Here is a 127,066-nt window from a genome sequence, read left to right as displayed (position 1 = left end):
CCTATTGCTGATATTATAGTAGTGTTGTATGTAGTAGTATAGTGGCCTAGTCTACTGACAGTGGCCCAGTATTAGTTGTGGACCTATTAACAGCAGTGATAACAGTAGTTGAAGTGTTAAAAATGGGTGTAGTTTTAGTATCAGTAGTGGCGGTTGTCCCTGCAGTAGAATTATTAGCAGCAGTAATAAAAGAGTAGTGATTTTAGCTGAAGTAGTATTCATAGTAGGGTGGATAAGTACTGGTTGTAGTTGAAGTAGAGGTAGTAGTGGCACGAAAGAGGCAGTAGCAGTTGAGGTACTCAGTATAAAGAGTACTTAAAAAATACTCCTGCACTTCTACTTCAGCATGAAATGAATAAAGGACTTTTACTTCTAGCATAGTTACCAGTAGTACTAGTAGTAGTAGTAGTAGGTATTAGTGATGTAAATACTACCAGTACTGAGACTTTAACTTTGATAAGTGATCTAATAGTACTAGTTGTTGTAGTGGCAGTGGTGGAAGCGTCTATAATGGTGACGATATAAGTAGTACTAGTACTAGTGACAGTGATAGTACAGTAGTTTAGATCTTAGAGTAAGAGTAAGTAACTATTAGTCCAATTGTTTCTGTGGAGATCAGACCTGTGAACTTGTGTTACTTTCTGATAACATCTTCAAATATTCATTAATACTTTACTCTGTAATACTTAACTCTCGGGTCTGATACTTTACTCTGTTATACTCTGTAATACTTCACTCTCAGGTCTGATACTTTACTCTGTTATACTCTGTAATACTTCACTCTCAGGTCTGGTGCTTTACTCTGTTATACTCTGTAATACTTCACTCTCAGGTCTGGTGCTTTACTCTGTTATACTCTGTAATACTTCATTCTCAGATCTGGTACTTTACTCTGTTATACTCTGTAATACTTCACTCTCGGGTCTGATACTTTACTCTGTTATACTCTGTAATACTTCACTCTCGGGTCTGATACTTTACTCTGTTATACTCTGTAATACTTCACTCTCGGGTCTGGCACTTTACTCTGTTATACTCTGTAATACTTCACTCTCGGGTCTGGTACTTTACTCTGTTATACTCTGTAATACTTCACTCTCGGGTCTGGCACTTTACTCTGTTATACTCTGTAATACTTAGCTCTCAGGTCTGATACTTTACTCTGTTATACTCTGTAATACTTCACTCTCAGGTCTGGTACTTTACTCTGTTATACTCTGTAATACTTCACTCTCGGGTCTGGCACTTTACTCTGTTATACTCTGTAATACTTCACTCTCGGGTCTGGCACTTTACTCTGTTATACTCTGTAATACTTCACTCTCAGGTCTGGTGCTTTACTCTGTTATACTCTGTAATACTTCACTCTCGGGTCTGGCACTTTACTCTGTTATACTCTGTAATACTTCACTCTCGGGTCTGATACCTGCAACCTGTTCTTCAAAATAAGAGCCCTGTTTTATTTTCCCATCAGTTTCTTATCAGCTGACCACCTGCTCTTCTTCTGCCACATCATAAATCACTGTGTTTTAGTGACACCTTGTGGTCAAACCATGCTTCTGCAGTCTCACTTCACATCTGCACCACATCTGTTCTAACTACAATAATCGACAGTGTTCAATGTTTATTTGGTGAAGAAATGGTAGACGTGACTCTGTGTGTGTGTTTCATATTTCTAAGACGTCATTTAACTGTGACTCTGTGTTTTATGTGTCTTTATTTGGCCTCACATTATTTGGAAAGTCCAGAGCAGAAACTTTAGTTTCAGAAACTTTTTTCTACTGACCTGCAGGTGATATCCAGTTGTGACAAAACTACGCATCTGCAGGGTTAAAAAGGGCTGGACTCGAGGTTATATCAGTCTGCAGAGTCTGAGTGAAGAGCTCAAATATTTTAGTAGTCAAAATGAAGTTCTATCTTTTCTCTAAAAGTAATAAAAATAAAAACTACAGTCAGCTTGGATCAAGGCTGTAGTCATATACCAGGCAGGACTGTATGGTCTGACTAAAAAATTATTTTTTTTAGGACAAGTTATGATTATATTTAGACTAGATATCATAAAATGTGACTGTTGTAGGGAAAAGTGAATAAATTAAAAGGGATTTAATAAGCAGAAAAATCTCTAAAACAACATTTACATCATAGTTCAGGGGATAACGTACTGAAAATAATAAAAATGTTCGACTTTCTGAGATTTTTTTCTTTTGTTGTTTTTTTGTTTTGTTTTTTTATTTTTTTATTTTTATTTTTTTCTAAAATCTTGGTCCCTGGCTCAGATTCATATTCATTAAAATGTTATAAGGAAAAGTTTTAAGGGCAGAAAAAAGCAATAAAGCTCCACACTTCACTTATCTTTGAACACAGGGATATACAGGCAATCTGAATCACTTGCAAGGGCCCCCCTCACTGTACAGGCCCCTCCACCCCAGGGGCTCCAGTGCAATCGCACCGCCTGCACTGTCTGTATTTCCACCCCTGTTTATAAACACTAGTTGTTGCTACTATAATTTGTGTTACTGTAATTGAAGCATTCTCTGGCACAAGAATTTCCTGCGGGATAAATAAAGTTCTATTGAATTACATTAATTTGCATTGTATCTGTTTCTAATAGCTATATAGATTATTAATCTTTGTTTTTGTGATTAAACTTTTTTTTTTGTCCTCAGTTTGTTGTGTACTTTTATTTTGAAGTTTCTGTTTGCAGGTGCAGCTTCCTTTAGAGGCGGGACATCTGTGTGCCCACTTCTCATTGGATAATTGATAAATAGTCCGCCATCTTGTGGTGTATATAAACGCTGTGCCTCCACCTGATCTGTAAAACACTCTGACATATACAGTGAAGACTCACCAGTGCTGACAGGTTGTTTTTACGTGTGGTAACATTTTGTAAGTTGAGCACGGAGCCAGCTGAAGTAGAGACAACACACTTTATAAAACGTCTCTCTCTGTCCCCATGAAGAGGACAAACACTGGGAGCACCTGAGCAGGTATGTCACCATCTGCTCTCCTTTCCTATGATTAAACAGTCTGTAGTTGTTTTACATCAGGATTCATTAGATGTTAAGATGATTAATATGTTTCTGTACATTGTCTCAGAGTTTGTGTTAAATGAAGAAAACCTCGTGACTGATAACGGGTGAAGCTTCAAACGTCTCTGCCGCTTCAGAAAGTTTTATTCAGTTTTTAAAGTTTTGCGGCCAAACTTTGTGATGGACACTTTAGTGGGTAGAGAAGAGAAATCTGGAGATGTACACCAAAGAGACATCATTTTAAAGTGTGAGAGCATTTTCACCTGATACACAATAAAGATTAAGGGCAGATCTTTAGACAATGGGCCCCTGGGCACAGATGTGCAAAAGGCCCCACCACCTCAGACATTGGAGAAATTTATTGTATTAGTCCGAGTAAAACCGGACTTTGAAAATACATATTAACATGTTAGTCCAACTGAAATTGGACTAAATCAAGTTTCTGAAAGTGGAACTAACACGCACAGATAATGTGATTGGGAGTCAAATTCCTCCTGCATGTATACAGCCAATCAGACCCATACTAGCAAGAAACAGAAGAAGCCGGTAACAACATGGAGAAATCTACATCCAGAGCCGTGTATTTTTGGACGGACCAAATGTACAGAGCTGTAAAGTTGTCCACCATGATACCAGTTAGCTGCTAGCTAACCGTAGCTAACTTGTTTGTCCATTGTTTGGTCTGTGACGTCAGCCTGGTCTCACTCCAAAGTCGTAAAAATCCAATGCTTAGGCGGTGACTTATGGCATCAGACACTGATGTCCTCGTCCAGCTGGGACTGAAGCTCCACTTCACTGTGACTGGAAACGTACTGAGTGACTTCGTGGTGGTTTTGCCTCTTGTTTTGTTATTTTGTGTCTCTTTGCAGTTCCTTTGCGTCTCATTGTGATCATTTTGAGTCTCCTGCTGATTGGTACCTGTTAATCTGAGTGAGACATTTTGGGCTCCATATATGGTAATAATGCAGTTAAAAGGCAAATTTAATTAATAATCTCCAATCACATTAAATTTCCCTCTGAATTAATTAAGTATTTATCTTGCTATCCAGCTATCTATCTTTTACGTATATTATTATTCTATATAATATTTTCCAAGTAGGCTTTTTTGATGATGCATTAATTAATTATTTCTCCGTAACACTGAATCAGAAACCGTTTTATTGTCAGGCAGGTTTACACATACAAAGAATTTGTCTTGGAGTTTCCATGCATAATGGTCAACAGTGCAAAAGTCAAGAAACTTAATATAACATAGAAAGATTAACAATAAAACATATGTAAAATATAAAAAATAAGGAAAGAATACCCATGTTTTAAAGTAGAGGCGCTGTAGAGTCTGTGCAACAATATGCTAAATGTGTAAAGAAGAAGAAGTGTAAAGAATATGTGCGTTAATATAATGCATGATGTCAGAAGTGGATCATGATGATGATGATGATGATGATGACGCACAGTAACATTTATTTATTGCAGCACTTCTAAACATAAGTTTTACAGAGTTAATAATAGCACTCAGGTTTATCTGACTTTTGTTGCTCACAAATTTAAAGTATAGTATTTATAGTTTAAAACTATTAAAATCAGAGAGGTGTGGTGATTCAGATCCAGTCTGGAAGCGCTGCTGTAAATTCTCCAGCAGATGTCACTGTGCCGCTGCGTTTGAAAGCCTGAATCACACACAGAGAAAGCTTTGCAGCTGTAGAAGTGTGAAAAGCTATTTGCACACAGATATAATTTGCAGTTGTGTGAAAAAAATGTTTGTAGCAGCAGAAATCTTTTATGCATGTGTAATTAAAATTTGCAGGAACGTTTTCAACAGTTTCACAAAGAGACGGGCAAACAAATTTCCTGTGTGTGCATATTTTTGGCCGTAAAACAGGGTCAGAATTTGTGCTTCTAACTCGCAGCTTGTATCTTCAGTGTCGCATACACTGATGGGATTTTTGTGTGTCTGTCTCAAAGACTTTGTAAAACTTCACTGTGAATATTCCTGCACACTTTTTACTTACATGTGCAGAAGAGATTTCTACAGCAATAAACGGTTTTTACATTTCATGAACTTGAATTGCACAAACTCAAAATATTGATGTCCTTAATTGGATTCCATATGAAAGCTTCATAAGACGTCATCCGCCCATCACTCAGATTCATTTCAAGTGTCATCGCTCTGTGACATCTGTTGAGTTCAGTTCCTCCAGTGTTTGATTTGCTCTTTGGCTCCACAGATGATGTCATAGATCAGCAGCTCTCAGCTTGGGTCCTGTATAAATCTTTAGGATCACAAGACTATTAAACAAATATTTGCTCTTTCAGAAAGCTGGGAAACACGAGAGCAACAACTAATGATGATCATTAGAGACGGAGATATCCTGACTGTTGGATGGTGTTTGTTCTTTACACATGACATCTATTTCCTGTTCTGGGAGATTGTAAAGCTTCTTGAGGCAAATTGTGATAGTGATATTTGCCTATATGAATAAACTTGAATTAATCAAATGACAGTAACACAACAAAAACCCGTGTGAATTGTAGCCTCAGTTTCCTGTTGTTAGCTGACAGGAGTGGCACCTGGTGTGGTCTTCTGCTGCTGTAGCCCATCTGCTTCAAGGTTGGACAAGGTGTTGTTGCTTCAGAGATGCTCTTCTGCACACCTTGGTTGGAACCAGTGCTTATTTGACTTCCTGTTGCCTTTCTATCATCTTGAACCAGTCTGGCCATTCTCCTCTGACCTCTGGCATCAACGAGGCATTTTGGCTCACTGGATATTTTCTCTTTTTGGGACCATCCTCTGTAAACCCTAGAGATGGTTGTGCTGAAAATCCCAGTAAATACTCAGACCAGCCCGTCTGGCACCAACAACCATGCGACGTTCAAAGTCACTTCAATCACCTGTCTTCATCATTCTGATGCTGCGTTTGAACTTCAGCATTTTGCATTATAGAGAAATTGAACAGGTGTACCTGATAAAGATGCTGATGAGTGTATACTCTTGAAATAGGGGACTTAAAGGGTCATTTCACCCAAATTCGAACAAAAATACTTCTGTGGTGTTGGGCCGTGAATCTAATTTTGGTTTTATGTGCTTTGAGATTTCTGTCTTTAAGATCTTTTGATTTCCCTCAAAATTGTATTTTAACTTAAAGTTATACTGTGATAGCTGCTCAGTTATGTTCATGTTGACTCCTGGCTGTGGCTCTTTCAAAGCCACGGTGATGTTTTAGACACAGGAAGTTTTAACTGACCTCCATCTCTCATCAAATCCAAGCAAAGTCTTCATGAAATGTGGTTCGTGATACATGAGGGTGCTCAGGCTGGTGTTAACACCTTAGAAACACTAGATGGCGCAGGTGTCCAAGAGTTGAGCGGAGTGTGCAAACACAGTAAACACACTACAGTTTATTGTCTCCTCTGTATTTAAACTTTGACATGAGTTGATTTTAAAAATACAGATTTATCTTCTTTCTTTAGAACAGCTGAGGTCGACACTGTTAAACTAATGACTGCAACAAGTTACTGAGCCATAATAAAAGAAAGCAAAGTCATGTTACAGTGAAGTTAGAAGAAATGGAATCATGGCGTTTTTATAGACTTTAGACACATGAATATTAAATGAGAAATATATCAGCCTCACTTATTTATCTCAGCTGTCAAACATGTGCAAGGTGTTTCCACTCTGCAGCTCAGCACTGACTCGTGTGTCAGGTTCAGAAAACAAGATCAAAAGTACATAAAAGAGACATTTGTCAAATGTGCTGTCATTTGTTCAGTTCAGAAAACTTTATTTATCTCAAACAGGCGATTTGGTTTCACAGATAAAAACTGAGTGAACATAATAAAACAAACAAACAACAAACTCAGAATAGCAGCAGGGCTCGAAAATCAACAACGTGTCAGTGACAACAGATCAGCATATGGGTCTCATGAACACACTCTGGCACCCACAGGTCGCCACATATGGGCTTACACAGGAGCCAGGTGATAAACAACAACAACAACAACAACAACAACAAATGAAGAGACAAACCTAATGACTGCCACAGTTGTTTAGCAGCCTGATAATTTGACATGTAGCTCACAGATTTCTGCAGACTGTGTGATAGATTTGAACTCTGGGCCAGATGAACTCACCAGACGGGCCCCTGTGCTGCGGGCCCCTGTCGACTCCCCATGTCCCCCACTCTGTGCACTGTTTATGCATCATATAAACTGAAGGGCTTAAAACTAGATTTGGACTCAGGGCCCCTCTGCAAAATGCAGAAATGTGTAATAATGGCAGGTGTCCCCTCGGGCCCCTCTCATTTCAGTTTATATTGTGCTCTGGTGCGGACACTGTTAACTAACACATTTGCAGTTAATCAAATGACCACAGCCGGACTGCCACACTGTAAACCAGGAGCCGTCAGGGCCCCTGAAAGTCTGGAGATTCTTTTATCTACGATTTTGACTTTTAAAAATGTTTTATGTTCTTTGTTGTGTTGAAACGTTTCCGTATTTCAGGCCTTGAGGTGTTAACATATGAACAACGACACCAAAGAGGTGAAGTCGGGTAACTGGGACACTTTTTTTGAGATAATCATGAAAACCAGCTGAAACTCTGAATATGACCTCAAGTGTTACCTTTAGAGTTTGCTGTGTATCCCTGCCATATTTCTATAAAGAAATGATGTTGCCAAGTAAAATAGTTTAGAAACTTTGAACCTCCAAACACATCAAGTACCCGTACCTCACTCTGATGACTTGTTTGGGTAAAATGGGACATATTTGTCTTTTAAAGGGTTAAATCCATTGATCAGTTCAGTCATTAATTCATTAAATTGTTAATGTAAACAAAGAATTCTTTAAAAAAGACCCTGCAGCCAAACTTTCCCTGTTTGTTTGCTGCCTGTTTCCTTGGTGCCATTTTGTCCGCAGTGGACGTGCATGTGTGTAACAGTTTCAGCTCATTCTGGACTGCTGTGGCGACATGGACTCACTGCATCATCTTTAATATCTTTTTTAATATTGTTTGGGTGGCAAAAATACTAAAAAATATCTGCAGTGTTACAGGATGGTGCACAATAGTGTAAGATGTGATTTTATGGCACCTGGTAGCCTGAAACATGCTGGCTTTACTTTAGGAAAATAGATTTTAGCTTAAGTTTGCGTCCCTTTTTACCTGAATGCATAAAGTACTCAGTAAGCAGTGGCGTTGTTAGGCCTGGGTGTCCGACGCTTCAGCCATGAATGTTACATGAACAGCTCCTGATCTAAATAGGATGTATGTATATTTTAATAAGATAGAAATAGGCCCACATAATAAAAAACCCAGATCTAATAATGTAATTTCATTCATGCAAATAATACGATATCATTGATCAGGTATAAGAGACGGAGCGCACCTGTAATCACTTTAATGTTGCAGACGAGCTCATTTTAAATGCTTCATATACTGCTGGGTAGTTTAATCTATGATCATACATCATCATTTATTAGTCGATTATATTTTATATAATCAAAGTCTTTAAATAACTAAAGCAGACTCACACATGTGGTGGAGTAAAAACTACAGTGTTCCCCTGTGAGATGAAGAGGAGTAGAAGTACACTGCAAATTATTATTTAACACAATCACAATAAATGACATTATTATCACCTTAAAGGCTACAACTGTGATATTTAACTGCATTCAGAATTTTATTGTGAAATTCATGCAGGTAAATATAGTAATTATACAGAAGTACACTGTTAAATCACAGTAATATGTGGAGTTTAACTAAGATTACAGTGAAATACAGTAATTCTACAGGAGCATACTGTATGCTAGATTACAGTAATCAACTGTACATAGACTGCAGTTACAGTTAATTACAGTAATTTACAGGAACATACTGTTATTTCACAGTAATGTAACAGGCTTTAACTGTGAGGTTACAGTTAAATAATGTCATTTCACAGGAGCATAGTGCTAAATCACAGTAACATGCAGGCATAACTACTGTGAGGTCACAGTATGCAGCCGTCATTTCACAACAATTTACTCTAAAAATTATACAGTAACTTACTGTGAAAGTGATGCAACTGGTAGCCAGTAATTTAAATGCACAGTCAGATATTTTACAGTGTATAAAGTAGCATAAAATGGAAATACTCAAGTACAAGTACCTCAAAATTCTCTAAATTTTAATGGTAGCAGTTGCAAAGTATTTTGTCTCGACACTATACTAATTACCAGCTATTGATATTTTTAACATCACAATTCATCATTAATCTGGAAAATAAAATTAAAAAGGAACAGTTTTAAGAGTGTGTTGAAAGAAGCATCAAAATAGAGCTTGGTCTTTAAAAATAATTTCCCAGAGGAGGATCCCACCTGGACCCCCGGGCTGAGCCCCCGATGTCCTCAAATCCTAGAAACGCCCCTGGTACTAAATCAAAACTATTTCCCATAAAAAGTAAAGTGTATTGTGAAATTATTTTGTCAGACACTTAACAAAATGCAACAAATATTTTTGTAAGTATACTCTTATTATTTAGCTGCGGCGCTCTTATTACCAAGATGAGAAAATCAGTGTGGCAGCTGCAGCTGGTGGACCACTGATAGTTGGAATCTATTGTGTGTCCATACGAGTTAGGACCAATCAAAATGATTGTTTCAAGTAAAGACATTTGTAGAAGGGCGTGATAATATGAGCACCTCATCAGAATCAGCCAACGTGCTTTTTCTTACTTTGCACAATGACTGAATGATACAAACATTTACAAGTATTGTATTTCATGTCTCCATCTGCTGCTGGCCGTCATGACAAGAGTTAGTATGTATAACATGATGTTAATTCCACCACACAAGAGACGTGCTGATCACTAAAATTAGTTAGGAAAAAAGTGGATATATTGGTATCATCAGTCAAATGAGGTGTTACATATCAGCATATCAGATACCTGCAAACCAAATCAACAAGGTGCAGCCTAATTTGTGGTGATGATGCAGTAACACATTTGGGGTTTGCTGCAGGTATTTTAAGAGCTCTAGATGTGAAACCTTGTTTGTCCTGTTTTACCTGACGTCCCTCATCACCTGACTCCACCCTCATTTCTTTAGTCCCAACGATTCTCTATATTATCACAAATATTTGTCTCTTCATCAGCAACAGGGGACATGTTGTTTGTCCTCTGCCCGCAGCTGCTGGGAGAAGTTTACCTTCAGGGCTTTCTGACAGACAGCCTCCTCTTTTCTTGGTCCAGTTCAGGAATAAGCTCATGATTCGGGTTAAATGAATAGATTTCTGGCAGAAAACCCTGCAGGCAGACTTGTCCCATGTGCCTCCCTCCATCCAGTGCACCTCGCGGTGGCGCGCCTTGGCATGTCTTGTGGAAGCAGCGGGGACGCGCGGAGAGTCTCTGCTCCTTTAAGTGAGAAAAGAAACTATTCTCTCCCCCCGTCTCCCCCTCCCCTCCTCCCTCCCCTCCCCCCCTCCCTCCCTGCCTCCCCTCACACCCTGACGGCCTGCTCTGAGGGAGGAGGAAGCCGCTCCGCCGGAGCTGCGATGGGGATTTGAACGCACCTCCGCGAAGAAGACAGCGCAGCACGGCCCGGCTCAGAGCGCAGCGGGCGGGTCCGCCTCACTTTAACCCCCCGGTTTGGATGTACCCTGATCGGATTCGGCCTGCTGCTGACTGAGCGGTTCGTTGGGCGGTTGTTGCTCGGAGCTGGAGGCCGGGAGCAGGACAGCGTCTGCCCGGGCTGCTGCTGCTGGTGGCGGAGTGTCGCCGTCGGTCGGTTCCCGCGGAGAGCGGAGCGGAGCCTGCAGGGACCTGCTGCTGCTGCTGCTCCTCTCTGTGTGTGTTTGTGCCTTTCTTTTCTCCTCCGCGCCTGGACTCGCGTACACACGTTACACACGGGATTAACTGATTAACGCTCCGGTACCGGGGAGTTGGATGTGTGTTTTGCCCCGCAGGAGTCACCTGGAGTCCGGGCGGAGAGACGGGGCCGATGGCGCAACGGGTGCGTAAAAATCAACTTTTCTTGGAGCGCAGGGAGCAGATGAGTGTGAGGACGGGTTGGTCTCAGCTGCACAAGTTTCATGTTCAATACACTGAGTTCGGATCCGTGGAAAACAGTCAGCTAACTATATTTCATTAAATTGACACAAAACTGAGAGGAAACAGGATTTAAACTATTTAACTGATGAATAAATTAACCTTGATGTGGAAACAAAATTAATTTAATTAAATATTTACCATTTAATCTCAAAGTGTAACGAAACAACTTTGTGCGTGCGTAAAAATAATCTATTCAACTGTTCACAGGGAGGATTAAAACTGGAATTCATAGTTTTCTTTTTTTTTTAACCAGCTTCATATTAACAGATTAAAATAAAAACATTTACACACTTTTCTAAAACTTTTGTTTGAGTAAATAATAACGGCACTGACACAATAACGGAGCTTTCATTAAATTCACTTTACAAAAAGTGAGCAGAGAAACAGAAAAATAAAAGTCAGCGGCAGGAGACCGTTTACACAAATATAAAATTATATTTTTGATAATAAAGTTGCTGCAGTTTGTAGAAACGCTTCAGATTTATGAGTTTATTTTGAATTTTAGGCCTTAAAGTTTTTTTTCAGTTCATACTTTACACTTGATTTATGACCAGAGTTTTCAGTTAGAAAGAAAAATCAGGATTATTTTATTCCAACAGTAAAACTTGTGAACTTTTAAAACTTTTATTCACTTTTTTTTTCTAAATTTCTAAACTAAAATGAAGTTCAGGACTTTGACGTCAGCAGAAGCAGAGCTCACACAGAGCAGATGATTTGGGCTCCGGCTGCACGCGCTGTGTTTCGGCCGTTTTGAGCTTCAGCGGCGGAGAATCAAAACCAAACATTTTATTTTGTTTGTTTCACGGCTGATAAAAATCTGTTGAGCCGGAACTGATGGAGCTCCACACACACACACTCCAACAAAGTCACTTTTCTGAAGTTAAAAGATTTTCTAATATTAACGTTTCTTTTCTTCACTCTGGCGGCTGTTTGTCGAGGTCAAAGTTTAAACTGCGTTTTATTGATTACTGATCAGTGATCGGCCTAATCCCCACACAGAGACCTTTAATGAGAGCTCCTTTAAAACTTGATTATATCATAAAAAATATTTAAATGATAAATATCTGGCGTATTGTTGACCTGATTTTGGTCACAGTGGGAACCTGTAGCTGCTGCGGTTAAAAGAACAGACACTTTAAATAATGAAACAAACAGCAGCAGCAGATTTGTTTTAAACACAGAAAAAGAATAAAAGAAACAAGACGTGCTGGGTATTTAAATAAAAATAGAATTTAATTTTTGCCTAAATCACCTTTTGGCTTCAGTAATGCAGTTTTTAAATTTAAGAAGTTTATTTAAAAACATCATTATAGAAATATTATAGAAATATATTTATATTATTTTTGAAATAAAACTAAAATCATATTTTTGATTTTGAAATTAAAACGTATTTTTCCTCACAATGACTCTTTTTGTCTTGTTGCTTTGGAGATTTAACGTTTTACAGTATTTTTTTTAATGAGTGTGAGTTTATATTTCAAATATGATGAAATAAAATCACATAAAGACTCACAGACACATTCTTTAAAAGACAAAAAGGAATTAATTGTTTCAATTAAAAACAAACTCTTTTTGGCTCAAATAAGTTTTATTATTTTACCTAATGTCAGACTGCAGTTTGCATTGTTTCAACTTACGACAAAATCTCTGTTAGAAAACACTGGGATAAAGACGCAGACATAAATATACTTGCAATATAGTTACAATTTTTATTTTCTTTTTGACATAATAGATTTTTGCTGGGACACTGAAGTCAAAGTTTAATAAAGTATTTAAGAGAACAGACAATATGACTGTAATTCAAAATAAGTATCTGCAGAGTGCAAACTGATATTTACACACTTTATGTTTATTTCAGAGACGTCTTGTTTTAACTATATAATAGTTTTTGCATCTGAATGCGTCTTACTTTAAAGTGTTCATGTTATTTTGTCCACCCCCTGTGCAGAGAATTCCCCGGGTGGAAGCTTCAGGTTGTTTTTAGACAAAGTTAACAAGAAATTTAACGTTTTTATTTTCATCATTTTATTTGAAAATTGTTTCTCGTTTTGCTTTTGTATCATTTATGTCCAGGGACATATTTTAGAAGTTTAACAGTATTGATCATGTCAGACAAAATAAACAGGAGGGTGGACAGAATAATAGGAACACCTGCATGGTGCAATCAGAGACATCTTGTTTTAACTATATAATAGTTTTTGCATCTGAATGCGTTTTACTTTAAAGTGTTCATGTTATTTTGTCCACCCCCCTCTGTAGAGAATTCCCCAGTGGAGTGACTTTGTTTAGTTTCAGGAAGCTTCAGGTTGTTTTTAGACAAAGTTAACATGAAATTTAACATTTTTATTTTCATCATTTTATCTGAAAATTGTCTCTAGTTATGCTTTTGTATCATTTATGTCCACAGATGACGTTTAAAACTCTTTAACAGTATTGATCATGTCAGACAAAATAAACAGGAGGGTGGACAGAATAATAGGAACACCTGCACGGTGCAATCTTAACACACAGCCCTGCAACAAACAGAGTTAATGTCAGAGACGCCTTGTTTTAACTTAATGAATGTTTTAAAGTGTTCGTCTTATTTTGTCCACCCCCCTCTGCAGAGAGTACCCAGTGGAGTGACTTTGTTTAGGTTCAGGAAGCTTCAGGTTGTTTTTAGGAAAAGTTAACATGAAATTTACAGTTTTAATTTCCATGATTTTATCTGGAAATTAATTTGAGTTTTGCTTTTATATCATTTGATTCCAGGAGTTTAAAAGTTAATTGATCCTGTGGGGCAAAATAATAGGAACACCTACATAATGTAATCTTAACAAACAACCCTGCAACAAATGGAGTTAATGCCAGAGACGTTTTAATTCCACTGTGTTGATGTTATTTTGTAAATCTCTGTATTTATAGTAGAGTCATTCGTCTGCTTCAGAAGGTTTAAGGACGTTTTATTCTGAATAGTCAGTCTTTTATTTTGATCATGGAAAAAATAATCTCTGGGGAAAAATCTAAGATTGTCAGAATACGTTTGAAACAGACTGGGTGTTTAGAAGTGTAAAAATATGAATAATTTCTCAGAGCATCACAGTGTGTGTCACATTAGAGGTAATAAACAAAGGGGTGGACATAAAAACAGAAACACCTGTAGCCTCGTTATTATTTTTGTTGTTGACATTTAGTGTTTGTGAGAGGCCTTGACTTTACTCTAAGATCACTTTAAGGCTTTTGTTCTATTAGATTTAATTATATTTGCATGTATTGGAGATGTTCTGTCTTTTATATGTTCATTATTATATAGAAAAACACCCACTTTGTACTTTTACAAAGTAAGTTGGGAATCTTTTTGTTTAAAGAAATAAAACCAGTCTTGTTGGCGTTTGTTTTTCTGAAATTAGCAATTAATTTTACACCTGTTGATGTGAGTTTGTGACATCACTGATTTTAAATTCAACTCACGTTTAAATAAAGTCCAATAAATGTCTTCACCCTGCTGTAAACGCTGCACACAGTTTGACATCCTTTAACGTTCACATTTATCTGCGTTTCGACCTCCCCTGAGGTCAGCGGGCAGCTCCTACTAAAGAGGTCAAAGGTCACTCATCTCTTATCTCTGTGTTTCAGTATGAAGACCTGGCCCACTACGGGCTGGAGGGGGTGGGCGGGGTGTACGGAGACCCACACCAGCATCACCACCACCATGCCGCTGCTGCCCGCTCTCTGCAGGCCGTGCACCTGGCCGCCGCCGCCGCTGCTGGGCCATACCCTCCGCACCAGTACGCCCAGTCCACCCACACCAGCAGCAGCATGGGCGCCACAGCTGGGGACACCGTCAAGAGGGACAAAGACGCCATTTATGGGTATGATGAGTTTACTGACACTGTAAAACATGACAAAAAAAGACAGGACAGATGAGGACAAAACAGCTCCTCTTTCTTCTTCTGTGAAAACAGATTCTTGGTGTCGTTTCATGTTTGATTTATCTGTGTCACTGTTTGGGACGGCGTTACGAGCCGTGCCATTCCAGGCCGAGCTGAACCAGAACAGCATTGTTTGTGTGTGATGAAGTGAGGCCTGCTGTGCGTTCATAAGGAGGTCAGAACCAAACAGACGACTCAACAGTGGTGGAAGAAGAATATTCAGCTCCTTTTATTTAAGTTAAAGTACATTAAAAATACTCTTTGACAAGTGAAAGTTACTTCAGTAAAAATATGTAAGTATGAGCAGCAACATGTAATCAGAGTATCCAAAGTTAAAGTACTCGTTACGCAGAAAAATGGCTCCTGTCAGTGTTTTATTGTCTTCTTATTACATCGTGTATTATTACAAGTGCAGGTTGAGCTAATTTTACCTGCAGCAATGCACTTAATGTTATAAGCTCATTATAAGTTTTGTATAAAATAACGTAATCAATCTGACTACAGCTGTGAAAGACATAAAGAAGTAAAAAGTACAATATTTCCCTCTGAAATGCAGGCTGTAGAATAAAAGTCAAAAGTGGCATAAAAATAAACACATGAGGTAAAAGTGCTTCAAAACTGTACTTGAATACACCTCCTTAGTTAAATTCCACCACTGCTGCTCAAACACGTCTTTCTCTGTTTCTCTCTAATGTAACAACAGCAAAGTTCAACACTTTCTAAATGTTACAACCAACAAATTTAGAGCAAACACACACGAGACTTTCTTCTTTTCTAATAACGTTATGTCCAACCTGTGTAGTCAGCTCCTGTCAGAAAATGTAATAGATTACTCCTTTAAAAGCATGACTTCAGCTTTTTAACTTGCCACAATCTTTGAAAATGCAAAAACATAAACACTAGTTTTGGATATTTGTCGCCTGTCGGAGCAGCAGGATCCTCTCTGCTCTGTGTGCAGCTGCAGTTTCTCTACTTGTTGCATCTGACGTTCAGCTGCACTGTAAAACCTTTGTCAAATCAACTCACCTTTTAGTCAGTTCGTGGTTGATTAATCTGCTGATTATTTTCTCTGTCACTCTGTTCTACACTTTAATTGTTTTGTCTGTAAACTTTCAGAAAAAAAGTGGAAAATGCTCATGTCCAAGAGCCCAAGGAGACATTTTCAAATTGCTTGTTTTATCTGGCCAACGGTCCAAAACCTTCAAAGATCCCATCATGTATGATTGAGGAAAGCAGCAATTCCTCATATTTGTGAAGCTGCAACCAGCTAATGTTCGACATGTTAGCATAAAAAAATAAGTGAAACACTTGGGGCAATTACATGGACATTAATAACTTGTTTATGAGGCTTATCCCAGTTCTGATCATATTGCGGATATGGTATGAACATGAGCACCAATAAGTCGAGTTATTTATTCTCCCTGTAAACATTTTGATTTCTCCAGCTAGCATATTCGGGTTTCACATACACGGGATAATGTGATAATGCTCAAACAGATGAACATAATACTCCAAAAACCTGATCTTAACTGGGTTATTCACGTCCATGTAAACGCGCTGATAAACGTTCAGATTCAGCTCTACTCTCTGTTTACAGAGGCCCAGTAATCAGATTACACCCAATCATCAGAGTACACCATAACCCCAGTTATGGGTTTCCTGTCCAAGTTACAGGACTCGGTCCTGTTAATTTCTGCTGCCTCGATCAAACCAAATCTTCGCTGCCAAAAACTGTTTGGAGTTCCTCAGGGTTCAATTCTGGGGACTTTTGTGTTTTCACCAAGACGACATTATTCACAGTGCATCAGGGAATTTTCTTACATTTTAATGCTAATGTAAGTCAAGTTGACCTGTTTGATAAAACATTTTGACTTTCTTGTCACCACAGGACGGGATGTATAAAGCTGGATGTCAAATTATCTTCAGTTAAATTGAAACTAAAGTTGAAACAACATTTCTTTGAAAGAGCTCCTTCTTATTTCATGTTAATATGGAAGCAAAGAAATCTGGGCATGACTTGAGATCCAAGCTTTAGTTTGTTGTGACCAGGGTCTGAAATTAGCACCTGAAATTGTCAGGCCAGTCGGCACTTGAACATGAACATGGAAAACACACGACTGAGACACGTGTAGTAAGGTTAGCGCTTGATTGTATAGAGCTACACACATTTGAAAGTCGCTCTAAGCTGCTTTATATAAGCTATCCTGTTGGTTGCAGAACCTTATTCGTTCTGACAAAGTTCATCTTAAAAATGTTATATAAATATATACATTCTATTTTTTGTTGGCCCAGGCTAAATATTCTCTGTGTGATTTTCACATGTAGTACTTATATGTGTGTGATGCAGGTTTTTGTGTGACTTGATTTTCTTTCTCCCGTGCAGTACTTGTGCATCAGGAGCAGCTGCTTTGTGTTTTATTACAGATCCAAGTTTTACTTTCTCCTTTATATTGCTTTTTTAAATATATATTTTCTCACTCCCCTCTGGTGTTATCATGCAGCAAGTTTTGGTTTTATTTGTCCAGGTTTCCAGATTTCTTCCTTCACACCATAACTATGTTTGTTTTCCACTTATTGAAAGTGAACTTTACACTGAAGAAATATTCCCTATAGGCTCTTGTTCAGAGTGAGTGAGGACACTTAAGAGAAGCGATGCAGTTTCATGTTTTAATTGTAATCATTTTTATGTTTCATACAAATACTTTTCCATTCGACCCCATCATTAAAGGCTGGAGACAGAGATGTAGGGAATCTCCAAACTTGGGCAACTTTCCACTCCTTTAATTTGGTTCTTTTTTAATTTGTAAAAGTGCTTTGAAAATTATTTTACTGAATTTAAGGCCACATGAATGTTTCTCATAGGGGCGGCAGGAAACTTGTGTTACAGTCTGAGCTGATCCCTCCTCTTCCTCCTCCTCTTCGTCCTCCCTCCTCTCCTCCTTCTGTCCTGCAGACATCCTTTATTCCCCCTGCTCGCACTGATTTTTGAAAAATGTGAACTGGCGACCTGCACGCCGAGAGAGAGCGGTGTGGCCGGAGGAGACGTCTGCTCCTCAGACTCCTTCAACGAGGACATTGCCGTCTTCTCCAAACAGGTACAGAAACACATGTTTTATCCACGTGTCAGAGTTAATACAGAACAGATCTGCAGGATCATAAAGGGCCAGGGCCGGATTAATCCTGCAATGAGCCTGCGGCTAAAATGAGCCGTGGGCCCCCAGTGACCCCCCCAGTTTATCCCACTTTACCTGCGTTGTGTGTTTATTAGTCAGGGTACCTGTGGATCCTTAAAAAGTCTTAAAAGACATTAAATTCATTAATCCTAAAAGAAGGCCTGAATTGGTATGAAAATGTCTTAAATCAATTTTTCAGAAGTCTTAAAAATGTTTGAGACATGGGAGGAATGATTTCATGAATCCTTTTTTTAGGATTGTCAAAATGACATGGTGATTTTGATTAATTAATCACAGAAAAAAATAGTGTGTTTAAAAAAAGTAACGCTGATTAATCGCGTTCCGTGGTGCCCTTTGACCCGGTGCATCACTGAGGGCCACAGTCCCCCAATCCCAAATGAATCCCTTTCAGACTCCATCAGGTTAAGAGCTAACCTGATGGAGAATTGGGACACCACCTCCCCTCACGTGAACGTGCAAAACCAAGGGGAAGGGCTAAGACAAGGGCTAAGGGGAAGAAATGGAATTGGTTCTAGGTCTGTAAGGGCTTAGGGCTTGAGTCCATGAGTCTGTAAGGGATCCATTTGGGATTGGGGGAGTGTCTTTGACACATGATGGAGGCAGACAAGACAACGCTGCTTGGCCCCGTGACTGGAACGTTTACATTTAAATGACGTCCAGATGGAACTGTTGATAGGAGCAGCGTTCTCTGCAGTTTCTGCAGGAAGGAATTTTCGTACATTCGGAGAACTTAAAGTCTGAAATATCACCTCAACACAAAGCATTTAGCAGCGAACCTGGAGCTCCGAGCTAGCACAGCCTCTGATGCTAACGCTAGCAGCCAGCATCGTCACGCCACACTTGACCAGGTGTTCAGACACAAACTGAATAAGTCTACCTTGGACTGCAGACCAGGTTCAGCAGTAGAGGACAGGCTAACAATTGTGTCCAAAAGCAGCAGCTTTATTACGACACATCTGCCAAAACTCATTTGAATTGAAATTTTTAAAAATACTTCCACAGACATTTGCAATTGATTTAGTTTAATTAATCACATTACAAATTCAACCTAAATGGTCTTTTTAACCAAGCTTTTATGGCAAGGCTGACATTGATAAAAGGAAATCCTTGAGGCTCGCTCGATGTGTTTTATGCAATTGGTTTTTCAAACCCGGCACGTTGGATGTCAAAGCAGTGGAATCTGACATGCAGAGTGAGAAACATAAAAAGCCAAAAAAACAAAAAACAAAAACTACCAACAAACATCTGGTATTTCCTGATTCTGTTCCCCCCTCGTCTCCGCCACACCTACAGTGTTCATCTTCTTTAACATTCAAAGTACATCTATCATACATCTACATCATCTATTTTTTCCCCTGTGTTTTATGTTACACTTAGCATTTGAGGAAAAATGTCCCACCGTCATTGATGCTGGAGACGATCATGTTTAATTTTGGATAGTGTAACATCGGTCTTAAATATTATTATGTGTGCCCTTAAAAAGTCTTAAACCTTTAAGACCTCTGCACACTGAGTCAGTTTTTGCGGATGCACTTTTATAATCCATCATCTGAAAAAATTGTTATATACAAAAACCTTCCATATTGAGCCCGATGTATGGGCGGGCGATATGGCCCTAAAATAATATCACAATATTTCAGGTTTTTTCTGCGATAACGATATTCTTGACGATATGACAAATTAGTTAAAAAATATATTATTAATTTAAGAAGATAGAACTGCAACAAAATAAGTGATATAGTTTCACAGTTTGCTTCAAATATTCAGTAAAAACTAAAATGATCTCTCATTTCTTTAGTTTGTGAACAACAACAGTAACTCAGAGTCAGATTCAGATTCTGTTACAATATTAATAGATCAACAAATTAAAATCTACCGCAAATTACACATTTAAACAGCTCCCAAATACAAAAAAAAATATAAATCAACAGGTGATTTCCTTCTTCCTTCTTTTATTAAAATCCTAAATGACTGAGTTGTTTTTTCCCCTTTCAGCCATGCTTCTTGTTGCCGTGGGTAACAGTATGACATCATTATGTCAACAAGTCAAAATATTTATTGTTGCATATATGCAAATAACTCGGGTTATAATAATATAATAATAATAATAATAATATAATATAAATAGCTCGGGTTATAATGGTTTCATTTTTAATAGGATATATCCTATTAAAAATGTAAAGACACATTTGCTCCTTTGCTTCTTTCCCTTGGAGTTATTTATGTGGCCGTCACTGCTCTTTTTCCTTGTGTCTTGCATTTGGCACCGCAGCTGTATGAAGGGTCTGAGCTGTCCTCCCGCTCTGTGCTCACACTGTCGCCCTCTCTGTCAGTGTGCGATCCACATCTGAGTTATGAAGGTTCCTCAACCCGCCACATTTTCTTCACGGCTTCTGAAGGAGGCGAGAAACACAGGGAATCAAACCTATTCCGAAAGCTTTAATGACGGACGAAAGTTTCAAACTCCGTGTGCACACGTGATGGACACAACATGAGGTCATATTTATTTTTAGACGTGCAACATCTTGGGACTCAGTGCGCAAAGGCCTTTAAGCTGTAGGACCCTGATTAGTCTTTTTTTTTTTACAACACAAAAAATAGAAATCTAACGTAACTACTTAAAGTAAAAGTCCTGCATTCAAGCATTTACTTTTTTATTATCTGCAAAGTAAAAGCATCAAAAGTGACGTTCTCTCTGTGCAGAATATACATTTGTGAGCAGTGGTGACACCTGTTAGCGTTAGCTTCAGTCTTTTGGCATGGTTCCCGTTTTAAATCACGTCAAGTGGACACATTAAAAAGTCAGCTGGAGATTTTCAACCAACTCATGGAGCTAACATTAGCTTAATTAGCTAGCTAGCTGCAGCTAATAACATCTTGTTGCGGTGGTCTTCATTTCAGCTTTCAAATTCCTCGATCACTGGACAAAATGAGAGTTGGCTTCTGCCTGAAATCAAAGAACTATTGTTTCAAAAGCTACTATGAATTTTGATTTTGATAAATCTGCTGCCGTTGTCATCGCTGGTTGGAGCTTAAATGATGACAAATGATTTATCGCACAGTTCCCCCCGAGGGTCCGGGGCTCCAGGCCGGATGGTTGTGTTGTTTAATGATTAGAACTCTTTTTTTTTCTGTGTCCAGATCCGATCAGAGAGGCCTTTATTTTCATCAAACCCAGAGCTGGATAATTTGGTGAGTCAGTTATTATTGTTATTATGATTTTAAATACTGTAATGTTTAAAATAATTGTTGTTTTGTCATTTGTTTCTCTGCAGATGGTCCAGTCGATACAAGTGCTACGCTTCCATCTCCTGGAGCTGGAGAAGGTCAGAAAAAATAAATGACCTTTGACCTTTTACTTATAGCACTTTAATATAAGCAACAAAATATAAAGTAGTAAAATTAAAGCGAAGATGGTCACTGGGCTGATAAAACAGATTTAATCCTAAAGAAAATAATACTTTTTTGTATTATATATCTGTTTATATCTATCCTCTATTTTTATCATACTCAGACCAATAAATAAAAGTAAAATTACCACAGTATAAAGGTGTAATTTGTCACTGTGGAGTCAATTTTAGATACTCTGCATACTCCTGTAGATTAATAGTGAAGTACTCCATCGTATCATATAAGCATATATGATTTTTTTAAATGCAAAAACTTGTGACTACAAGTTTTAAATAAATGTAGTGGGACAATTTTGCACATCGGTGCACAAAGTCCCACTTCTAAAATCTGCACAGCTCTTTCTGTTTAAGATTTATTATAGATAAATTTAAAAAAAAAGTTGTAATTTTACTCTATTCTATATTTATATTTATATATATATATATATATATTTTTTTTTTCTTATTTTTGCAGTCCTTTCTCTTGTGTTTATGTGAACACACCAAAGCAAATTCTGCGTATGTGGACACCTGCTTGGCCATAAACCTGATTTTGATTCTGCAATAAAAAGAATTCCCTCTGAGACGCACAGTACAGGAGTAGAACTATTAAGTAGCAGAACATGGAAATATGCAAGTGAAGTATAAGAATCAAAGTTTTGCTTGTGTGCAGTATTTGAGTAATTGTACTTAGTTACATTACACCACTGTCGACATGTACTGTATATATAAGTATATTCCTGTACATATTTCTTATGTTTACTCTTATTCTTACTCCTGTTTTATCCTGTTGATGTATATGTAGCAAACATTATTATTATTATTATAATTAGCATAATAAGAATGTTATATTTCTGGGTGTAGCTCAGTGCAGATATTTGTACTTTTGTACACAGACTCAGCACAGCGAACATAGTTTTTCCTAAGTTCTGAAGCACTAATGTTAAACATTGTTTTATTTACCATATATTACTGTTTTTTTTTTAACTTTATATTTACATACTTCTCTTTCTATGAATCACACATCAATTAATCATGAAGTGTTTCTGATCCTGATATCAGAATCTTTCTTTGCAGTGACTGTACTAACACTATTGTATTGACTGAAGGAGTACAAGTATTTAAACTTTAGGCCGATCGTTTAAAAAGAACTGGCTGTGTTAAGATATTTTTATTGTATATTTTATTTCCAGGTTCATGAGCTTTGCGATAACTTCTGTCATCGGTACATCAGCTGTCTGAAAGGGAAAATGCCCATCGATCTGGTTATAGACGACCGAGACGGAAACAAGTCAGACAGTGAGGACTTCATCAGGTCATCAGGGAACAACATGGATCAGGTGAGCTCACCGTCACTTTCTGGAAACTGATACACACCGAGATGTTTTCTGCTGCTGTCTCGTGTCAGTGTCATGACATGATGGTGTCAGATCGTACAGATACACAGAGCAGCAGGACACTACACGGTCTGAGTCAGCTCACTTATCAGTTATTATTTAATTAAATCATATATCTGATTTTCAGAAGACGTTACAGATGTTGTGTTATCTGATGCCTAAAGGGCTTTATGATTCAGACTTTTGTGCACATCTGCACATAACAACAGGTCAATTTAAGTTTCAATTACAGTTTTTATTATTAATTAATGTACTGCATGAAAAAGTTAAACAATGTTAATGATACTTTCTTAAGATAAATTCCCTGATTTGTTGAAGTTCTAAAATATCAGCAGCAAGAACACTAAACACCAGCTTATATTCTTTAATAATGATGATTAAAAGTTGTGAGGACTTAAATATAATTATATAGAAATATAAATAATAATAATAATAATGATACTATAATAACAATCTTTATAAATAAAGATCATTATATTATTGTTATTTTGCAGTGTTCACAGCTCCACCTTTTAGTGCCTGGGGTCTCATTCAGTAAAGAACACATAGGATCCATACTAAAAATGTATGTACGGAAAAGTACAAATTTCCCGTTTCAGAAATGTTCGTAAGAATGTGTCAGAGTTTCTCCCATGAACTTTTACATGGGAAGTGGTGTACTCCTCTTTCAGGCCTCGTTTTGTGCGTACACAGTGTTTATAAATGAGCCCCCAGATCTGTGTGCTAGGCACCCCAACAGAGGGGGGACTGAAAATGGGGACAGTAAGGAACGGCTCTGTTGGTACCATCCACAACTTTTCACAGAGGAAACAGAAAAAAAGCGAACTGAACTGAACTGTATCTGGCTGCTCGGTGGAAACGCGGCTGAAGCAGTGTCTACCTTCAACCCCACATTGCCACTGTGTCCACAGAGCACATGTAGGCTGAATGGGCAAACTCCCATGACCTCTCCAACAGTCCTGCAAAGGTAAAGCGCTGAGTCATTGTTCCATGACCAGGACGGAATCAACACTGCTCCTCCCAGGTCTGAGATTCGGCTATCAGTTGCAGACTCCTCTCCAGCTCCCTGAAATAAGCATTCCCAATAGTTTGAGCACACCCTCCAGTCTACCTCAAAGACCTGTGGGATATGGTTGAAGCCTCAAACTCTGCCTCCTCCACATACCCTGGTTTCTGCTTTGGCGACCAACAAAGCAGCCGCCCTTTTGCCATAACTAACACAGGAGTCCAGTAACACAGGCTCAGATGGGGAGGCCGTTCCTCCCAGTCATGCCTTTGCAGTTTTCTCCATCTTTGTCCCAAGAGCGTTGAAGTCCTTCAGCAGAACTTAAGAGTCCTTACGCTGCATCCAGGATGCCACACAGAGACTCTGAGGCTACATTCAGACTGCAGGTGGATCAGATTTATTTTTTTCGGTCAGATTCATAAAACAGATTGTCTGCACTCCTATTTGCAAATGATCAGATCTGATTTGTGTATCTAGAAATCACCAGCTTCTCTGCATGGGTTGCTGTGGAAATAACGTAGACATTCGTAACTGCATAGCTATGATGGTGAAACGGATTTCCTCTCTTCCACTGCGCTAGATGTCTCTTGATATTTGTCATGCATTTGTAGAAATACAATCAAAATCGCATTTATTAGAGACAGATATGGAGATGGACTTCTGTCTGTACTCTGCCTTCATTTCATCAGTATTTGTGTACGTTTTCTGAAAGCTTATGGATACGGACAAAACAGGGCAGTACCACTGGAGATGGTGCGGGCACTGTCGCATAGTTCAAGCAAGATACGACTGTAGGAGACGACGAAGAAATTTGAATAATGCCAGAACGTATTGGTAATAAATTCTAACATATAGGGATATATTACGAGAACAGTGAAAGAAATTCTTCGTCTACATGTCAGGATGTGTATATATAGGCTAACTGCTGTACAGACCACGGCCGTCTACAACGCTGCCTCCATTTGAAGGTGCAATATTACAACCTCCTCCACTGTCACTTCATTTGGTGTTGTGTGAAACTTTCAACTCTGCCCTCTAGTGCCATCTACTGGCTGTATCAATGCCATCATAAAGGATGCATGGAGGTATGAGGGCAGCGACGCTTACAATGTTTGAGATGGACGTATCTATTTATGTGAAGGAGAGTATAAATGAACCTTAAGGGCATTGACACATCAAGGTGATGGTCGGCTGTCGTCCTAATTGTGTCAGTGTGTCCCGCGCTGATGGAACCAGTCTGGATTGTCAGATTGGCTCAGCGTACGAGAAGAGAAACAAAAGTGAGGAACGTAAACAACTGACTAAAGTCAAGAGTGAGTGAGACCAAAACAAACTTGTTATATGAGGAAAGATTGCAGCGATTGAGCTCTTTTGCAGAAACCGTTACCAATTGCTTGTTATTCGCTAGCGCACGGTAAATATCATTTGTTCTTTCAACATCGGGTGGTGTTCTTAATGTGCTAAGTGGCTAACTAGCGTCTTGGATCTGTCCTGTCAGTCTTGAGGTTTCCCTTTTTTAAATGACAAATACAGACTACTGCCGCCTGCTGGTGTGGAGAGTTAATTCCTCTCATGCAGGCACAGAATAAAGGTGCTAGTTGGTCGTTGGCTGCAGTCTTTGTGGTGTGTGCGTGTGCAACTTTTCGCTGAAACGCAGGTGAAATGAGGTGATGCAACAGTCGGTCTTCACTGCCACTAGTTCTTTTATGTTAGTTTGGTTTATCCGGGCCTTAAGACAGCAGCACTCAGCGGGGGCTTGCATCCGCTGGTGTCTCTCACCTTGGGTGAGTCCCGCCCCTCTACAGGAGTTTGGTTGTAAAGGCAAGTCCATTCATTTATCTCTTAGGTACCGCTCCACCTCACCGCCACAGAGGTGACCTTTCACATCATAGTGCCAGCCTGTGATGCCAGGTGTCTGCACACCTTTGTGTTGAGTTAAGACTGTTTTGTTAAACTATATTATTCATGTTTGGCAGTGGTTGAAGCGGCCCTGCAGGTTTTATTAAACAAAACTGAAATGTTGAAATGCTCCCTAAAGGGAAAACAGAATATGAGCAGATAGATTTGATCGTCCAGCTGCAGGAGTCACATCTGCTGTTGGAAACCAGTCAGTTTAAAACTGCTGTGTGTTCATCTCTCTGACTACAGATCTTACACACACACACACACACACACACACACACACACACACACAGATCTTTTTTCTGTTCTCCTCATGGACTCGTGAAGACTTCTCTCTTTTCCCAGAGAAGCAGATATAATAGAGGTGAGGAGTCAGGTTGTGTCTGTTTTGCGAGGCAGCCGAGCAGGTTTTAAATCAGCCTCGCAGCGAAGCGCTCAGCCGCCACTTGTCAGGCCTTTAACCCTTTAATCACCCAGAAGTGTGAACTCCAGCAGCTTAGTGTCGGATGACCAGCAGCTCCAAAGCTCTGGTTTCATTTTCAAGTGCCTCCTCTTTGGTCAGACGATACGCTGATAATCCTCCTGGTTCTTCCTGTTTTTTAGTCTCCATCCTTTGTTACATACATGAGTTGTTTCTGCACTGATCACCTGTCAGTCAAACGGAGTGGGCGGGGCAGTGATGCTCTTTATATGTTTGCACAGGTTGACTTTCTGTAGGTGGCGCTGTTCTGACTCTGAGCTCTAAAGAAAGCAACTTAAATTATGATTTACATGATCTATTTCATGTTTCCACAGAATCAGACGGCGGTATCAGCAAACTTTTACTTTTTTTTTGTTCTTCTGTGTCCGTTAGTATTATTCTGTTCCCTCTCTAAATTTTTGCCGTGTCCCTGAATGCAGCACAGGTGGAATAGCAGCAGATTGTTGAGTTTGAGTAGGTCTCAAAGAACGCAGCTCAGCCTTGCTTCCTATTTTTCCCAGTGGCCACTCGCAGCATTGCAGTGAAAAAATCCCCTGCAACCCAAAAAGCATTTTCCCCATAGACCACCATTATAAAAGAAACATCTGTAAAATTGTTGACAGGACACCTCAAACTGCAAACAAGGTCAGTTATGACTCTATAATTAATTTTATGATCCATGGAGGTTTTATATTTGTAAAACTTTGCTCGCGCAGAGTCAAGAAATTTAAAAATCATTGCCATACCATCACAATGTAAAATCTGTAGGCCCTGACACACCAAGCTAACAGCTGGCCATTGGTCAATGTTGAGCTGTAGGGTAGCATCTGTTCCCTTAGTTGGTACGATGTGTCTGGCATCGTTGCCCCTTATTGGCCCCCATCAGAAGAGCAGCTGATATGTGTTTCCTAAATTGGAAGCGAGTAAGGCTCATACACAACAAACCAACTTCAAAGAACTAGCGGCCACAAAAGCTAACTGTTGCGTCGCCTCATATCACCTGTGTCTCAGCTAAAAAAGTTGCACGTGAAAACACCGCAAAGACTACAGCTGATGTTCAACTAGCACATATGCTCTGCACCAGCTCGAGAGGACATAACTCTCCACACCAAGAGGTGGCGGTAGTCTGTATTCATCATTCAAAAAGGGAAACAGGAAAACTGTCTCGTCGCTAGTTAGCCAGTTAGCACATTAACAACACAATCTACTGTTGAAAGAACAGAGTTTCTTTACTGTGCACCAGTGAACAATAACACAAACCATCATGAAATATTTTGCTAAAGAGCTCAGTGGATTAAAAAAAAATGATCTTACATTATATAACAAGTTAAGTTTGGTCTCACTCCCTCTTGACTTTAGCTCTTTGTTTACCTTCCTCACTTCTGTTCTTCTTCTCGTGCGCCGAGCTGAACTGCCAATCAGAGTGATTTCATTCACCAACGGGCTCCGCAGTCACTGACGCCAATTCAACATACTAAGATAACAAAAAAAGAAAAGCAGACGGGCATCGACAAGAGGAACACCACGCCCACTATGGCGACAGACGCTCACCAAGCGTTGACTAACGGCTGGCGGTTGGCTTGGTGTGTCAGGACTTCAGGCTCTGATTTGAGCTGGATCTGTGTGGTTACAAGATCAACCAGACAGCATAAACACCCTTCTTTCTACGCTACAGTATTCATCTGTTAACCTGAGTGATGTCATTATGTGAACTATGTCTGACTGGCTTCGTCTCTGCAGATATCATGGAGCAGAGATCATGACGACGCAGCATCGATCCGGTCGGCCGGGACGCCGGGACCATCCAGCGGCGGACACACGTCTCACAGCGGCGACAACAGCAGCGAACAAGGTGAGATTACTGACAGAGCTTCACATCCATCAGCCATCATCCATGTTTGTGTGTTTTTTGTATGTTTTACAAATTTACATGAACTCTGTGAACACCAGAGGTGGAACAAGGGTCCAGATCCTTTACTTAAGTAAAAGTACTAATACCACACTGTAAAAATACTTCACTACAAGTACAAGTTCTGCATCTGCAAAACATGTCATCTGTTTGGTCGTTTGTTACCAGCCGGCTGCCTTTGTGTCAAACAAAGACGAGTTTGCATGACCTCACCCACCAGTGGGAGCGTTTATTGCTCAGGTGCAGCGCAGTGCATTCTGGTAGTTGTAGGTTTTTTACCTCTTGAGCAAAAGCAAATGCCACAACCCCTTTTCTGTGTTTTGTCTGGTCATGTAGATACTCGCCTAAATGTTTATTAGCGGACAGCCCCTTGAGATGAACCATCTGGTTTTAGAGGGGGTCCAACACACTTTATTACAACAGACACAATCACAACATAAAACATACATACATGGCTGTCATTTACTGACCCAACCCCACATCATTCCCATAAGCCCACACACCTGCACGTAATAAAAGTGAATAGTATAGTATATAAAGTAATAAAAGTAGTAGCATGCCTCACAATACAAGCAGGCAGGAAGACATCACCATCAGAAACAGTGACATGATGTTTCAAGGAAGAATAATAACAAGTTTTTAAAGAGGAGCAGTGAGTTGACTGTTCTTATGTTGATGGGCAAATGAGTCCAGTCAGAGGGAGCTTTGAATTTGAAGCCGTGTCTGCCAGTTTCTTCATTAATTTTGGGAATTGAGAAATAAGGTTGTTAAGTATGTCTCAGTGAGTATGGAGATATATACGGAGTCAGGTCTTGTTTTTATGTAGCGCCACTTTCAAAAGTATTTGCATCTTTCTACTGCACAGACAGCTCAGTTTTAGTAAAAGGCCAAATTTGAAATATTTCTCTAACTACAGTACTTGAGTAAATTTGCCTCCGCGTGTGTGTGTGTGTGTGTGTGTGTGAGGGTTTATGAAGGGTGGCAGAGGATAGCTGACATGTTGGACTCGATGTGAGTTATAAAATAAAGGGAGACGGCTGAGAAAAAGAGGGAGTGAGAGAGTGATGAAGGCTGACATACGATGTGAGCTTTGAGTGGAGCTGAAAGAAAGAGAGCTTTATGTCCTGGAACACACACACACACACACACACACACACACACACAAAGGGAAATAGAAATAACACGGCGTGCAGTGAATACACATACACTGAAACATGCAGTAACAGAATTCATACACATTTGTAGTTTAAACACGTAGAATTTCACAGTATACACACACATAAACAGACCTCCTGTAATGTCTCTATCCACTTTTATTTCAAATTGATTTTGAAAAATTCAAAATGGAAATCCAGAAATTAGAGAAAAAATGCCTCAGTATTCCCACAATTTCTTTTTGCTTAAAGCCGCTACAAGGAACTTTTAACTGGATATGCAAAAGTCTCTGGTTTCTGCTGATGTCTGTGCGTGACCTACAACAGCAAATGAGACCATCGGTGTGAAGATAAGCTATTTCTATACAGTGTATATCCATACCTTCAGGAAACTGTCTCCGGGTCCGCCCCAGGTCGCTTCCAGGACGAAGCGATTTACGGCACTCAGACGGCACACGTCATCTTACCTAGCTGCTTACATTTATAGTGACTCTTATAAATAGTCGCTATTCCTCCTCCTCGACCCGACGTCCGCGGGGAGTGAAAATAGCAGCAATCATCGGGTAAAAGTTCTGTGAAAGCACTGGACTCACCAACAGTCAGCCACGTCTCAGTCACACAGAGAAAATCCAATCCTCGGGAAGTCAGGAAATCCTTCAGGATAAACGTTTTGTTCGCTAGCGATCTAGCATTTACCAGCCCAATCCTGGCAGGAGCCGGCGGGTCCACGGCGTTAGCTGTCCGGGGAGCCACACACAGAGAGCGCAGGTTGCGCAGATTCACCCCGTGCCAGCGGGGACGAGGAGAGCAGGGGCCGCGGGGCTGGAACACCTCATCCGGGCCGACGACAGGTACCAGCCAGGTGTCGACAGGGTCCAGCGAGTGCCGAGAAATAAAGAGGCGAGGCACCGCTCCATACTCAGTCCAAGAAGTCGTGGAAGTGCTCGCCAAACAGGCCTTCAGCCTTACCAGCCGACCGCTGCATTTACCCCGGTGGCGGTGGCGCTTACGCCGGAGAGGTGGAGCTGGGGCGCGGCAGAGGTGAGCTGGGATCCCCGATAGGAGTGGGGGCAAAGTTTTCCTGTCTTGATGTTTCATTCATCCCCAAAACAAACACATGCACGAGGCAGGTAAGCGTCTTTACAACAATACGTGCTAGAGCTCATGGGAAATGTAGGCTTCATTCCGGCAAAACACTACCGCTTTTGTTCACAGGGTCGCCAAAATCAACTCAAAATGAAAGTTCCTTGTAGGGGCTTTAATTTTAATACCAGTCTTTAGCACACAAGATAAAACCTGGGTAGTGATCTTGATAGTAATACATGTGTTGTATTGTTTGTGCAAGAGTTATATATTGAGTAAAAAAGACAAATCTTGTAGGACTCTGGGGAGAAACAAACACAGTGCACAGCATTAGGATGGCATCATGTCTCTGTCCACACTTTAAGTCCAACTTTAGTCCCAGTTAGTCAATCCTGTTTGCAATCGAAAATAATATCTTAGTGGTGTTTAACTTTGATGTTAATTTTATTGAAAGGAAGGAGAAGAAGATCTTTGGAGAAATATCAGAGATGCTGCTTTACAGTGTCTGTGTTTGACAGTTGAGTCTGCAGAGAGACGACGTAATAGACTTGTTGTGGAAACTGTAGCTCACAAGTTAAGCAGCAGATTTGAAGAATAAGGAGCGAGTTCTTCATTGTGCTGCAGCTAATTAGCCTTCTGTTAGTTAGCTTGTCTCTGGTGATGTTTGTTTGATGGCTCGTTGAACAAGCTATGCAGATTTGGCTTAAAATGAAGGGTCCTATTCAAACAATCTATTGCATATGATCTAAAGTGCATGTTGCAAGTGCATTAAAGGTGTGACCAATTACACTTTTCCCAGTTATACTGTGCACAATCTGGGCGCACAGTAAGGCGCAAGGCACAAAGGGGTTGTAGTTAGTCCTTAAGTCCAATTAGCCTGTAAAAATAATGGACGTAGCTACAGTGACGTCACCCACTGGATGTGGACTCCCATTTTGAAGCCTCGACTTTGGGTTTTCATCTGTCGCCATCTTTTTTGGTGCCAGAAGTGACCATATTTGGGAAAGAGGGTGGAGCTGTGGAGGAGCGAAGGGTGGATCCTGACTGAGATGCAGAGGACGTTATTAGCAGACAGCCTGTCGCTCGAAAGCAGCTACGCCCTTAATTATGTGTCACGTTAAGACTTAATAAAATGTAACGGTTGAATTATATAAACATTCACCCCCTGTACAGTTGTTAATGTTGAAATTAGCTATAGAGTCCAAAACAGTTCTTGTACCAGGCTGTAAACGTGTATTTCTGCTTTAAAGTTGGACACTTGAGTTTGGGCGTCTATGGGGATTGACTGGATTTTGGAGCCACCCTCATGTGGCCATTAGAGGAACTGCAGTTTTTGGCACTTCCACGTTGGCTTTATTTTTCAGCCTCGTCGGTTGCCACTTGAATAATACACGCTAAATGCAGTTCCACTTTAAACACTACACACACACACACACACACACACTCAGGAGCTCTGGCTTCATGCTGCTGCTCTCAGTCCAGCCTGTTCTGTTAGCATGCATCTGTTAGCGGGCCAACTGAAACAGGTCCTGTGGTTTCTCTATGTGCTGCCCACATTTACAGGTTCACACCGGTGTGTGTGTGTGGGGGGGGGCTGCCGGGTTCACCTGAGAGTTTGACCTTCACAAAAAGGCTGCGTTTGATTTCCAAAGAGATTTTCTTAATCAAGCATTTACAATCCCAACATGCATCAGTCCTACTAGTGTGCTGGACTTCAGCTCTTTTAGGCTGTTTTTTTTCCAAGCTAGTTTCTGTTTCACAAACTTCAGCCAGACAATGTTTTTTCTCGTTAACAGTTTCTTTCCCTGCTTTTTCTGGAAACAAACATGTTCCTGAGGTTTTCTGCTTCGTCTATGATTAATGACTATCTACTGCTGCGCTCGACAGAAGCATCTTTTAGCCAGAGACTGCAGTTATTTCATGAACTTTTAACAACTCTGTTGAGGCTTTGACAGAATGCCTACAGCATAATGGGAGCTGTAGCTGTTAAATGCTAATGTCATATAATCATTGTTTTTAGCCACGATGGCAGCACGTCTCCAGAGGTGGCAAAATCGGCCTGTTAGTTGGTCGATCACTGTGGTGCAGACTAAAATATCTCAACATGTTCTTGATGGATTGAGATGAAATTTTTATGCAGACATTCATGATCCCCAGAGACTTTTTATCTAGCGCCGCCATTTGATTGACATTTGTGTTTGTGTTTTTTTAAGTGAAACATCTTGGTAACTGTAGTGTGGCTTGAAATGTTTCCTGTCGGAGCTGTCTAATCAGTGAAAAACAAACAAAATCAGCAACTTGTGCAGCAACTGTCTGATTCTCATGTTGCTTGTTGGATATGAAGCTGTCGTTACTTTAGTCAGGGATAACGAAATCTGCATGAGAGAGATCAAGTCAGTGTCCAACTCCGGGTGTTTTGGAGCACAGTCTGTGAAACTAAAGACAAACTGTGTCACACCTCCATTTGGAAACAAATCTGCTTCATCAGAATGTTCACTCTGACTGGATGTATCAGCGTCCAGACCTCAAGCTGCTTCAGTTCGCTCTCTGTTGGCTGGTAGATCTTTAAACATCACTTACACACAGCCAGCTCCTCAGTTGACCTCCGCGACAGAGCCAAATGTGGTTAATAAGAGATTTCTTTGACGTTACTGAAAAACCTCAGTTCAGCAGGACGTCAGATGACATCTGCTAACTGTAGGCTAATTCAGAAGCCACAGCCAAACTCCACAGCATATTTGGCCGGTGCTCGGTGTTAATTTGCCATCCTGGAGAAGATAAACAGAGAAACATGTACACTGCATAGAACACCATAATGCTGTCACTCTGAGTGGGCTTTCTCTGTCGGTGAATGTGTACTGAAGAAAGAGGGAAATACGCTTGTTTGCTTTCTTTCCAAGAGGGAGATGAAAGGATCAATAACAGCTGCCAGGATGTGGTTAGCCTAGCTTAGCATAAAAGCAGCTAACTGAGCTTGATCCAAAGTTCAAAAATACACCTAACAGCCGTTCTACAGCTCACTGATTCACACACTATCTTGTTTCTTTAATCCGTACACAAACAGAAATGTAAAAAGACAGTTTGTGGTTTTAAGGGGGAGTTACTTACTGGAACTTTTTCTTAACACACAGTGTATCCATCGGCCCAACACTTTGTGCATCCTCTCCAGTCATAGCAGGAGCATGCATGTCTTGGGTCTGGTCTCCATACAGGCATGATGGTACCTAACAAATCCGAAGAGGTCTCTTCTTCTCCAAAAGAAATGTACCCGGTGAAAACATGTGACAAATCAGTGTTTCTTCTACCCTGTTTGGCATGTCACAGACGGGCCGCCCACTCAGCAACTTCTTATCCAGACGTTTAGGAGGTTTTTATGGGGAGCTGAATTATCTGCAGAGATCTCTCCAGAACAAACGGACACAGTAATTAAAAACACTGAATCACAGTTTCATTTTAAAAAGTCTTGGTTTTCTGATGTTGCTCATCGCTGAGGGGCTGCCAGCTACATAGTGGCTGATCTACCACTGTAGAAACAGTTGATTCTAAGGTAACGAAAACACAATGATTTTTATTTTGAGCCGATTATACACTGAAGAAAACATACTTATTATGTCATACTTCTGCCAATGTATCCCCCTAAACCCTACACACTGGAACTTTAAGTAAAAGTGATAACACAGTGTAGAAGTGCGTTGTCACAAGTAAAAGTTCTGCATTCAAATTCATATGAAATTAAAAGTATATTAGCATCAATATAAAGTACCAAAATTAAAAGTAATGATTATGCAGAATACATGTCAGAATAATATCTATATTATCAGCTGATTATAATTAGTGAAAGTATCACTAATGTTGGAGCTGGTGAAGGTGGCGCTAATTTCAACTACTTTATAGATCTTAATTTAAAATAATACAATTTTTTTGTTAGTTTATTTATATTTTATATTTATATGAATCTGCAAAGTAACTGTGTATATATATATATATATATATATATATATACACACATACATACAGTGGTGGAAAAAAGTTTTCGGACACCCCATGCATTTGTGAAATATTGCATTAAGAATCACTCTTAGGTCTTCAAGTGCAATTTCTTTTAGTACAGTCACAGCCAAAATACTAAATAAATCCTAAAAAAGCCATTAAAAACTTAAAATTGATTGATTCCATAAAAATACATAAGAAATTTTGAGCATTGGGTCATTTTGGTACCAGTGATGAAGGTCGTTCTTTTTATTAAAAGACACAATTTTTGTTGCCAAGCTTCGTGTCTACATAAAGCCAGCACATTTGAAAGTTCTTCAGACACAAAAATGGCTAAAACAAGGAACCTAACCTAACCTAAACACGCCTGAAGATAAAGATTCTCAGCCAGGAAGGGTACAGCTGCCGCCAGATAGCCAGGAAGTGCAGATGCAGTCCTTCAGCAGTTGGATACACTCTACAGAAATACAGAAACCAACAGCTTGGAAGACAAACCAAGATCTGGGCGCCCAAGGGTTTCTTCAGCAAGAAATGACCGCATCCTGATCCGCATGTGCAGGCAAAACCGCGAATGACATCACAGGAGCTTCAGCAGCAGTGGTCAAGCCAAACTGGTGTCCAGTGTTCCACCCGCACTGTACGTGGCCGACTTTTAGATCATGGCTTAAGGTCCTACAAGGCTATCAAGAAGCCCCTGATCAATGAGAGACAGAGGTTAGCCCGGCGTCGTTGGGCCCAGGCACACAAGAACTGGACAGCCAGGAACTGGAAGAAGATTTTGTGGTCAGATGAGTCCAGTTTCCAGCTTTATCTTCCTCCTACTAATGTGAGGGTACGCAGAAGGCCAGGCCAGCATGTACAGTACCTACTGTCAAGCATGGTGGAGGCAGTATCATGGTTTGGGGATGCATGAGTGCTGCTGGTGTTGGTCATCTCACTGTCTGTGATGGCACATTGAACTCTACATTGTACCATTCTCCAAACCCACATGCTCCTTCTGCGCGTGCACTGTTCCGTCGAGGTAAAAACTGGATGTTTCAACAAGATAATGCCCTTGCCACACATCCAAGGCCAGTAGAACTTGGCTGCAGGAGCACAGTATCCAGGTCTTAGAGTGGCCAGCTCAATCCCCGGACATGAGCCCCATTGAAAATCTGTGGTGGATTATCAAAAGGTCTGTTTCAAAGCATAAACCAAAGAATTTAGAAGAATTAAAAGCAGTAATTCAAGAAGAATGGGACAAGATTACCCCTCAACAGTGTGAAAGGCTCGTGGGGAACATGCCAGCCAGGATTAGAGCTCTACTACGTGCCAGTGGCAGGACTACTAAATATTAATTTGATGATGTGATGGTTTATTTATTTTTTGTTCAGTTTTGAACACATTCTCTGTTATTTGTTGACTTTGATACCGACAATGTTGAGAACTGACATATTGAAACTGTCAAGAATTTAGTTTTGTTAGTTTTTCTTGTGAACAATAAACAAAACAATATAATTTGTATTTGTTTGTATCTGTCTAATGCAGCCACACCTTTTGAAACACAAAAAAGATTTTGCCACAAATATTTCATGAGAATATTTGAGATTGTGTAAAATTTTAAGGGTGTCCGAAAACTTTTTTCCACCACCACAGACTGTCTGCAAGGTGTCACTACTGTCTGAGTCAGATCCAACCCTCGCTCCTCCACAGCTCCACCCTCCCATTCAAATAAGGTCACTGGCTCCTAATAACCAAGATGGCAATGGTCAAAATGCCGAACTTGAGGGTTCGGCATTTTGGCAGTTACATCCATTATTTTGCACAGTTTATAAGTAAAACGTACAATAATGCCTTCAACATTGAGAATAGTAGAGGTATAAGTGCATAAAATGGAAATACTTAAGTAAAGTACAAATACCTCAGAATTAGTAGTTACATTCTACCACAGAAGGACGAACTACAAAACGTCCAATCAGATATCCTCAGATTCTACAGCTGTGCAGGTGAAGGCAGTGAAGTGAACCAAAATAAATCCCACACTTTTAAGATTCAGTGGTGCAGTGTTTTGTTTATGACTACAACGGTGAAGCTTTCAGAAGGAGTCAGAACTTGCTTAGGTTTATGGATGGTTGTCGTAGAGCGTTATATGACCAAAAAGCTTTGTCCACATACTTTAGTGTCCTTGTGATCTGGTTCTGTCTCTCCTGGTTTGGGCCCCTCAGTTCCAGTGAAGGGAAATCTTAATGCTGCAGCACGCAGTGATATTTTAGACAGTAGAGTTCTTCCAGCTTTGTGTCAACAGTTTGTGTCATCCCCATAAAGAAATGTGTTTATGTTGTGGAAGAACTTGACTGGCCTGCACAGAGCTCTGACTTCAACTTCCAGCACCTTTGGGATGAACTGGAACACAGTCTATGAGCCAGACGTGATCACCCATCGTCAGTGTTGGACCTCACTAATGCTCTGGTGCAGCCGGGTTCAAACATCTGGTGGAGAGCCTGAAACCAGATGAGTGGAGGCCTGTGTTCCAGCGTCCACATACTTTTGGCCATACGGTGTATCTAGAGCCCCTCCAGCCTGCTATGTGTCTTTAAAATCTCTCAGCTGGATACGTTCAGTTTCATCTCAGTCCTTCGGTCTCGGTGTTTTTATTCCAGGTCTGACCTCAGCAGTGAGGTCACCGTTATTAGAGCGTTGGATTGGCTTTTATTCATCTGACCCCTCCCACCGTCGCCAGCAGAGGAGAAATGGTCTGTAGTGGAAATGTGGTGGAAAATAAAGACTCTCTCCTTCTCCCTCTCTCCAGTGAGCGTTCCTCCAACAGACCACGGATAATAAAATTTTGTACAAACAGTTCTTAAAAAGCGCAGCGATGGAGGAGGCAGGCAGGCGGCACGACTCGACGGCTTCATGCGTTTGTTTTTCTCTATGTCACATGTGCAGAGCAGACAGAGATTCATCATGTGGTGCAAACAGAACACAATGACTGCTGGGAGAACACTTGATGTTCCTCTGGCAAACTTTTTTTTGGCATGTTTAAAGTGCATTTAGCAAAGATTTGGTGGAGTGAAACCTCCTGAGTCGCAGAGTGTAGTGGATATACTCACTCAGTTTTTCTTGATTTACAACAAAAAGACACCTGAACATGAAACTGCAGCTGCAGCGTCCCACCATCAAAGTGTTTTATCAGCCGGTTGTTTTAATAATGATAATAATAATACACCAGATTTATGTAGCGCTTTTCAGGACAGATCCTAGCAGGCCCTAATTGTTCATTCTCATTGGCTGGGAGATAAAGATCCACGCGCCTTCTTCGAGAGGACATTCTCATTTTAATGCTTCTAGATACTGCTCTGGTTTCCCGCCAAAAGTCCTTGTAGTTATAGTTTTATTTCCAACGTCCTGCCTTTTTTTTTTATGCCTCCGTGCCTGCGACAGCCGTGGCTGGAGGCATTATGATTTTAGGTTGTCCGTCCCATTCTCATGGACACAGTATCTCAGGAACGCCTTGAGACAATTTAAAAAGTCCACGTAGACTCAAGGATGAATTAGGATGATTAGATTTTTGTAGGTCATAGGTCAAAAGTCACTGTGACCTCATCTCGAGAGATTTTTTTCAGATTTGGCACAAACGTTCACCTGGACTCAACGATGAACTGATTAGAATTTGGTTGTCAAAGGTCACTGTGACCTTGCGTCAGTCTCACTCTCGTGAATGCAATATCTTAAAAAGTCCTTTAAGAAGTTTCCTCAAATTTGGCACAAACATCAACTTGGACGAATTTGATTTTGGCGGTTTAAAGTCAACGTTCACTGTGACAACACACAATATGCCTCTTCAGACGCTCATGATAGCAACATTTCACACAAATATCTAATGGGATAAAATGATGATGTGATGATATTTTGTATCCAAAAGGTCAAAGGTCAACTTCACTGTGACATCATAATGTTCTGCACAAAACACTTTTTTGGCCATTACTCCACGCCATATCTCAGGAACAGAAGGAGAGACAAAACTGGGGACATTAATCTTTGGTGTCCACCTTGAAACTGCTGATTGTGAAGATCTTTTGTGCTGCCGGGTTGAAGATGTGTGTGAAGCGTCCATGTTTTGAAAGACATGGATGTAAACTTAATGGGTTTGCGGTGCCATAGAACCACAAGGCGATAATTAAATAAAGTTTTACACATTTTCAATCTTTCATGAATAATAATCTAAACAGAAATGCCAGAAACTTAAAGACTAAATAAAAATATTGCAATAATATTACTGTTGGCCAGCATGTTCTCACAGGCAGAAAAAAACAGCGGCTAGTCAGAGGCCCTCAGCGTCAGATACTGATGCACATTGCAGTCTTTAGTGTCTGTATGAAATGCACAGAGCTTACAACCAACTTCAGTGTAACCCCATCCACTTGGTTATTAAATGGTCAGAGCAACAGGCGCAGTATAAAGAACAAAAAAATCTGCTTAGGACACGGGGAGGTGGATGGGTCCAACACGCACAGGACTTTGACTCAGGAGACTGTTCAGGTCCCGTCACATGACTAGGGATGTAACGATTACTGATATTACGGTAAATCTCAGTTAATTTTCACACGGTAAGAATTACTGTTTATGTTTAAATTAATTGCATTATTGCGGTGGATTATCAGGATATGTAATAACAGCCTCATTCAAGTCTCGCGATGCAGGTGCTACGTGAATGCGTAGCATGTGTAAACACAAAATGAAAACATGGCGGAGTGGTGGTGATAGCGACACTCAGGACATTTTCCCCCCAAATAAACGCACAAAGTCTGAGGTCTGGGCGTACTTTGGGTTTCTGAAGAATGCCGAGGGACAGCTGGTGGAGGACAACTATCCTGTGTGCAGAACAAGCAGAAAGAAAGTTGCTGCGAAGGGTAGCAACACTACAAATCTGCTGGCTCATCTCCGTGTCCATCGTCCACAACTTTACAGCCAATGCAAGTTATGCTATGCAAACATCAGTTATTGTGTGAGGGACTTCGGTTTACTGAGATTGTCATAATGTGTAACTCTCGACGTATACGGGACATTTGAGCCGTATCTGTCCTCCTAAACGGCAACTAGGTTTTCTGTTTTCATTTAAGACACTTAGGAGCTACTAGCTGAGTAGCTAATAGCCGTATTAGCAGCTATGTTGCTAACGTTAAGTGTTTCAAAACGAAACAGAGCTGTAAACACTGAGTGGAGCCGACAGAATATAAACCGACGTAACGTAACGCTAATTGAGATCAACTATGATTGAATCACTGTGATTATGGTTACTGTATGGCGAGCTAGAATCGATATAGACAGCCAGTTATGCTTTCTCGACATAAGCTCAAGGAAACAACATAAAACGCTGTCATGTTAACCTTTGACCGAGAGCACGCACTCCTTTTCTCATACAGGTAATCCTCTGACTCACATGCACACTTCTAGTGTGTGAATTATTTGTGTAATGATGACCATTGCCCTTAGGGTGTTCTTGGTTTCTCCTGCACATTTGTGATATCTATTCTATATATTGTACGTCTTTTGTTCTACTCTTGCATTGTTTTGTTTAATATATATTGTTCCTCTCGTGCTAATAAATAAATAATTAATATATAAATTGTTTACATATTTTGCTGACTGTTAAGATGCACCAGACAGATAAGCTTTGCTTGTAATGTGTTTACATATTTTGTTAATTTAAAATAAAATTTTCTGTTGCTGTGCCAATCCCTTGCCCCTTTAATGTGAAAGTTTCATTTTCATATAAGATTTTGGCTGTTAACATTTTAGTATGATAAGGAAGTTACAAGATTTAGTGAAGTTATTTCAATGTATCTATTTTTTTGACATTTTACAGCGCTTAAAAAAATATCGCAATATTATCGTTTACCGCAATAATGTGGTCACTATAATCGAGATATCAAATTTTCCATATCGTTACATCCTTACACGTGACAGTCGACTGATGTCACTAACAATCTTTTCTTTACCTTAAACATGTTGCTTCGTTGGCTAAACCATTGATATGTGACCGCTAAAGGATGAGATCACCTTTTCTTGGCTGAGGTGGCAAAGTTTAAAAACAGAAGATGCACCAAAGGCTGACAACAGCAGGGTGTGATCGTGTGTTGCTGTGAGATGAATGGATTTTAGTTTTAGATTTTTTTCCCTTGTTTTTTCCCTAATATCGACATGTTCTCTTGGATATATTTGCATTAAAGCAGGTGATGAAGACAAGCACTAATTCATGTTTAATTTTGCAGAAAATAAAGAAATTTGCTCAAAATTCTTGCAACATTTAAATGGAAAGACAACTTGTGGGTAGGTGACCTGTAAGAGAATATTTGAAAGCATTGTTGGCTGGTTGTGAATGTCACACTTTTCCTCATCTGTTCTTTGTGTATCTGCCTGTTATCTGACTTCACACATGGCCGACTGTACAGCAGTTTTTCAGTATTTCCGGCTGTGATCAGAAAATGAAGCTTTGACTGAAGCCTCCTCCACCTCTAAATGTTCATCGCCCACAGTCCTCCTCCCCTTCTCCGCCAGTTCACAGGTTGTTGTGAAGCCGAGTTGTCACAAACCATTAGCAGGTTGGGTCGGACCTCTCTTTCCTTGGCTCTCCAAGGAGAGAGGGAGTGCGGGTGGAGGGGTGGAGCGTAAATCAGCCTCGGGGAGCTTGCGGTTCAGCCTAATGAGGCTGAGAGCTTGTTTATGGAGTTACGCATCATTTTTATGATTATTTCCACCTTTTCAGGCTCTGCTGCGCGGCAGAATCCTGCCTCTGTTCAGGCAGAGGGAGGCCCTGGTTGGTCCTCGGCTGACTCTAGGCAGGGCGGCAGGGCCTGGAGCGCCTGCTGCAGGCTGCCGGGGACTGTCGCCCTAACCTTGGCCCGGCGCTGTTAAAAACACTGAGGAGAAAATGAGCCTCATTAAACAGGCAGAGAAAGTGCAGTAAAAACACCGGGCCCGGCAGCTTTTAGTGGTTTTCAGTTGAAATGCTGCATTATGTGCCACGATCCAAAAGCTGCGGGGGGATGGTGGGGCACAGAGAGGGTTACGGAGCAGGGCAGGCCAGAGGGACTGCAGGGTCACCAGTTTGAATCCCCTCATCAACTGGGGAAATCTGTGCAGGGAAAGTACACGAGAAAAGGCATGTGTTTGCTCGGCGCCTTTAATGGCTAGAAGAGTGCTGAGAGGCCTCATGTGCACTGAGTGAAATGTGCTAATGTTAGCTAGCTGGCCAGGGCTCTGCAACCACAGGCAAATATAGTAAATATATATACCGAAACCTACCAGGAATACTCAGTGATCGGCCAATGTGCTCTTTGTTGTGAAAACCCCAACGAGTTTTCCCTCTGTTTTTTTAGGTTAAAGGGTAGCTTTGTTACTTTTTTAACCTGGACCCTGTTCTCCCATGTTTTTGTGTCTAAGTGACGAATGCGAAAACTGAAACTGATCCAGCATTGAGTGAGACTGCTGCTGCCGGCAGCCGCAAAACAGACTGCAGTGTAACCTCTCAGGGCATTTGTGCATCATCAGTGTACATCCAATTAGCGAGTTAGTTTTTGCCGCTGACAGGCTCAGATTATTAAGTGTCTAAAGGATCCCTACAGAGATAGACCCTTTGTTAAAGAGTAGGATCCTTTTCACCCCTGAAAATGTCATCACCAAACCCACCAGACTCCCTTTACATAAATGGTAATGTTAGTGTGCATGGAGGTGCATACTTTCACATCTGAATGGGTAAATTAAGAGTTTATTTCAACCAAACCAGAGTTGGTGATTGTTGGAACAGTGGATAGATGAACCGCGACAGTTTTTGTGAGTTTTATTTTGTATGTGTCTGCTTCTAATGAGGTGTCTTTTACAATGATAAAATGACAAAAATCTGACATGTTTTTTCATCAGTTTTTACAAAATAAAAACACAAAACATATTGAGACAAAAGATTTTTAAATGTAGAAACTTAAACAAAATATTCCTTAACACTGCAGGAGGTATTTGAACTATGTGCATTATTTAGAGTTGAGTAGAATAGAATAAATCTTTACTGTTCCCCAGGGGTGGACAGTAAAAAACAGTCAGTAAACAAACACACAAGGTTAATTTAGCAGAGTGCGCAGGTGTTATGATAGATGCATCATTCATTCCTCTGATGCCACGGTGCATTGTCACATGGTTTTGCACCACACCTAACTCAGGACAACAGGACAGACAGAAGCCTTAGCTTTGTGCGGCTGCTGCTGCAGAAAATAATTTTCTAGCTGATATGGTTTTAATTTTAGATTGATATGTGTACAGGATTATGCAAACAACAATCTCCTGTGGCCATTAAAGGGAAATTTCCAGGGATATTTTGGCATTATCATGGTGAAATACTACATTTACTACAATACTACAAAGTAACATAAGGCAATGTTGAGATGACAGGAAAGATTGAAGCCTTAGCTTTCTGTCACAAAGTGAATAAATGTTCCCGCAATTGTAGTTTATATTTTAGATAGACACAGGATCATGCAAACAACAATCTTCCACGTCCATTACGCAAAATACCAGTGAAACTACGCCAAAATACCAAGTTAGCACAGCGCGTAATGTAAGGTCATGATATGATGATGGGGAGGATAGACGCCTCAGCTTTCTGCCACAGAAGAATAAATGTTCTAGCTATTATGGTTTTTCTTTTAGATCAATACATACAGTGTACAGGATTATGTGAACGACAGCCCCCCAAGGCCATTACAGGGAAATTCCTGAGAAAATACCAGCGTAATTACAGCGAAATACGACGTTTGCTATGGAGGTATTTTTGTGTCTTTTTGTTGCAATCATATAAAACTGTTTTGAGAGCATATTTCTTGAACTGCAATCAAAAATCAAGTTTGTAAGTAAAAACGTGTGATCATTTTGCTTATAAATCAGTCCTCTTTGCTTGCAAGTTAAGGTTTTGTTTGCGAGTTCAACTGCACTTAATGGGCGGGGCCTACGCTGATGGATGACAGAGGAGTTTCTATTGGTGGTTTTGACGTGGCTACATACAGAGCGGGCCACACCCACGATTCCCTCTCTCCCTCTGGAAACCCTCGACAGTCGGCATTACTGCTGCACCCCGGGGCATCGACGGTATTGACCGCCCTGGCTAAACAAAAGCAATCTACATGCACCAGTTCAAATAAAACATTCTTGTTATTATTATTTATGTATAAACATACCTGCTCATTGATTTTCGCCACAGCTCTTGCACTGAATTCCCCGTGAACTACAGAACTCCCATGTTGCTTTGCAAGCTGTCATTCCGATCGAGACTGGTCAATAGAGCTGTGTCTTACAGCTTTCAGTTTAGGCCCCGCCCACCAGGTTCAACTTTTTACTCGCAAAACTTTTTGACTTGCAAACAGAAAAAAATGACTCGCAAGCAAATCTTTCGGATTTGCATTTTTTTAATCAATCATTTTTTACTTTCAGTATTGATACTTTTGCTCTCAAATCTTTTTTTGACTGCAAAACCTACTGTTTGATTGAATAATAAAGAAACAAATGTAGCTCCACAGTTTACACGGCACGTAAGGTAAGCTAACATGGGGCAATAACGTGACGACAGGACAGACAGAAGCCTTAGTTTTCTGCTACAAAAAGAAAGAACGCTCTAGCTATTATGGTTCTTATTTTAGATCGATATATACAGTGTGTAGGATGTGAACAGTGTTACGTCGCGGCCGCCTGCAGGATTCATTTTAAAGGGATAAACGTGCTCGCCTATCAATCAGTGAATTAATATATTTGCAGTTCACCATGCGAGAAAAACAAAGTTTTCTTAACAAATTCAAGGAAACACAGCATGACATTGATTTACAAATTGTAATTTTCTAGTTAAGGTATTCCCTTAAACAAATAAAAACAAATCTGTGTATTTTAGGCTTCTTTATACACAAGATGAAAAAATATATGTGAAGAAAATGTGTTCAAGCTACAGTATATTGTAAATATTATTACGATGGGATTTATGTCTGGATGAAATTGTTGAGGTTGGTCAGATAAGGTACCATCCAGCCCATCATGTTCGGTACAGTATGTACGGTAACATCTGTTTCGTGTCTGTAAAATAAAGTTTCTGTCTTCTCTGTGTTGCTCAGGTGACTGCCTGGATAACGGTGTGGCTTCTCCCAGCACAGGAGACGACGACGACCCCGACAGAGACAAACTGCACAACAAAAAAAGAGGCATCTTCCCCAAAGTGGCCACCAACATCCTGAGAGCCTGGCTTTTTCAGCACCTGACGGTAAATTCATCAGCCTCATCCACATCATTGAGCTGCTCAGTATAGTGAGGAAGTAGAGATTAAATCATGTGGTCCAGGTTATCGGCAGGTGGAATGCTTAGTGTGATGCCACGTTGAGTGTTATGGTGTTGTTGTGTAGACGTGTAGTCACAACAATCCTGTTGCTGCTGTGGGTCGTCTACACGGACATCTTTAAACCTGTTGGGTTCATAGAAGTTACTGAGAAGTCTTTGTCATCTAGTCTCTCCTCAGAAAACACAACTCCATTTAACTTTTTTTTAATAATTATTAGTAATTAATATGCTGTTACAGCTTAGAAGGCCAAAAATAATATGCGCTTGACTTCCAGTGTCTCAGGCTGCTGTCAGCCCTAGAGTGGTCTCCTCTGGTCTGAATCAGGGACTTGTGTTGTTCCAAAGTTGTATAATTGCCTAGAGTTGGTTGGTGTTCTCACGGCAGCATTTACAAGAGGACCAGATCAAATGCCTTGTGTGAGAAAGCTGCTCTTGATTGGTCAGAATTTCCATGTGGGAAAAATCCAGGAAGTAAAGCAAACGTTGAAGAAGAGTACACTTGCAAGATAAATGTGACACTTTCTAATGTCACAATGGAGGGACAACTACGCAGGTTGATTTTAGCGCTGCTCATCGTGGACTATATTGCTGTCATTGTTCATTTTAGTCAAAGCATACAGTTTGAAAACGAGGCAAACGCGGCTCCAACTAGAAAACAATGTTTTGATGCATTGGATGTGCTGAATGTGCATATTAAGGCAGTACAGGAGGAGGTGCACATTAATAATCCTCCAGGACTGTAACATGCTCATGTTTAACCCAAACAATGTGTCATGTGACTGCAGTTGCTTCACATCCAGGTCGGAACACCTTCTCACCACAAACCAACCGCACCAGAGTTCCTTTGTAATCAGACTGAGACCACCTCTTCAAGAAGGTCTCAGTCCGGTTATTTTGGTGTGTTCACACCTGAGTGTGATTGCTGTGTTCACACCTGCCCAATCGAACCGCACTGAGGGGGCAAACCAACTTGAGTTCAACTGAACCGAACTAAACAGGGCAGGTGTGAAAGCGCCCTAAAATGCAACCTCACATCTCTCTTAGAAGTGAATTTATTCAGGAAAAAGGCTGCATGATAAGCAAAAAAGCAATATTGAGATTATTTTTGACAGATATCATGATGAGTCACAATTTTAGTCAGTAAAGTTGATTTTGCATTTTAACTTGCACTGAAAAAAATATAAAAATGATGATGTGATTTTTGTCGGGGTCTGTACCAACCAAGCATGTTCCTTTGTGTCTGGAATATGATTTGTAGGCCGCATTCATAATTGTATATTGTGACACATTTGACCTTTATCAAAAAGGCTCCTGTGATTTGGATATTGCACCTGGCCATATTGCAGTTTCAGTCAGTGTTTGTGTAACTAAACCAATCAAATGTAGGATGGACAAAATGATCCTTCACAGTGCTGTCAGTTATTCCCAAAAAGAACCGCTGTAGTTGAAGAGTTCCAGTTGCTGACATTTCTGTCCACTTTGAAGTTGTGTTGACCTTTTCACCCCCGACTGTCCCACCCTGCTTACAACCTGGGGACATTCAGTGCGGGGTAATGACCTTTGACCTTTGCTGTGGTCCAGGTATTTCACCTGTGGGCTCCTCAGAGGCGTCCTGACAGGAGGACAGGAGTGATTTTACACTGGAGGAATGTTCTTTGTCAGTTGACGTGTAATTTTTGTTGCTGATGTGGTTAGTTTGTCCTTGATATCGGATCATTTAGAAACTTTTATTGCTGATTTTTCACAAAATGCTGTTAATCTCCGTTGTGGTCATTCTGTAACGAGACGGTGCAAAGATGCAGAGATACAGAAGAAAATGAGTGTAATAGTTCCTCTTTAACCCTGGTGTTACCTCGCTAACTCCAAATCCTGCCTTGTGGTACAGGCCTCTGGTTTCAGAGTCTTCGTGAGACTTCTTCCATTTACCTGCCTCCCAAAATCTTATCTTCAAGTACATTAACTATGCATTTTCTTATCCACAATGACCAGGCTCAAATGCACTCAAGAATTATGATGATTTTGTTGTTGTTTGACAAATTAAACACATTTTATTAGAACTTGATGGTTAAATACACAACACTAATCTAATGAGGTCCAACTGCAACAGTCTCGTACTAATTTATTTTAAGATTTTTTTGGGCACTTTAGCTTTTAATTGATATGAAAGTCAAGCCTGAAAGGGGGAGAGAGAGAGAGAGTGACATGCAGCAAAGGGCCACAGGCTGGAGTCGAACCCGGTCCGCTGCAGCAACAGCCTTGTACATGGGGCGCCTGCTCTACCACTAAGCCACCGACGCCCCGGCCTCACACTAATTCATAATACAAGATAAATGAATGAAGTGGCCCGAGAAGATCTTACAGATTAAAACGTTGACTTAAAAAAACAAACAAAGTCTAATTGGAGGTGAGAGCTTGTACTTTTCCATTTCCATTTTCCAAGTATCTCTTCCCATTCTCCTTGTGTGACACTCAGTTTCACACCTTGTTTTAACTCTAAATGTATTTTCCTTTCCCGGTTTTGTAAATTAGATTTGTCCTTAAGTTCCTGAAAACTCTTCACGATACCTGACTTCATGAGAGTGCAGTGTGCCCTTAGCCCATTGGAGATCCAATCTTTAAATATTTTTGTCAGTGTTTACAAGGTATGAATTCTGGGTCATATGCAAACCATCTTAAAATATCTGCTGCCTTCCTTAAGTGAAAATGTTTGTGTTTCATTCCATGTTTGCAATGAACTTAATTTTTATTACTTATTACAGCCTACTGCGTTATTTATTAAGACAAAAGATGGCGTGATAATGGGAGTTATTGAACATGTGGCGATATCTTTGGTCGTGGCTCTAAAACAGTGGTATTACGTCGCACTGTGAGACAGGTTCAAGGACGGCTGTTGTCAACGTCTTGCGACCAAAGATAACCTGAGATAAAATTCTGCCGGTGTCACCGGGCGACACCGGCGCTAAACCCAAACAAATGATCGCTTGGCATGGAGGTAAAGCGAACAAAAAGAAGTGTGTGGAACTCCCAGAAAGAGGAAAGTTTGGTGGAGCTGTGGCAGCAGAAGCCTTGTTGATTTGATGTTTCCTCCCGCTGCTATCATGACCGCCAGGAAAATGACGCTGCATGGAAGGAAACTGTGGAGGAACTGCAACTTCCAGGTGAGCAAGCTACCTATGGTGGCGCAGATGGATGACGTACGCTGATGCAGTGCACGCTGATGACGCTGCATATTGACGTACGTCGTAACCTGCGATTCAGTAGTAAACGGCCATCGTACAATCTGCACACATCAAACTTGATGTCGTACCAAAGTTTATTAGTATAGAGGGCATAAGAGCTGGGCGGATAGTTAGGGGTCTCCAATGGTTGTGTTAACTGGTATTCCTTTTCCCATTGTTTGCTCAATTTCTTTCCATCTAGCCTTATAGTTAAGTGTGCACCAGCCAATCAGGGGTCTCAGCTGAGCTGCCTCATAATAGTTGATCAACAATAAATCACGTTAGCAGCTGTTTTCTAATCTCTTGATAGCCCACTCATTAAGAATGGGACACAATCAAACTCTGATACAAACTCTTTGCTCATTAGTATCACAGTGTACCTGTAAATCACAGGTCTGCCTGCGGGGGTTTACCCAGGCAGCCGTGTCTGACGGATTAGAACAAGAGTCATTCCCACCAGGCTTTATATTAATATCTTTATGTTTATCAGCATAGAAAATAAATCCATTTCCAATCATTCAAGTAGTGAGAGCGTAAGCACCTCTAAAGGGAAATATGATTTTTTATGAGCGTGAAGCTGAAATGAATCGTCCAGTAAAAGTGGGAGGGCCGGCCCAGAGCTGAAAATCCCAGTCGTGACTGACTCATAGTTTTGGCTGAGGCAAGCAGGACAACCAAACACCCCCGCCCTCCCCCCCAGCCTCCACCACCACCACCTCCCATCTCCCCCTGCCTGCCTCCAAACATGGAGAGGCTAAATCGGTCCCTGCTCGGCGGGGGTCGGGGCTGCTGCCAGGACTCTGAGCTGAACCTGGAGGACAGCGAGTCCTGCAGCAGATGGGAGGTGAGAGGAACGGTGGGAGGGGGAGGCAAGGCTGGTACCTGAGAGAGGGAGGGAAGGAGGGAGGGAGAGAAGTCGTTAGCTGTTGGAGGTTAAGGTTGTGTGAAGGGCGACAGAACGTCCGACGCAGGAATCAAAACACAAAGAAGACAAAGTAATGTGCCAGATATTAAAGAGGCTCCTCGCTGTACAGAGACACAAACCTGCAGCTGCCTTTTTTATTCATTATCTCCACCAGACATAAATCTGTGTGTGTGTGTGTGTGTGTGTGTGTGTGTGTGTGTGTGTGTGTGCATGTCTGTATCTGTCTGTCTGTGGCTAATCTCTCAAACTACTGGATCTATCAGTCTAATTTTTTGTGTGCACATTTATAATTGTAAGCTCAATGACCTCTTGTGGTAACTTTAATAGAAGTGAATAAACTCCTGCACATAATTTCACTTGCTGGTATAATTACTGATTTATTACATGTATTTTGATAAATATGATGAATATTATCATTGCTCAGGGACGTGAACAAGCGTCACAGAAGCTCCGTATATTTACAGTGAGGTGCTGGGTGAATGATCCATTCACAGGTCAACAAAAATGAGGTCAATGTGTCATTAAAACTTGAAAAAACAAACAACATTTCATCAAGGAAAAGTTGGAATTGATTCTTTTAGAACATCTTTCAATGTGACACTATCAAAAGATCAATAATACCATGATAAATAAGAATTATCATACATTAAAAAATCTTATTATATAATACCTCCAAACTGTCCAAAAGTCCCTCCATCCATTTTTCTGGGTCTGCCCCGGGGCCTCCTACCAGTGGGACGTGCCCAGAACACCCCTAACAGGAGGCGCCCAGGAGGATCCTGATCAGATGTTGAACCACCTCAACATGAAGGAGCAGCGGCTCTACTCCGAGCTCCCTCCGGATGTCCAGACACCCCACAGAGGAAACTCATTTTAGACGCTTGTATCTGTGACCTCATTCTTTCGGTCACTACCCAGAGCTCATGACCATAGGTGAGGGTTGGGACGTAGATGGACCAGTGAATTGAGAGATTCACCTTCTGGCTCAGCTCCCTCTTCACCACGATGGTCACTGCAGACATCGCACCAAACCAACGATTCATCTCACGCTCCATTTTACCCTCACTCCAGACTCACAAGTCCGTCTTTAGACGCTTTGCTTAACTAAAGACTGATGACTTTCTCCCTGATTTTGTGTTTAGATGGGCGGATACAATTTCAGAGTTTAAAAAAACTCCCTACGTTGCAGAACCAGTAGTAAATCCGCAGGGCGGTCCTTCGGTGGCTCGCTGAACTCTTGTGCTTGTAAACATAGTCCGACTAGAAACACATGTAGCAGTACAAAATGGCCAAAGTCGCTGTAAGTCCTTCATTTCCACAATCTTGTGGACTGAGCACACGTTTGAGTTTAATCTCTCGGCATCCATTTTCAAGCTCTCTGTGTGTTTGTTTCCTTGTGGACGAGTAAAGGGGGAGCGCACATTTCCGAGAAGGCGTGTCCTTTTCAAAAATGCAAGAGGCGCTTTGTTGCCGGCCGTTTTCTCCGGTGTGTTAAACACTCTTTAGAAAGGAGTGTCCCCAGACTATCAGAAGGCGGAGATCTCTGATTGTCTGGTGGTGAGACTACCCTCACTCATAAACCAGACCTCGAGATACTTGAACTCCTTCGCTTGGGAAGTAACTCTCTCCCAACCCAGAGGAAGCAATCCACTGTTTCCGGCACAGAGCCATGGCCTGGGATTTGTAGGAGGTGACGTCATGGTGTGATGAAGCCACATTATCCAAAAGTCACAGCATTAAAGTAAAAAAAACTTCAGGTCAGTTAGCACATACAGTAATACCACTATTCATAACTATATATATAATAACAACTAGTACTGCCCCCTGAAAGTCTAAGATTTGAGTCAGAGCCCCTTCAGTCGACTGAGATGGCTTCACGTTCAGCAGTCGTCACACCTCAGTGTGCAGTGCGCCTCTGGGGACGTTCTGGTCCCCCGATTTTGCTGCCGAATGAGCGCTCTTCACATTTCTGCTGCACTTTGATACAGGCAGCCGCGTCCACGGAGGCAGCTGCCTGGAGGAAGCGTCAGGCTTTGAGATAACTGTGAGTTATCTTCTGCCCTCTGCTTAGAAGTGTTGAATTTACAGCTCACAGCAACTCAGTACGACACAGTCTCTGGTTTTTGTTTGGTATCTAGTGTTGGCAAAAAATGTGGTTGTACATTTCCGATCCGTCATCAGCGTAGTTAGCTTGTTTTCTGTATTACGTGAACGTACTGAGGAGCCAAATCTGATTCAACTGACTTAATTCTGAGTTGGGTACAGCCCTAATAACTCTCTGCATTATGATTATTTGTACTTTTGTATTTAATACTTTTACTGCTCGTGCTTCTGTAATGGAGTCAAATGTTGAATGTTTGGCTTCTGCTAGTAATGGAGTAGTTTCTGATGGTGTAGTAATGCAGTAGTACTTATTTCACCCCTGTGAGTGTGTGTGTGTGTGTGTGTGTGTGTGTGTGTGTGTGTGTGTGTGTGTGTGTGTGTGTGCCCATGAGTACGCTCATCAAAGAGCAAAAGCACAATAATTCTTTTGAACTGACGGCGTGTGTTTTATTTAGTTCTGCAGTCGGACTCTTTATTATTGGCCCGCTTCAAGACTCTGTTTTAATCCTGATGGACCTGGTTGCCATGGTTACACAGAGCACTAATGGAAAAGTTGTAGAAGCAACATGTGGAAAATGTGTGATTCAGAAAAAGATCATTTTAAACACTTTTTTTATTTTTTTTCTCCTGCTGCATTTTTAAATCTTTGAGTCTCAGGCTACACTGCTGACCCTGATGGAGGCGGAGCTGGTGCTCTGTGTGTGTGTGTGTGTGCGTGTGTGCGTGCGTGCGTGCGTGCGTGCGTGTTGGAGGGTATTCTGGCTTCATGGCTGCCTCCCCTGAAGTCGTACACCAACTCCAGCAGCCTCCTCTGAGCCACAGCTCATAAAAGCCGAGCCACAAGCCGACGTGCTGTTTACACCACACCGCACGAACGCACACACATGCACACCTACACACACACACACACACACACACACACACATGCACACCTACACACACACATAATCCCTGCTTTTTCATGTTTTTATTTTACAAAGTGTTTCACGTAAAAGTGCAAAAACCAACTGGAAGGCGTCCTCCCTGTTAATGTAATCAGTGTGTAATTTACCTCCCTCGTGCTCACAGATGTTATTTGACTCCTTAAATGACTTCTTGACAAACCCGAACACAAACAGGTGGTGGAGGCTTTGTATACGCTACCATTTGTTTACAGTCACCCAACTCATTAAAGCGCTGCTTTGGCTTACAAATTACACATGTGACTCCATCAAAACAGCTGGAAAGACTTTGCACGTCCAAGTGCTTCTCAGCACGACGACGACAGAGCAGCAGAATTTGAAAAAAAAACAAAAAAAAAACTCCAGCCTCGGTATGAAGAGACGAGAGAAACGACTCCCAAACTTCAAAGCGAGCGCCACAATTACAGAGAAGGACTTCACCCCGCTCGCCTGTCGGCCGGCTGAGGAATGGGCCTCCTGAGCCGAGCGGGACAGATGAGTTAGCAGGAAGCCCCGGCGCTGACCCCGCAGCCCCCCTGCCCTCCAACCATCAGGGGTCAGGGGGCACCGGGACACCTCCATCCATCCATCAGCAGCTGTTTACAGCCACAGAGCTGCAGATGTGGGTGATGGCGAGGCCACGGCGACCCACAGGCACCAACACGTGTTCAGCCGCCAGCCGCCACCCAGAGATACAGTGTACCCCGCCACGTCCACCACCATGACCGTACAGGAAGTCTAATGACGCCATCAAACACCACCGATGTCAAATCCACCCTCACTTTAATCAGAGTCTCTGTCCATCTTCACATTCACGTGTTGGCCAACCTGCCCTGCTTCGTTACAGCTGAATCATCTGCGCCACAGATTTAACAAAAGGAGATCATTAAACATGTGTTTACCAGCTCTGCCTCCAAACATCAAGACCAAAAAAATCTGCGTCTGTGTTTTAGTTTCTTTTTTATACCTCAGCAGATGTGGAAGTGATGAAAGAGTCAGCAACAGCAACAAGGATTTGGCCGAGGGACATTTGTCAGGTTCTGTGGTCGTCTAGGTGACAAGCGACACAAAAGACAATTTGAAAACGGATTTGAGCGGCCAGAGCGTTCAGACTGAGACACGTCTGTAGAAATCTGACTAGAATCACATTTCAAACCAACTCCAAACGCTGCCCGCACTTTCTAAAATAAATCTGGATACAATCCGGAAATGCAAAAAAATGGATCACAGTCAGAACAAGTCATAAAGAACTCTACATGAAAAACCTATGTTCTGTCCAGTGTTGGGCTCGCTACTCTAAAAATGTAATAAATTACTCACTACTTGTTGCTCTTTTTAAAAAGTAATAACGTTACTCTGAAAGATGTAGAGTCACTCATGGAGCAACATTTCATCCACCACATATCCATCCACAAGCTTCATTAGTTCTTTGTAGCTGCAGCTGTGCACAAGTAAAATCCAGTTTTGATTGTTCAGCCAGTGCAGGGCTGCAGCCGACCTCCACGGCCGAGGAGGACTCACCTTTGGTGGGGTGTATTTCCTGGAGCTTCACGTTGCTGTGCTGTCAGTCGTAGTAGCCGAGATGTTGCAGCCCAGAGGTTTGAGGACGTGTTTTCCGCAGTGGAGAGAGTTTTGATGCCGTGATATTTTTGTCATATTTCCTCCCGACAGAATCAAAGTAACGGGAATATTTCCAGCCGCTAAGGTAAGCGTTTGCATTTGCCAAACTACCTTGCTGCTTTGTGACGTGCCTCTGCAGCGCAGTGATTCCGAAAATTAATCCTCTGATGTGATGCTGTATTTGAGGTCAGCAGTGGGGTGATGACAAAATTAAAGTAAAATTTTATTATTACGGCCACATCCGTTATGTGAGCTGCGTCTTCTGATAATTGACATTGACTGGTTTGTTGACTGGCGTGCGTCTGACGGCAGCGTGTCGGCAGGTAACCTTCTGTAGCACTTTGAATGAATGGATAAAAGTTGATCAACAGACTGTAATAATAGTAATATATACATACCTTTATATTCTGGTGACACCTGTAATTTTGATTCGGATCAAACCGACACATCAGAAGGTGTCAGCAGGTGTGAAGAGGCTCTTCATCTAATTTCAATACAGATTTTTTTTAAGAGTTAAGTTTCCTGTCACTGATATTTTAAACCTCTTTTTGCTCCGTTAAATGTCACCACTCTCAGGCCAGAAAAACTCAAATGATGTATTAAATGCAGTTTGCCCTGCATGTGTTTCCTGCTAAGGTGGAGAAGAATCTGAATCAACTGACAGTCTCTGACATACAGAAACACACCCACAGATTTATTGACATCAACAAAGGTCACAGATTCAGTCTGCAAGGTCGGAGGGAGTTTTAATAAAACTTTTCTTTGAACCGAATCTCTTAAACAAGAACAAAAGGTCCAGCTGTCAGGACTGCAGTCGGTCTAATCTAAACCTAAAACTCGCCATCGTATCCGACCCTCTCTGGGTTCGGTTAAAAATAAAGGCCTCTGTGATCAGACGTTCATTTCCCTGCAGTGTGAGGAAGGCTGTTTTGTGGCTCCCTCACCCTGCAGAGAAAACATCATCCATTACCTCTGTGACAGGCCCCCCGGGGACCCCAGGGCCCGGCTCTCTGTGGGGGTCGCCTTTATTGACCTCTCAACCCCCCAACACACACACGCACACACACCTACACAGAAAAATGTCCAGCATGTGGTCACATACATCACGGAACAGCCTTTCTTCCCTGACAGCGTAAATGAGCGTCTGTCAGATAATGAAGCGAGAGGGCGAGGCCAATCAGACGGCAGATGGAGGGAAAGATTCGAGCTGTCTGAAAGACTCCGAAAAACATGTTTAGGGAAAAAGACGCAGCCTGCAGAACCATTTAAATAACTTAAAGCCCCAATAAATTCTTATTTTCCCTTTTTTCCAGTTATAATCTGCAACTTTCCCTGTAAATAAATGCTTTCTAATCAACACTGGATTGTATCATATCAGAGGTCGACGTCTCTGGACCGGTGCTGACATGTTTGTAAAATGCTAACACACACACACACACACACACACACACACACACACACACTCTCTCTCTCTCTAAATGAGTAGTAATTACAGCCTCTTAACAGGTTTACTGGGACACTAAACAACAACACCTCCCCCACATCACAGCCTGAAATGGTGTGTTCAAGGGTGTGTAACATGCGTTTACAGTCCTGCACCAGTGTGTGTGTGTGTGTGTGTGTGTGTGTGTGTGTGTGTTCAGACCTGCCACTCAGCCTCGCTTGAATCCATTAATGTAAAGGTGCAGATGAAAGGAGACCTGCCGACTTTGTTACAAAACAACGATAAAAAAATGTTGATCTTGGACAGTTGTGCAGACTCCTGGTTTGTGTTCAGTGATAAAGTTTTTTTTGTCATTTCCAGCAGAGAGCTTTTATTTTGAAGTGCCATTGCCTGCTGTAGAGTGAGTGACTAACGGACAGCTACTTGACAGAGACAGCAAACTAGCTCGACGACATGGCCAAATGCATGTGTGACATTGAGTGTATTAAACTGTGTGGACCTTGAACTAATGACTAAGGAGAAATCTGGACCCCGTGGCTGGACCAGTTGGGAACCCCTGTCTTAGAGTACACCTGTTCATCATAGCGACAAAGTGAGACATTAATGTCCAGACACATCAAAACCACTTTAGAGAAATAGTGACGACGAAGACCGCCTGCTGCATCGCCTGACATTGCCGTGTCTCAGCCGAATAGTTGCACATAAACACAATGCAAAGACCGCAGTGGACGGCCAACCAGCACGTTTGTTCTGCGCCTGCGTGAGAGGAAATAACTCTCCATCATTCAAATCATCATTCAAAAAGGGAAACAGGAAGACCGTCTTGACGCTAGTTAGCCATTTAGCACATTAACAACACAATCCAGTGTTAAAAGAACAGAGCACATATACCGTGCGTCAGTGAACAATAACACAAACCATCTACTACTACATCTACTTCATTGGACTTTCCTGGTCTTTATTCTACATTAGTACCACGGGTGGGTTTATACTGAAGGTGACTGAAAGCCCGGTGTGTCTCATGCAGACGCTAAAGGGAGCCGTATACATCTGAATCAGACGCTGACGACAACTGACTAAGGACGTATTCACACCAGGATAGTCCGGGGGAATGCCAAAAAATTTCACACCTTCATTTGGATCGGTTCACTTTCACACTGCACTTTTTAAAGCAGACCAAGCCGCCTGGACAACGTCACGCAGTTACAACATCTGCTTGTTTGTGGGCGCCATTGCCCGAAACGACCACTGACCAGGAAGAAAAAAAAGCATGCGGAAAAAGAAGAAAACCCGGCTCACTGATTGGCCAGGACCGAAAACGGAAAACAAACTGCGATATATATCCTCTGACTGTATATTAATAAGCGCCTGCACCTCCTCACTACTCCACGTCTGCCCACGAGACGCATGAATGCACAGAATGTAACAGGAGTGCTGTGGTGACACGTATATGATTAGGAAGACTGTAAAACATACATATATCCAGAGGTGTACATATGTACAGTATATGTTTTTATTATGAAAGAGATGTACAGTACAATTTTTGTGCAGAAATAATTATTCTAACATTTCTTAGATGAGCTCTTTCCTCCCAGTGAGACAGGCAGTCAGACTGATCCCAGGCCAGCCGCTGCGCCCTGGCGGTCCTGACCAGTTTGGTGCTCGTCCAGGCTGCGAGCTGCGAGGCGGTCTGAGCTGCCGCTCCCTGCTAACAGGATTATAATTTTATAACGAGCAGGTGGCTCCAGATTAAAACTCTTGAGTGGAAACTCTGAAATTAGACTGGGAGGTGGAGCCGCTCTGAACCACGCACCATGTGTTTTTACTCTCGCCTCATCGGTGGAAGGAAGATTCTGCGGTTTCAGACTTGTTTCCATGCTGCATGTGACGATGACGATGATGAGGAGCTGCTGCTGGGAGGTTTTATGTGACCTGATGAGCAGTGAGAGCAGGAGGATGCCTCCGACCCTGCAGTGTGTGTGTGTGTGTGTGTGTGTGTGTGTTGCCCAGGTTTAAACACTCTTTGGTTCATGTGACGCTCTGAGGGTTCTCCTGTTGTCTCATCTTGTTTTCGATGAAATCATCGGCGGGACAATTAGAGCTCCTCCCTGGAGAAGGCTGCGACTCCGAGGCTGAAAATGTGATGAAACGACCTTGTGATTATCGCTCTTTGTGGCAAATTAGATGCAGTTTAGGCCAATTACCTGCTATCAGATCCCAGGGAAAACACCAGTTTTGGCAGAGGGATGTGCAGGGTGGAGGAAAAAAGACATCAAAGACTTTCCCTCCTCACCACAGAGAGATGTGGTGAGTCTTCTGGTGTCGGCCCGGGGCTGTCTGATTGGCTGGCGAATTCTTAAATAGCTTGAGAGTTTGGAGTAAAACCAAGAGGTGATGAATGGTGAAGGAAGCTTCCTGTTTTATATGCTGCTAATATCTTCTTCTTTTCACACGTCGGCTCGGCTGCAGTGAAAATATATCAACACTTAGATTATTTTTGTTCACACATGTACAAACTGTGGTTTCAGTTTGTCAACTCAGCTTGTCATTACTTCATGCCTGCGGGGGGAACAAGTATTTAAAGCCCTTACTGAGGTAACAGTCACAAGAACACAAAGAGAAAAATACACAAGTAAAAGTCAAATGATTGTGCTGAGAATGTGCCGTTTGTATACCTATTAAATACATTACTGTGACCTTTTTTACAGCCAGTTTGATCTAAACATGGAATGAGAAACGTAAACTAAGCAGTCGTCCTGCCAAACAAATAAAAAAGGCCTCATGCAAGAACATTTTTATATTTTTATCTCAAACCTTTTTTTCCTGGGTCAAGCCAGATCAGTTTTGGTGAAATAAATGCCAAGATGCTTCGCTATGAGCAGAAACTGCAGGAGCAACTTCGGACCTGGTGTTGCAAGTCGGAGCCCGTTCTCACTCCAAAGTCGTTGAAATCTAGCACTTGGGCAGTGACCTGCAGCGTCAGAAACCAATTAAAAAAGGTGTCCTTTAACGTCGACATGATACACGGCCGGTTGCCGTTATAGTTTAACGGCACCTGGCAGCATCAGGAGGAAACACCGCGAGACAAGGACGAAAGTTAAGGCAGTGAAAGTCCGAGAAGGGTTGTTCATGACCCGTAAGATTCTAACGCCAAACCATGTTCTTTTTTCCTAACCCTAACCATGTGCTTTTGTTGCCTAACCATGTTTGTTGTTGAAGGAAAAAAAATGTCAATTTGTAGTGCTGTACCAACGTAGTGCGTTTATTTTGAAAGAGACTGTATGTTAACGTTAAATTTCCTGTGAAAACAGACGTGTATCTTGAAAGAAGAGAAGTTGACACGGTGTCCCAGAACGTCAACAGCCAACACACCCAGGGTACCTTGCACGTCGTATGTGGACGTGGAAAGTCCATGACCAAACATCAATATGTGACGAGGTCGGAGTGAGGATGTGTTGCGAGTTCCTCCGACTGATAGTATTCCTTGGTGACAGGGTGGTCACAGCATTCACATTGTTGGGAACCCTTCTGCATCTCCAGCAGGAATTTCAGGGCGACAAGCATTTCGCCCCTGAGCCTGTACGCCTCGCCTGTGTTGGGCTGCGAAGTCTACGTCAGCCGTCACCTGCAGAAGGGTCCAACAGCGGGCTCTTGTCGGCCACAACCACCTTGAGCTGGTCTCAGCTGCTGTGGCCATCTCCTTGGTGGCTTTATTCAATTGTTTGAAGCCGACTTCAGTGGGGAATGAGGCTGTGTGCCATCCTTTGAGAGGGGCCTTTATTGAGCCGATCCTGGCACATGGCTTTCTTCACTTGGTGAGATATGGCTAACCTCTCCTCCCAGGACACTGTGACTTCAGCTAACAAGATGGTTTTTGTGCTGGGATAGGAGAATCAGTCATCTTGGACAGGAGAATCATGTCTGGTTGGAGTGAGGTTACCACCGCCTCTTCTGGAAAGGGGTTTCGCTCAATATCACAAATCACAAATTTGTCTCAGGGGGCTTTACAGTCTGCACAGCGTACGGCACCCTCTGCCCTTGTTCATACGTTCAGATTGACCAAACTCTCTTGACTGCAAAACAAACATTTGTAAATATCTGGTTTCATCTTGAACACCTGCTGTTCAGAAGGAGGTGCGTTTTGCGATATTTGTTAATCAAGACTACAACATTAAATAACTGTACCAGTAGAAAAAGAACTTCACAGCACAGAACACGTCTTGTGAGGCTGTCAGATGAAAACATGACAAATTTGTAAATTGTACTTAAATGTTCTTTTATAATGTGTTTCTTTTGGACTTTGTCTCGAAACTTGTGGGTTACCCTGTGGCTGAAATGAGCTGTATAAATAAATGTGCCTTGCCTTCTTCTGCTGTAGAGGACTTTGTATATGACTTGTACTACAGGCTTATGCAGCAAGTTCTCGTGAATCACTTGTACAAGACACTTAAAGGGAAATTTCGGTTTATTTCAACCTGTCTCCTATCGTCCTAAATTTGTTTCAAGTGACTAGTGACATAGAAATAATAGTTAGCATGTTAGCCGTTAGCCTAGATACAGCCGGGGCGCATAGTAGCATCAGACCTGTTAAAACGTAAGTGAACGGGCAACCTTCAAGTGCAAAGTTAGTCCACTAAACAAGCTTTTTTCCCACAAAGACCGCCTCATATCGTTAGGATAAATGTCAGAGAACATATAGAAAACGACATGTAAACGTGTTGTCTTACCTTACCGGTTCCCATCCTGGGAACAGAACATTAATTTTACATGATAATTTTTTTGTTGTTGAGATTACGACATTAAAATCGATACTTCTTATAGTTTTTTTCTGTACATGACTTTTACTAAAGGACTGGACCACTCCACAATTTCGTTCAGCCAAAGAGAAAATTTAAAATGATGACAAGTTCACGTAAATCATCCGTACGAGCTGCTTAAGAATGAATCGAGTCCTGCGAGTGGCTCCTGCATGAGAAGAAATGTTTTTGAAGTGTAGAAAAGCTCCCTAAATGAAACGATCTCGGAGCAGTCTGTGCTTCACTTCACTTCCTGTAATTTTTTTAAAGACTTGATCGTAGCAAACTCCACAGCGTCTCCGCCGTGAGGCCAGTCTTTCAGATGCTCTGCTCAGTTCTCTGTTCAGAGTTTAACGAGTCTGAACTTTAGCAGCGCTGCGTGTTACATCAGTGTGAAAATAGCTCCTGAAAGTGCTGCTATCTGGGTCAGGGACGGGCAGCAACGTGCCGCGGAGGATCTGCAGCAGCTGGTTTCAGTCAGCAGATGAAGAAACTCGCACTGGCTGTCAGCTGTTGCACTGAAACATTATTTATTGTTCACAGCTTTACATGAACTCATCTCTCCTGTACGCTCACATGTCGTTTATGTAGAGCTAAAACCAGGCTGCATTCTGCTTTTTAATGCACCTCATGTAGACACCAGCGCCTTAAGGTGCTGCTGAGTTGTTAATAAACTGTACGCAACTCTCAAAAAGACGTGTTTTTATTTCTCTGTTTGACATTTCACACTTCCTATACTCTCATCTCAGTCCTAACATCTTGGCTCAAACCTGAGGATTTTTCCAAGTCTGTTTTAACACAGCTGCGGCCAGTTGTACAATAGAAGCATTAGTGACGGCTGTAATCATCAACTACTCTGTAAGACATGGGGGACAAAATCCAGAGTCTTTGTTCTGTGGGAAAATGACTGAATTCAACATGAAGCTTTAGCAGTCTGAGTTAGACAACACAAGTGGGTATTTCACAAAGTTAAAGCTTTTTATAGATTAAAACTCCCTCTTTAAGGTTCCCCGCTGAGCTGTGGCAAAGAGACATGTCTTAGTAGCTGCATGCGCGTTTGTTTCTGGGAAAGGAACACCAACAATAAACCCACACATGACTGCCAGGATAACTTGATTTAACTGAAAAATAAAGAAAGTGCTGAAGCATCATATTGTCCTGTATTTCTCACAGGGTACGCTCATTATGAGGGAATGCATTTAAAGCCAGTGTGGACAGGAGGAATGATTACAGTGACGGTAATCTATTCTCAATATTGAAGCTGGAGCGCGGGACTTTTACATATATAAACATCCATTGAGTTTAAGCTCTTACCAAACGAGTTCACACAGTGTTGATTAAGCCTAACGCTGCCAGAGAAAGCTCTCTGTATTTCAAGGTACACCAAAGTTGTGGTGTCTGTGGTGACTGAAAGTTCTCCTGGTTAGAATTCCTTCAGTGTTCATTATTCCGGAGGTTTTTACCAGAAGCGGAATTATCTGCAGAGGTCTCCTCCTCTCCAAAACAAACAGACCAGCTGATTAAAATCAGTAAAAAATACTTACTACTTACTTAATACTTACTTAGTCACATTTCATTTGGGGCGGCAGTAGCTCAGTCCATAGGGACTTGGGTTGGGAACCGGACCGGACCAAAAGATGGAATGTGAACTGGTAGCTGGAGAGGTGCCAGTTCACGTCCTGGGCACTGCCAAGGTGCCCTTGAACAAGGCACCGAACCCCCCAGCTGCTCAAAGTGCCTGTCATGGGCAGCCTCTCTCCACATTAGGCCCGTTTCCACCGCAGGAACTTCAGGGTAATTTTACGGGGCCGGGGCCGTTGGTACGTGTCTCCACCGCAGGAACCACCCCGAAGGACAGAGTTCTGGAACTTTTACAGGGGCTAAACAAGTTCCTGCCTCGGAGTAGGTACTCAGAACGGCCCTGAGAAACTCCTGGCTGGGGCTTGGGGATTACTTGGTGCTGATTGGATATACTCAAGGCGGGATGTGATGTTTTGTAAATAACATGGTTATCGTAGATTAGCTGGGCTAACCATTAGCTGTTAGCGGTGTCTGTAATAACTCAATAAACGGTCCGTGAAAAAAATATTTTTTCCAGGGGATATCTTAGTTACAACATGATTGAGCTAGCAAAGCAGTTTTGTGTTGCTATGTGTGATATTTATTCAGTTTTGGGAAATCACGATGTCTAGAAAGCATCAGCTGACAGAGACAGCTAACAGCAGCAAAGCTAACATCAGGACGTCATCTGTTAAAAGCCTCCCGTTGACGGATACGACATGAAGCTGCTCCAGTTAGCTCAATCATGTTGTAACTCAGACATCCGCTGGAAAAAATATTTTTTTCACGGACCGTGACCGGAGTCATTACAGACACCGCTAACGGCTAACGGCGTCCCTACGTCGCCCCGGTCAAAATGGTCGTGCAACGATTACGTCACACAGGAGCCTGGTAACTTTACAGGAACCTTCCTCGTACTCCGCTCTCTCAGTGGAGACACGGCGGTTGAGAGGGCCGAGCGAGAGGACGTTCCTGTAGTAGTTCCTGCCCCCCAAATAGTACCAGGAACTTCTTCAGTGGAAACGGGCCTTTAGTGTATGTATAGGTCCTGTTTGTGCATGAGTGTGTTCGGACCTTTGTGTAATTGACAACGGAGGGGAAAAAAATTGAATTTTTGATTCAGATTTTTCTCTGTGCTCTTCTTTGACAGTCTTCTCTCACAATTTCCCCACAGGGATCAATAAAGTGTTTCTGAATTAAGTTTATATTCAACATAATACCTCATTATCTCAATGCAAGGTTCTGGAACAAATGTATATGTGACACAAAGACGCAAGTTATTATTTTGGCTGATAAAAACTGCTCGGCTGCTGAGTCAAAAAGTTAATTTTGGACACTGACGTGGTAATCAATACATACAAGTACATACCATGCAGAATTAAAGGCATCATATACAGTCACACACACACACACACACACACACACTGACTCTCTGGATGAAGCTGTGCAGCCTTGGGCCTGTTCTGAGAAACAAGCCTGAACGACCCCCCAACACACACACACACACACACACACACACACACACACACACACACACACTCACAGTCTAATTAACAGGGCTCTCTCCACTTGGCTTCCCTCTCTAATTGGCTCACCATTTCTTCCCATTAATTATGCTCCATTTCATATCCCCTTAATGAGTGTAGCCCCGCCCCCCTTCTTTAACGCTAATTAGCAGCTTTGAGGCTCATAATAAAAACAAGAAGAAGAAGAAACAACCCTGTGATGTTTTACAGTGTGTTGACAGCTCTGTGTTTTGTCCCTCTGCAGCACCCGTACCCTTCAGAGGAGCAGAAGAAGCAGCTGGCTCAGGACACCGGCCTCACCATCCTGCAGGTCAACAACTGGTGAGTCGCTGACGCCACACTCTTGTTGTGTTGGGAACTCCCGCCCTCCGCCCGATCCTCCGAGGCAACCTGATGATTTGAATGATTAATTCCTGTGGGGTTGCCTCGTCTCCAAATATCCCCCAATTACAGTTGCAGAGGGGAGGAGGGGGTTAATTGGAGAGTTAATTGGAGCTTGGAGGGTGGAGGTAGAGACCTGTAGGAGGTTTCCTGGTCTGTTCTGTTTACTGATACAGAAATGGAAACGTCAGCAGGTTTCACTGTTGGGGATTTAACTGTTAGCACACCGTACAGTTCACCGTGACTGTGAAATTCGGGTAAGTAATGGTTTGGCAGGTTTTCTTTTTTTTTTTTTTTAAGATATTTTTTGGGGCATTTTTAGCCTTTAATGTATAGGACAGACAAGCGTGAAAGGGGAAGAGAGAGAGAGAGGGAGTGACACGCAGCAAAGGGCCACAGGCTGGAGTCGAACCCGGGCCGCTGCAGCAACAGCCTTGTACATGGGGCGCCTGCTCTACCACTAAGCCACCGACGCCCCGGTTTGGCGTTTTGATGATATAGGCAATTTCAAATGTGTATTTTGTGACTCTCTTTCAACACAAGGAAGTTCTTCATGAAACCTTTAGGAGCTCTACCTGCATTGCACCCAGAGCCTGGTTCCACTTTATATTTTTACCTCCGCCAAGGAGGTTATGTTTTCGCCGGCGTTGGTCTGTTTGTCTGCAGAATAACTCGAAAAGTTCTGAACGGATTTTAATGAAATTTTCAGGAAAGGTTGATAATGGGAAAAGGAAAAGATGATAAAATTTGTGTTGGTGTTCGGTTGAAGCGAAGTGGATAAAATAATAAAATGGCGGGAAATCTGAGCTACTTGGTGGAGGTCTGCGCTGTCCGGGTGCTCTAGTTTAATTTGGTTTGGTGAAGTTCAGGGAGAAGATCATGAATTAAAGGAATCAAACCCAGACTATTTGATGGGATGCAAACACCTGTCTCCAGTGCACACTTTGTGCATCCAGCCATCCAACACAAACTCTCTCAAAGGTTTTGCAGCATCACAAAAATGTCACCCTACTTCTGCTTTTCAGCTATTTCTAGGATTTGAAAATTGTCAAATAATAATGTGCTTTATGGTTTTTATTAGTTAATGAGGCGGAGCACTTTTTTTCACCATGTCAGATGTCATTAATGTAAACGTACATGCCTAGAAAAAGTCCCATGAAATTATTTAATATATTAAAGAAATACTTCAACCCTCCAAATGATCATTTGCATATCAAATTAGTCGCTCCATGTTACATTAAATTCTTAAAGATAACATTATGTTTGGTGAACGAAGAATCCAAAAACTGCCTCACGGCACTTTGTGATGTCGCCTCTTGCATTCTAGGTGCGCTTTTAAGGACTAAAATATGGCACCCATTGATTTAACGTGAGCAGGTACTCAGTAGTACCAATGTGATTTTGTCGATACCCTTAAAAGGCCGAGTTGGGTATCTAACCCCAGTGTTCAGTGAGGTAAAATGACTGTTTGTCAGTGGAGTCTGGCTCTGATGGCAACATAGATGAGTGAAGGTACCGAGTGAATAAATGAAACTTGGATTAAACTGCATGAGCTGTTTTGGAGTTTGTAAACAGATGCTTTGATATTTGTTGTTGTTAAATGCAGTCGGCTGTGACTTTAACGTATAGGTATTTTCTCAGTTTTTTGGATTCTTCGTCAGCGTGGAGTCATGCAGGACAAAGGTTTTCTTTATGAATTCAATGTAGTGGGTGAGAAACTAATATAGAAATATTCATTTAGGGGTGAAGTGTTCCTTTAATGACGTCCATGAGAGTTTATTGCGTCGTCTGTGTGTACTGCACACCTGCATTGCTCAACAAATGATTTGCCTGCATGATAAGAAAATTAAACCACACTTGAACTGAGTCGATGAGTCAGTCTGACACCTGAAACAAAAACAGGGACTCAGGTGTTTTACATATATTTTGCATGAATAGAAACAGCAGATGAGTTCATTCACACAACCCCAGGCATTCTATCTATCTATCTATCTATCTATCTATCTATCTATCTATCTATCTATCCACTCGTCAGACTCAAACTGTTGCTTCAATCTTCTGACTATCGACTGTCGATTACATAGCTTTTATTTTATTTCATAGATTTTTTTTTTTGTGAAAAACACCTTCAGACTTGTTAAACAGCAGGTTTTAAAGGTGATGGACTGGAGCTGATTCCTGGAGCCTGTCGGCCTCTGAAGCCTCTGAAGCCTCTGAAGCCATTAGTCAGACCCGCTTCCCCTCCGAATATTTGGCTGTTGCCGTGGTGACGCCCCTGGAGTAGCTCACAGTGTTTTCCCTGATTCTGCAGATTCAGAGTGAATGAGCGAGCAGAGACGAAGGCCGTAAACGAAGCTTTGAGCCGACCGCTGGTTTAAACTGTCAGATCTGTGTGTGTGTGTGTGTGTGTGTGTGTGTGTGTGTGTGTGTGTGTGTGTGTTGTTTTGTTGTTTCAACTTGTTGATTAATTTGGATCCGTTTCCTTTCCTCTCCTTGTTTTATTCTCACTTCCTTTTGTTTCTCTTCCCTCTCTCTTCCCTTTTCCTCTTATCTCCTCCCCTTGTTTCTTCCCCTTGCTTCCTTTTACTGCCTTTCCTCTCCTTGTTTCCTCACCTGTTATCGCCTTGCTTCCTCCTCTCTCATTGTTTTCTCTCCTCTCCAGTCATGTCCTTGCGTTCTCTCCTTGTGTCCTCGCCTGTTGCCTCCTTGGTTCCTCTCCTCTCTTGCGCTTCTCTTCCCTCCTGTCATGTCCTTGCTACCTCTCCTCTCCTCTTTTCCTCTCTCCTCTTTGTTTCCTCACCTGTTGTCTCCTTGCTTCCTCCTCTCTCTTTGCTTTCTCTCCTTGTGTCCTCACCTGTCGCCTCCTTGCTTCTGCTTCTCTCCTGTCCTCTCCTCGTTTCCTCTCCTGTTTTCTCCTTGTTTCCTCTCCTCTCTTGTTTATCTCTCCCCTTCTGTCATCTCCCTGCTTACTCTCCTCTCCTCTCCTTGTTTCCTCTCCTGTTTTCTTGTTTCCGTTTCCTCTCTTGTTTCCACTCCTCTCCTTGTTTCCTCACCTGTTGCCTTCTTGCTCCCTCTCCCCTCCTTGTTCCATCTCCTGTTTTCTCCTTGTTTTCTCTCCTCTCTTGTTTCCTCTCCTCTACTGCCCTTTCCTTGCTTCCTCTCCTCTCCTTGTTTACTCACCTGTTGCCTTCTTGCTCCCTCTCCTCCTCATGTTTTTCTCTTCCCTCCTCATCTTCTTGCTTCCTCTCCTCCTGTTGTTTCCTTGTTTCCTCTCATTTTCTCTCCTCTCTACCCCTTCACTCCATTTCTTCCTCCTCTCCACCCCCTGCTTCTCTCTTCTCATTCTTCCTCTCCTCTTTCTTCATCTTCTGCCCCCCCTTGTCTCTCATCTCATCCTCTCATCCTTTAATCCTGTTTTCTCTTTCTTTTTTCTCTCTTACCCTCCTCTTTCTTTTAATCTCTTTTCCTCTTAATTCCTCTCTCTTTATCTCCTCTTCCTTCCCTCATTCTCTCCTCCTCTGTCCTCTTGTATCCCACTCTTCCTCTTCTCTTTTCATGTTTTCATCTCTCTTTATTATCCTCCTCTCTTCCTCACATCAGCTCATAACTCCGGCATCCTTTCTCCTCCACATAGAGACACAAATTTCTTCATCTCATGTCATCATCAGATTATTGTTGTTAGTTAGACTGTCGGGTTGGATTTTGTCTCATTTTAATTTTTTTTGACTTACGAGAGAGAGGTGTGTGTGTGTGTGTGTGTGTGTGTGTGTGTGTGTGTGTAGGCAGTTGGTGTAAATGGCATTTTCATGGCAAACAGCTGGACTGGTTTATTTAAACACACCCGATGTGGAGGGGTGAGAGGGTGAGGGTGGAGGGGGGGAGGTGGGGGTGCGTACTGACCTGAGAATGACACCCTGGGTGGGCGGAGCTTGTTTTACAAGCAGCATGTTGGTGTGTGTGTGTTTGGCGATTGTGGTCGTGTAGCAGCTTTGTTTAAAACCTTCTGCAGAGGCGTCCTGACTGTACAGAGAGGAGCAAACCCCCCCTCCTCCTCCTCCTCTTCCTCCTCCTCCAACCTGAGGGGAGGGGCTGGAGGCGACAGAGGGGGCGGGCCCAGAGAGTGACTGATGTTAGCCTATAGTTCGTCCATGTAAAAGGACTTGACATTTTGGCAGCTGTGGAGGAAGTGTTCAGATCCTTTGATTCAGTAAAAGTAAGAATACCACGCTGTAAAAAAAACTGTGACACAAGTAAAAGACCTGCACTGAAAACTTCATATTGTGTAAATATAATCAGGAAAATGTAGTTAAAGTATCAAAAGTATAAACATGTCCCTGTGACTGTTATGCTATTACTATACTATTAAATATGATATCAATAGATCATTATTATTAGATACACAGAGCCCAAAGTAGCATCTTCAAGCTGCTCATTTTTTTCCCAAACCAACAGTTAAACCTCAGAATTTTTCAGTTTACTGTAATTTAATACAAATAAAAGCAACAAATCTTCACTTTTGAGAAGCTGAAAACATTAAAAATTACTCAAACAAATAGTTTAAATATTTTATCAGTTGACTCACTAATTAATCAATTAACCATTTCATCTCTAATTTTGTGGGCAGTTGGGTAGTTTAATAATAATGCATCATGGATAATAAACTCTCCATATGTTTGGTGTTAAAAAATCTTGGTTAAGTGAGTAATTTAAGTACAGCTGTTAAATAATTGTAGTGTGGTAAAAGGTACAATTATTTACTTGCAAGATGAAGTGGAGTACAAGTATGGAACGAAAACAGTCAAGTAAAGTATAAGTACACTAGCTTCTAGGCACACGATATACTTCAGTGCACTGTTCAGATAGAGGGCAGACAACTGGGGGCAAAGACCATCACTGCACACACCAACGATATGTCGTTACTAAGGATAGACCGATACATCGGCCGGCCGATATATCGGGCCGATATTTGAGTTTTTTACTTGTATCGGCATCGGCCGATACGCGCGTGGGTTTGCGGATTCATTTTTCCCTGGCACTTTTTTTCATTTGAAAGTATGTGGTTAAGTTGAACAAAGCTGTTGAATCCTACTGTGTACATTAGTTGTTGTTTTATTTATGCTTCAGCTTAAATATTTGTTTATTTTATAAAGACATTACTGGAAGATTTAAGAGCACTGAACTCTTTTTTATTTGAATGTATAATAATAATAATAATAATAATATTCTACCTGTTCTACCTCAACTTTCCATCTTGTTTTAGTATTTTTTTACTGTTCAATAAATGTTTCTTATTTTAAACTTGAGACCTGTAATATTTGTTATCATTGTCATTTTTTTTTATGTAAATTGAGGGAGCAAAAGCAGTATCGGCCCCAAATATCGGCTCAAGAAAATCGGCAGTCCATAATCGGTCATTGGCTAAGGGTGATTGCAAAAATCGGTATCGGCATCGGCCCTAAAAAAATCCATATCGGTCTATCCCTAGTCGTTACGGCTGTTCAGTCAATCAAACTGAGAAAAAAAAGAGGCTACTTAATTTCAAAAACAGAGAAACTCTAAGAAAGAGTAGTTGAGAAGTTGGATGCAATTACAATGTGCTGTCACAAGCTGTGTTTTTAGCCACAACTCAGATTTTTAACAGCACTAGTGCTAGACTAGGTCAACTTTTGACCTAGTCAGCAGAAAACAGTTGCTCAAGCTAGCTAATGTTAGCTAGTAACATTAGCTAGCTTAAGGCACAGCTGACATAGTCAGCAGAAAACAGTAGCTAAAGGTAGCTAGTATTACCTGGTAACGTTAGCTAACTTCAGGCATGGTTGACCTAGTTGGAAGGAAATAGTAGCTAAAGGTAGCTATTAGCTAGTAAGGTTAGCTAACTTAAGGCCAGTTGACCTAGTTGGCAGGAAATTAGCTAAAGGTAGCTAGTTACTAGCTACCTTTAGCTACTATTTCCTGTCATCTAGGTCAACCATGCCTGTCACTAGGTAATACTAGCTGCTAGTATTACCTAGTGACGTTAGCGAACTTCAGGCATGGTTGACCGGGACAATTAGGGCAGGATTCGAGATTCGGGACAACTGCTTGGATTTCGGGACTGTCCCAAATTTTTCAGGACGCCTTCTTCATGGTTTTCCTGCAACTTGATTGGATGCTGTCGGATCGGTTCAAACAAAGTGGATCATAGGATAATTAAATGTCGACTTATTAATAGTGTAAACGTTAGTTGAGTCAGGAAATGAATTGATTCGTGGCACACCTTTTGTAAAAACATACTTTTTAATCTTTGGGCTTCAAGTATTTTCAAGTCAAAAGGCTCAAGTCTGCGTGGCGTGACAAGTCATTGGTGTTACAGTCCAAGTCAAGTTGCAAGTGGTTATTAATTAATTAATATTACACTCGAGTGTAAAGTCATCAGATTTGTGACTCGAGTCTGACTCAAGTCCAAGTCATGTGACTCAAGTCAGACACTCCTCTATTTAGAGCTTTAATGGGGCCAAAAAACTCAGCCAGGCCCCACATCAGTCCACATTCTGTCCAAGCTCAACCTGAGCCCGAACCACAGCAGCAGTTTTGGGCTAAAGCCTGATTAAAACCCGAATTTCTACTGATAAAAAAATCTATTAATAATAAAACATTTCTTACAAGCTGAAGTTAAGTCCTTACAGTGCAGTAACAGACATTTATGACATGACTTTGGACATGTGCCTTCTCCTACTGAATGTTCCGCACAACATAAATAGTATAACGTTTCTTGTCATTAATGAGAGGCAGATTTTATTGAGTTGCAGAGTCTGTACATTATTTATGACATTACACAGACTCTAAGGTCTGCATTAAAAACAAGAAAGGAAGAACTCAGGGAAATTCGAGTGAACCCAACCCAACTGCAGGAATTTTAAGAAATTCCAACCCATCAGGTAGGGCACTGATTCGGGCAGAGAATCAAAGTTCTGTCTCCTTATTACTAAGTATTTTATATTTTTAGAGGACAGTTTTCTGAAACACACTCTGAAACATCATTTAGAGCATCATGTCACACTGAAGTTGTACTTCTCCTTCGCTCCATCAGTAATCAATATTCAATGTTTAACTGAAGGTAGTGTCTGTCGGTGACACAGTTAAGTTTCCTGTTGGAGCTGAAGCAGATCCTCCTTTACTCTCCTAAGAATTCTTCCTCCTGCTCCACCTCCTGCTTGCCTTTTTTCACTCCCTGAAAAGGCTGCTGTGGCTTTTGTTTTCCTGAAAAGGAAACAGGGTCGTCCCCCACTTTTTCTTCTTTTTTTTTTTTTTTTACCCCCTTGAAATGGAGTTGAAATGGAACCATCTCTCCCCGGGGGTGAGGAGGTGGGGTGAGGGTGGGGAGGTGGTTGTAGGGGACATAAATCAAGTGGGAAACCACAGAGCTTTCACTCCGGGGCGGGTCAGGAGGGGTCGACAGGCGGTTCAGAAGGCTTTAAGCTGAGGAAGACCAGAGCGCTCCTCTGCAGAGGCGCGGCGGCGGGGGGAATATGGGGGAGTTCAGGGAGGGAGGTGGGTGAGGGGGTCACAGAAGGTGCCAGGTCAGAGGTCACGCATACCAGGATGATGGCTTTCAAGAGTGTACTTAGAAGGGGACATGTATGAATGCACCGCTGCTGCAGCCCCCCCGAAGCCTGAAGCCATCACAGACTTGGGTTCAGTGTAGTTAACATTTTTCCTCCACTGTATTAACCCTGTTCATTAGCAGTGTATTAACCCCTGTGTTATCTGTAATATAATAATAATAATAATAATAATGCAAACACAATTATAAAATGTACTGAAATGTGACTAAATTCCTGTTTGCTCTGCCGATTTATTTGAACTGCAGATCCAATCCTACCTTGCACCTGTTTTACTTGTCAACCTGATCCTTGAGTTAACCTGAACTTAACTTTTTTAATGCTAGCAGCTGAACTGAGCGCTAAGCTAACCTGAACCAAACTTTTATAGCTGCTAAACCTGACTTTTAGCTAATGGAAATACAAGTTTAAGCTGCTGAACTGCCACCGGCTGGAATTTTAACTTATAAAATGAACTTTTAGTTTTCTGAATCCAAACTGTTTTACCTATTGCACAGAATTAATAAGCTTATTCTAACAAAACAGCATTAGCCGACAAACTGTACCAGCAGCTAAACAGAACTCAGTTGCCGTCACCTGTTTCAACAGCCAATCAGCTTGTAGTGAAGTCTGCTGGTCAAGTCAAAATGACTGCAGACAGAGTGTTGGCTTGCTGCAGCAGGTGCTCCGTCCCCACAGAGCCCTCTGTTTCTGTCCTCATGGTGTGCCGGTGTTGGACGGTGGGTCGCTGCCCCTGCTGGTTATTTATATTATTGTGGCGTATTGATTATGAACACAGTCCATCTGATGCTGGTTTTGTTTCATCACTGTAGCCAGTATCTCACTATCACTGATGCCTGTCAGCTGTTACAGTATCTCACTATCAGCATTCAGAGTTGTTGAAGCTAGAGATGACGCGTCTCATGGTGGTCACTTCCTGTCAACGTTACAGATCAGAAGCACAGAGAGTCGTTGACTAGAGATGATACGCCGTCTCATGGTGGTCACTTCCTGTCAACGTTACGGATCAGAAGCACAGAGAGTTGTTGACTAGAGATGATACGCCGTCTCATGGTGGTCACACACGGGGCCTAGTTTTTAAAAACAACTTTCCTCTTGTTGTGAAATAATTGTTTCATACTCTGTCACCATGGAAATTTTAGTTATTTTTGTATTAAAAACAATTTAAAAAAATTACGCAACATTGCAAAATCTTTGTATTTTTGTCCAATTGTTGTAAAAAGGGCAAAATTTCTCCATAATTTACAAATTTCAGCAGAGATAATTCTGAATTTTTCACTAAAAATAATTATAATAAAATTATATAATAATTAAATTATGTGTCTCGGAAAAAAAGGGTTATTTGGACCTTGCAGTAGTATTTTAGCAACTAATTATTCCACTGTCCGGATAATAGGCTGATGTGTGTGTTGTGAATTTAATCTGTTTTTTTTCCAGAATGTCTGTCATTTTGATGCCCCACAGTGAATTAGAGGAAGTTTTCTCTGCAGCTTTACAGACAGAATATTAAAACACTGCTGCTCCACCTCATTTATAAACTGCCTCTGTGTGTCTGTCCTTCCTCATGTTTGACTCCTCTTCCTCTTGTCCTCAGGTTCATCAACGCGAGGCGGCGGATCGTTCAGCCAATGATCGACCAGTCCAACAGAGCAGGCAAGTTTTTATGTTTTATATTTACGCTCTGGTCCAGATCTGCTTCTAGTGACCAATAGTAATGTGGTCTAGTAATATACTGTAGTTTAATGTTGATGATAAAATCTCACATTCTTTACATTCTCTCAAAAAGTGCTGTTCTTGTTCATGAAAGGTTTGTTTTATCACATAATAATGTTGTGACCAATGAAAACACGTCCTTTATGGTGCATTTCAGGAAAGTCTGACATTTGAGATGTTACATTTTGTGTCCAGAAAGCAAATCAAACCCAGAAGATGAACACAAACCAAATAGATGTTGTGACTGTTGAAGCTTGTGTCAATAAAGTTGCCAAGTATCAAATTCTGAAGTTTTCGTTCAGAACAGTTTTGGCCATGGCTGTCACTTTTTAAAAACGAATCAAGATTGAAACGCATGCCGCTCAGCCTGAGCTTAAACTACATTGTAGAACTGATTAGTGGTTCTGTTTATTCGTATAGTGCCTCTGCTGCACTTGAGTGACGAGCTTTGTTTTTCTTAGATGTACAGCTTTACCTCATCCATGATTCACGATTCAAGAATTTTATCATCATATGCAGAGTAGAAAACTTGGCGGTTTGCTCCGTGCAATGAAATTCTTAAGTGCCTCTCGCTTCACACAAGACAGTAAAAAAATTAGAATTAAAGTTAGATTTAAGAAAATAAATGAAATGAGCAACCATTTTGACTACGTTGATAGCAAAGAGGAAATATGTTTGACTTTGTTGCTTTTATAGCACAAGAAGAAGGTTTTTTTAGCTGAAATATTGTGCTGCAGAGCTTCTGTTCAAAAACAAGTGTGAACTGTACATTTGGGAATGATAGAAGTCTTTGAGTCAAGATAATTTGGTAACACTGTACTTGAAGGTATCTACATAAGGGTGACATGACACTGTCATAACTATGACATGACACTGTCATGAACCTGTCATAAACATTATGTACATGTCATAAACGTTTATGACTGCTGTCATTAAGTGTCTTTCATTTTTTTGTAATGACAAGTTGACATTGTTTGGGTTGTCTTGATTATGACAACTTGACATTAATCAAAGTGACATCACCAGAACTTGTCTTTGTCATGACAAGTTGACATTAAATTTGTTTGGGATGTCTTTATAATGACAACTTGACATTAACCAGGATGACATTACCAGAAGTTGTCTTTGTCATGACAATAATAATCATTATGTCAACTTGTCATAAATACAAGAAGAGGTGCATTTCTTGTTAATGTCAACTTCTGGTAATGTCACTTTGATTGATGTCAAGTTGTCATAATCGAGACGACCCAAACAATGTTTTGTCATGACAAAAACCGAATGACACTTTGACAGCAGTCATAAACGTTTATGACGTGTACATAATGTTCATGACAGGTTCATGACCGTGTCATGTCACTCTTATGTAGATACCTTCAAGTAAAGTATTACTGAAAATTTTGTCTCATTGGTAGATTATGATCTATTGAATTATGGCATTGTGCCTTATTGCCCAGCAGTGGTCTTGGACCAACATATGGTCTGTCACACAGTTACCTTAGATTTAGTCTGTCTTGAGATAAAAATGTTTAGTTTTAGTCACATTTTAGTCATTTTCATCCTTCATAGTTTTAGTCAACAAAAAATCAAAACGTTTTATTCGACTTTTAGTCCGGATGTTTTCTATATGTTTTTATCTTTAAACTAATCCAGTGAGGTTAATTCATGGATCATAAATCAGACTCAAGGTGACAGGTTGTATAAAATAATGTGTGTGTCATGTCTCCAGCAGTGTGTGACAGGTTTAAGGGCTGATTTACGAGCACACACTCACTGATCATCATCTGAAAAGCTCAACATCTCTCTATTTATGCTCTCAACAAATAACTAATGTGAGCCAACTAGGATTTGTCCCCAGGTTCATTGTAAACTCTGACTTATCCATGTGACTGTTAAGAAGCAGAAACATAACTTGTTTCTTCATGTGCAACATGTTAGTCTGGAGGTTTAAACTGGTGTCCTCTCACAGAGTTGGTGATTCAAACTAAACTTTCATCTCTGTCAGAGAAAACTGATCTGAGTTCAGACTGTTTACTTACAGCACAGCTACACTCACAGATAACTGAGCCTCCTACCTGCCTGTCAAACACCATCAACCCACAAACCTTCTCCAGTCCGGACTGAGTGGAGTCCTGCCGGGTGAAGCTGTGAAGTGTGTTTTAGTGTTTTCGTTATGAAAAAAATTTTCGTCGTAGTTTTTGTCAATGAAATTAACTCTGCTGTCACGTCTCTCAGCTGAGTCACGATAAGAATTCATGACTCTAATCTGAGACAGACAGAGACAAATATCATGTAGTCTGACTCCGGCATTAGTTTTACTGACTGTGTTATCTGAGCTGTGGACACAAGTACAAACATGACAGTTATCAGAAACCTGGATAAGGACTTCACATGCCACAGTATTCCAGTATCTATTCAAGTACCGCAGCTGGCATACATTCAGTCAAACATGGATAAGGGTTTATCCAAATTTCTGACAGCAGGACATGATGTGTTCCTGTGCAAACCGGATACACCAAACACCTGATCATAACTGGAGGACTGCGGTGCATGTAAACACTCTCCTGCAGTCTGAATGTGATCAGTAAAAAAGCCTCTCTGGTGAACTTCCCCCCGCTCGCTGCGTCTTTTGCTCTCTTGGCTCCTTGGTGTGTTAAAGCGAACAGAGAAGCTTAAACTCCAGGATTGAATGGCCTCTAAACCCCAGCAGGATTAGCTCCAGACAAAGACGCTAATCGCTTTGACTGACCACTCCATTGAACATTTTAACCTGGGATTAAAACAAATAGGAGCCTGGCTAAAGTGGGGCTAAAGTACCGCTAGCCTTTTGGCCCCTGAGCTTTGTTAGCGTTTACCCTGGGCTGACTTCCACACAAAAGCATCGATACACTGCTGAATGACAGCGATGAGAAACTGTTAAAGACCTGAATCCTGGGAATGTGTGGACTGAAAAAACTTCCCTTACTTCCCCTTAGGGTGAAACTTTATTGAGCTAGTGTCCCCCACGAGGACGAACACACTTTATTTAAAGTCATCTCATTATTGGTTAATGACCGACTCCCTCGTCGTCTTCCTCCTCTAAAGATCTGATGTGAGATATAAAAAAAGGAAAATAAACTACAGCATAAACAAATATAGAGAGATTATATTTAGATTTCATGCAGAAATGTAATTAACAGCAAATAAACCCACACGAACTCCAGCAATGTTGGGGTCTTTGTTAACCCTTTAACTTCCTCGTCAAGAAAAAAGCAGTTTAAATTTTATTTCTTTGCGGTTTTTGTTTCCTTGGAACTACGATAACAAAAATCAGTGTTAATTTTTTGGACAGAGCCCACAGGTTTTTAAATATAGGTCTCTATCAAACAGCTGAGATGACCCTTCATGGTAAAACAGAAAGAAAAAATCTCAGGTACAAACCATGTACTGTTATAATGCTTGATATGTGTTAGTATGCAAACATATATGAATTTGTGACCATGGAATTAGTAGTGTTGCCAGTACTTTTATTATTTCCAGGTATGTATTCTACATATTTACCATTATATTACTTTAAAAGCATCTCAGAAATGGTGAAAAAATCCTATTGATATCTTTTTTTTTTTCATCAAATATATAGTGGAAAAACATTACATTTATTTATTTATTTTTTATTTATTTATTAACAACGGTGAATATTCTTTTTTTTTTTTTTAAATAAAAATTGTGAATTTATTATCTGAGTATTATTACCTTTACCATAAAAAGGCCATTTCAACAGTTTGGTCGAGCATGTTCATCAGATTTTATTAGATTAGATGACCTTATTAGAAATTTTAGTTTTTGTACGAAGTTCCATAAATCTGTTCAGTAACTACAACATGTCAAATAAACACACCTAGCTTTGAAAACCCCGCCACACAGAGCATACTAACTTACTGTAGGAAGTGAACTAAGAAAGACATACTATAAAGACACAGCAACATCTGGTGGATTTTTTAGCACAACATACCTAAACCGCATGGTGTAGATAGCTCAATCAGGCTGAGTTAAATTCAACACCTTTTTTTCATTAAGATATAGTGACTCAGAATGTGTCGAGTGTATGAACGGTTGAGGACGTTAGACGGTTAACTTGTGGGATAATATTCCACTCAAAATACGTTGCCACAAGCCTAACCAACAAGATGTTAGTCCGTCTCTCAATACAGTCCTACTTCCTGTCTGTGGCTCTCAGTTCTAAGCTCAGTGGTTCCTATGGAAGATGTAGGACGGTGCTGCTCTAAGACTAAAAGCTACTGGCTGTTTCACAAAAAGAAAAGATAAACATGGAGACGTGTTTCCCTTTTCAAAGGTGTATAGCAAATGGAGGTTTTTTTTCTTAACACAGGCATATTTCTAAGGTAGAAAATTTTCTGCCTAACATATAGTTGGAGGGCCCCCTCATGCCATCGGCCCTCCACCCAGTGCAACCGCCCTTCCTGGACTGTCTATATTTTCGCCCCAGATTACACAGGATAAAGGCGGATTTATAATTGTGCGTCAGCTCTGTGCAGAGCCTACGCCATGGCCTACACATGTGGCCCACGCCATTGTGTGCATTTATACTGGTACGGGTGTGGTGGTGTGTCTGTGTCACTCTGCAGTTACACCTGTAAAACACCATACAGCGGTGGAATTTCGGTGAAATTGAAAGTGCTGTAAAGTTTAGTTGATTCAAAACACTCATTAAACAGACATTAAACACACATTAAACATGGCTTAATAGAGACAGTTTCAAACACAAATCAGCTTCACTGTAACTCGCAGCATTCACAGACAAACACTTGTCTTTATCTGGACACATTTCCCCCACAAATACAACATGCTAACATTATTAGCACAAGCCTATGGCTTGTGCTAATAATGTTAGCATGTTGTAACTGCTCTGACTGCACAAGCCATTTTACATTGTATAAATTAGCCTAGCAGCTAGTGGACTTCTCTCTACTCATATAAAACCAGGGACAACAGCAACATTTAACAAAGGTAACGGCACATTATTCGGCTCCATTACAACTCACAAGGTTCACTGACAAAACAACTGTCTTATACTAAACACATTTTCCAAACAAATACAACATGCTAACGTTATTAGCACAAGCCTATGGCATTTTACATTGTATAAATTAGCCTAGCAGCTAGCAGACTTTTCCTCTACTCATATAAAACCAGGGACAACAGCAACATTTAACAAAGGTAACGGCACATTATTCGGCTCCATTACAACTCACAAGGTTCACTGACAAAATAACTGTCTTATACTAAACATGTTTTTTCAAACAAATACGACATGCTAACGTTATTAGCACAAGCCTATGGCATTTTACATTGTATAAATTAGCCTAGCAAATAGCAGAGATTTCCTCTGCTCATATGAGGCCAGGATAAATCACACACAAGACTTAAAATGCTATTTTAGTGGAGGCTTTATTGTCTTCAAAATTTATTGTTTCTTATCTGTGAAATTAAAGTAAATCAAAGCTTTGTTTCCACTGAGGGAAATGGTTTCAGCTTACAGAGACAGACAGGAGGTCTGCGTCGCTGCAAAGTGCAGTTACATTTCTGGGAAGGTGCATGTCAGACTGTGGCGTAGGCTCTGCGGCTTCGATTCAACACAGAAGTATAACTCCTGCTAAAGGGCACAGTGAAGACCTGAACACAAGCTTAATTAACAGAGCCTTCCCTCTCTGATAAACAGACTCGTCCTGCATTAAAAGTATGCCATTAAAACAACTAAGGGGAAACGGAGTGAAGGTCAAGTGTAGGAAAGAAGAAAACAGTGGATTTTATATTAACAGACCCCGAAACTATCAGGAAAACTCATCTCAAACATTCACATGAAATAATCCGCTCAAAATTAATCCAGGTTGCTCGTTTTAAACAAACTTCCTGCAGTCATTGGGCTCATTGTTTGGGTTGATTTACAGTATATCAGTTGTTCATTACTGTTATTGTTATGCATTGAATAGAATATAAGATAACCATAAAATATGTCACTAAGTCAGTTTACTCAAAGACAGAAAAAGGGTCCCTTCAGTAAGGAGGCTGGCAACCACTGCCTCACAGTGAATACGTCCAGTAGTTTGTGAGACTAACGAGAGGCTGCTCTCTCCATGAAGGAATATTCGTGTGATAGACAGCAGCTGTCAAACCGTCCTCCACCTCACAGTGTGAGTGTGAGAGTGATGTCATCACTGTGGGACAGCAGGCAGCGAGATAATTAAAAAGAGTAATCTCTCCCCCCCGTGTCCGCAGTGAGCCACGCAGGACCGTACGGCCCAGATGGTCAGCCAATGGGAGGCTTCGTTATGGACGGACAGACACACATGGGAATCAGACCACCTGGTAAAAACACACACACACACACACACACACACCAATTCAAGCTCGTACCTTATGTTGCTGTGGACTGTTGCTGTTATTTTCCTGCCAAATGAGGACATTTGAATAAATCTTTATTTAGAGAAGTGCTGTATCATATTAACATTAAACATAATAAAAGTTTATAGCTGCACTAACTGTCCAACTGAGGCTGCACTGATCATTGCAAATGGAAAACGAAACACCTTTCTATCAGTTGATTTTTACTACCTGTGGGGTAAACAGTGGGCGAAGAAATATTCAGATCCTTTACTGTGTTAAAAGTACTCATACCACACTGTGAAAATACTCCACTACAAGTAAAAGTCCTGCATTCAAGAATTAATTGAAGTAGAAGTATGTATGTTACAGTAAACTGTTCCATACTGTCAGTTTTCCTCTTCTATCTGATGTTTTTGGATTAATATTACGGCTGCATTAATGTGTATATTGTTGGGCAGTTTAATCTACAGCGATGCATCATGGTCTGTAAGATCATCATATGTTTGTACTTCGTTACATCCCACCACTTTTCAAGTTTGTATGATTTATTTTCTCTAAAAATCAAAATCAAATCAAGTTTGTTTATATTACACATTTGAAAACAACCGCAGTGACCAAAGTGCTGTACAAGATAAAAGAATGACACACAAATATATAGCAATACAAACTGTACACAAATATGAAACAGAATGAAACTGGTGAGAACAATTACAAACATGAAAGGATAAAATGTTAAGATCACTACAGACAACCAAAGGCCATTGACAACATGTACGTTTTAAGATTGAAGTGTCAATGGAGGGGGAGCATTTGAGCTTTGGAGCAGCGACTGCAAAGGCATGATCTCCCTTACCCACCAGCCTCGATCGTGGAACAGTTCAAAGACAGTGTCTTTCGGGAGTTGGGAGTCGAGCAGAGGAGCTCAGCAATACACTGGGGTGCCAGTCTATCTATGGCTTTAAAAACAAATAAAAGAACCTTAAAGTCACTCCTGTATTTGATAGGTAGCTAGTGCTGGTGTAATGTTTCTTTTTCTGGCACCAGTGAGGAGTCTCACTGCAGCGTTCTGCACCAGCTGCAGACGAGACAAAGATGAGTGGCAGACACAAGTACAGGGATTGATACAGAATGATGCTGATGTGTAATCTGACTTGAGGATGTGTTGTGGTTCATCTGTGTGTTTCTGTGTGTGTCCTGCAGGTCCTATGGGTGGCGTGGGGATGGGGATGGGCGTGGAGGGACAGTGGCACTACATGTAGCACCACCGCCACCCTGCAGCCAGAGGACTCGCCCAGTGTCCCGGCAAACCACCGTAAGTTACTCGCGTTTAAAAGGCCAGGTCACACACATTATATGTAGGGCTGGTGAGACTGGACTCTAGACTCACAGTCGACTTTTTCTCGTTTTGTTTTTTGTTTTTGTCAGTACAGTGTACAGTGTAACTCGGGGCGTTTCAGTCCCCAGATTTAGCAGCGGTAACCTCACCTATGGTTATGAGATCGTGGATATGATGGCTGGGCTCAGCCTTAGAGATAGGGAGAGGAGCATGGACATCTGGAGGGAGCTCGGAGTAGAGCCGCTGCTCCTTCATGTTGAAAGGGGTCAGTCGAGGTGCTTTTGGCATCTGATCAGGATCCTCCTGGGCGCCTCCCGCTGGAGGTGTTTTGGGCACGTCCCACTGGTAGGAGGCCCCGGGGCAGACCCAGAACACACTGGAGGGATTACATATCTCATCTGGCCTGGGAACACCTCGGGGTCCTCCAGGAGGAGCTGGAAAGTGTTGCTGGGGAGAGGGACGTCTCGGGTGCTTTGCTCGGCGTGCTGCCTTCGAGAACTGGTCCCGGATAAGCAGATGAAAATGGATGGAACCACTCCTCTTATTCACGCTGCTCTTTGGTACAGGCAGCTGCAGACACAGAGGCAGCTCTGAGATTTAGTTATCTTATGTTTTCTGGTGAATTTAAAACTCACACCAACTTAATACATCAGTCTCTGGCTTTTGTTTGATATCTTGTGTCGGCAAAAATGTTGTTGAACATTTCCAATCTGTTGTTGGTGTCGTTAGCATTAGCGTGAGGGCTAACTTGGCTTGTGAACCACATTACGTGAACATTGCTGTAACCCTATACAGTATGTCCCGCTGAACCCTGATGGAACCCTCAAACTCTATTTGGAAATAAAAGAGGGAATGGTCAAATATTGAACAACCAAATCTGATTCGACTGACATAATTCTGAGTCAGGTACATCCATAATTACATATTTTTTCTTTTCACAGATTTTGCAAAATATGTCTGTCTGTCTGTCTGTCTCCACCCTAATACAGTGGCTATGAATGTAGTCTAGTTTGTGGTACTGAGAGGACCCTGTCTTACACCAGGCACAAAGCGACAACAGGACAGTGTAACTGTCATTACTAGTTTCAGACCGACACAGTTGTCATTTCCACGGCGTGTTTGGTTGCTTGGGTGCATTGTTGGCGTATTGCTATTTCAAGACAGGATGATCAAACAGGATGTGATTGCACCATTGAGCAACAAAAAACGTGTCTTAAGTCAGTGAACTGTTCTGTGGGAGAAATTCACAGTTATTACATTGATCAGACATTTTGTGTTTCGTTTCACTGAATAAAGGGTCTGCTGCTCTGAAATCTCACATGGACTGTTTGAATTACTTCATTTTTCCTCAGGAAAGTGCGTCCACATTAAGATTTTAGCAGTCTTATAAGGTTAGTGCCGCTACACTGTGACATGGATCTAATAAACTTGGTCACAACATCAGGTTTGACGTCTGCAGACTGTACGGTGACAGCACCTACTGAGTCACAGGCTACGACGTACGATGCAACAGCTTCACATACTGAGTGCACGAGGATGCTGCAGGGTTATTACTGCTCCAACTGTGAAGCTCAACATGGAGGCTCACATTAGTTTTCTAGCAGCTGTAGCTCCGCCTCTATTTCCTTCCATGCTTCGCCCATCTTTACGCGATCACAGGCAAGGCTTCACAAGGTTTTCCTCTCTGCTGGAATCTCACACACATTTCTTTGAGCGTGTTTTGCCTCCATGGCGAGCTGCTGTCTGTCTGTTGGTTTGGGTTTAACACCAGTGCATCATTTCATGCTGCATTTCTATTGGTCGGTTAGTAGACGTAGGTGGTAACAGCAGTCCCAAATTTCTGACACTGTCAGATTTTTATCCCAGGCTGTCTTTGATTCCAACACTGTGACAACGACCAGCCTTTAACCTCTCTCACTGTGCGATGTGGGACCAATGTTTTAGAGCCATGACCAAAGATATCACCACGTTTCTTTCGTGCCGGGACGGCCTTATAGCGCACAGTGTATACCACATTTAAGACGCTTCGCATTTACACATGAGGAGCAGCGTAACTTCACTGGTTATTGCAAAAGCTAAAAGTTTAGTTCTCTTTCCTCAGTTTACAGTTTTTAGTTTTGCTGCTTAAAGGCTCATGATATTTGCAGTAGCTGCATAACTGCTCTGACTGCATTAATCTCAGCAGTAAACCACTAGCTGCTCCAATTGGACGAGTCCGCCATGTAAATAGCGGTGCGCCAGGTGCAGGTGCACGTGGCTTTTAAAGGCTTTTAAACTTGCAGCCTCCACAGCAGCACATTTCCTTTGGCAAAACACTCACAAGGTCCATTAGAGGCAGCTCCGGAGCTTTCAGTCATATCTCATGATGTTTCTCATGAAACAGTTGCGTTCAAATTGATGTTTTCTGAGCGTTTTCAGGACTTCTCATCCAAGACCTAAAATAGCAGAGGGGCTTAGCAGCAGAGCGCTGTGTAAAAAAAAAAAAAAAAAAAAAAAGACGTCAAAACATCTCTCTCATCCTGTCACTGGTCCTTTCAGCTCCTCCTCGCTAATTAAAGCCACTTCCATCTGATTTAAAGGTCAATTAATCCTCTGAGATCCTCTCCACATTCTGTCTAACGAACTGATCATTAGTGAGAGACGCACAACGCTCTCATCTCTTTATTTGATTACACAGAGTCCAATTACTCCGTAAGCAGTTTTCATTATTAAGCTGGAGTGGAGGGAGGGAGGAGGGGGCAGTGAACGCAGCACAGGGAGGAGAGATTAAGAGGATGTTAATGTGTAGAAAGGAAGTGTGGAGGAGTTCAAGAAGGGGGTGTGGGGGGGTGAGAAGGGGGTTTCCCTAAAATGTGGTCAGTCAGACGGCAACATCAGTCAGACCAAAGACAATTAAAGAGTCTTCAGAAGAAGCATTTGTGCCATGATTGAGCTTATGGCTCTCAGGAAACAATACACCTGTCAGCTGGGATCTGATGCAACCATGCATGCACACACACACACACACACACACACACACACACACACACACACACACACACAAACATATACATGAGGAAATGACCACTCCACATCTATTTGACCTCCTTTTTCCATTTACTTCTTCTGGTAAATTATTCCAATCTGGATTTTAATCTTTGACCCCTTCGACTCTTTACCAGAGTCACACTAATATATAAAACAGCAGAAGTGCACTTTGGGACATATTTTCCCATGTTTTTGTGTCTAAGTGACTAATGGGAACAGTTTTTGAAATCAGACGGCTGCAGACGGCAATGACAAAAAAGGCTGCAGTGAAACCACTGAGTGCGTGTTCACACCGTCAATGTACGGCCACTAAAAGTGTTTGTTTTTGCCACTGACAGGCTCAGATTGTAATTATAAGTGTCTGAGAATGTTATGGAGAGGATCCCTACAGAGATAGAGCTGTTTGTTTAAGAGTAAGATCCCTTTTGTTTAACCAGAAACAGCCCTAAAATTGGTATCGCCAAACCCACCAGACTCATTTAGATAAACAGCAGGAACAAAATAAAACTCACCAAAAACATCTTGGTTCATCTTTCCACTGTTCCAACAATCACCAACTCTGGCTTGGTTGATATAAACCCTTAGAGGTCCAGTGTGTCAGATTTAGGGGGATTTAGTGGCGTCTAGCGGTGAGGAGTGCAGATTTCAACCAGCTGAAACTTCTCCTGGCTAGAATTCCTTCAGTGTTCATTGTTCAGGAGCTGAATTATCCTCAGAGGTCTCTTCCTCTCCAACACAAACGGACCAGCTGATTTAAACTGAATTAAACACTGAATGAAACAGTTTCATGTGACAAATCAGTGTTTCCCCTACACTGTTTAACCTGTCTGAGACAAGCCACTCGCTCAGCACCTGCTAATGTGTGCTCACATTTGTTCTTTGATAACTTAAGATCCAGACGTTCAGGAGGTTTTTACCGAGAGCCAAATTATCCACAGAGGTCTCTCTCTTTACACTGCATAAATTAGCCTTGCAACTTTTTTTTCCTCCACTCATAGTTTAACAAATTTCATGTATTATTTACACTTTTTCTTACTCACTGTTGGTTTAAGTCTCTGCATCTCCCAACAGAACAGCAGAGTTAACTTTTAGCCCGAATACAGGTTTTTTCAGCAGAACATAACTTAGTGGAATGAGTGAACATTACGTCGTGTTTATTCTCGTAACGTCATTGTTTACATACGGCATGTGCTCTGTGTGTTGACCTGTGTTTTCTCCAAGATCGAAAATATTTCCAATCAGCTGATTTATTCCCGATTTAACGACGTTATCCTCATCGTCTTTCTCTCGGCTGCTCGCCATCATCTGCCTGCTGCTGTTTGACGGAGACACGGACTTTCAAAATAAAGGCATAACCAGAGGATGATGATATTGGATATATTATATCACTATATTGATCCAGATCAATGGATCGTTACACCTTCAGTAAAAACACTGAATAAAGCAGTTTCATGCTCTTGTTGGCGTGGGGCTTTCTAACTACGATGTGAAAACATGAATGGCCCTGTCTACAGCCTGTGCCCATTCTGGTGGTGCAACATGGTGATCTCTGTACATGAGGACCTGCTCCCTGTGTAGATATAAACATCTAATTCTGAGCTAACGAAAACACTATGATTGTTATTTTCAGTTGATTATACACTGAAGAAATTTTAGTTGTACTATTTGCAGTTTCTGCCAATAGATCCCCCTGAATCCTGCGCACTGGAGCTTTAAAACACCTCGTTAGATGTGAAATATTCTGCCTCTATACAGATGTAAATTACAGTTTATTTAAATGGAGTCTGGTGGGTTTGGCGATAATGATTTCGGGGCTGTTTCTGGTTAAACAAAAAGGATCTTACTCTTCATCAAAAAGGTCTGTCTCTGTAGGGGTCCTTTCCATAATGTTCTCAGACACTTGTAATAACAATCTGAGTCTGACAGTGACAAAAACAAACACTGCACCGAGGTGTATGTGTATATATATATATAATATATATATATATATATATTTGGATTTTCACCTCGTTGTTATTTTTGATTTTTAGATTTGCACTATTTTCTACTTTGTACTGTTACTGCTTCAAAGCAGTTTCTGTCTGCAGTTTATTCTGCAGAATAAATAAACTCTATCTTGAGTTACGTTGTTAAGATGCAGATGAATGTTGCTGTGCCAGTCTCAGGCCAGACCTGGACCTAATGGTGACTTGCATAAATCAAGACGATGCTTTTTTTTTACTGACAAATGTAAATGTAAAATATGACAAGAGGAGAAATAGGAGAGTCTGTTTTTTATTGCCACATTTGCTGCCTCTGGATGAGACTTTCAGATCATATTTCTGAAGCTTCTGGCTCCAACAGAAGTTTCTTCTCTTCAGTTTTAGTTCTTCTTGTCAGTTGACTTCCTGTTGACGTGTCACCGTCTGTTTTCTCTGCAGGACTCCATCAGCAGGTCGGCAGACCTCCTCGGCAGGCGTGGAGCAGGACCCTAAGCCTCCTCACCCCTCAGCCCCACCCCTCTGGGCATCTACCTGGCCTGATAAGGTAAACACCTGATGGCTGCCGTCTCCATGGCCACCGGAGACGCTTTGTGGCTTAAAACCAAACACAAAAACAAAGAGACTGTGGGGACACACGGAGATCCTGGGTGGAAATAATAAACAGCTGTGTGTCCTCACTGATGACGCTTGGGAGGATTTCTCTGAATCAGGACACAAACGTCGACGTGGCGTCTTTGGATTTGATCATTTCCTGTGATGTCAGCAGCCCAGAGTGCCGTCTTACAGATTTTGTTTCCTCTTTGGACTACAGAAGCCTGAAGTGGACATTTTGACACCAGCAGATCATCCCTCCCCTCCTCTCTAGCAGTTGAACTCATATCGACATGAAGCTGATGTCTGTATTTCCCGAGGCGTTCTTTTGAAACACGTCTACAAACAGTTTTTTCAAGAGACCGAAGCTCTGAAAAATGGACGGCAGAGGTCACGTGACAGAGCGCTGTTTACTGAGGACTCTCAGAGGACGAGAGACAAGTCGTTACAAGTGCTCTGCTGCTGCCTTTTTGCATCATATACTGTTTTAAAGGAAAGGACTTTGACTGTTTGACTTTCCACACTGTGTGTGTTTGTCTTTTTTCATAGACGTCTGTCTCCCCTCGAGCCCCACAAACCTTTGAGTTCTAAAATAAAAAAGTGAAGCAAATTTGTTTCTGGATTCATGAAAGTATTTTATTATCAAAACCATTTTGAACAAACTGCTGTCTAACTTCACAGAGGGAGTTGAGTTTGTACAAACACGTGATAAATTAGTACCTGAATGCTAAAGTTCACATATCTACCTGTTTGGTCCCAATGTTGGGAATTCTCTAGTTTTCCTCCACCACATTTAAGGGGAAACTTTTACTTTTTACTTGACTACATTAGTTTAAAGCTGGAGTCACTGGATACTTTGGAGATTAAGACTACGTCCATGCTAAAATGTTTTCATATTTCAAAAACAATCTCTGTCCACAGAAGCATTTTAGCACCATTTTAGAATTAATCCCTGGCGTACATGTGCCGGTGTAAACAGGAAGCAGAATGTTTACTCTGCAGATGATTGCTACGGTGAGACTAGAGGTTTCTTTCTGGCGCTGGTGCTTTTCAGCTTCACCCAAAATCGGCGCTCATTTTAGGGCTGAAAACGCAGCTGGAGATGGAAATTATTGCAAATCACTGGAACAAAAACTTGGCTCCTGCACATGCGACAGTAGTAGCATCATGAAGTGCAGAGTTCAGTGTGGACGCTGGGTGTACACGTAGTTTTTAAAACAAGCCTGAGCTCATTAAATATATCCAATATCATCTTTCGGTGACACTTCATTTTACTGGTCCTTTACTTTTCTACTAATTTCCTTGTTTCCAGAAAGAAGCTGATATATAACCATTAATTACTACACAATTTCTTGGGAAGGTTATGTGATCTGGTGGTATAATTTTTTTTTATTATTTATTTTTGCAATTTTTTTTTATTGAGTTTTTTGCAGACATGATGATGAAATTCAGAAACATAAATATGCAGGAAAATATTTTTACGCAGAACCAAAACTGATGATCTCTTAGAGCTTTGAGGCTTTTTGGGAGCTCATGTCTCTGTCAGAGGAGCCAAGCTGCACATCGCTCCACCTATTTCAAACCCTGAGTTAGCACATGATGAAATTTACATCACTGGGACCCTCAAATACTTTCACTGCTGCAGCGATTCAGACAGAATGATTTGGCTTAAATGTTCTGCTCGTGGAGGACGAACTTTGGAGGATACATTTTTAGACATTAATGGCTGCTTATAAACACCACACACTTTCTTTTCTTAAATTCTTTAATTCGTTCCTTAATCTCTGTCTGCCTGTCTTTTCTTTTTCCCTTTTCTTTAAACTTAAAAACACACTCTCCTTCACATGACCACAGTACTTTCACTGCGGATACTTTATTTTACTGCTAATACTTTAGTTTCTTTAGTACTTTAGTCTATGAATTAATTTATTCATATGGATCCCCATTCGTAACTACCAAAGTAGCAGCTACTCTTCCTGGGGTCCACACAAGCAAACATTACATCATGAATGAATTAATGAATCTTTATTGTCATTACACAAATGTACAATGAAATACCATTTGACTTCCTTTGTATAAGAACTTTAAGAAATGCACACACACACAAAGACACATAAAAGGGTCAGAGCAGCAGCAATAAAAAATTGTCAGTGCAGTAATATAACAGTATAAAACAAAAATATAATTACAAATCCGAGACAAAAAGGAACAAAATAAAACAAGAAAACAGGAAGACTACAAAAAAAACCAAATAAATAAACAAAACAAATCAAAAACAAACAAAATCAATAAAATAACCACAATGGCAATAATTACAACACTGACAACAAGTATCCTCACTACATCTAAATTGTCAGAAAAAACATAAATAGATAATAATAAAAATTACAACAGTGATTATTTCACAGCTCAAAGGGAACAGGAGTGCTACTAAAAACAGCATATACAGTGACTGAGAGAATTTAAGATCGGGAAAGTTTCACATTAAGGTTCGTACAGTCAGGTGTGATGTAACAAACCTTATCTGCGATGGGCTGCTGTTCGGTGCCATCAGGTATCTCTAACAGCTGCATTTGTTACATGTTTAATGTCCGTTGTTACACCATCCCATAAATTCATTCCTCTGAACATTACAGTATGTTGCCTTGCATTAGTGTTTGAAACAGGAAGTGAAAACAACCTCTTGCTGCATGCTAAGCATTAGTTTTATGGTCGTTGCTACTACAGAATTGATAGTAAAGGATATTTGGGGTTTTAGAATATAAAATATTTCTCATAAAGCAAAGCAGAAATAACTATCTTGTTCTTCACCAATGGCCGACCTAAGATCTCAGTTCAGGGCGAGTCGTGCAGCTTTATTCTGGACTAACTGTAGTTTTTTAGGTCTTAATTTGATGTACTCAACCACACTGCTGGACAGTAAAGAGGATTTATAGTTGTGTGGCAGACCCTACGCACATAGCCGACACCGGTGTGAGCATTTATAGCTACTTGTGCTGTGTCTATGTCACTCTGCAGTTACACATCCAGAACACTAGTTGGTGGTGGAGGTTTCTGTGAAGTGCTGTGAAGTTTAGTTGATTTATAACACACATTAAACACACATTAAACACACATTAAACATGGCTTAATAGAGACAGTTTCAAACACAAGTACACAAATTAGCTTCACTATAACTCGCAGCATTCACAGACAAACACTTGTCTTTATCTGGACACATTTTCCCCACAAATACAACATGCTAACATTATTAGCACAAGCCTATGGCATTTTACATTGTATAAATTAGCCTAGCAGCTAGTGGACTTCTCTCTACTCATATAAAACCAGGGACAACAGCAACATTTAACAAAGGTAACGGCACATTATTTGGCTCCATCACAACTCACAAGGTTCACTGACAAAACAACTGTCTTACACTAAACACGATTTCCAAACAAATACAACATGCTAACGTTATTAGCACAAGCCTATGGCATTTTACATTGTATAAATTAGCCTAGCAGCTAGCAGAGATTTCCTCTGCTCATATGAAGCCAGGATAAATCACACACAAGACTTAAAATGCTATTTTAGTGGAGGCTTTATTGTCTTCACAATTTATTGTTTCTTATCTGTGAAATTAAAGTAAATCAAAGCTTTGTTTCCACTGAGGGAAATGGTTTCAGCTTACAGAGACAGACAGGAGGTCTGCGTCGCTGCAAGGCGTAGTTACAATTCTGGGGAGGTGCACATCAGGCTACAATGTAGGCTCTACATCGACGTGGAGCCTATGTTGTAGCTATCGAGTCTCCGCAGAAGTATAAATTCCCTGTAATGTACATGAGTAAGAACTAATGCTTGAACAATGTGAGAGATATATTCTTTTAGTAAGAGTTTAGCACATCTCTTGGTAACTGCCAGACCTCTTACCACAACTGACACATTTATCTGTTGTGACCTCTTCAATCTTCTGTGTGATATAACCCTGAGGAGTTAAAGGTATACTCTGCAGGATTGTTGGTTACTTTTCATAAACACGCTGGGCAGCGAGAGTGAAAGTAAAAGCCCCTCGTCGTAGTTGCATTTTGGGTGCCGTGTCACCGGCTGCCTGCTGTTGACGGTCTGGCACCTGGTCGCTACCTTTTTATAAAGCCCTGACCTCACGTGAGCGCTGTGGAGGTTCACGCCCATAAACGTCCCAAACACAGAAAATAAAAAAATCCAGGCAGAGGTCAGAGTCTCTGCAGATAAACACACCACCGCGCACTGAGAGTGACTCATAAGTGATGACTGAGAGGGATTACACCTCTGTTAGAGGCTGTACTTTTTTTTTTTTTAGGAAAATCCTGCAGTGTTTACCTTTAACCTTTACTTCTAATTGAGTATTTTTCCACTGTTGTGTTGCTACTTGCATAAAGAAATCCTTCCAGGGGTCACACAGATACAGGAGTAGAAAACTAACTTTTAAACTATGAAATACATTTTTGAGGCCCAACTATTAGTCACCATTTTATTTATTTTCCATCTCTGAATGCCAACATGGCAACTCAGTGAAACTCACCTCAGATCAACACACTGGGGGAGCCAAGAAGGCTTCAGCAGAACTGAAGGGAAACTAAAGTTACAACTCTAATTTGTAATTTTTTGAGAGTCACTGGTTTGAAGAGGAAAACAGTTCAGATCCTCTAAGAGCAGCTGGCTCGCCTCTCGCCTGGCCTTCTCTGGCGCTCACCCTGCCGTCCAGTTTGCTTTAAAATATTCCCACGTACCAAAGTCGTCACTTCACACACACATGCAGACCTGAGGGGAGTTTTCTGGTCTTCAGAGCAGCACACTCTGATGCAACTCCAACTCAGGAATTTGACTGAGGAGGAGAGAAAAAAAAAGGCGATTTACGTAAATCTGCTCCAAACTCTTAAATGGAGAGATTAGTTCCCCCTCACGCTCCAGTTGGCCCCCTCAATGGATGTGTTCTCCCAATCCGCTGGGAGTTTCCTAGATACACCTCATTTCAAAGCTGGCGGCCACAAAAGAGATCATTTATCTTCCTCTTAAAATCAATTGCTAATTTGGAGCAGAGCGCACATATTCAGTCAGGAAACAGAACTTGTTCAGAAGAGTTAAACGGTCCTGGTGACATTTTTCAGCCAACATGGAGATTATTTTTGAAGCAGAAAACATGAGAGCTAAAACAAACATGTGTCCTCAGTGCAGCTCGTCTCCCTGTGCTTCACCCGCAGCTGACTGACAGGCGGCAGCTTCAACTCCCATGTTTGACTGCCCTCTTTAGGGGATTGTGGAAACTGCCTTCATCTCTGTTTTGATAGATAACTGTGTGATTAGCCAGTCAGCGGATGTGAAGCGCCCGCCAGAGAATCAAACGTGCTTAAACTTAAAAATGCAAAAAGATGAGTTTGAAAAGGAGACACCACGATGAAGTACAGAGAGTGTCTGGAGACTGTGGCTGAGTGACAACAACACAGCCACAGCAAAATAAACAGGAACAACATATTTAAGAAAGATTTTTAAATGACTGGAGCTGTGCTGTAATTTCCCCCATATCACTGAGGCAGTGAATGCAACGTGTCCAGACAGGATTATTAACATTACAACAGTTTTATTACTATTATTAACACACTTAAGAAAAGTACAACCTGGGAAAAGAGTATCTAAAAATATTTAACAAGAATAGTTTTCTAACTTTTAACCCTTTGGTGCCTTTCTCATGAGGTCAAAGGTTATCTTTTGCCCACTGCTAATTTACACTGTTGTAAAGCAGTGGCGGAATGTAACTAAGTACTCAAGTACTGTACTTAACATATGTATATCTGAGATACTTGTACTCAACTTTATAGATTTTATTCTGTTTTATATTTCTACTTCACCACATTTCAGAGGAAAATACTGTACGCTGTGCTCCTTCAGTTCTTTCTAACAGTTACGAACATTTTAGATTTGACAAATAAAACACAAGGTTAGAGTATAAAAGCTCCCAACAGTTTACAGAGTTGTTAAAATTAACTCCACCTTGGCAACATGTACAACATATAGCAACACACAGCACGGTACACAGAAACATATCTGGGGGTCACGTCGTCATGGCTAAGCCTCACTGGCCCCTAATTTAGACTTGCCAATAGCGTGTCGACTGATTCCCCCAAAACAAGTACCACAACATATAAACTAGAGGTGGGACAAAATATCATTTTTGCAATATACTGTTGTGCTCTCTCTCGCAATAAAGGCAAATATCGATATTTTATTACAACACACACTCAATGGATTTCCCCCGTTGTCACCGTCAGTACTTAATGTCTCCTGCCCTCTTTGTGGGGGCGCTAATCCTGTAAATGAGGGTAAAGACCGTAAAGTGGGTGTAAGCAGCGGCCGGTGAAGTAGACGAGTCGAGCAGTTCGATGCAACAACAGAAGAAGAAGGGAATAAATGCATAATTACAGACATTTTCCTTTTTATGGGTATTTTTTCCTTTTTCAGTCACATATATTGTGATATATCGTTGATGAAATTTCTCGCAATATATCGAATATCGCAGATATCGTGTATTGTGATATTATCGTTATCGAGGGTCAAATATCGTCACAGTATTGAATCGTGAGTTACTTGTATCGTCCCTCCCCTAATATACACATATACAGTACATACACACACCCACACACATCTCCACTAATGATGTAAAACATAAAACACGTGACATGCACACAACTCACCAGCATGTGCATTAAACAGGAGTATGAACAGAGGTGGGTGAGTGTGCAAAAACAAGTAACAGCATGACGTTTAGGAAAAATAGAATTAACATATCAATAGTTAATGGTTGTAATGATCACAGTAGCTATGAAAGGAAGTATTCATATAAACATGGAGTCTCCACGAGGCCGAATCTGATCCACAGGGCCAGTGCCAACATTTTTGTTTCCTACGTGTCACTGCATCACTGACAGTCCTCTAATGATACATGAATAATACGTTTAACACTCTGAATGATCACTTTTGTTACATTAAGTACATTTAACTTCCAGTACTTCTGTAGAAATGTTGAATGCAGGACTTTACCTTGTAATGGAGTATTTTTAGAAAGTGCTATGAGGTAAAATATCTTAGCACTTCTTCTGCTACTAACTGTGAGGAGTAAACTGAGCCTCATGTGTGAAATGAACCCAATCGCAGAATAAATGTTGGCGCTGTACGTTTGGACAAACCACAGGTACGTTACATTTGTTTGTTATATAGCAGATACTTCGCATTTCACAACTGTTGTTAGGCAGAGATCGGCTTGGTTGTGGTGAGGAAAAGATCATGTTGTGGCTTAAAATACGCAGTTTTAGGGGTGCGGTCCCCGCTGGAAAAGCAGCAGTAAGACGACTGTTTTTCATTGCGTTATCCCAGCTGACTAATAAGCCGCTGGAAACAAAGCAGTAGGCTCGTTTGAGATGAACTGGGCCTCGACAGTGGATGACGGGTGCAGCAGGAGGCGGTGGTGAAGTCGATCAGTTCCCTGACAGTTTCCAGCAGCCTTCAGTCCGTACAGGAAGTCACAGAAACACTCACATCCTGTTAGATCTGACGCCGATTGATTAAAAATGTTATCAGACTCTTGTATCAGTTTGTTCTCAGTCTCCAGTTGTTTTAATTATAACAGAGTAAACTATTAAAATGCTTTACAGGTGATCTGTAGTTTATGTTCATGGTTCAGCCTCGATTTTACATGAATTCTCATGAACAGCAGCATCACATCAGTTTGCTGCTGCAGAGCAGACCTGTCGCCTCAACTACAGAAATACATTCAAAACATTAGGCAAACACAGCTAACAACAGGAAACTGAGGCTACAGTTCACACGGGTTTTCTCACCAAAACTGGACAATAGAAGATTGGAAAAACCACATTCAGATGGAAGCATGGATCCATCCTGCCTTGTATCAACGCTTCAGGCTGCTGCTGCTGCTGGTGGTGTAATGGTGTGGGGGAGATTTTCTTAGTACCAACTGAGCATGGTTTAAACACCACAGCCTACCTGAGTATTGTTGCTGAGCGTGTCCATCCCTTTATGACCACAGTGTACCCATCTTCTGATGGCTACTTCCAGCAGGATAACGCACCATGTCACAAAGCTCACATCATCTCAAACATGACAATGAGTTCACTGTACTCCAATGGCCTCCACAGTCACCAGATCTCAGTCCAATAGAGCACCTTTGGGATGTGCTGGAACAGGAGATTCTCATCATAGATCAACTGTGTGATGTCATCATGTCAATATGGACCAACATCTCTGAGGAATGTTTCCAGCACCTTGTTGAATCTGTGACACCAAGAATTAAAAAGAGGGTCCAACCTGGTACCAGCAAGCTGTACCTAATAAAGCGGCCGGTGAGAGTGTATGTTCTGCAGTTTCCTGGTCCAATTAAATCCAACTCGGCCACTAAATCATTTTATAAGAACAGCCGACTCTTTCCTCCAACAGTTACGTTTTTAGTTTAAAAGAATCTGCAGTCCGGCTGTAGACGTCCTGATATTTCATGTTAAGTTAGTTATTGTGAGCTCTTGATGTATCAAGGTGAGTCAGTTTTATTTCTCAGTTATCAGTGTTTGTAATGGTCTGTGTTCACTCTGTCAGCGGGAAAGAATGCAGCAGAGATGTACAGATGGTGACGGAGCTCTTGTGGGCTCTGGTGCCCAGGGGATGACCCTCTCCGGCTGCAGGCAGCGAGCCCACAGAGGTAACGAGGTTTATCTAAACAAACCGACTCCTAATTTGGACTCGAGTAACAAACGTTAGGCTGAGCAGACCCAAATTCCAAAGAGACATTAGTCTTCCTCCTCCAGGTCTGGGCCCGCGACCTGCCGCTCCATCAATACTCTGCTTAAAAACAACAGCCGCCATGAGCTCACTCCCCCCCACCCCTCCTCTGTTCGGCCTGCAGATCTGTGGGATCCATGAGAGCTGAACACAAAGTTGGATAATTTATTGCCTTTAATTAAATGCTTGCTTCAGGAGGGATTAGATGTGTTTCCCAATGTGCGGGGCAAAAGGGGAAGGTATTCAGTGTCGGACAGAGGATCCACAGACTCGGGGAGCGGAGGATCATGGTTACCTTGAGAGAGGAAGTGGAGGAGGTGAGGTGGGGGAGATGAGGGAGGGAGGAGGGGGAGTCAGTTTACTCCGACGGGACACATCGACCTGGAGGACAGGAAGTCAACCTCATTTATGAAAGACAATCGTCATCTGTTCACCTGAACGTGCAGGTCGTTTCAAGACCACAGGACCTCTCGTCTACTGGTTATTATAAGTGTTAGTAAATTAGCAAATTAGCATAAAACTATAACATAGTATGAAAACTATTTTTTTTAAAAAAATCCTAATAACATAAAAAGCTGCATGGACACAAAACTTAACTATTTTTTTCATTTGTTTATATAGTGAAGCTGATTTGTGTACTTGTGTTTGAAACTGTCTCTATTAAGCCATGTTTAATGTGTGTTTAATGTGTGTTTTGAATCAACTAAACTTTACGGCACTTCACAGAAACCTCCACCCCTGACTAGTGTTTAGGAGTCTTAACTGCAGAGTGACACAGACACACCACCGCACATGTATAAATGCTCTCAACGGTGTAAGCTGCAGTGTGGACTCTGCATAAAGCTGACACACACACAAGAATGTTGCACCACCATGTTTCTAACAAACCAAATACTGGCTCTAGATAGGGACATTCACGTTTTCATGTCGGCCACCGTAGCTCTCCTACACGCTTGGCACATGGGTGAAGTTTCAGTTCTACAGTCTCACTGCTATACGCCTCTAAATGTGTCACACTGGACCTTTAAGCTAAACAAACCCTCTTGGATCAGCTGGAAAAGTCCCAAAGCTGAAAACAGGCTGTTGTTCCGACTCTTTCGAGATACTGTCATTCTCACAGGACAGCCATGCTTCAGACATATGATGATCATATAGAGCATGATGCATCTCTGTAGATGAAACTACCCAACAGGATATAAAGGAGATAAAATGAGCTCACCCTGAAACATCTACAGCAGGAAAATGACACATTAATGCAGCAGCACTGACAGGAAACATTTTACTGCACTACATACTTTTACTTTAATATAAGGCAAATGATTATCTTTGTAAATTGCAATTAATCGCTGAATTTTATTAGTTTATCGTGATTGATCGCATTTTAAATCAAAAGTTTAAAATTCCATTATTTTGCATTTCCAAACAACTTTGAAGCAGTGGAGCATTTTTTGCCTTCATATTAAAATAAATGCCAATAAATTTAGAATTTATTTCAGTCTACAAATACAAATAAAAACAATAAATTCATGTGAATAAACTCACAGCCTCTCACAGAAAATGACACATCACATTAAAGTAATGTAACATAACAATAAACAACAAAACAAAACAAAACAAAACAAAACAACAACAACTTACAAAAGGCAACTTTAGGTTCCTGAACCCTGGTCTCCTACGTCACTATCACAGTCGTCCATTTAAATTGAAAAAAAGCTTAAATATAGAAGAATTTAAAAGACGATACAGAAAATACATTTCTGAGAGATATATGGTTGAAGATGTATTTTGTTGACTTATTTGCAATGACTGTGTGTATCAGCATCAGAAGCATTTGTGTTAGAAGTTTTTACATTTAAGTTAGGTTATTATTAATTAAGTTAAGATATGTAATGAATGAGGTGAAATAGGGGCAGGGACTTTTAAGTTTTACTTCCACTTACTCCTTTTTGGACTCCTTGTTTTTTGTTTTATTTTCACTTGTCTTATTTTAAACGCTCGAAATAAAATCATTCAATCAATCATATAGTAAATATTTGATCAATAGGTTGTTTTTAAACTTTTGTTTAAACCAACTTTTTTGAGCATAAAAACTCAGCTCGTTGACTTTCTGTCTTCTGAAACAACTTTTGGATACTTTCAGGTCATAATTGTTGTTTTGCTCTGTACATTATTTGAGCTGTTTTAAAGTTGACCAAATCTTAAAATTTAAGAGCCTTTAGTTTAATAAATAATAAGTTTGTTGGTTCTCTGTGTGAAGTTTTGTTCACAATTCTTGTGGCTTTCTTTTGAAAAGAAAGAAAGTTAGATTTGTATTTGTTTCATATGTATTTCCCCACACTTCCAAACAATGAGTAATGTATGCATAAGGTGTATGATGGGACTTGATTTAGAGGATCTTGAAATTGGCTTTGATATCATTTATGTGCGGCTTCCAGCGTAGTTTATTATCTATTGCTATTCTAAAACTATACATTTGATTTAATTAGGTTCATTGTTAGTTTATTAGAATCAAACTATCTCTTTTGCATTTACAATTCCTTCACCATTATACCCAAAAGTTGTTTTAAATTCTTACCATTATAAAATACATGTGTGTCATCTGCAAATAATATTTTTTTTATTTTTCATTTCACTTGATGACGTTGACGATAAGATTTTGTTCTTTCATATCAGAGCTGCACTGCCACAGCGGTGTGGTCTTGAAACTATGACTCAGAGGTAGGAGACAACTTTAACCCTTTGAGGCCTGGATCAACATCACGTGTCCTGCGCTTTGTTCAGATGCCTTCACAAGTATTTAAACCTTCCAAATCTGAGCAAATTGATTTCATTTCTTTGCAATAAGCAACTTGGCAAGAACTGTTCCACAAACTGAAAGAAATTTTTAGCTTTGGAAAATTATTCTTTTTACCCGACTGAATACACTGCCCTAAAATTAGCAAGAAATTAGTAAAAACTTGACAAGAAAATTACCTGAAAGAAAAAAATAAAAACAAACAAAAAGCAAAATCAAGGAAATGACTTGAAAAAAAAGTGCTGAAAATAAAATATCTATCTGTATTTTTTTCCATAAAATTATAAGAAGTGAAAATATTGTTTTCACCATTTCTCGCTCCAAAATGGTGCCTTGCCGTCTGTGGTGATGCGGTTGCCTGCTGACATCAGTCTGATTAGCCACAACCTGTGTGCTCAGCTCGTAGGTGGAAGCTCAAAGTACTTAGGTGATATTTTAATCCCGTTTGACACAAGGTGCACATTACTTTTGACTCGACAACTGAGCCATCTGGGAGTTTGTGTTTTTAAAGTAAAAGGAGACGTTCAAAAGTGAAGCGGTTTCGTTATTTTCCATCACTGCTGCAGCAGCTTGACTACAAGTAAGGGTGCGTTGAAGGGACAAAATAGCAGCACATGGTTAATGCAGTTTTTAAAAAATGATTAATCGCATCAACGGTGACAGCCCTACTGTAATACTTTCACTACATTTTCCTTGTAGCGGAGGATTTTCACAGCGTGTGTATCAGTGCTTTTACTGCAGCAAAGGATCTGAGTACTTCTTCCTTCACTGTATGTGCCATATTCTAAGCAGCAGTTTACAGACAGCAGTCAGACAGACGCCACCGTCAAACTGATGAATTGTTAGTAAAAAAAAACCCCACAGTTTGAAAGTCTCCATCCATTTCACCGACGACTCTTCATGTGTTTTCCTTTCTGAAGGTCTCAGGTCAGATTCATTTCTCCTGCTCAGAGGAACAACTAATGACTCACAGTGACATGTAATCTGTAGCTGTGAGGAAAGAGTGTATTAATCAGGTTAATGAGAGTGAGAGCGTGTTCGCCTGCAGCTCACTCCTTCACCATCACAGTCACTTCAATTAGCTTAGCTCGTTAGGGGGGGCGGGGCCTAAACAGGCTATATTTTCAATATAACATCCGACATGGAGACGCCAAACAGAGGCAGCGTGAGGCCGTCTGAGAATTAAAGCAAAAAAAGTATTCAGATCCTTTACTGCAGTGAAAGTGCTGACACCACACAGTGAAAATACTTCACTGCATTTAAAGCCTCATTTAAATTAAAGTATTTATGTACTTGAAGTACTTTAAGTAAAAGTAATCATTGTGCAGTAAACTCTTCCATGCTGTCAGTGTTTTTGGACGATTGTTCCTGCTGCTGCATTAATGTGTCATTTTCCTGCTGTTGATGTTTCAGGTTGAGCTCATTTTAACTCCTTTGAATACTGTTGGGTTGTTTAATCTTCAGCAATGCATCATATTCTAAAAGATCATGTTTGTGGCCCTGTTCTCAGCTTTGTCACGACGACTTTTCCAGCTGATCTGAGAGGGTTTTTAAATAGTTTCTTTAGCTCAAGAAGCAGGAGGATTTTCTCAACACATAAAGGAACACGTCATCCTTCAGTTCAACATCAGCACATCTGGAGATACGTGGTTTTCACCGGACAGGAAGGGATGAAATATTATAATCTCAATCAGCCCTTTAACGAAGTCAGACCAAACAAAATGTCCTCACTCGGAGGCACAAACTCAGAGAAGGTTTTGTGTGTTTTGGGGGTCGAGGGGTGAATGTGACCTTGGTTGATGACATCATGTTAGCAGTGTGTATGTGTGTGTATGGATGAAGGGGGGGGTTGGTGACCTCCTCTGTTTTCAGTAAACCTTGCTCTCCGTGTGACGATCCATCACAGCAGCAGAGCGTGGAGAAACAGGAGCTCACATAAACACTGTGAGGACTTTAGTCAACAGATAGCTCCAGAGCTAACGGCTACAACACAGCGTCTCATTTTAACATTTCTACTTCTGCTCCGGTCCAGTCGGGCAGATTTTAAAGATAAAAAACAATGGCTGGCCAGTTCACTCAGAGTAAATGTCCATAGTACACGCAGGCAGTCCAAAGATGCATCCAAGGCACTCAGGTTGTCGTTAAAAAGAGTCTTCATCAAGGTATAAAATGCTTTGGAAACAGGTGTGCACTCTGGTTTTTCCTAACCAGCCTAGAGCGCGTTTGTGTGAAAGAGGCGGGGGTGTTAATTGCGAGTGACATCATCAGAACCATGAACGCAGTAGGCTGATTCATATGATATGTGATGAAACGGCAGCAGAAGTGAACTGTGAGGCCGTAACATGTCAGTGGCGTGGGATGCCAACGACAGTCTGTAATCTTAAAACAGAAAATCTAGAAACACTGAAAACACCATCCACAAATTCACCGTTATCTGAGACTTAAATTACACGTAGGTATCACTGAGCTCTGTGTGACATTAGTACAGAGTATGTTTTGCTGTTCAGTTGGATGATGATGAAACTCCTCTGAATATGTCACATAAAACTCTTTAAAGTAACACCAGACTGTTTCTGCTGAAGTAAAGAGTGGAAGAGTAGTTAATGACTGATGAGGTCTGTCGCACTGACATGTTACATTTATAACAACAAGAGCTGATTAAACAGGTGGAAATTTGCAGTTCTTACCGCTAGATGCCACTAAATCTCTCTTAAACTTACACACTGCTCCTTCAACGTTCTCATGGTGGGGAACATCGGTCTCTTGGGAAAAGTCCTGTGTTTTGTGACCCATCCACCACCCCAACCTCCGACCTTAAGGAGACTTTCGTCTTTACCCCCGTCAGTGTGGTCACGTGATTGCAGCCTTCCCAAATACGTGGGTTACACACAAATTACTGGCTCATAATCATGTGGGATATGTGCAAATTTTGGTGCGCTACTTTTTATAGGAAAACATACGAACATTGCACGAAAACATCCTGTAATAATGTACAAATATAATGTTTATGTGTTTTTGTCTAGTGATTTTGCAAAAACTCAGGTAGAAACTGCAGCTCCTTTAAAAACTTTACAGGTGTCTGATTTATATTTAATGTAGTAAATCTATTAGTTTATTTGCAGAAGCTTTTAGATCCTGTACTTATGTAACAGCTCTAATATTCCCTGAAAGTACTCTGCTACAAGTTAAAGTCCTGCATTGTAAATGTTACCTAACAAAACATACAGATCCTTCCAATTAAACCGCAGATAAACTGTGTTCATTTAAACCAAGCTGAGAATGACCCGTTCAATAAACAGCCCTTCAGAGTCCAACAAGTTAATTTCCATGAACTTTTTACTTCCCCCTGTGGCCTCACATCCTCCCTCCTCCCACCTCTTCAACTTTTACACGAGTTTGTCTGTAAAAAGTGCAGCTGAAGGATCCCGAGTTGGAGAGTTTTCTGATGCGACAGAAATCTCACTGAATTGGTTTGAATGTGTCGACGTGGGTCAAAATGAAGCCCATTATGGTGGAGGCAGAGGTTTTCATTGCAGCGCAGTGATTGCACGCCAGTTCCCAACAGTCCTGTAAAGCTCGTCCATAAATCCAAACGATCCTCGCTGTTGGAGCTGCGAGGGGATTTCATCCAGGGGAGGAAGGGGAGAATAAGACCAGCAGCGTTAAACATCCTGGCGTGAAGTAGGCTGAGCTGACACGGGCCAAATAGTATTGTCATCATGGGAAGTTTTCGGAGGTCTGGCTTCATTACATGTTCAGATAGTATTCTCTGAAATGCCACCGGCCCGACGTGCTGACAGCTCAGCCTGCAGCAGCTTCAGTCGACAAATGAAAGCATTCCTGTGGGTGTCCTGGATTTGGAGAGAAAACAGACCAGCTTGATAAATGTCCAAATGCTTCACGCAGCGCAATTAGCTCTCAAAAATATTCTGCTTTCAAGATACATTGTGTTTGGCTCTGAGATTCTTCTTCTTAGTTTCATCAGATGTGTGTCCTGTTCTGTTTAATCTCCGAGCCATTAGAGAGCCGCTCTGGTTCTCTGCGCCCGCAAAGAGCGAGCCAGCTCATGTGAAACTAAACTTCTCACCACAACAAGGTGATTCTCAGACACAATCGCTCGCCTCAGGGAGAATTACAGAGCGGTTTGAGAGCTCTCTGGCACCTCAGGACGAGATGGTTTCAGTGTGTGGCCTCACATCTCTAACCAGTGTGAACACAGGTGGCCAAAGTGCCCTTTTTTAAATTTTTTAACTGGAGGGACAGCAATGATTGGTCAGTCAGTCCACTGCTTTGGTCCAGACTGAAATATCTGGACAAATATGGGATGGACGCCACAAAATTTTATACAAGCTCACGTTCCTCAGAGGATTCATTCTGAGACTTAGTGATCCTTAAACCTTTCATCCAGCGACGAATTAGGTGTTGCAATTTGTCCTTTTGTCCTTTTTTTGGATTGTTGTGTTGTTGGATAAATAATTTCCCCTCCCGCACTTGTACACTGGGACAAGAACAGTGCTCCAAGCTGTAACTGTAGCTCGACTTAACTGCGCATGTCAACATATTGAACGAGCTAGCTAACGTTACAGCTCAGCCGAGGAAGACGCCATTAACATTTACATCTTGCACTGTCATGGCTGCTAGTGTCTTATCCATGAGTAGATGCACACTTCCTTCTGTGCGGTGACACGGTTGATGGGTGTAGTTAGGTAGAAAGAAAATAGTTCCTACATCAATCTGCTCACAACAAGCACTGCTCATTTGGCACTTTGAGCTCCACAAGCTGAGTGTTGCATTATATCAGAGAGAAGGCAGACATCTCTACGGCTCCGATATCTCTCGATTTTGGGTGAACTGTCCCTTTAAACTTAGAGCTACATGTTGAAGAAGCCCTGCTTTTCCTCTCTGGCCCCTCAGACAGTCTGTGCATGTCTCTGCTTCCACTCTTTGTACTCCTCACAGAAACACAAAGCTGGGACACCATCTGACATGGATTACAATGGGCCAGTCAGTGGCAATAAATGCAGCATTAAGTTCAGCCCAAACACACGCACGCTGCAAACTGAAGCGGGCACTTTGTGGCCGCCGTCTTGGACGGCTTTCAGATGGATGTGACGGAGCCACTTATCATAGAGTTTATAGGCCGGTAATGAAACAGTAACTGGAGTCGTTTGCACGCATTAAAGTGGGTGTTGAAGTGGAAATGTGAAGGGAGGCTCGTGGAACATTAGACTTGAAGTGCGGCGAGCTGTAAACTGTGTACTCTGGACTCCGACTGAAGAGCACGTCCATGGGAATTCTTTTCAAGCTTGTGATGGTGGAAATGTTGCCCATCGCCGTCTGTTCACCGGCTGCAGCTCTGAGGGAAGACACTGGATGCGTGACGTCATGTCTGTCTCAGTTCTGTTCACAGACCTCGTCCAGCTTTACTTTCCTCTGCTTCATATGTGCTAAAAATACTGTCCTCCCCGTCAACCCTCGTCTTCTTGTAACCGAGCCACATCTGCACTGTTTTAAATCAGACATCCCGTCCTGTCCTCCTCTTTGAACCCTGGTGTCTCTTTAAATACCTCTATTTATGGAGAAATATGCTCGTGTAAACGCCACAGAGAAGATACTTTTTCCGTTATTGTAAAATTCCAGAAAAGAAACGACACTGACACTGTAAAGAAAAACAAACATTTCAACTGAATTGTCCAGTTCTGGATTTATTTTGCGTCTGTCAGGAACAAACAGGCAGCGAGCTGAAACACAGCGTCTTAGAGGCTGAAAAAACAAATCTTCACAAGAGAAAGAAAAACAAAGAGCTTCTCAGAGTCAATCAGCTTAATGGAGGTGATTAGGTTGATGTTCTTAATGAGATGAAGCCTCTTAGGAAGAGCTGTTTTACTACTGCACACGCATCAGAGATTAACACTGGAGGAGGAGGAAGTATTTAGATCCTTTACTGAGGTAACTGTACTACAGTAATACCATTATTTTTACTATTTACAGAGGGAGCAGGTCCTCATCGACAGAGATCACCATGTTGCACCGCCATGTTTCTACAGTAGCCCAGAACGGACAAACCGAACACTGGCTCTAGATAGGGACGTTCACATTTTCACATTTCACATCTTTCACATCGGCCACTGTAGTTAGCAGCCCCTCTGTGACGAGAAGCATGGGAGATACAGGAGATACTGGTCCGTTTGTTTTAGTCAGGAAGAGACCGCTGTGGATAATTCAGCTCCCGGTAAAAACCTCCTGAACGTCTGGATGTTAAGTTATCACAGAACAAAGGTGAGCACACATTAGCAGGTGCTAGGCTAACAGCTGTCTTTGACATGCCAAACAGTGCTGGAGAAACACCAGTTTGGTGGTCTGTTTGTTTTGTAGAGGACGAGACCTCTGTGGATAATTCAGCTCATTGTGAAAACCTCCCAAATGTCTGAATCAGAAATAAGGTGAGTACACATTAAGGTATCAGAGAAAATATGTGAGCACACCTTTGCAGGTGCTGGGTGAGCGGCCCATCTGCGACATGCCATCTGGACTCTGGGAGAAGCAGAGGACCTCTGCCCAAGGATCTCAAACTACATAAGGTAAATGTGGTGGAGTAGAGATGGGAAGTAGCAAGAAAAGAAAATATTAAAGTACATGTACCTCAAATTTGGACCTAAGTATAGCACTTAAGTAAATATATTTAGTTACAGTCCACAGCAGCATCTAAAACATGTAAACCAATAATTCTGCAAAGCTGTATTTGTACAATGACTTTCATAATTAAGTGCCTTTTATTTACAGCCTGAGCTCAGGATGAGTCTGCAGAGCTGCAGAATGTTGCATCTACAGCGTTAAAAAGGAGAATAAACAACAAGAAAAGTGCTGCAATCTAAGCTCTCACACCACAAGTGTTGGAAGCTGTCAAGTGGAGCAGTGATACACCACATGACTCGCAACCTGACTTAAAACATCCGCAGACGCCCCGTGAGGGCAGTAAAAGGCCAATAAATGAAAGGAGCCGTGTTTATGTGCACCTGAAAGATCTGCTGGATGTTATAAAAGTGCAACAGCAAGGATCAGCTTCCACTGCAGGAACAGAGAACCTGTGCTCCCTTTGTGTAGGAAGATGTAACTAAGGTCTCATCACGGTGATTCTGTCCATCATCTGAAATGATAATTGGCCTCAACAGGACACTGCTTTTTTGTCACAAGCCAAAACGTTTGGGAACTAGTGGTCTGATCTTCAATAATGCATTAATAAATTATCATGTTCATGTTAAATCAAAATCCACAAAGTAACTATCTCTGTCAGATAAAAGTAGACATGTACAATATTAACTCTGACACAACCTGGTCTCACAGAGATACATGAAATGACCACGGCCTCTTAACACCGCATCACATGATGGTGGCATGTAACGTGTTCAAATGATGTGCCAACACCACAGAAACAGCGCCAATGAAAAGTCAATCAGGATCCTTTGTCTTTGTAGACACACAATCTCCCTGGACAGCGTCAGGCCATAGGTAGGCTAGTGTAGAGCAAGAGATTTTCCGCCATTTTGAATTTTTTGAAAAACACTTCAAATGGATCTCTTCCTAGGAAGTTTGAGCGATCTGCATGAAACTGGGTGAACATAATCTAGGGAGCAATATCTAAAGTTCCCTCTTGGCAAAAGTTGGAAAACTTACTAAAACTGAGCTTCTATAAGGCAATGAATATTGCGGAGGGCGTGGCTCATCACATAAAGGTGTAGAACATCTCAAGGGTTTCACCCATCACCACGCAACTTTGAGTCCAGCAAGGGAGGAGGTCTGCAGAGTGGACAGGTCAAACAAATACAGGACTTTAACTCAGGAGACCACTCTTTGTGTCCTGTGTGAAACAGAGAGTCAGTGTTGAGATATTTTAGCTTTATGCACGTATAAACTTCATGTAACTACCTCACATTACAGGACGTTTCATGATGTAGTTGCGTGATGTATTTATGTCATGTTACAACATATTTATTTAACTCCCTGTCCCAGCTGACACTGGGTGAGAGGCAGGGTTCACCCTGGACAGGTCACCAGACTATCACAGGGCTGACACATAGAGACAGACAACCATTCACACTCACATTCACACCTACGGACAATTTAGAGTCACCAGTTAACCTGCATGTCTTTGGACTGTGGGAGGAAGCTGGAGCACCTGGAGGAAACCCACACTGACACAGGGAGAACATGCAAACTCCGCACTGAAGGGACCCCCATCTTGGGGTTCAAACCAGCAACCCTCTTGTTGTAAGGCAACAGCGCTAACCACTGCACCAATGTGCCGCCCATCAGGGGCGATTCTAGGACCAGAGGTTTAGGGGTGCTGAGCACCCAGAGAGCTGCCCGGCCAGGCAAGATAAATTTCACTTTCTTGTACATTTTAACTGAATTTCATTCCCACATTTGTGAAAGTAAAGCACAACACTTTTTGGGAAAGTCTGTGACTAAACCATCATGGGGTGCTGTATTTTTTTTTGTTAAAATGTTACGTTGCAACCAAGTACTGTATGGTTTTGACACTTTTCTGGCTTGTTAAAACGGACATACAGTAAAAAAAAAAATTTTTAAAAAAATCTCTCAAATTTTAGGGGTGCTGGGATTCAATTTAGGGCTGTCCATTATATTTAATATACACTTTAAATCTTTGACAACATATTTTCAGGGTGTGTTTTTGAAGGAAAAAACTAGACGCCAAAAGTATCGCTGCAGATCACGAGCCGGCCTTGGCACTCAGCACCACGCCACGTCCAGTGTGAACGGCCCAACTGCTTAACATATACTCTGAAAGCAAGCAGGCAGTGCTCCACTGAATCTTGGCACGCTCTGTGGCGCTCCCACATCCAGTGTGTGCACCCGCCGAGACTGTTTGTTATTGACTCTCCAATGGCATTGTTTCTGTGGTGCTTAGAGGCCGTGGTCATGTCATGTGTTTCTGTGAGATCAGGTCGTCTGAGATGTAGTGGAGTCATGGATGGATTTACTGAACGGACCAGGCACACGCCCAGGTGCCCAAAGTGTCAGGGCCCCCCTGGCCTTCACCTGCAAAATGAGTGGGGTTAAAGTATAAAGTGGCATAACTTATAAAGCAAAGTACAAGTAGGCTAGCTCTTAATTGTACCAAAGTACAGTACTAGAGTAAATGTACTTAGTTACTTACCACCACTGCAATCCAGACTGCTGACAGTAGCTGCACTCTGACTCGTAAACTGGGGTTTGATTTCAGCAGCTCCCAGATGAGAGTTGGTGCTGCAGTTTGCACCCCGGAGGCTCTCTGGCACTTCTAAGCAGACAGTGATAGATTGATGAGATTAGAGAGCAGCATATCTGACACTGCTCTCTGATCCACCGGCCTGAAAGCGCTCAGACCTTTTCTAACGAGCCTCCGCCGGCGTCCCGGATCACATTTCAAAGACGGACAATGTCTACTGGGGAAAAAGAGCCATTTAGCCCACTGCCACTGTAATGTAAAAACCAGGTAGCTGCCTCTTTCCTTCCTGACAGCTCCGCCACGGATTCCTTCCTCAGTGCATCGAAACTCAGTGTTTTCTTTAGAGCAGCAGGGTATTCTATTTGGACGCACAGGCCATGAAATATGGTGCGTATCTGGGTTTGGCTGCGAGCCAGGCGGAGGGTCGGCATGTCGGCCCAACGGGACGGTGATGAATCGCTCAGATTTCACCTCAGTCACACAGTTGGCCAGCTGGAAACAGAGCTGCACTCTTTTGGAAGACAGTAAATGGAGGACAGATTGTTTTCTGAATGTTAATGTATGTCTTCATGACGAGAGAATCAAAGCTGATATTGTCCAAAAGGAACTCTAGAGTTAGATTTCACATTTCCCCTCATCTTACACACACCTTATTAAAAACGACTGATGTGATGTTGTCAAATGTTTTCTTTTTGTATTTCCTTTCTCAGTCCAGTCATCGCCAGAAAATGTTGGCATCGCACATTTCTGCAAACCACAGATTCGTTACATTTCTACATTTCCTACATATCATATCAATGTTGCTAAGGCGACGTAGTTCTGATTACATGTATATGAGCTGACTTTGGCGTGGGGAGGTGGAGGGGATGATGGATGGCATGAGACCTGGGTGAGATGGCTACCAAGCTGCAGACGAGGCCAACACAACAAAACCAGTAGCAGTGATTGTGGCACCAAAACTAAGTGTTTTTAGCAACACATCCCAGCTCTATTCTGCTACCAAAACTGGGTGTTTTTTTTAGCGACATAATGTGGCATTTCTAGCAGCAACTGTGCCTCCAAAATTAGGTGTTTTTAGGGACATATTGCAGCATTTTCAGCAGTGATTGTGCCACTAAAACTAGATTGTTTTTAGTGATACATTGCTGAATTTCCAGCAGAGACTGATCCACCAAAACTGGATATTTTTGTGGGACAAATAGCATCATTTCCAACGGCGATTGTGCCATTAAAGTTGATGGTTTTTAGAAACACATCACTGCATTCACACCTTTCTAGCTGTTATTTTGCCTCCAAAACTTGGTGTATTTTAGTGACACAGTGCGGCATTTCCAGCAGTAATTGTGCCATCAGAACTGGGTGGTGTTTAGCGACCAATGCAAATTGTAAATCAACATGACTTCTTCAGCTATATTTAATATTTTCCATTCTTAGTTTAAGGCAAATTAAAATATTTAAGGACTGAATATGTTTTCGACATTATGTTACTTATGTGAGCTCCTGCACCTTTCCTCTTAACTGAGCCTTCATGTCACCTGCCATTATTACAAATTATTTTATCCAACGGTTCATTATTATCGCCATCTGCCTTGCAGTCCACCACTGGACAGTCTGAAGAGCTGCAATGCATTTTGGGTCTGTTGAGCTCATGTCTCATACTCACAAATTCTTGCAAATCTAGAATAGGCTACATCCGGGCATTTCTCACATACACAGAATCCACATACTGTGCAGTTGTAACATACATTCAGTTTAACGTCATGCTGAATAGTTTGTTGGAGGAGAGATGTTCCAGCAGTGCTCCATTATCCCCACTGGATACTGCACTTAAAGCCCCTACAAGGAACTTTCATTTTGAGTTGATTTTGGCGACCCTGTGGACAAAAGCCGTAGTGTTTTGCCGGAATGAAGCCTACATTTCCCATGAGCTCTAGCAAGTATTGCGCCTATTTATAATAGTCACTATTTCATTTCACTACTAGTCAAACGTAAGCAGCTAGGTAAGATGACGTGTGCCGTCTGAGTGCCGTAAATCGTTTGTCCTGGAAGCGACGGACCCTGAGACAGTTTCCTAAAGGTATGGATATACACTATATAGAAATAGCTTATCTTCACACAGATGGTCTCATTTGCTGTTGTAGGTCACGCACAGACATCAGCAGAACAAGAGACTTTTGCATATCCAGTTAAAAGTTCCTTGTAGCGGCTTTAACTACAATTTTGAGACACTTTTACTTTACTTAAGTATATCCAGTTTAGGCTTCTTAATACTGCTGCTTCATTTCAGGAGTAAAAATATACTTTTCAGACTTATTAAATATGATGCTGTATCGATTAAAGGCCACATAGTGTTTTCAGTTATGTTGCAGATTAGATCTCCTCAGGATGGAGTTGTGTGAAGCTCTGTTGGGATTTATGTGAGGTCATCATGGATTTATAAGAATGATAAAGTTGTAAACAAATAGAGCGCCCCTGAAGTCTTGAAAAACAGTTGTTTTTTTATCTTGTTGCACATGACAATAACTATCTTGTGTGGAAAAAAATAAATAATCATCTTTGGGGACCTTGAAGGCTCCATCAGTCTGACGGAGGCCATTTTGCACAGTGAGTACTTTTACTTTCCATACTTTAAGTACATTTTGCTGGTTATCTTATGTACTTTCTCCACACACACCAAACATTTTCATTTAATGCAATGATAATAAGTAATTAAGAAACTATTGAGTTGTCTCCACCATCATCTGTTATCGCTCAGTGAATCACTCACTTTGCATGTGTTTTTTTCACTGAGCATTCGTCTAATTTTGAAGTTTGTTTTCAGCAGCAGCAGCAGCAGCGTGCTCACATCACAGTGTGTATGTACTGTCGGCCCAGCGGGATGTGACGCGCTAATCCTTCCTTTGGGGAAACGTTGGAGGAGGAGGAGAGCTGCTGCTGACAGCTTCACAAACAACCCCCGCTGCTGCTGTCGTCTGCCGAGTGGACTCGGCCTGCAGCTGCACTCTGAACGCACTCGTGTTTATCTGGTGTCTAATGTCTCTGAGATTAACTGAGATTTACTGCTGCTCTGCATCTCTGAAGTTGAGTTGTGATGATTGTAACGGATCATTAGATCAAACCCCCTTTATCATCATTTTAGGCCTGCTCATAAATATATTCCTGCTACACACACAGCTGGGTCAGGTCGGGTCAGTCTCACTGATGCAGCCCAAAATCACAAATTTACCTCAAAGTGGCTTTTCAACATCTGTGTGGTAGAAGAAAACTTCATCCAGGTAGCAATATAACAAGTCGTTAAAATCAGCCCCACCTTAAAACATTAAAGGCTGTACATGTGAGATTTTGGACTTTAAAGCCCCCCTCCAGTGGCATTTTTATATTTCAGTCATCTTGTGACAATGTTGATTAGCCACACTGTTTGCCAAATATTTTTTGACAAATGAGCTAATTTTGTGTTCAAAGTTAGAAATAGAAGGTTGCTGCTAAAACAGGAAGATGACTTATGACTACAGTAGAGTCAGCGTGTCATATGTCATCCTCCACGCTTGCGCAGGCGCACTGTTATAAACATCATACACATTATTGTGAGCTAGCCAGTCAACTTATCTTGTATCTTACCATGATGACTGCATCGTGGCCTCAGTTATTCTTCTCCGCGTAGTTGCCCTCCACCGTAGTTTATGTGTGGTTTATTTTCATAACAGCATTTATAGCCTTCCTCTTTCTCTCCGCTACAGTGCACCCAGGTCTACTGTCTGAAATGCAGTTGTGGGACATGTTGAAAGTTTGCACCGTCCACCAGCACCGCCCCCCCACGGACACAGGGAAGTGTACGACTTACAGTCAAAAAGTCAAAAAGCTAATATGACAGAAAAACATAAAAAGAATCACAGTGCCGCTTGGAGCAGTGTTACGTGACGCTGTAAATGTAATCACCGAAACCTCGTTGGTAACGAGTTATATTACTTTGGCACCACTAACATGTATATTACTGTCACTCCCAACACTGTTTGTACACACTTTGTCACTTTTTATACCATGTTACCTTTATTGTCTTAATCTCTGACTTTTCCTCCTACAATTACAAGTTTAATCTTTAAACATTTCGACTTTATTCTCGTAGATTTACGATTTTATTCTTGTAGATTTACGATTTTATTCTTGAAGATTTATGACGTTATTCTCGTAGATTTACGATTTTATTCTTGAAGATTTAAGACATTATTCTCGTAGATTTACGATTTTATTCTTGAAAATTTACGACTTTATTCTCGTAGATTTACGATTTTATTCTTGTAGATTTACGATTTTATTCTTGAAGATTTACGACGTTATTCTCGTAGATTTACAATTTTATTCTCGTAGATTTACGATTTTATTCTTGTAGATTTACGATTTTATTCTTGAAGATTTATGACGTTATTCTCGTAGATTTACGATTTTATTCTTGTAGATTTAAGATTTTATTCTTGAAGATTTATGACTTTATTCTCGAAGATTTACAACTTAACTCGTAAGATAATGACTTTATTCTCATTATAGACTATTATGACTTCATTCTCATAATATTATGACTTTATTCTTGAAGATTTACGACTTTATTTATTTAAATTGTTTTTTCTTTAACATGGCTGTAATCCTGCTTGGTAAAACACAACCCTGCAAGCAGGAGTTTGAGGGTTTATCAGACACAGCAGTTTTTACAAATGTAAGAAAATATTTTACGATTCTAGAATGAAAGTTGTGTCTTAATTTTTTTGTTTGCTATAACATTGTGAAGGTGAAGGTGAAGGCTCCAAATGAGGGCACTCAGTGTTCTTGCTCTCCCTGCACTCTGTATTATTTCTGAAATGTTTCTGTATTTTAAATTATACATAAATAAAAACAAAGATGCGATGTCATTATGAAAAGTGTCACTGTCACCTCTTTTATTTACACCTTCAAACATTCCCCGACGTGAAGAAAAGAAAACAAGAAACAGGTCGTTGCGTAATATCCGCGCAGCTTTGATGCTCGTGAACGCGCCTTCGAAAGGAACCCTGGGAACGACAAGATGGCGGGACGTTCAAAAACTCCGCCGACAGGCCACATTTACATCAGAATAAACTGTAAATAAAGTACAATTTAACGGCAATCTGTCGACCGACAAACCGTCAACTGATCGCCCGGTAACGGCCGGTAAACATGAACCATTGCCGCGGGAAGTGGGACCCTCCGTGCGGTCTGGCAGGCTCCCCGCTGCAGCACCAGGCAGCCGCAACAAAACCAAACCGACTGAGGAGAAGCTTCAGGCAGACTCAGCAGACACAGGTCGACCCTCCAACGAGTCAACACCCGGGTCAGTGTCTGTATTCATGTTCGTTTGGTGTTACTGTAGGTGTCTGAAGTTGTTTCTCACAGGTGCCTGTCGCTGGTGTCTGCTGTGGCGGGTACAACCCCCACAACGTCCCGCTGTGCTGCACTTGTACCAAACTACGTTCAAATTTCTCGCATTTTTAAGTTTTCTTGTATATCCAAGAAATACCCTGTATCACAAAACATGACTAAATACATTTTTTACAAACCACAGTTCTCAGTCTTTAATTCGGCGTACAACAAATTTACCACGTTGCTGTTATGACTGTAAAATTCAAACTTAAATCAATAGTTTGCCCCTTTTTCCTGCGTCGCGATCAACCAAAATAAGCCTCTGACCGCATTTGGAAACAGTGATATGAAGGATAGATTCAGATTTAAGTGGAATATAATACTCCCTGTTGGATTATGTGTACAGGGAATTTACCTTAAGACTCACACAAACCTTCATTAATTTAATCCTGTGTACACTTTTTTCATATTAACAAAACTACATTCAATTTTCATACTTTTTAACTGCAAGTTAACAGAACATATGAAGCAGGCAGTTTGTGTCTTTTTATAGTAAAACTGAACATGTATATTATGTGTATTCACAATATTATTATTATTCATCATTGTGCCTAAGCAGTGTCTGCCCTACTTAAGTGTCCTTTAGCAAGACACAAGCCCTGACCTCTGACCTCTGACCTCTAGTGCAGAAAAATACATTTACAGAAAGTTAACTGCAGCAAAATAGGTTAAGCAGTAAGTGTTTGGGAATCTGTTGTTGAGTCAGTTATTTGTGTTCCCACTCCTCCAGATTTCAAGACTCCGACCAGAATCCCAAGATCCAGAGCAGTCAGTGTTTTCAGTGGAGAGTCTCCGCACAACGACTCCGACTTTCAGCAGGACATCATCTGGGACGCCACCTCTCCTTCACCCAACAGACTCGGTAAACGTTAGACTCCCAAGTGTCCTAATAAGGTTCATCATTTCAATTACTGCTGCAAAGTGTGGACAGTCAAGTAATCCACAATGTGATTTTGATTTCTGTCAAATACTTGATGATCCCAGCCCATTTGATCTGTTTTCTGTCACTGTAAAGTTAACATCTCTGGCATAATTAATGTTGCAGGTTAATGTTTTGGCTTGCTGGTTGAACAAAACAAGCTGATTTGAGCTGTGTGGTGATTCTGTTTTTCTTTTCAGGTAAAAGAGGCAAGAAGCAGCGTGCGGGAGTTGTGAACATCTCAGAGATTGTTAACAGGATCGCTCCAAAAGTCAGTAACGCTGTTGCCTGACACACATTTGAATTCTTGAACCTACTTTGTGAACGATTCATCGGTGTTTCCACTGTTAACGACTGTGCTCTGAATCACAGCTCAGATCGGCCAAATCAGAGCCAATAAACAGCATGTATTAATATTCCTGTGGTGTTGTTGTCTCTCTGAAGCATGGCAGACCGAAGGTTGCAGAGCCGACTTTGCAGCAGTGGATCGGAGACAGCGCCACCATTCCCTGCACGCCAGACGTTCAGGTTCCCAAACCCAAGAAGAAGTCCCCGAGGTAGGTTCAGGAGAAGCAACAAATACCAATGTGTTTGCTGTGATGTTTATGAAACAGAGCTGTGAACTGTGACGACATCATGGCCGTTAATGAGCCTCGGGTTTTTATCTTCATCCTGTCATTAGAAATCTATAAGCTCATTTAAAGGTCCAGTGTTTAAGATTTAGGGAGATTTAGTGGCATCAAGCCGTGAGGATTGCAGATTGCTACCAGCTGAAATGTCTGCCTGTTACAGTTGTGTCGGGAGGTTTTTACCAGGAGCTGAATTACCCACAGAGGTTAAAAACAATCAGACCAGGTGATTTAAACAGGTAAAAACACTGAATAAAGCAGTTTCCCATCACAAATCAGGGATTCTTCTACCCTGTTTGGCATGTCTCAGACAGGCTGCTATTCCACCACCACCACCACCACCAGGAGTTAAATTATCTGCAGAGGTCTGTTCCTCTCCAAAACAAACTGCTCCTGTGATTTAAACAACTTAAAACACTGAAAAAAGTAGTTTCAAGTTATAAATCACTGTTTTTCCAATGGTGTTGGCATGTTGGAGACAGGCTGTGTGTCTAGCACCTGCTGACGTGTGATCCAGATCCAGACGGACTCCGTGATTAAGACTGGTAAAAACACTGTATACAGCAGTTTCATGTTTAAAGAAAATCAGCATATTTTCGACGCTGCTTGTGCAGAGGAGCTGCTAACTACAGTGGCCGACGTGAAAACATGAACGGCCCTACTAGAGCCAATGTTACGGTGGGCTACTGTAGAAACATGATGGTGCAGCATGGTGATCTCTGTAGACGAGGATCTGCTCCCTATGTAGATATAAACAGCTCATTCTCAGGTAACAAAAACACAACAATTCTTATTTTCAGGTGATTATACACTGAAGAAAATATACTTATTATATTCTATTCCATTTCTGCTAATATACCCCCCTAAATCCTTCACACTGGAGCTTTAAGGAAGTTTGTATCTGTGACATGTGGTCAGATTATCTTGACGTCATTACAGTAAACATGTACTTTTGTTTTGTTGCAGGCCAAACGGAGTGGACGACCTGCTGAAGCTGGCCCAACAGTTTGACTTCAACATGTTTCGTCAGGATGAAGACGAAGCGGAGGACTTGCACCAGCAGAGTCTGGAGCTCCTGTCAGAAGACATCCTGGATTGGGAGAATGGTTCTCAAAATGACTTTTCACCTTCGCTTCCTGGAAACAGTCACCCAGCTGTGAAGCCAGCAGCGGTAGCGGTGGCGGCGGCGGCGACAACAGCAGCTGAGACAGACGTGCAGCTCCAACTGGATCAATATATGGAGGACGATTTGGATTTCCTGTTTGATGGACCGACCCAACATGTCAGCGGGAATCTGAGTCAGGTGTCATTAGCTCAGCCGTCACAAGTGAAACCTTCTTCCAGTGAAGATTCTGGGAAACTGTCTGCTTCCTCGCACAGTCCCACTGCTGGTGCTTCAACGACCAACACGAAAGGAGTTTCAGCAAAAGATGAGTTTGAGGACGATTGGGAAAACGATGACTTGCTGAATGACTCTTTAGTGCTGGAGATGACACAAAATCCACAGAGCTTCATTGCTCCAAAGCACTGTTCAACCCAAAAACCACCCACTCAGATAAATTATCAAAGGCAAAGTCCAGCAAATGTCCAATCAGCTGTTTCTAAAGTGGAAAAGGACAATGTGAGACCAAGAACTACTTTTAAACTGGAGTCTAATCCTAATTTTTTAAATTTTTTTGTGGGAAAACCCCAGACGGACACACAGACAAACTCGAAGGATTACAACTCAAAAACAGCAGGAAAAGACTCTCAGCAGAAGTTTTCATCTGTTAAGAGTGTTTTAGTCGAGGTGGGCTCTCAGTGTACCTGGCAAACAAACACATTGAAGTCAGACACACAGTTTCATCAAAGGACCTCTGTTGCCAAGCACAACACGGCTGCGTCACACACATCAGCTACAAAAACAACTCAAAGCTTTCCAGTTAAACCTGCGGTGGTTTCATCCCGCAGCGAGACGCCTGCCGTCTCTGACCTCTTGGATGAGGACTTGTCTTCGTTCTTCTTATCCGACCCAGTTTGGGACGACCTCGCTGACGACGACCTGCTGTGTGAAATGTGTGAAGATTTGGAGAACCAGATCCAGAGCGCTGAGAACGTTTCCACCAAACAGACCCAGTCTAATCAGAGAGCGGCTCTGCAGCCGTCCAACAGGAACCTGCAGCCAGCCAGTCAGCAAACTTTCCAACTCAATAAACAAATGCCAACAAGTCTTCCACATGCTTCAGGAAGACCAGCTGGTGGTTTTGGCTATAAAGTCGCTGGAGGTCACACACTAGCGAAAAACACTTCAGGATCCACAAACAGCTCAACGTGTGTGCAGGGGAGCAGCTGGGTCCAGTCAGCACCGCAAGGAAACTCCCATAAAGACCAGTTCACCTTCAAGAAGCCAAACAACCCAGTTTCTATGGTGACCACCACAGGTAAGAGCACGTCCACACGGAGCACAGCGCCCTCCTCCTTCAGACACACGTTTTAATATCACAGCAGATTCAGGCGGACAGAGACAGGGAGGTCTTGCACTGATGACCCAACAACAACCACATCATCAAGTCAGTTTGACAGTTTGTGAATGGATAAATTAACACAACGAAATCTTGCAAAATCAGTGAGATCATGTTAAGCTTCCAAATCCCAACAATTCTTCCACAAAAATATGATTTAATGGAGTGGTGCCTATTTCACCACAGTAGGGACGGGTGACATGGCCATAAAATAATACCACAGTATTTCAGGGTATTTTTGTGATACGACAAATGAGTAAAATCAATATTTCATTATTAATTCAAGAACATAAACTGCAACAAAATCAGTGATATATTTTTACAGTTTGCTTCAAATATTAAGTAAAAACTGAAGAAAAACGATCTCTCATTTCTTCAGTTTGTGAACAACAACAGTAACTCAGAGTGAGATTCAGATTCAAATACAACAAATGTCCCCTGGGATCTATATATATATAAATCAACAGCTGATTTCCTTCTTTTAGTAAAATCCTAAATGATTGAGTTGGTTTTTTCCCACCTGGACCTTTATGCTCTGCCATTTCTCCTCTAACCATCAGCTGTAACCTGTGACAGGCTGTTATGAGACAGTCACATATATGGAGTTTATTCACGTAGGTTTCCATCAGCAAAGGTTTGTGACAGAATCAGAGAGGAGAGGGAGAGACGCTGTGCTGCTGCCAGAGGAGCCGCTGAATGAGTTCCCTCTGAGCGCTAAGAGAAGGAAAACATTCAGGACGCCACACTTTATTCCACACTACTGAAGCTGCTCCTCTTTTTACTGGAACCACAGAGGAGTCAGGAATAACTTCACTGTCAGCCAGGCTTGTTGTTGCCGTGGTAACAGTATGACATGTCAACAAGTTGAAATATCCCGAATATCATGATATGAATTTTTCATATGAAAGAATATACCAGTATTATCGTGAAGGGGATGATATGACACTCCTCTAACAGTTACTTGATATATTTGGTCTGAACTTGACTTCAAGCTCTAAAGAGATTCTTGAAGTAATTTTTACTCCCACTGAAGCTTATTATTTATTACGATGGTCAGTAAGGTCTTTAAAGGCATACTTACATGATATTTTCCAGCTAACGTGTTATTGAAAAATAACAAAGTGGTCGCCAGTGTTAGTGCATTGAGTCTGTGTGAACAATGTTATTGACCACTAAGGTTAGCGCTAACTTCTGCCTCACTCGAAGACATCGATATTTTTTCTTCAGCCTTTTTCGGTGTATCAGTTTAAAATAAATGATGAATGCTAAAAGGAGACGAGGCGGCTGTTTAAGATGAGGAGCAGCAGGTTCTTACTGCATTTTGAGCGAACATCAACGCTCCAGCATGTCGTGAAGGTAAGCAGCTGTTTTTACTGTGATGTTTCTGTTACGTCACCTGAGTCACACTGCGTCAGTAGTTGCACTGTCACTGTGGTTAGTGTAGAAACTTTGGTGCCCACAGTTTGGGAAACTGTCTCTGGCTTCACCATAAGAAACATGAAGACAATAGAAACAGTAAAAAACACTGAGGTTGAGGTTCAAGGGTAACAAATAGGGTTGCAAAGGGCTGGTAAATTTCTGGAAGATTCACGTAAATTATCCAAGGGAAGTTAAGCGCTGGAATTCTGGAAGTGTTGCACAATTTCAATATAAAATCGTACTGTTTCAAAGTGAACTGATTTGGGGGAAATATACACTCACACAAAATGGAGAATTATGTTTATTTAATTGAATCATTTTTCACTATTCACTGCAGTCAGCTGCACTCTTCATCAAACGTACAGATCATTAGCAAGCATCCGGTTAGAAATGAATTAGCTTGGATAGTGAAAATGAGGCTGACGTGGAAGAAGTCCACAGAGAGGATGTGGAGGTCTGAGAGGAAGTCTCTTATTTTGGGGGGGACTAACAGGGAATGCTGTGTTGTTGTGGTTGTTCAATGAAAGTTCAATACAGTATTAAATGAGTCAACTTATTTAAAGATATACTTTGCAGGATGTTTCTAAAAAGTCAAGGCCAAAACTGTAGAATATAGTGCCGCGCACTTATACTGTCATGATGATGTTAGTGACGTGTAGGCGGAGTAATACAATGTTTATGGGTCTAGTACCCGGTCTAGCGGAGTGCATGTAATGCTGGCTACAAGTGTGTGTAATAAAGTAACACTCTTGGAGTTAAAGACAAGCCTATGGATATCCATCATGTATGTCAAGTCATCCGGTCATGAAGAACCGTAACAAAAACACACGGGTCACAGATGTGACGCGACATATCTGCAGCAGCATGCCGACAGCAGAGCGCATCATTATGTCCAACTGAAGCTGCTACACTGACCATGGAGGCCACGCTAGCCCTTCCCTCTAAGTCATCACTTAGGACCCACTCTCACTCTGTACATTTACGTGACATTAGAAAAAATCGATTTATCGTGTCAGTCTGACTGAAACTGGACTTTTAAAAAACGTGTTGGTCCGATTGCAACTGTGCAAAGTCAAATTTCTAGTCTGACAAATGCGACTGGGAGTTGAATTTCTCCTGCATGGATACAGTCAATCAGACCCAAACTGGCCGAGGCACTCTGAGCATGCTCCACAGTTTCCGCCCCGGGCTTTGACCCGGAAGTCCAATAGCATTAAATGTGTAAGAGAAGAAGAAGCCGGTAACAACATGGAGAAATCTACATCCAGAGCCGTGACTTTTTGGACGGACCAAATGTACAGAGCTGTAAAGTTGTCCACCATGGTAGCAGTTAGCAGCTAGCTAACCGTAGCTAACTTGTTTGTCCATTGTTTGGTCTGTGACGTAATAGGTCAACAGGAAAAAGGTCCAATACTAACAAGCTGAAAGGGGGCATATCTCCACCTATCGTAGAGGAGTCGCACATACTTGGCTCAATAAATGGATTCCCCTCCCGTGCTTGTGTACTGGGACAAGGACAGTGGGCCAGTTAGATGGACTAGTTAGATGACAGTGCTCAGGTGAGGTCGGGGCTTTCTAAAAACGTAAACCGTAAGCAGCAGGTATCCAAGAGACGCAGCGCCGAATGAGAAGAGCTGACGAGCCAAATCTGGGGTTGGCTTTGACTTTCACTGTTGAGCGTGTTTATAAACCGTGACCAACAGTCCTGCAGAGTGTACCTTTAATTACACTTCAACTTAACTTTACTGTTGATTGTTTTTCATTTCAAGTGGAAGGGTGTAGAGTTATGTCTTTGAGATCTGGTGAAGGTTTGTTTCTGTCTGCATATGACATGGTGACCACAGCCGGAGCACATAGACCCTATATTTTGTGTTCTTGTTCTCTCATGGAGAGTTTCCACCATGATTAATTTTAATAATATAATAATTTCGTCTTTATTCATTAATTATTGTAACGTTTGTCATAGTTTTAGTTTAAAAAGATTTTTTGTTTAATAGTCTTTGTGGAGTAACAGTCCTCAGATGTTTGGTGATGAAATCGACTCTCTCTGTATCTTCTGTGTTTTCTCTGCAGCTGTGGGTAAATGTTCAGCAGCAGAGATCGAGATGAAGAAGCAGCAGGCGATGGAGAGAAGACGTCAGAGACTGCAGGCTGCCCAAAACCTTCGAGCTCCCACCTGACGGAGGCGAATAACAACAAGCTCGTCTCACCTCACCTGCACGACGAGGAAACCTGCCGTCAGAGCTCCACCTGCTCAGACCTGCTGTTTGTTGGCACCAGTGTAGGTTTCTGATGACTTTCTCAAATGTGAGAATTTAAATCTCTGAATCAGTTCGACCAACATTTCTTATAAAAATTGATGCTCTTGTAAAATTAAACTGTACATGTACTGTAATATGATTAATGTCTTGTTTATATTCTATCAGACTTTTTTAAAGTTTTTTGTTTTTTAAATCAAGTTGTGCCTTTAAAGGAATAATTCAGCGCTCTAGAAAAATTCACTAATTAGTTTTTTTCTGAGAGTGAGATTAGCAGTGTGTGTGTGTGTGTGTGTGTGTGTGTGTTTGTTTGTGTGTAGCCCTTTCTACACAGACATGCAGTTTAGAGCCGCTTCGAAGTTCCTTTCTTACACAGCCTTTCCGTTTTTAAACAGCACCAAGCAATGGCGGCAACATGTGTAATTTTAAAAGGAAAATTCGGTTTATTCCAACCTGTCTCCTATCGTCCTAAATTTGTTTCAAGTGACTAGTGACATAAAAATAATAGTTAGCATGTTAGCCGTTAGCCTAGATACAGCCGTAGCGTCAGACCTGTCAGAACGTAAGTGAACGGGCAACCTTCAAGTGCAAAGTTAGTCCACTAAACAAGCTTTTTTCCCACAAAGACCGCCTCATATCGTTAGGATAAATGTCAGAGAACATACAGAAAACGACATGTAAACGTGTTGTCTTACCTTACCGGTGTGCTGCCATGTTTGTTTACCATCTAGCTCTGCTTTCCAAAGCGCGGCCGAAATATATCTCGCGAGAACAAGCAGCGATCTCATACCGTGCCTGAAATCTGGCGAGAACAAGCAGCAACAGCTGGAAGGCAGAACCGGACAGTAGCCTGAAAAGTTCATTCATTTATTTTATGAAAGATTTATAGAATAATGGCTGACTTTTTGCCAGACTTCCACTTTGTGGAGGAGGAATTTGATTTTGCAGAGTTTGATGGCCGCCCTTATTTATTTGAGCCAGAATACACTGACGAAGAGCTTCGTGAAATTGAAGAACGGAGGAGGAGAGAGAGAGGCAACAGGTAGAGGACGAGAGAGGAGGAATGGCTGCTGCAAGGCTGCGTAGCTCTGGAGATTGGTGGTGTACCTGTGAATGCTGTGCCCCAGTGCCCACAGAAGAGGAATGCCTCTGTTGCAAGGAATGGGACCGGCTGCAGCCTTATTTTCAAGGTCTGGATGTGACCGAGGACGAGACACCTCCACCTGGAGTAGTATCCAGCTGGGCTTTATCTAGAGCTCGCCAGATATATTTCGGCCGCACTTTGGAAAGCAGAGCTAGATGGTAAACAAACATGGCAGCACACCGGTAAGGTAAGACAACACGTTTACATGTTGTTTTCTATATGTTCTCTGACATTTATCCTAACGACATGAGGCGGTCTTTGTGGAGAAAAAGCTTGTTTAGTGGACTAACTTTGCACTTGAAGGTTGCCCGTTCACTTACGTTTTAACAGGTCTGACGCTACTATGCGCCCCGGCTGTATCTAGGCTAACGGCTAACATGCTAACTATTATTTTTATGTCACTAGTCACTTGAAACAAATTTAGGACGATAGGAGACAGGTTGAAATAAACCGAAATTTCCCTTTAAACAGCATGTTGGCATTGCAGAAGCAAATGAGGCACAACAGACGTGACATTAACACAACAGCATTGGCCTCTAATGTGACATATAACATACGTCAGCAGCGCATTATAAACAGCAACAATGGCATTAACATGGCAACAACAATCACTTACCATCCGTTATATGGCGTCTGATCTCGTCTTCTGCTTGGAGGGTAAGAAGCTCCTGGACATCATTGTTTTCCCAATTCCCGCTGTTCTTCTTCTTTGAGTTAGCTGCTAACTGCTACAAAATTCTTTTTAAACCTCCCGGCAGTGGGTCACACACATAACACACCATCAATATGTCACCACTGTCTATTTCACAGTCACATCCTGCTGGCTGTCCCTTTAACTCAGACGTAGATTCGGCATCATCACTACCTCTGCTGCCGGCTTGAAGGCAAGACAACTCCCCCAGTTCTATGATTGTGTCTTTTATAAGGAACGATGATACGGAATAACAGCCTGATATTCCTGCCTTGAACAGATAGTGTAAAAGGAGCTTGTGTGTGTTCAGCACAGAGCTGGAGTCAGGGCTTAGTTAGCCTAGCTTAGCATAAAGACAAGAAGCAGGGGGAAACGGTCTGCTTGTCTCTGTCCCAAGTTTAAAAAATACACTGAGCAACACCTCTAAAGTTCACCGAGGCAACGCTAACAGTTTCCCCCTGCTTCCAGTCTTTATGCTAAGCTAGGCTAACCACTTCCCGACTCCAGCTCTGCACTGAACGCACAGACATGAGAGCGGTGTCTAACTTCTCATCTCACTTAGTCCAGTGGTTTGAGAGGTGATTTGTCTTCTCTCAGATGAAAAGACGGATGTCAGTTAAATTTCAGGCTAGCATCTTCCCCCTGCTCACAGTCTTTGTGCTAGGCTAGGCTAACCACACGCTGGACAGGCAACAAAAGGATTTTCCAAAATGACGGACTGTTCCTTTAAGAAATTCTAGTATTCAGATTGATTTCTTTCTTGATCATGAACACGAGGAGTCACTGCTCTCACCCAGCTGTGTGCAGTTTTCTTTTTTATTCGCTTGATTTTCTGTAAAGCACTTTAACTGACCAATTAAAGTTTTATTGTTGATGTCATCTCTGGTTGTGGTCTTGTTGTTGGATGTTTCATGTGATACAGAGGCACAGCAAAGAGCCTCAGGTCAGTTTGTGACGGGCGTTCAGACATCTATGAAAACACTTTAATGGCTGGTTGACTGATCTGTACAAAACACAGCAGGATTTAATGGCATCTAGTGGTGACATTGCAGATTGCAACCAACTGAAACTTCTCTTGTGTGCCAAGCTTGTAGAGTTTGCCTCTTTATTAGCAAATGGGTGCGCACAACACACTGATACAGTCAACTTAAAATTCATTCATAAGTTACTGTATAGGCCCAGGTGAATATTGTAATAATAATGGCTGGTTATCACAAAATCCCACGGCACACCAGTGAACTGCAGCACACCATCTGAGAACCACTGATAAGGACCACACTGAAGTACAAATCCTTGGAAGTTTGGGAAAAGTCATGAAATTTACCTGTGTGTGATGAAATCTTTGGTGGATAACTTTCCACATAATGCAACATAACAGTAAAATTATTCTCTGAGGTTGTCGACGTGTGTGTGACAACATTTTGTTTAGCATCAGCTACCTTTCTTCATTTTCTGCTCATATCTCAGCGGGGATTCTGTGAAGTGCTGTAAAGTTGAGTTGATTCAAAACACATTAAACACACATTAAACATGGCTTAATAGAGACAGTTTCAAACACAAGTACACAAATCAGCTTCACTATAACTCGCAGCATTCACAGACAAACACTTGTCTTTATCTGGACACATTTTCCCCACAAATACAACATGCTAACGTTATTAGCACAAGCCTATGGCATTTTACATTGTATAAATTAGCCTAGCAGCTAGTGGACTTCTCTCTACTCATATGAAGCCAGGGACAACAGCAACATTTAACAAAGGTAACGTTACAACATTTAGCTCCATTACAGCTCACAAGGTTCACTGATTTAAGGCAGCTACCTGGAATTATGTTTGAATACAGTTTGAATCTGATTTGTTTGAAAAACGCTGAGCAAGTGGGACAAGAAAAAAATTATATTATGGGTCCTTAAAAAGTCATGGAAAACTGTGTATGAACGTTATAATAACCAGCAGCTGTAGCTGTCAAATAAATGTAAAGGAGAAAAACAACAGTGTTTTCTTCTGACATATGGTGGAGTAGAAGTACAGACTCCACTGAAACAGAAATGTCCCTGAGCACCTCAAACAGCACTGGAGTCAGTGAACTTAGTGAGCACTGACTTTGATAAAGAAAATAAAAATGAACCACACACAGGTTAAATGTTTATCTCTCAGTAAAGTAAAAGTTTATTGATATAAAAGTGACAGATTATTGATTATGTGGCTGCAGCAGCGTCACCTGAAGATCAGCCAGGGGCGGGGGGGTCACCTGTCCCTGTGCGGTCAGGTGGTCCGCCCGGGCTCGTCAGCTCTCCTCATTAACAGTCTGGCAGCTGTCTGATGGAGCAGATATTTTGTCCCGGCAGGTAAACCGAGCCTCGTTATCAGCAGACAGGTGTGTAACTGTAGTCCAGCACGCTGCTGCAAATCACAGGCGCACAGATGTAATCTGCCTCGGTTTAATCACGCTGCCTTTGTCCCAAACGTACTCCGGGATTCACTTTACTCCATTTGTAAAGGAAATTTCTCTGAACTTTCTCTTTGCCAAGCAGAAAAAGTTTTTAATTATAAAGTAGCTCATTTTGGCAGCGAAAGTCCTGAAGGTCAGAGCCATGTGTCACACGTCACAGGTCACATTGGGATTTATTTATTACTGATGTTTATGAATGTAAACATCTATTTGAATTTTTACATTCTGCTGTGATTGTCTTCGGTCTGGAGGAAGAAATAATCCCAGTGTCTTCTTAATTTATCCTCAGGTAGATTTCCTGCTGTGTCCCCACTGCATGCTACAAACTATATCACATATAATAACATGTAACTCATTATGTTTACAGTGTGCAGGAGGCTCTGCTCGTAAATTAAAACAATTTAAAAATGTCGGTGTACAGGCTAAAAACAGGAGGATTTGTGTAGATTTGTTGTTTCCTGGTACAGAGCAACACTGTGGGGTTCATCAATTAATTTGCAAAGCAATGATTTGATAAGGTAAAACAAACCACCAGCTAAAACATACGATATATTCATCAGTAGGGCTGCAAATAACCATTATTTTCATTGTCGACTAATCTGTTGATTATTTCTTCGATTAGTCGACTAATCATTTTATCGAAAAATGTGTTAAAATGTTGAAAAATGTCTCTCCCAAACCCCAAAATGATGTCATCTAATGTCTTGTTTCGTACTCACGCCAAAGGTTAAGGTTGTTTTTTTTAAAGCTGCCGATATCTGAACGTAAGAAGCTGCAATGAGAGTATTTTGGGTACTTTTATAGTACTTCTCTATGAAAAATGACTCAAACCGATTAGTCGACTACTAGAATAGTCACCGATTATTTTAATAGTCGATTAGGCAGCCCTATTCATCATACCATTAATCAACAAATAAATTAATTTATATTTATATGGTAAGTTAAATAGATCAACAAATAACATGCACAAGTGCAAGTTCTCATAAACACAGTGTGGGATTAATGTACTGTTCATTTTTTTGTGGCTCATAGATTTTATTTAAAAATTTGTTGTCAAAAGAACTTTTTCTTGTGAATGCGACTGATATGAAAAAATTACTTAAGAATTGACCCTTTGCTAAGTCCCGCCCCCAGACGCAGACTGGCCTATCGTAATGTAGCATCAGGCCGGCTCAGACTAGCGTATAACAACAACACCTTCATTTCCAGGCTGGTTTTGTGGATGTGGAGCTAAATGTTGTGCCTGGGGCACGTTGTGTATTAATGATACTCGCTACCTGGAGAAGTTGGAAAAAGATATACTTTTCTTCCCTGTTCCAAAACCAAAATCAAACCCTGAAAAGTGTAGGGTTAGCTAGCTAGCTACTGAAGATATAGCCTACTGAATGTATACACATGCTGCTTTTGCTTTGTAATGATTATAACAGTGAAACAAAGACCGACCCTGCTGTACAGGAACCAGTGAAGGGAAGCAGGGAAACTTTGCTGATATCCAACCAGCTGTGTGTCAACGCATTGTGTGCAGAGGAACGTTATGCCTGTTTCAGCCTGTTAGTAAATGAAATCAATCTGATGGGCAGCTCAGATCAGTGCACGAGAGGAGAAAACGGAAGTGAGGAAAGTAAACAAAGAGCTAACGAAACAAAACATAAGGTCAGATTATTTTTCTTTATCCACTGAGCTCTTTAGCAGAAATGTTTCCTGACGGTTTGTGTTATTGTTCACTGGTGCACAGTGAACTCTGTTCTTTCAACACTGGATTGTGTTGTTAATGTGCTAACTGGCTAACTAGAATCAAGACAGTCTTCCTGTTTCCCTTTTTGAATGACGAATACAGACGACCACCATCTGCTGGTGTGGAGAGTCATTTCCTCTCACACAGGCGCAAAACGCACACGCTGGTTGGCCGTCGGCTGTCGTCTTTGCAGTGTGTTCATGTGCAGTTTTTTTGGCTGAGACACAGTGACATGCAGCGATGCAGCAGGGGGCCTTCGTCGCTGCTAGTTTTAATGAGCCGGTCTGTTTGTTGTGTAGAGGAAGAGACCTCTGTGGATAATTCAGCTCCTGGTTAAAACCTCCTGAACAATGAACACTGAAGGAATTCTAACCAGGAGAAGTTTCAGCTGGTTGCAATCTGCAGTCCTTACCGCTGGACACCACTAAATCCCCCCAACTCTGACTACTGGGCCTTTAAAGTAAACAGGGACTGGTTTTAACAGCAGCAAAACTACATACAAAACACCGTATACAGTATAATCCAGGTCTCATTCATCCAGTCGTTTGCTCAGTACTCATGCATTTTCACTAAAACGTAAATATGTAAGTCCCTCAAAGCCTGACGTGGAGCTCTCCTGCCCCCTAGTGGTTAAAAGTTAATTAATGCAGCTTTAATAGAAGCAAAGTTTGAACATTAAGAGCAAGAAAACCAAACAACAAGATTAAGGGTGACTGGTTCACATGAACAGCCAAATGCACTGTCACTCTTGTGTGTGTGTGTGTGTGTGTGTGTGTGTGTGTGTGTGTGTGTGTGTGAGCAGCTTCGTGGCCTCACCTGACGCCAACAACAACATGGCTGAAAGTGTTTACGGCGGATCCTTTTACCCGCTGCAGTCGACACTTACCTGCAGGTGAAATGAAGTTACCTGAGAGTTACACTGAACTCTGAATGACCCCCCTCCCCCCTCACCTCCACCTCCACCTCCACCTCTCTCCTCACTCTGCTCCATTAATTATTCCCGGGCCAATCACAGAGGATAGTGACAGGTGAGAGGACAGGTTGGTGTCCGTCCAGCTTTTACAGACGAC

The 127,066-nt window shown here is 41.5% G+C and overlaps 2 protein-coding genes across 2 annotated transcripts; both read left to right on the top strand.

Moving 5' to 3' along the window:
* Positions 1 to 10,501: 10,501 nt before the first annotated feature.
* On the top strand, positions 10,502 to 86,604 carry meis1a (Meis homeobox 1 a). Its single transcript, XM_049572556.1, has 13 exons — positions 10,502 to 11,009; positions 14,723 to 14,958; positions 17,972 to 18,113; positions 21,354 to 21,404; positions 21,488 to 21,538; positions 22,795 to 22,941; positions 28,107 to 28,218; positions 44,627 to 44,772; positions 63,224 to 63,300; positions 72,556 to 72,614; positions 78,951 to 79,040; positions 80,259 to 80,370; positions 85,842 to 86,604. Exons 1-12 carry the CDS (start codon positions 10,998 to 11,000, stop codon positions 80,315 to 80,317), a joined length of 1,182 nt encoding a protein of 393 aa, XP_049428513.1. The 5' UTR covers positions 10,502 to 10,997; the 3' UTR covers positions 80,318 to 80,370; positions 85,842 to 86,604.
* A 25,260-nt stretch (positions 86,605 to 111,864) lies between these two features.
* Positions 111,865 to 120,377, top strand: etaa1a (ETAA1 activator of ATR kinase a). The gene is made up of 6 exons (XM_049572493.1): positions 111,865 to 112,157; positions 112,977 to 113,108; positions 113,366 to 113,436; positions 113,610 to 113,722; positions 114,761 to 116,214; positions 119,788 to 120,377. The coding sequence occupies exons 1-6, from the start codon at positions 112,004 to 112,006 to the stop codon at positions 119,892 to 119,894; spliced, it is 2,031 nt and encodes a 676-aa protein (XP_049428450.1). The 5' UTR covers positions 111,865 to 112,003; the 3' UTR covers positions 119,895 to 120,377.
* The last annotated feature ends 6,689 nt before the right edge of the window (positions 120,378 to 127,066 follow it).

The sequence above is a fragment of the Epinephelus fuscoguttatus genome, linkage group LG3 (genome assembly GCF_011397635.1).
Source record: "Epinephelus fuscoguttatus linkage group LG3, E.fuscoguttatus.final_Chr_v1".
Classification (NCBI taxonomy): Eukaryota; Metazoa; Chordata; class Actinopteri; order Perciformes; family Serranidae; genus Epinephelus; species Epinephelus fuscoguttatus.
The sequence above is the reverse complement of the archived record's forward strand: the minus strand, read 5'-3'. Positions and strand labels throughout refer to the sequence as shown.

Bases quoted from the DNA above. Each gene is read 5' to 3' on its own strand.
- meis1a (XM_049572556.1), top strand. The intron at 21,405-21,487 runs GTGAGTCAGTTA...GTTTCTCTGCAG, and splicing joins ACCCAGAGCTGGATAATTTG to ATGGTCCAGTCGATACAAGT. The intron at 44,773-63,223 runs GTAAATTCATCA...GTCCCTCTGCAG, and splicing joins GGCTTTTTCAGCACCTGACG to CACCCGTACCCTTCAGAGGA.
- etaa1a (XM_049572493.1), top strand. From the start codon at position 112,004: ATGAACCATTGCCGCGGGAAGTGGGACCCTCCGTGCGGTCTGGCAGGC. The intron at 113,437-113,609 runs GTCAGTAACGCT...GTCTCTCTGAAG, and splicing joins TTAACAGGATCGCTCCAAAA to CATGGCAGACCGAAGGTTGC. The intron at 113,723-114,760 runs GTAGGTTCAGGA...GTTTTGTTGCAG, and splicing joins CCCAAGAAGAAGTCCCCGAG to GCCAAACGGAGTGGACGACC.